Raw genomic sequence first — 141992 nt, 5'->3', positions numbered from 1 at the left:
CCTACCCTGGGCCGCATTTGCAGTTAACACAGCACCATGGTCAGCAGATGGTCGCTTCCATAGTGCAGACTAAGTGTGAGGAGAAAAGGGAACAGGAGGGAACAGGAGAACGTGAGAGGAGGAGCTTGCTGGGTGGGGCTGTGTCCATCTGGTGGCTGTTTCGCTTGGAGGAGAACAGCCTTCTACTGCTACCAGCTACCGTAAGGTGATGGTCACTCCTGTGCTAGGTGCCAGCCAATCCACAAGCCAGGAACTGTCCTGATGACTCCCAGGTCAGGTATGGGCTGAGTCTGACAACATCACTCCAGGGCTTGGAACTCTCTCTTGCTGGATAACAACAACAGACCCCCCAAACCTTAGCCTGCTCCAACCCTGTTGCTAATCCTGCTCTAGCCTTGTTCTCACTCCGGCCTTGCTCCAACCCTGCTCCGGACTCCTGATCCTGGCTTCAGCCCCCGGCTCTGACCACTAGACCCGACTGCTATGGCTTTGACCACTAGGCCTGACCATCCCCATCAGGGTTTCTGCTAGATGCAAGTGGCAGAGGGCTCTGCTGTGGATACATCAGTCCCATCCTTGGTGGTGAAGTGACCATGCGGGGTTCAATGCAGGTCCACAGCCTGGGATTTGTGTTTTCAGTTTGTTTTAAAATCCCACACCCCATGGAAATTACAAACCTACACACGGCATTAAAAGAACATTCGAGTTGCTCTGCCAAGCCCTTGAATGACGGTTTTCCTAGATCAGAAAATCAGTGTGTGACTGCGAATGCCCTTCCCCCTCTCCCGCGCGCTCCAATCTGGTCAGGCAGTTGGTGTATTCAGTGCTGAGGCAGAACCCAACCACTGCACTGAGATGAGACATTGTGTCATGTTGCAGGAGCCTGTGCTCCTGGTGCCCTGCCAAAGCAGAATGGAAACCCCCCAGCCCAAACCCAGGGGCGCCAGAAACAGAGCCGGCTCCAAGTTTTTTGCCGCCCCAAGAAAAAAAATTTTCCTGTGCCCCCTGGCCCCGCCCTAACTCCGCCCCTTCCCCTCCCCATTCCAACCCTTTCTCCAAATCCCTGGCCCCACCTCCTCCCCCGGGCACGCTGCATTTCCCCTCCTACCCCTACCTCCCACATTTGCCTGGGAGGGAGGGGGGAGAAGGGGAGCGGCAGTGCACTCAGGGGAGGAGGCGGAGGTGAGCTGGGGTGGGGAGCAGTTCCTCTGCCCCTCCCCCAGGGTTACTTCCTGTGGCCCTCCCCATGCCCCCCACCGCCGCAGCTCACCTCTGCTCTGCCTGCTCCCCTGAGCGCGCTGCCGCCGCTCCGCTTCTCCCCATCTCTCCCAGGCTTGCCGTGCGAATCAGCTGTTTTGCGGCAAGCCTGGGAAGGAGTGGGGGAGCGGAGCGGCAGCAGCACGCTCAAGGGAGCAGGTGGAGCAGAAGTGAGCTGCGGCGGTGGGGGGCAGTTCATCTGCCTCCCGCCAGGATTACTTCCTGCGGCCCTCCCCGCGCCTCCCACCGCCGCAGCTCACCTCCTCTCAGGGCCGGCTCCAGGCTTTTTGCGCCCCAAGCAAAAAAAAAAAAAAAAAAAAAAGAGCCGCAGTGCTTGGAGCGCTGGTGCCTAGAGCCGGCCCTGTCAGCTGGTGTAAATCAGTAAGCTCTGGTGGCTACACCAGTTTACATCAGCTAATGATCTGACCCTCAACCGTTTGTTCAAGGAAATACAAATAATTTTGGTTTGTCTGATGATTTGTCCCACAAAACATGCTACAAGAGATTTTGCCTGTGGAAAGAAAACTCATGGCGCGCACAGGAAAAGCTGTAAAGTTGTTTTTTATTGGCTTATTGTATACCATTTAGGATTTTTTATTTTAAAAAACTCCTTGATGAACTGGTAGTCATTGAAACGTAGAGAAGTGTCTTTAAGTGTTTAATGTAAAACCCAGAAGGTGTTAGCAGTGACACACTGGGCTTCTGGTTTGAGGACTACGCTGGGTAATTAACCATAACTATCAGTGTTCACCTTGCTGAGAGACGTGGTGGATTATCTGTCACCTAAAGTCTTTAAATCAAAAGGGGATGCTTGCTAAAAGATACGCTCCAGGTCAGCCAGAAATTCTGGGCTTGATGCAGAAATGAGTGGGTGAGGTTCTCTAGCTTGTGTTACACAGGAAGTCAGACTGGATGATCATAACAGTCCCCTCTGGCCTTAAAATCTATGAATTCTCTGCTGGGGGCCTGGTGCTGCATTTAGCTTTTTCTGAGGTGCATTTGGAACGTTTATTTTTTTATTTCTAATATGCAGCCCTCCCAGTTTTATTTATTTGAAGTTAGACATGAGTACATCAGCCAGAAAATCTGTTAATAAAATGAGAGTAATATGTGCAATTGAAAATGCTTCCTAAATTATATATGGGGCTAAATTTTTCTGTTACAGCTCTGCAACCCTATAATAATAATACTAATTAATACCAAAGAGCCCTTCTGCACAAGACCTCAAAGTGCTTTACTAAGGTGTGTAAGTAGAAATGTCTTCATGTCTCAGGTGGGGAAACTGAGGCACACAGTGATTTGTATCGACTTGTCCAAAGATACACACGAGCTCAATAGCAGAGCTAGGACTAGGACACAAATCTGCTTTTCAGCTGTGTGCACTAGCCACTGAACCGTGCTGCCTCTCCAGATTGAGAGGAGAGTTTGGTCCATAAAGCTGGTTTGACGCTGTGTTGTAATATATTTCATTTCCATACTATTGTTGTTGCTTTATTGTCATTGTTTATCAGCCCATTGTGTAACTCTCCTTACATGTAAGAACGAAAGAAGAATGTAATTGGTTTTCAAATGCAGTTAGTTTTATTTCTTGCTCTTTGAGACACCCTCTGAGAAACTGAGAAGCAGCCGCATGTTCCTTCTTCCATCTATGCAGCATCTTCCACCTCAAAGTGCTCCAAAATGCTCAACAAACTGTGGCCCCAATCCTGCGTGCTCCCAGTGCATGGAACTCCTCTTGACTTTGGTAAGAGTTCCCCATGGGGAGGACTCATCAGACTGGGTCTGTAAGGCCCAAATCCTAAAGTCTATATGCAAAACCTCCCATTGACTTCCCAAGAAGTTGTATATAAGGACTGTAGGATCAGGCCTTCTACTGCATATACAGATCCCACCACCACTGAGGGTTTAGCAGTCCACGGTAACGATGCACAGTGCTGTAGGACAGGAAGAAAAAGAAGACACCATATCCCATTGAAACTGCAGGGGTGGGGGATGTTGGGCACGGTGACAGTATAGCAGCGTTATTATTACTGTTAGTAGAATCTTCAGGACACTAGCATTGGCAGACAGAGAGGCAAAGAATTTGCCTGTTGCATGGACAAAGGAAGAGGGAGATCAAAGCATTTGGCATGGGAGAAAAGCAGGAGGTGATACAGTATAAATAGCCAGAGGAGGCTTGAGGAAGGTTGGGGTGATTTCCCTGCCTCTGATGGAATTACCCCCCTTGTCTGGGTGTTGCTCAATCAGCCCTGCTAGGATAGGGCTCCCAAAACATGCATGGCCATCAAACCCCTTGCCTTTGGAGTGCCCCAGGTTGTACCAAGCATCAGGAACCTTCCGTTTCGTTGGCTGAGATGAATTCAGGGCCCACAAGCGCACAGTGTGTCCACACTGGTCTGACCCATTTTTAAGCTGCAGCGTGTGCTCCTCACTGCAGCATCTAAGAGGAAGCAGGGCTGGCCATCCTGAGCCAACAAATGGCTTCTAGCAGCTGAGCTCATCCCTCAACCAACCCCCACTGGCCAATCCTGGGCCACACAGAACAAAGTGTCCGGAAACCTGCAGAGAGGAAGAAGAGGAAAAGGGGAGCAAGCACCCGGGGAGGGGAGGGGGGAGGAGACACAGATGGGAGGGAGAGGTGAAATAAAGAGCAAAACTAGACAGTATGATTCACTCTCTCCTAAATGGACAAAACACAGTTCCTTGCCCAGGTTCCCAAACTCTGGTGCTTCACAGGGAGCTGGCTAGAACACAGGTTTCGTCCCACTTGATTGCAGAGCCACTGACCATTATCTTTGAAAACTCATGGCGATTCGGGAAGGTCTCGGATGACTGGAAAAAGTCTAATGTAGTCAGGGGCGGCTCTAGACACCAGCGCGCCAAGCAGGCGCTTGGGGCGGCCGTTTCCCGGGGGGGCGGCATTTGGCTCGGTGAGCTCCGCCGCATGCCTGCGGCAGGTCCACCGGAGCCCGGACGACGTGGACCTGCCGCAGACATGACTGCGGCGGGTCCCGCCTACCCGCGGCCCGGTGAGCTCCCGCAGCATGGCGGCGGCAGGTCCGCTCGTCCCGGGCTCCGGTGGACCTGCCGCAGGCATACCGGCGGGAGCTCAACCGGAGCCGCGGGAAGAGGGGACCCGCCGCGGGACCGGGGAAGGGCGGCACAGCGCTCCGCGCTGCTTGGGGCAGCCCGATTTCTAGAGCCGCCCCTGAATGTAGTGCCCATCTTTAAAAAAGGGAAGGAAGAGGATCTGGGGAACTACAGGCCAGTCAGTCTCACCTCAGTCCCTGGAAAAATCATGGAGCAGGTCCTCAAGGAACCAATTCTGAAGCACTTAGGGGAGAGGAAAGTGGTCAGGATCAGTTAGCATGGATTCACCAAGGGCAAGTCATGACTGACTAACCTAATTGCCTTCTATGAGGAGATAACTGGGTCTGTGGATGAGGGGAAAGCAGTGGATGTGTTGTTCCTTGAATTTAGCAAAGCTTTTGATACGGTGTCCCACAGTATTCTTGCCAGCAAGTTAAAGTATGGGGTGGATGAATGGACTATAAGGTGGATAGAAGCTGCTAGATTGTCGGGCTCAACAAGTAGTGATCCATGTCTAGTTGGCAGCCGGTATCAAGGGGAGTGCCCCAAGGGTAAGTCCTGGGGCTGGGTTTGTTCAATATCTTCATTAATGATCAGGAGGATGGCATGAACTGCACTCTCAGCTAAACTGGGAGGAGTGGTAGATACGCTGGAGGGTAGGGATAGGATACAGAGGGACCTAGACAAATTAGAGAATTGGGCCAAAAGAAACCTGATGAGGTTCAACAAGGACAAGTGCAGAGTCCTGCACTTAGGACGGAAGAATCCCATGCACTGCTACAGACTAGGGACCGAGCAGCTAGGCAGCAGTTCTGAAGAAAAGGACCTTGGGATTACAGTGAATGAGATGCTGGATATGAGTCAACAACGTGCCCTTGCTACCAAGAAGGCTAATGGCATTTGGGCTGTATAAGTAGGGGCATTGCCAGCAGAACAAGGGACGTGATCATTCCCCTCTATTTGGCATTGGTGAGACCTCATCTGGAGTACTGTGTCCAGTTTTGGGCCCCACACTACAAGAAGGATGTGGAAAAATTGAGAAGAGTCCAGCGGAGGGCAACAAAAATTAGGGTGCTGGAGCACATGACTTATGAGGAGAGGCTGAGGGAGCTGGGATTGTTTAGTCTGCCAAAGAGAAGAATGAGGGGGGATTTGATAGCTGCTTTCAACTACCTGAAAGGGGGTTCCAAAGAGGATGGATCTAGACTGTTCTGGGTGGTACCAGATGACAGAACAAGGAGTAATGGTCTCAAGTTGCAGTGGGGGCGGTTTAGGTTGGATATTAGGAAACACTATTTCACTAGGAGGGTGGTGAAGCACTGGAATGGGTTACCTAGGGAGGTGGTGGAATCTCCTTCCTTAGAGGTTTTTAAGGTCAGGCTTGACAAAACCCTGGCTGGGATGATTTAGTTGGGGATTGGTCCTGCTTTGAGCAGGGGGCTGGACTAGATGACCTCCTGAGGTCCCTTCCAACCCTGATATTCTATGATTCTATGATCTGTGGAGGCAGGGAAGTTAATGTAGGACTTGCATTTGAGGTTCCCATCTAAAACTATCAAGAGGAGGAAAAATGGCACTTTATCAAAATGAACTTGATCCCACTTGCTGCTTTGATGACCTGCCTCCGTGTTCCAGCCTCACGTCCCTTCACAAGCAAAACTTCCAGCAACTTCAAAGGGAGACTTTCTGCAGGTTCGGGCATTTAACCAGCAAAGAGATGGGCTGGGTTTTGTTTTTCCTGCTCCTGTCAGTATTTTCAACCCATCTGGCCTATACAACTCAAATGACATCCTTTCCCACTCAGACTGCATCACCTAGATGTTAGCTGGCAGGCCATGGCAGTTTTAAATGGTGATGTATGCAGCAACAACACCACCAGGCTTTCAGCAGCACTTACAGAGCACTAGATAAGATGTAAAACTGGGGCCTGGGTCACTTTTGATCATCAAGTTAGTAAAGATCTTATAAAACCTTTTGCAAGATATGGGGAATTACATGTAAGACTCTGGCCAAATTCAGCCAACTTAAATTACGCTCTACAGCTTCAATTTAATCTGGGATTTTTCTTCATATCCTCTAAATTGTTTGTAGTGTTGTTATGAGCTGTTAAACAGCTGCCACATTCCACCTCAGAGGTGGCTGCACTTCAGTGATGGGAGCACCTTTGTGATGTAGATAATCATCATTCTCTAAAAGCATCCGGCTTTCACTTTAGGATTGCTGTTGCTGGGATTAAGGCCGGCTCCACGTTTTTTGCCGCCCCAAGCAAAAAACTTTTCCCAAGCCGCCCTCCAGCCAGACCCTAACTCCACCCCTTCCCTGCCCCATTCCAACACCTTCCCCAAATCCCCGGCCCCATCTCCTCCCCGGGCACGCCGCATTTCTCCTCCTACCTCTCCCTCCCAGGCTCCCTGGGGGGAGAGCGGTTCCTCTGCTGTGGGGAGAGCGGTTCCTCTGCTCCCCCAGGGTTACTTACTGCGGTCCTCCCCACACCCCCACCGCTGCAGCTCCCCTCCTCTCCGCTTGCTCCCCTGAGCGCGCTGCCGCCGCTCCACTTCTCCCCCCTCCCTCCCAGGCTTGCCATACGAATCAGCTGTTTTGCAGCAAGCCTGGGAGGGAGGGGGAGAAGCAGAGTGGTGGCGGCGCACTCAGGGGAGCAGGCGGAGCGGAAGTGAGCTGCGGCGGTAGGGGGTGGTTCCTCTGTCCCCCAGGGTTACTTCCTGCGGCTCTCCCTGCGCCCCCCACCGCTGCAGCTCACCTCCGCTCAGAGCCGGCTCCCGGCTTTTTGCGCCCCAAGCATTAAAAAAAAAAGGAGCTGGAGTGCCGCCCCTTGGAAAGTGCCGCCCCAAGCACAAGCTTGGAGCACTGGTGCCTAGAGCCGACCCTGGCCAGAAACATGGGGGCTCCTCACACCTCCCCCAAAAGAAACGAGAATTACAGTGAACGGCAGCACTCGGACCAGAGCCAGTGTTAGGGGCCCCACTCCCCACGCGGCCCTGCAAAGCTAAGCTACATCCTATCTACGGAGTCACTGTGGGTAAATATAATGCGATCATTACAGTAATTTAATCTCTACAAGTGGAAACAAATCACACAAAGCAGAGGCTTTCAAACTCGGGGAGGAATGCTTGGGGGTGATGAGCAGCGTCACAAGGCGGCTCAGGCCTCAGCCCTGGGTGGCAGGGCCTGGGCTTTGGCTTCAGGAGAGAGAGTGAGGGCCCACCTCTTAGTTTTTGCCCTGGGCCCCAGCAATTTTAACACCAGCCCTGCCTCTAGCTGCCCAATCCCAGATGCCAAGCTCCATGGAGCAGCACAGGGAGCACGCACTGGAATCCAACGAACTCCCTTGGTGGGAAAAGGGGCAAGGCACTAGGCAGCTGTAGGCAGGTCCTCACAGAGCAGGGAGATGGATAAAAAAAGACCAGTCGTGTACCCAGCTGCAGCAAAATGGCAAAGTCCATGGCACCTTGGGAAAATGCCACCTGGGAACTGGGGAGTCCAATGGCCCCTGATTGAGATCAAGGGGACAGTTCACACTCCTCAGAGCTACTGTTTCAGGCTTTCTGCAGACTCATGCAGACAATGTTGCATTGAGGTTATACTCAGGGTGCATTTCCATGGCCACCTTGGCATCCCTCAGGGAAAGAAGCATTGCTTAAAAGCTGGGATCTGGGGGCACAGTCCTGCAACAAGGGCAGAATTCATGGATTCATAGGTTTTAAACCTCAAAAGGACCTGGTTAGACCTGCCTAAGCCAGGCCACAGAATTTCACCCACTAACTTGGTAATTTCTGTCTGAGCTAGAGGAAATCTTATAGGAGGAGACACCTGGGCTGGATGTAAGGACCCCAAGGGATGGAGAATCCACCACATCACTGGGCCAGTCATTCTGTTGGTTAGCTCCCCTCCCAGTTAAACGTTTGCACCTTTTGTCTTGTGCGGGTCTGGCTAGTTGCAGCTTCTAGCCCTCGACTCTCGGTCTGTCTCTCTCTGTGAAATTAAAGAGCCCTCCCCCGGGGCTCTGCACAGTCACCTCCTCTCGCCCCTTCCTCTGCCTGCGGTCTGGCCTGTGGCGTCTCACACAGGAAGCCAAGCTGTGCAGTGAAACCCACAGGTTGGATGAACCTCAGGCTGGTCGCTCACTTCTCCTTTCCCAGCGAGCTCTCCTCACTGGAGGGCCACGCAGCTCACAGCGAGGGCTCTGGAGATGGCTCCCGGGGGCTGGGAACACAGCGCTGCTCACCCGGCTTGGGTGAGTGCCCTTTTCTCCTGCCATTCAGATGCACAAAGATTTATAAAGTCCTGAAAGCGAGACATTTTGAATTCAGGGGCAAATCTTGAACTTTTATGGGTAACATTTTCAAAAGTGCCTAAGTAACTTATAATAAGTTTCACGGGACTTAAATGCTTTGGGAATTTTTACCCCATGTCACTAGAAAAGATGAGGATAATTGGACACTTGGAAATTTTTGAATGAAAAATTTTCCTTTGCAGTGTTCCAGTCCCAATGCTGTGATTGTCAAGGGAGAAATTCTGAAATGAAACAAGCTGAAATTCCCATTTTTCCTTTGATTTATATCAGAATATTCATTACCAGTCGCAATGAAATTTTTGTTTTTTTCCAAAGTAAAAATTTTTGGTGTTTCGTTCCCATGTTTTTCCTTTTTTCTGCTCTGTCGCTCTGCAAAGCTTCCCCATCTTTGGGGAAATTACCGGGCGGCAAAAGGAAAAATGAAAACACACCCAAAAAAAGAAAAGGTGAGTAAAAGCCCTCAATATCATTCACTGTAGTGCAGCCAGGGCAAAAAAATTGAGAAAAAAGGGAGAATCAAAATTTCAAAATGTTTTGATTTTTCAAAACCAAAATGAAAATGTCAGTTGGAACCAATGCAAAACCAGCCCCGCGCTTCATTCTGATCGGTTTTTCCCAGGACTGGAACTCGGACAGGTGTGCGTATTCACAGCTCTTTGCTTCCCAGTTCTGCTTCCAGTGACTTATCTTCTGGTGAAGTTGTGTAAGGCATAGCGACGTCGATCTGTATTTCTGAGCCCTCGGGTGAGCATGTTGGTCAGTGAGAGACAAAATGCCTGTTGGGGTGGGGGGCGGATCTGAAAGCACCTTAGGAATTTAGGAGCACAAAGACTCTCAAAGAAACACATGCTCCGAAATCTCATAGGTGCTTTGCAAAATCACATCCCTAGTCAGCCCTGGGCTCCAAAGCGGTGGTCCCTGAACTGTGGAGCGTGCCCCCCTAGAGGAACACAGAGGAACATTCAGGGGGCACAGCGGGGCCTGGGCCAGCCCCCATTGGGGTGGGGAAGGAGCACCACTCAGCCCCGCAATGTATCCAGCCATGGTCATGGCTGCCGGTCCCCACCCCAGCCTGGCTGCATCTCGGCTTCTGGACCCTCCCCCAGCCCCACGCCCACCCCTGGCCATGGCTCCATTCCCAGCCCTGCCCCCACCTGCAGTCCCAGCCTCGGCCTCCTTATCCATGTCCACCCCTATCCCCAGAAGCCACGGCTCCGCTCCTGGCCCCAGCTCCAAGGGGAAGTTGGGGGGGCATGGATGGGGTAAGCGGAAGCACAACTGTGAAAAGTTTGGGGACCCCTGCTCCCAAGGGTGCTGTCTATGATATTTAGGCTTGGAGGGCTAGGCTTTTATCTGTAACTGGCAATTTCACCGCAGAGAGAGAAGGTGGGTGAGGTCATATCTTTTACTGAAACAACTTCTGTTGGTGAGAGAGAGACACACTTTTGAGCTACACAGAGCTTTTTCTGCCGCGTGACTCGAATGCTCATCTCTCTCACCAGCAGAAGTTGATCCAATAAAAGGTGTCACCTCACCCACCTTGTCTCTCTAATATGCTGGCACCAACATGGCTACAACTACACTGAATACAATGCTGTCACCAGACACACACAAATCGGGGAAGAAATATATCTATCGATAACAATCAAGATTTACAGCTAGGCAAAGTAAGAAATGTGCTGCTTGGGGACTCAGAGTTTGATTTGAGGATATTGACGTTGTATGTTTTAACGCGTGACAATGACAGTTGATGTTTTAACAGGGCTAAAGCTTTAACTTTTTGAATCTCAACGTGTATTGTCACTAAATAATTATTGTTTGAGACAATCCCCTTAGCTGACTCCCCACCCAGGTAATTTCCCACAACGGTGAGCATTTAAACAGATAAAAAAATGTAAAAATGCTTAAAAATAAACCTCAATATTATCCGTCAAAAATAGAAACCAAATTCTGCCAAGCCTCCATGATAGTTTGGCTTTAACACCTGGTCTGATTTCAGTTGCTGATGGCTTATGACATGCAGGAGACCAGGCTAAATAAGCTGGTGGTCCCGTCTGGCCCTGGAATCTCTGGCTTATCTGACCCCCATCCTTGCAGTAAGCAGAGCAATTCATTATTGTTAAGACACTTACCCTCCCGGCAGCCGTGCGGGGCAGGGCAGTTGTTCCCATTGTACAGGGGGAAAACTAAGGCACAAAGGAGACATCCACACCTTGATAAAAATCTCACTGCACGATGTGACGGAAAGACTGCCGAAACTCATCAAGCCCTCGGATCGCTACCCCTTCCTTCTTCTCCACGTGGGCATCAATGATACTGCCAAGAATGACCTTGAGCATATCACTGCAGACTACGTGGCTCGGGAAGAAGGATAAAGGAGTTTGAGGTGCAAGTGGTGTTCTCGTCTATCCTCCCTGTGGCAGGAAAAGGCCAGGGTAGAGACCGTCGAATCGTGGAAATCAACGAATGGCTACGCAGATGGTGTCGGAGAGAAGGGTTTGGATTCTTTGACAATGGGATGGTCTTCCGAGAAGAAGGATTGCTTGGTAGAGATGGGCTCCACCTCACGAAGAGAGGGAAGAGCATCTTTGCAAGCAGGCTGGCTAACCTAGTGAGGAGGGCTTTAAACTAGGTTCACCGGGGGAAGGAGACCAAAGCCCCGAGGTAAGTGGGGAAGTGGGATTCCGGGAGGAAGCACAAGCAGGAGACTGCAAAAGGGGAGGATTCCTGTCTCAGACCGAGAAAGCGGGACAATCAGCGGGTTATCTTAAGGGCCTATACACAAATGCAAGAAGCCTGGGGAACAAGCAGGGAGAACTAGAAGTCCTGGCACAGTCAGGGAATTATGATGTAATTGGAATAACAGAGACTTGGTGGGATAACTCACATGATTGGAGTACTGTCATGGATGGATATAAACTGTTCAGGAAGGACAGGCAGGGCAGAAAAGGTGGGGGAGTTGCATTGTATGTAAGAGAGCAGTATGACTGCTCAGAGCTCCAGTATGAAACTGCAGAAAAACCTGAGAGTCTCTGGATTAAATTTAGAAGTATGAACAACAAGGGTAATGTCGTGGTGGGAGTCTGCTACAGACCACCGGACCAGGGGGATGAGGTGGACGAGGCTTTCTTCCAGCAACTAAAAGAAGTTGCTAGATCACAGGCCCTGGTTCTCATGGGTGACTTTAATCACCCCGATATCTGCTGGGAGAGCAATACAGCAGTGCACAGACAATCCAGGAAGTTTCTGGAAAGTGTAGGGGACAATTTCCTGGTGCAAGTGCTGGAGGAACCAACTAGGGAAAAGCTCTTCTTGACCTGCTGCTCACAAACAGGGAAGAAATAGTAGAGGAAGCAATAGTGGATGGGAACCTGGGAGGCAGTGACCATGAGATGGTCGAGTTCAGGATCCTGACACAAGGAAAAAAGGAAAGCAGTAGAACAGAGACCCAGGACTTCAGAAAAGCAGACTTTGACTCCCTCAGGGAACTGATAGGCTAGGTCCCCTGGGAGAATAACATGACGGGGAAAGGAGTCGAGGAAAGCTGGCTGTATTTTAAAGAAACCTTATTGAGGTTGCAGGAACAAACCATCCCGATGTGTAGGAAGAAAAGTAAATATGGCAGGCGACCAGCTTGGCTTAACAGTGAAATCCTTGCTCGTCTTAAACACAAAAAAACAGCTTACAAGAAGTGGAAGATTGGACAAATAACCAGGGAGGAGTATAAAAGTATTGCTCAGGCATGCAGGTGTGAAATTAGGAAGGCCAAATCACACTTGGAGTTGCAGCTAGTCAGAGATGTTAAGAGTAACAAGAAGGGTTTCTTTAGGTATGTTAGCAACAGGAAGAAAGCCAGGGAAAATGTGGGCCCCTTGCTGAATGAGGGAGGGAACCTAGTGACAGAGGATGTGGAGAAAGCTAGTGTACTCAATGCTTTTTTTGCCTCTGTCTTCACAGACAAGGTCAGCTCCCAGACAGCTGCACTCTGCAGCACGGTATGGGGAGGAGGTGACCAGCTCTCTTTGGAGAAAGAAGTAGTCTGGGACTATTTAGGAAAGCTGGATGAGCACAAGTCCATGGGGCCGGATGCGCTGCATCCGAGGGTGCTAAAGGAGTTGGCCGATGAGATTGCAGAGCCATTGGCCATTATCTTTGAAAAATCATGGCGATCGGGGGAGGTCCCTCCCAGATTACTGGAAAAAAGCTAATGTAGTGCCCATCTTTAAAAAAGGGAAGAAGGAAGATCCAGGGAACTACAGGCCAGTCAGTCTCACCTCAGTCCCTGGAAAAATCATGGAACAGGTCCTCAAGGAATCAATTCTGAACCACTTAAAGGAGGGGAAAGTGATCAGGAACAGTCAGCATGGATTCACCAAGGGCAAGTCATGCCTGACTAACCTAATTGCCTTCTATGATGAGATAACCGGCTCTGTGGATGAGGGGAAAGCAGTGGATGTGCTATTTCTGGACTTTAGTAAAGCTTTTGATACAGTCTCCCACAGTATTCTTGCCAGCAAGTTAAAGAAGTATGGGCTGGATGAATGGACGGTAAGGTGGATAGAAAACTGGCTAGATGGTCGGGCTCAACGGGTAGTGATCAATGGTTCCATGTCTAGTTGGCAGCCAGTATCAAGTGGAGTGCCCCAAGGGTCGGTGCTGGGGCTGGTTTTGTTCAATATCTTCATTAACGATCTGGAGGATGGTGTGGACTGCACCCTTAGCAAGTTTGCAGATGACACTAAACTGGGAGGAGTGGTTGATACGCTGGAGGGTAGGGATAGGATACAAAGGGACCTAGACAAATTAGAGGATTGGGCCAAAAGAAATATGATGAGGTTCAACAAGGACAAGTGCAGATTCCTGCATTTAGGACGGAAGAATCCCACGCACTGCTATAGACTAGGGACCGAATGGCTGGGCAGCAGTTCTGCAGAAAGGGACCTAGGGGTTATGGTGGACGAAAAGCTGAATATGAGTCAACAGTGTGCCCTTGTTGCCAAGAAGGCTAATGGCATTTTGGGTTGTATAAGTAGGGGCATTTCCAGCAGATCGAGGGATGTGATCATTCCCCTCTATTCAGCACTGGTGAGGCCTCATTTGGAATATTGTATCCAGTTTTGGGCCCCACACTACAAGAAGGATGTGGCTAAATTGGAGAGAGTCCAGTGGAGGGCAACAAAAATGATTAGGGGGCTGGAGCACATGACTTATGAGGAGAGGCTGAGGGAACTGTCATTGTTTAGCCTGTAGAAGAGAAGAATGAGGGGGGGGATTTGATAGCTACTTTCAACTACCTGAAAGGGGGTTCCAAAGAGGATGGATCTAGACTGTTCTCAGCGGTAGAAGATGACGGAACAAGGAGTAATGGTCTCAAGTTGCAGAGGGGGAGGTTTAGGTTGGACATTAGGAAAAACTTTTTCACTAGGAGGGTGGTGAAGCACTGGAATGGGTTACCTAGGGAGGTAGTGGAATCTCCTTCCTTAGAGGTTTTTAAGGTCAGGCTTGACAAAGCCCTGGCTGGGATGATTTAGTTGGGGATTGGTCCTGCTTTGAGCAGGGGGTTGGACTAGATGACCTCCTGAGGTCCCTTCCAACCCTGAGATTCTATGATTCTATGAAGCCTCAGAGCTTGGGTCAGCTGACTGAGGCTTGCAGGGCTAAAATTAGCAATGTAGATGCTGTGAGACCCTTTCTGGGATCTCAGAGCCTGAGCATCTACATTGCTCTTTTCAGCCCCGTGAGCCAGAGCCAGCTGGTGCCCATTTATTGCAGTGCAGACATACCAACATGGGCTGAGAGACTGGCCCCAGCTCTCACAGGAAGCCTGTAGCAGGAGAAGGCAGGGGCGGCAAGTTGTATGGGCCCGTGATGCCCAAGCATCAGGAATATTCAGGGCCTTGGGGCCCGGCTCCACCAATGTTCGGAGCCAAGTCTCTCCCCCGGCCCTGCCTGCCGCCCCCACATGCCTCCCCCGGAGCGTCCCCTGATCCCTGCTCCCCCCCACCACCCCCCGCGTGCCTCTCCCTGGCCCCAGAGCATCCCTGGCTCAAGCAGGCAGCTGCCCGGCCACTCTGCACTGCGCTCCCTCGCCGCCGCCGCCAGCCGCTGCCTACAACAGAGGAGCGGCGTCGGTGGCAGGCTGAAGCAGCTGCTGCATTGCAGAGGGAGGAGGGGAAGCGGCGCTCACATGATTGGCAGCCCTCCCCTCCCGCGGCACCCACTGAGAGACGACACTGGGGGGGGGGGGAGTTCTGAGAGACGGAGTCTGGTCTCACCTGATCAGCTGCTGGGGCTTGCGTGAGTGTCCAACCATGTGATCTGCACCCCCCCCCCCCTGCAGCCACCACTCCTGCCCCACGCTGGGCAAGGGGCAGCCCCATCCCCCATGAGGCTATGGTGAGGGGCAGCAGGGGAGGAGGCCACATGTGATGGCAGCCCTCTCCCCCACCCCCCAGCACCCACCACAGGGAGGAGAGGGGGGTTCCTGGACCTGAGAGGGGCCCGGCAGCTAGGAACACATGCAGTGACGGAGCCAGGTGAGTGTGCTGCTGGCGGAGAGAGGGCTCGGGGGACTGTGGAGTCCTCCTCTCTGATCCCAGCCCCAGGGCAGGCTGCCAGCACCCCAAACGCCTCATCCCCAGTCCCACCCCACCCCAGAACTCACATCCCCAGCCAGAGACCTCATCTCCATGACCCCACCCCCCTCCCCCACCCGGAGCACCCTCCGCCCTCCCCAACCCCGCAGCCCCCCCCCCGCCCCCGCTCCCATCCCCCCCCCTCCCCACCCTCTGCCCTAGCCCTGAGCCTCCTCCCCACACCCCAAACTCCTCATCCCCAGCCCCACCCCACCCCAGAGCCCACACCCCCAGCCAGAGACCTCACCCCCTTGCACTCCAACTCTCTGCCCCACCCTGAGCCCCCTCCTGCACTGTGAACCCCTCATCCCCGGCCCCACCCCACAGCCCTCACCTCCATACCCCAACCCTCTGCCCTAGCTCTGACCCCCCTCCCACATCACAAACCCCTCATCCCCGCATATCCCAGCCCTCTGCCCTAGCCCTGAGCCCCTACCACACCCCAAACCCCAAATACCCAGCACCACCCCACAACCCTCACCCCTGCACCCCAACCCTCTGCCTGAGCCCCTCCCACACCCCAAATGCCTCATCCCCAGCCCCACCCTAGAGCCCAGACCCCCAGCCAAAGCCCTCATCCCCCCACTCATATCCCCACATTGTGTAATATAGGGAAACTGTTAAGTGCTTACTGTTTCCAGTCCAATTTTACATTATTTAAAATTTATATAGATCGGCTTAAAAGGCAGCAGTGAGTGTGGGGAGGGCGGGACTTGGACCCGTTCTGGACACCACCAAAAATTATACAAACCTGCCGCCCCAAAGGACTGTGAAAGCAGAGTTCTCAAGGCTTAGGCTGATGCCCTAACCACTGGGCCAGCCAGACAGCTTTGGGCCTGGCATGGAGCAGGGGAAGGGTTTCCAATAACATTCTTCTTCCTTTTTGTTGCAGTTGCCTCTAACCAGAGATGTCAAAGGTAGGAAGGAACAATTCCTTACCCCGGGTCACTGGGAGTCTGGACACTGTGTGATGCAGGGTGCTGGGCAGGCAGAAAACTGAGTTCTCAGCCGCACTAGGATTTCCCCTGGTGAATGGCAGGGCCACTGTGCAATAGATCCCCTGAGTATCCACTGGAATATTGCCCTGAGTTTCCTTTGGTGTCAGCCCCAGCAACAGCTTCCCCCATGCGTTACTCACTGCCCAAAAGCAGTGTGCTCCATAAACACAGCGAGACACCCAGCTGCACTGATGCATTTCACTCTTGCTTACTACAGGTTAAGCAGCAGCTGCCTGGCCACAGAAGAGCAGTTCTCCAAAGATCTTGTTGGAGAAGCTTCCAGTGAAAGAGAGAATTTAATAAGGCCTCAGAATCAGTATCCTGGAGCCCCGGAAAGCCCTCTTAGCCCACATGCTTGGTGCTGGATGTAGGAAATTGAGCCCCGCATCTGAGCCCAAGCTTTCCATTTCCTGGCTGCAGGACGCCATGCATCGCAGAGGCAGGAGGGGGAAGAGGGGGAAAGACTGGGGGACAGGATTTTTACAATTGTCCCCTTTCTAAACAGACCAGATACAACGGGGTCATTGTGGCAGTGTCCCTTACGTAGCTGGGAGACCCAGACCCAGCACTGAGCTCTGTGGAAGTGACCCTGCTCCCATGTGAAACTGAAGCCCCCCACAATGCAGCAGACTTCTGCATGGCATAGGGCTGCCCCTGCATGGAGCTCATGACATGGGCAGATTCTGAGATCTGACTTCTCTCTGATCCTTGGTATTCACAGGCCAAGTGCCTGTCTGAAAGAGCGGCAGCAAAGGGGTTAAGTTCAGCACAATGGCAAGTCCCTATTCTGGGTTCCCTCTGGCCTCTGACCTAATTCAGAGTCAGGGGCTGATCTCTGGCCAGGTTCGGGATAAATCCAGAGTAACTCCACTGAAATAAATGGAGCTACTCCAGATTCCCACAGACACAGCCGAGATCAGAATTGAGGCGGCCCTGTGTAGAGACACAGCCACCTATCCCCCATGGCCAATGCCATTCTGTCACCTTTGCTTTATGAGGTCCCAGTTAGTAGTTTAAAGATAAGGAATAAAACCAAACAGATTTCTGTAAGGTTCAAGCGGGGCCTGATTCGTGGGGCATGTACTCTCCGGGCGGCACTTCGGATTTCCGCGCTCTGGCGGTGGTAGCGGGGCCACGGGATTGCGGAGCTTCGGCCGCAGGAGCGGGGCAGCCGCACTTGCCACTCTCGGGCCGGGGGACCGGGGCCGCGGGGTTGCAGGGCTCCAGCAGGGGGAGCGGGGCCGCGTGACTTGCCACGCTCCGGCCGGAGGAGCGGGACCGCGGGATCCCGGGGCTCCGGCCGGGGGAGCGGGACGGACGGATCCCGGGGCTCTGGCCGAGAGAACGGGGCTGCGGGGCTCCGGCCGGTGTAGCGAAGCCGCGGCACTTACCTCGCTGCGGCCGGGGGAGTGGGACCGCGGGGTTGCGGGGCTCTAGCCGGGGTAGCGGGGCTTCCGGGCTCCGGCCGGGAGAGTGAGGCTACGGGGTTGCGGGGCTGCGGCCGGCGGAGCGGGACCGCGGGACTTGCCACGCTCGGCCGGGGAAGCGCTACCGCGGGGTTGCAAAGCTCCGGCTGGGAGATCGGGGCTGCAGGGACGCGGAGCTGTGGCCGCTGTGGCGGAGCCTTGCCGGGAGAGCGGGGTTTGGGGGCTCCGGCTGTGGTAGCGGGGCCACGGGACTTGCCACACTGGGCCAGGGGAGCGAGAGCGCAGGGTTGCGGGGCTGTGGTAGCGGGGCCACGGGACTTGCCACACTGGGCCAGGGGAGCGAGAGCGCAGGGTTGCGGGGCTCTGGCTGGGGTGGCAGGGTCGCCCCTACCCCTACCAGGCCCACTCTTCTCCACCCCCTGCTCTCTCCTGCTTGGTGCTCCTGGCAGTGAGGCTTCTGCTGCAGTAGGGCAGCCAAGTTCCCCCTCCCCTGCCTCTTCTCACAGCTTGCTCCCTTCCCGCCGATCAGCTGTTTGCCGGCAGGAGGGTGGGGGAGGAGCACAGCCCAGCATGCTCACCTGGGGAGAGGAGGCAGGGGTGGGTCCTTGGGGAGGGGGGGGTGGAACGAGCAGACCTACTCTGACTGTAGCGCTGCACAGCCAGGCTGAAAAAAGAAGGTGCTGCTCAGCTCCTGGGACTTTGCAGCTGGACACCACCTTCTGGGTCCTAGTGCTGGTTTAGCTCCCTTCTGTGTGCTGGGAGCCATCCTTCACCTTGTACAACAGTGAGTGCCCATGGTGAGGCAGGCAGGGCAGGGGGGCAGAGGCAGTGGGGAGGGAAGGTGGTGGGATGGGGAGGAGATGGAGTGGTGGGGAAGGGGCATGGGATGGGGAAGAGAAGAGGATAGGGCAGGGATGGGCAACCTTCAGCCCGCAGCCCGCCAGGGTAAGCCCCCTGGTGGGCCAGGCCAGTTTGTTTACCTGCTGCATCCGCAGGTTCGACCGATCGTGACTCCAGGCAAATGGGGGCTGCAGGATGAGGGATGTGCTGGCTGCAGCTTCTTGCAGCCCCTTTTGGCCTGGAGCGGCAAACCACAGCCAGTGGGAGCCGCAATCAGCCAAACCTGTGGATGCAGCAAGTAAACAAACTGGCCCGGCCCGCCAGGGGGCTTACCCTGGTGGGCCGCATGCTGAAGTTTACCAATCTCTGGGGTAGGGGAAATGGGGGCCCAGCATGCGGAGCCCCTTGGCAGCAGCTGGGGCTCCCCTGTTAAGCAGGCCCATCAAACCCTCACCCTGACAAGCCCCACCTCCCCTGCATCTGTACCACCCCAATGAGCCCCCCGAGACACCCTTCCCACTGAGCCCCAACCACCTACACCTAGACCCCCACCCAAATGAACCCTGCAGATAAATCTTTGTATTAAGCATCTTCACATAACTTTCATATGACTTTGTATTATGCCTCTCTATATAACCTTGTATTAAGCTATTTTCATACAACTTTGTATCAGGTTCTTATGTAGAAAAACTTATAGAAAACTTTGTGTTAAGCCTTGGTATAATGTCATAGCCCCTAAGGCTAGTTAAAGTAGAAGAAAAACGTCTTTTTGCTAGGAGTAGAATAAGATTCCCCCTCCCCACACTCCCTTAATCAATTGGCATGTTGAATGAATGAGGTGTGAATGAGCGAGGCGTGGAGGGAAAGCACCTCCAGACAGCGAGTTGGAGAGGGGATGGAAGCCAGACCCAAGGACAATCAAACTTGTCAAGTGGGCTCACTAAAGACGAGCAGACATATTGACAGCCGGGGGGGGGGGGGGGGGTAAACAAGCACCGTCTTTTGGAAACACCCTCTTTGAACAGCACCTTCTTTTGGAAACACCCTCTTTAAACCGTATTGGGACAACACCCAGAAGGAAGCAGCACAAAGGACCAACAGACACAGATTTTGAATCTGGTACAGATTTGCCTGAGAGGGAAGCTGCTATAAATGTGAGGTGTCTTGTCAACATCGGAGCATTGATCCAGATCCGCAGAAGCCCGGCTCCAACCCTCCCCCATCTAACTCACCTGGCCAGAAGTTAAGGGGAGCAACTAGTTGGTAACAACAATAAGACGGAGTGTGTTTGTATGTAGTGCATGAGTGTAATATAGATCATATGCATATGACACAGTGTTGATTGATGCATATATTACCAATGAATGTGGTGTTTGCCTTATTCCCCCTGAAAAGATCCTGTGCAGCACTTTAACTACAACAACCTCACCTCCCCTGCACCCAGACTCCCCCCCCAGAGCTCCAACCACTTTCACTTGATCCCCCCTGCAGACTCCCATTGCCCCTGCACCTGGCACCTCCCTGTGCATCCAGATCCCCCACTGAGCTGCCTGCACCCAGACTGCCCCCCACAGAACCATCTTACCCCACACACAGAACCCTGTTACCCCCATCCTCACACTAAGTCCCTCTGCACTTAGATCCTGCTGCCAGGCTGAGCCTCCCTGCCCACATCTGGTGCGCCTGGCGCAAAAGGAGCAGGGCCCCAGGGTGATTCTGTGGCAGGCCTGGCCCTTGTGCTGTGTCAGGGTCAGGTTCAGTCTCACTGCCAAGTCCCTATCCCAGGGGACCAGGGGAGGCTGCAGGGTATTCTCCCATCTCCATGCAGCCAGTGGCCTGTGCTCCCCATTGCCATGCTGGAGCTTCCACATTTATTTATTATAAAAAAAAAATCAGAATTTTAAAATATTATGCACAGAATTTGATGCAGAATTCCCTCAGGAATATGGGGCCCTGTACAGCTGTGATGGTGGGACTGTGAAGGGGGTACTGGACAGTAGGGGATCTGTGGGTGGGGGAGCTGGGCAGGGGGGATGATGTGCACGGTGCTGTGTAGCTGTGGTGGGATGTCAGCAGGAGGGGTCTCTAGGCAGGGGTGCTGGGCATAGGGATCTGTGGTGAAGTCTCTGGTTGAGGGGGCGCTGGCATAAGGGCAGGACACTGGGCAGGGGGGCAGTGTGGAAGGGGCACGCTGGCAGCACAGGGCTGGGCGGGCTAGTGTGAGTCTAGCAGTTCATAGACTCTCAGGGTTGGAAGGGACCTCAGGAGGTCATCTAGTCCAACCCCCTGCTCAAAGCAGGACCAATCCCCAACTAAATCATCCCAGCCAGGGCTTTGTCAAGCCTGACCTTAAAAACCTCTAAGGAAGGAGATTCCACTACCTCCCTAGGTAACCCATTCCAGTGCTTCACCACCCTCCTAGTGAAAAAGTTTTTCCTAATGTCCAACCTAAACCTCCCCCTCTGCAACTTGAGACCATTACTCCTTGTTCTGTCATCTTCTACCACTGAGAACAGTCTAGATCCATCCTCTTTGGAACCCCCTTTCAGGTAGTTGAAAGCAGCTATCAAATCCCCCCTCATTCTTCTCTTCTGCAGACTAAACAATCCCAGTTCCCTCAGCCTCTCCTCATAAGTCATGTGCTCCAGCCCCCTAATCATTTTTGTTGCCCTCCGCTGGACTCTCTCCAATTTATCCACATCCTTCTTGTAGTGTGGGGTCCAAAACTGGACACAGTACTCCAAATGAGGCCTCACCAGTGCTGAATAGAGGGGAATGATCACATCCCTCGATTGGCTGGAAATGCCCCTACTTATACAACCCAAAATGCCATTAGCCTTCTTGGCAACAAGGGCACACTGTTGACTCATATTCAGCTTTTCATCCACCGTAACCCCTACATCCTTTTCTGCAGAACTGCTGCCCAGCCATTCGGTCCCTAGTCTATAGCAGTGCATGGGATTCTTCCGTCCTAAGTGCAGGACTCTGCACTTGTCCTTGTTGAACCTCATCATATTTCTTTTGGCCCAATCCTCTAATTTGTCTAGGTCCCTCTGTATCCTATCCCTACCCTCCAGCGTATCAACCACTCCTCCCAGTTTAGTGTCATCTGCAAACTTGCTAAGGGTGCAGTCCACACCATCCTCCAGATCGTTAATGAAGATATTGAATAAAACCGGCCCCAGCACTGACCCTTGGGGCAATCCACTTGATACCGGCTGCCAACTAGACAACTAGACAGTTTGGAGTTTGTAAACAGTGCCCTTGTGCTGGGCTGCATGGGGCCACTCGCACTGTGCCTCATTGCCCCCAGCCGGCCCCTCGCTCTGCAGACCGCCCCCCATCACATGCCCTATTTCCCCAATGGGGGCCCACAAATATGTTTGGTGCTGGGCCCACAAAAAGTTAATCTGGCCCTGCCCTTGATCTTCCATGTTCATTCCCCACCAACGGGGAGTGGAGGGAGGGGGGAGTAGCACCTAGGTGGAATCTGATCAGATTAAAAATCAAACCTGTCCTGCTGTCTGAAAACTGAGCTGTGTTTTTTTATCTTTCTTTCAGAGTGTTAGTAACAATAAAAATAAAGAGTGACTTAATTGCAGTGGTGCTGACAATGCATGAGACATAAAGGAAACAGAGTGTACTCAGCGTGTCATGGAGGAGAAATGAATGTTAGCAAATTGACACGTTTCTGTCCATAAATACACTTTAAATATAAGCAATTATCCTGGCCATCTCCTTTATTGTAATTTATACCATATCATTTATAATTTCTGAGACAGCCTTATTGTGCTCGGTGCTGTACAAGCATGAATTCAGAAGATAGTCCTTGCCCCAAATAGCTACAATCTTAGCATCTGACAGCAGAAAAGGACCTGGGGATCACGGTAGATCACAAGCTAAATATGAGTCAATAGTGTAACACTATCATAAATATAAAGGGAAGGGTAACAACCTTTATGTATGCAGTAACATAAATCCCTTCTGGCCAGAGGTACAGAATCACTTACCTGTAAGAGGTTAATCAGTTCAATTAACCTGGTTGGCACCGGACCAGAAGGACCAATGGGGAAAGAAGATACTTTCAAATCTGGGGGGAGGAGAATGTTTTGTTTGTGCTCTCTTTGTTGGTTCCCTCTCGGGACAAAGAGAGAGACAAAGCAGGTGAACCAGCTCCTAACAAGATCCTGAATGATACATCTAAAATTACAGAAATTGTAAGTAATAGCAAGGAAATGCGTTAGATCTTCTTTTGTTTTAGCTTGTGAATTTTCCCTATGCTAAGAGGTAATTTTATTCCTGTTTTGTAACTGGGAAGCAGAATCCTCTGGATTTTAAATCTTTTTATTTACCCTGTAAAGTTATCTTCCATCCTGATTTTGCAGGTGTGATTCTTTTACATTTTTTTAAATAAAATTCTTCTTTTAAGAACCTGATTGATTTTCAGTGTCCTAAAAATCAGGGATTTGGTCTGTGCTCACTTTGTTAACCTATCGGTTGGTACATGATTCTCAAGCCTCCCCAGGAAAGGGAGTGAAGAGGCTTGGGGGGATGTTTTGCGGGGGATAGGGCTCCAAGTGGCCCCTTCCTGAATGTTTGTTTAAATCACTTGGTAGTGGCAGCAATACCAACCAAGGACAAGAAAAGGAATTTGTGCCTTGGGGAAGTTTTTAACCTAAGCTGGTGGAATATAAGCTTAGGGGGACTTTCATGCAGGTCCCATATTTGTACACCCGGAGTTCAGAGTGGGGAGGGAACCCTGGCAAACACTGTTGCAAAAAAACCAAACATCATTCTGGGATGTATTTGCAGGAGCGTTGTAAGTGTAAGCAGAATCTGAATGAGCTCTCCCCTGACATCTAGTGGTGAGCTGTGGAAAAAGACTTCAGAAGCTGATCTCGTTTGCATGGACACACCCACCCTGCCTAGGTGCTCAGCATGATGGGATTGCTTGCCCAAATGATCGCTTGTTGCTGGTATTGGATCCCCAGTTTGCTGTCTGCAGTAACCCGCAAGTACCTTAAAGAGGCTGTAGTTGGTCCCTATTAGCACGGACACATCAAAGACCCCATTAGGGTCAGGGCATATTAAGGCAGCAGTGTCCACCTCTTGTCTTACCCCAGTGATCTCCTCTGGAAATTCCAGGTGCACTATGACCTGCCCTCATCCATGCTGAGGCCACACAGGCCAAATCCTGTCAGGGGTTGCCTAAGCATCTTCTGGTAGAAGGATTGAATTAGAGGGGAATCCTCTGGGTTTTAAATCTTTGTATTTGCCCTGTAAAGTTATCTTCCATCCTGATTCAACATATTCATAAATGATCTGGAAAAAGGGGTAAACAGTGAGGTGGTAAAATTTGCAGATGATACAAATTTACTAAAGATAGTTAAGACCCAGGCAGACTGTGAAGAGCTACAAAAGGCTATCTCAAAACTGTGTTACTGGGCAACAAAATGCCAGATGAATTTGAATATTAATAAATGCAAAGTAATGCACATTGAAAAGCATAATCCCAACTATACATATAAAATGATGGGGTCTAAATTAGCTGTTACCAATCAAGAAAGAGATCTTGGAGTCATTGTGGATACTTCTCTGAAAACATCCACTCAATGTGCAGCAGCAGTCAAAAAAGCGAACAGAATGCTAGGAATAATTAAGAAAGAGATAGATAATAGGACAGAAAATATCATGTTGCCTCTATATAAATCCATGGTACGCCCATATCTTGAATACTGTGTACAGATGTGGTCACCCCATCTCAAAAAAGATATACTGGAATTGGAAAAGGTTCAGAAAAGGGCAACAAAAATGATTAGGGGTATGGAACAGCTTCCGTATGAGGAGAGATTAATAAGACTGGGACTCTTCAGCTTGGAAAAGAGATTGCTAAGGGGAGATATGATTGAGGTCTATAAAATCATGACTGGTGTAGAGAAAGTAGATAAGGAAGTGTTGTTTACTACTTCTCATAACACAAGATGAAATTAATAGGCAGCAGCTTTAAAACAAATAAAAGGAATTGCTTGCATCTAAAGAAGTGGGTATTCACCCACGAAAGCTCATGCTGCAGAACGTCTGTTAGTCTATAAGGTGCCACAGGATTCTTTGTTGCTTTTACAGATCCAGACTAACTCGGCTACCCCTCTGATAAATAAAAGGAAGTATTTCTTCACTCAACACATAGTCAATGTGTGGAACTCCTTGCCAGAGGATGTTGTGAAGGCCAAGACCATAACAGTGTTCAAAAAAGAACTAGATAAATTCATGGAGGATAGGTCCATCAATGGCAATTAGCGAGGATGGGCAGGAATGGTGTCCCTAGCTCTGTTTGCCAGAAGCTGGGAATGAGTGACAGGCAGGGCCGGCTCTAGGTTTTTTGCTGCCCCAAGCAAAAAAAAATTTGGCTGCCCCTCGTCCCAGCCCTGGGCTCCCCCTGCTCCCTCCTGCTGCCCCAGCCCTGGGCTTTCCCCCCCACCAGTGCCCCCCCCACACACCTCCTGCCACCCCAGCCCTGGGGTCTACCCCCCACCCCCACCCTCCTTCGCCACAGCCCTGGGTCACTGGAAACTTGCTCCCAGGGTGGGTCATTTTGGATGTGCACAGAACACAAACAGGATTGGGTCCCATATGATTACAGAACTGCAGTAAAGTGGAACAATTTTCACCTTGTTTGATTGAAGGATATCTGGATGCATATTATAAGACTGTCCTACATAAATGAGGAAAAGTTGAGGTGCCTTTATTATTCTTTTGTTCCACTCTTTGTTTCTATGGGGAATTTGCCAATGCAATATCACTGTCTTCCTTTTAAACAAACAAACAAAAGGCAATGGCTATTGAAAATAGCAATTCCAGTCCTAATAACCGCTGGGAAGCATTTCTTGCTCAATTTTATCCTAGTTTTTCTACAGCAAGTTACAGTGGATCAGTATACTTGATTTGGGAGAAAAGAAGTAGCAACTGCCCAAACTAAGCTTGAGCACTCCTGAATTTTGAGGTGTTCAAATCTGGAAGGCAGGTGCTGGGGTGGGAGTGGAGGGGGGGCTGTGGGCTCTGGGGGGGAGCACGGCAGCATGTATGCAGCAGCGTGTCTGGCGCTGCGCAGAGCCAGACAAGCTGGTCTGAGTGGCACGGTAAGGAGGCTGGGGGGGTTGGAGAAGGGTAAGGGGTTTGAGGGCAGTCAAGGGACAGGGAGAAGGGGGTTAGATGGGTCAGGGGTTCGGGGTCGTCAGGGGACAGGCAGCGGTTGGATAGGCATGGGAGTCCCAGGGGTTTGTCAGGGGACAGGGAGGGGGTGAGGTCCTAGGGGGGAAGTTGGGGAGGGGTCTCAGGAGGGGGCAGGTGGGGACCAGGAGAAGGGAGGTTTAGGTGGGGGCTGGGGTCCCAAGGGGCAGTTAGGGGCAGGGGTCCTGGGATGGGGCAATCAGGCGACAAGGACCTGTGGTGCTTAGATAGGGGGTGGGATCCTGGGGGGCAGTTAGGGGCAGGGGTCCTGGCAGGGGGTGATCAGGGGACAGGGAGCGGGGGGGGGTTGGGTGGGTTGGGGTTTCTGTGGGGGGCAGTCGGAGGGAGTGGATGGTGGCGGGGGGGGCTTCCCTCCCCATGGAGTGTCCTGTTTTTTGAATGTTAAAGTCTGGTCTCCCTACTATTCACAGCACTCACAGCACGCTGCCGCATGAGGTCCCGCTCCTTCCTTCCCAGTTGGTAGTGGCCAAGGGAATGCTGGGAAATGTAGTTCTTTCCCTGCTCCAGGGCTGGCTCTATAGGCAGGGAGCTAACCAAGGAACTACAGCTCCCAGAGCCCCCTGTTGGTTCTCAGCTTCCCTGCTGCCCCGGCAAATGGGCTGCCCCAAGCAGGTGCTTGCTTTGCTGGTGCCTAGAGCCACCCCTGGTGACAGGGGATGGATCACTTGATGATCACCTGTTCTATTCATTGCCTCTGGGGCACCTGGCACTGGCCACTGTTGGAAGACAGGATACTGGACTAAATGGACCTTTGGTCTGACCCAGTATGGCTGTTCTTGTGTTCTTAGATTGAGCGCCACAAGGATCAGTCTCTAGCTAGATCCTTAATATGGTTTAGTCGATGTGCATCATAGCCAATCTTATCACTCCACTGAAGCTTCTGGCGATCACCTGATTTCCAGCTGTGTAGCAGCATTCCTTGGTAAACACATTTCATAATTCATTGGTCTTCCATCCTAATAATACATCCGTACTAAGAGAGACACCAAAACTGAAACAGTGCTGAGGGAGGCAGTTGGTGGGTTCAGCTCTGAATAACTTCATGGCTGATCTTTGCCTGCTGCTTAACCTGGAGCAGCTGGCGAAGACGATGAGAAACAAACCTGTTAATCCATAACCGTTAGTGCCCAAAACCTAAGCATGAAATAGCCCCCTGCCTAGACAAAGCCTGAGTGTGTTTGTGTGTGTGTGCGTGTGTCTGGTGTATGTGTTATCTCTGCAGGCACGTGAATGCCCAGCTGGCATTGTAAATACAAACCAGATGTTCTATAGAAGTTTCGCATTAGAGACGGTGGACCATTTTCATCCCCTCACTTAACGTTTCTTCCCACATCTGACAGTCCATTTCCCTGCAGCGGTTTTGTTCTATTTGGAGCTAGGTTTGAAATGGAAACTGGAATTAAGTCCAGCAGCACATGCTGGACCAGGGTTTCACTTATATCTATGCCATGCTTTTCATTGCACTGGGGCTTTGTGGGAGGAACTGAGAGCAGAAGTAGACCCATCACGTTTACTGCAATGCATGGGGAAGAAACAAGCATTTCTGAGATGCCTCCTTCCCCTTCTGCAGGTGAGTTGGACCCCAGTGGTGAAGAGGGGGGATAGACAATTCAGACATGGGGGCGAACTGCCAGAGCAGGGAGCCAGGGATGGGTGCTCTGCAGGGGGAACATGTCTGGGGTGAATCACACCTTAGATGGGCAGACTTCATTGCTGAAGATACTGACAGGGGGCAAAGGCAGGGCAATTAGTGCATCTGCTCTTCCAAACTCAGTCACCCCTGCTACCCTGGTCTCGTTATTTTCACCTGGGTCACAGAATCATAGAATTGTAGGACTGGAAGGGACCTCGAGAGGTCATCTAGTCCAGACCCCTGCACTCAAGGCAGGATGAAGTATTATCTAGACCAGGGGTTCTCAACCTTTTTCTTGCTAAGGCTGCCCTCAACATGCTATAAAAATGCCAGGGCCCGGCACGGGTTGGGGAACGGGGCTACAGGCCAGGGGGTGACCCTTGGGCATAGGCATAGTTGTACTTATATTTTGGGAGGGCAAGGGCTGGCGGAGCTTGAGCCAGCCCCGCACAGCAGGATCCATGGAGGGAGCACCACCTCCACCCCCTGACTCACTCAGGAGGCCACCCAGCCTGTCTGGGCTGGGTGGGGACACAACCAAAAAATCAACAGGGAGTCTGGTGGCACCTTAAAGACTAACAGATTTATTTGGGCCTGGACCCAAATAAACTGGACCTCTACAGAGAGTGCTTCTGCAGATGTGCGCAGGCTGAAATTGTGAACAAACAGCCTCACGTGCCCCATAACCTCAGCTGCACAGAACACAATGCCACTCACAGCCTCAGAAACAACTCTGACATTATAAATCTGTTAGTCTTTAAGGTGCCACCGGATTCCTTGTTGTTTTTGTGGATACAGACTAACACGGCTACCCCCGATACTTGAAACCAAAAAATACAACTCAAAGTGGGGACTCAGTTAAAAAAGTTTGAAAACCTCTCAGGGTGCAGGGAGGGGGTAGCTAGAGGCTGTGTGAAGTGGGGGGAGTAGCTCAGGGTGCAGGAAGGGAGTAGTTAGGGGGTATTTCAGGGTGCAGGTAGGGGGAAGCTAAGGGCTGTGAGCTGGCAGGGGTAGCTCAGAGTGCAGGTAGGTGGTAGCTAGGGGCTGTGTGCTGGCAGGGGTAGCTCAGAGTGCAGGTAGGGGGAAGCTAGGGGCTGTGTGCTGGCAAGGGTAGCTCAGAGTGCAGGTAGGTGGTAGCTAGGGGCTGTGTGCTGGCAGGGGTAGCTCAGAGTGCAGGTAGGGGCAAGCTAGGGGCTGTGTGCTGGCAGGGGTAGCTCAGAGTGCAGGTAGGTGGTAGCTAGGGGCTGTGTGTAGGCAGGGGGGTAACTCAGGATACAGGCAGGGGGTATCTAGGGGCTGTGTATGGGCGGGGAGAGGGCTTCCAGTGCGGCTCCCAGCTTCAGTGGCAGGGGGCGCTGGGGCTCCTGGCACCAGCCCCCCATTGCTCCTGGCTTCTGGGTGGGGGGATGTTTGCTGGGTTCAGCCCCCCATTGCTCCCAGCTTGGAGGCAGGGGCACCGGCTTTAAGCCCTGTGCTGCTCCCAGCGGGGGGGCACCAGCTTCAGCCACAGGGCTCTGTGGTCCCCCTGAAAGGTCTCGAGGACCCCCATGGGGCCACGGTCCCCAGTTGAGAACCACTAATCTAGACCATCCCTGACAGGTGTTTGTCCAACCTGCTCTTAAAAATCTCCAGTGATGGAGATTCCACAACCTCCCTAGGCAATTTATTCTGGTGCTTATCGCACCATGACAGTTAAGCCCATTTTCTTCTTGTCCACCCTCAGAGGTTAAGGAGAACAATTTACCTTCTTCCTCTTTGTAACAACCTTTTATGTACTTGAAAACTGTTATCATGTCCCCTCTGAGTCTTCTCTTCTCCGGACTAAACAAACCCAGTTCTTTCAATCTTCCCTCAGAGTACCCCTAGTTCTTGTGTTATGAGAAGGAATAAATAACACTTCCTTATTTACTTTCTCCACTCCAGTCATGATTTTATAGACCTCTATCACACACCCCTTAGTTGTCACTTTTCCAAGCTGAAAAGTCCCAGTCTTATTAATCTCTCCTCATATGGAAGCTGTTCCATACCCCTAATCATTTTGTTGCCCTTTTCTGGACCAATATATCTTTTCTGAGATGAGGTGACCACTTCTGCACGCAGTATTCAAGATGTGGGCATACCATGGATTCATATAGATGCAATATGATATTTTCTGTCTTATTATCTATCCCTTTCTTAATGATTCCCAACATTCTGTTTGCTTTTTTGACTGCCGCTGCACATTGAGTGGATGTTTTCAGAGAAGTATCCACAATGACTCCAAGGTCTCTTTCTTGATTGGTAACAGCTAATTTAGACCCCATCGTTTTATATGTATAGTTTGGATTATGTCAGACGTTAGTCTTAGCCAGCATGTAAAACAGAAGGCTTATTAGTCAACAGGAACACAGCATAGAACAGAGCTTGTTAACACAGAAATCAGTGACTTTCAGCAAAGTCCATCTTGAGCGGACCCCAGGCCGGACACCCAGGACTCCTCCCTCTCTGAGTCCCCAACAGCAGACTGCCCAGATTCCCGACCGAACCTCTGACACGCCAGTTGCCCTTCCTCCTGGTCTTTGTCTCGCTTCCTGGGCAAAGTGTCACCTGATCAAATCCCCCTCCTGGGTCTCAGGTTACAAAGGGTATCGGCCATCGCATAAGTGCAGGGAGCTGGAGCTGCCTCACCTGCTCCTGAGGATCTCAGCAAAAGTCACGCACCCTTATTCCCATCACTTAGGAATTGTTGCAATACACAGGGAAACTGAGGCACACACAGTGTTTGTGCAAAACAGTAATACTCACATAGGCTCAGGTACAATATAATGAGGAAAACCCCACCCAGAAAGGGTGGAATCTCTCCTCACACGGCCTTCTCTGCAGTGTCAAGTGCCTGCTGTCTCTAGGCATGATGTCTTTGTGATTCAGGTCCAGGAGGTTGTGGCTGCTGCCCTGACATTCCTGCAGAAAAGGGTGTGGGGCTGTGTGCCCCCAGACAGGGGCTGTGGCGATGCAGTCCTTGCACATAGGAGTGGTTTTACCGCATGCAAAGATTGTCTAAGGGGTTATTTATTTATTTCTGTTTCTGAAGCAACCAGAGGCCAGGGCCCCACTGTGCTAGGTGCTGTACAAACATAGAACGAAGAGCCAGTCCCTGCCCCCAAAAGAGTTTTCAATGGAAGTAAAACAAGAGGCAGACACAAGCTGCAGGCTGGTGCCTCGGGCCATTCTCCAGCAGCTGTATAGGGCAGGGCACCCTCGTTATCTGTTCTCCTTTACTGAGGGCAAAGTCTGGGGCATATATTAGAATAAAACAGGTGTCAGCGCAGCGCTGAGGCTGAGAATTTACAACCCCCCTTGGTGAATTCAGAGCTAGGGAGCCCACAGTAGCCAGAAGTCCATCTTCTCCAGCCTAAATGTTATAGCAGGGTCTTTTGTTGCATGATCGCCTAACGCTGCACAGTGCCACACACTGTGTGACCATTCCTGCACCATCACACCAAGGGAGGGCCAGTCCCGTAGGGGCCTTTATCTCTTAGTGTATAAACCAAATGGGGCAGAGCAGAGTGACTGCAATAAAAAGTGACTCATTTAAAATGAACCAAGAACAGGGATGGGGGGGAAATTATCTGGGGCAGGGACCAAGAAAAAGGCAGGCTGGGAGCAATAAAGTTCACGGTATGCAAATCTCCTGTGAAGAGGATTCACACTCGTGTGCTTTGGGCTCAAGGGCCCATGCAGGTTTCCTGAGCTCCTGAGTGTGGTACTTCAGTGGATCACTCACCAAGGAGTCTCTGAGGAAACCACAGCTCACAGCGGTGTGAACAGTCTGAAAGCTGAGGTGATAAAGTATTTGTAGTGCAATAACTCTTGAAGGATTGGGTTTCTGAACCAGACCTTGGCCCCTTTGAATAGCAGAGCTCAGAACTGTCCAGTTGATAGCAGTTTCATGAGAATCATAGAATCACAGAATATCAGGGATGGAAGGGACCTCAGGAGGTCATCTAGTCCAACCCCCTGCTCAAAGCAGGACCAACTAAATCATCCTCATCACTAAATGAGGCTCAGAGCCACTCTGTATAAAAAAAAATTATGGGAATCTGAAACATTTAAAAGCAGCTCATTTGGGAAGGGTCTGTATCTCAAAAAAACATCAACCAAGTGTCCCCAAATTTGAACCACAAACCCCACCCCAGGCCTTGCTGTGGCATACCTGTTGTCAAAACAATTGTCCTATGCATGTTGATTTTTGAACACTTTGGAAATTAAAAGGTCATTTGGGGGGAGATGTTTCTTGGGAACCTGTATGAGAAAGGACCCCAGATTAGCCCCACAAGATCTACTCCAGCTGCTGCGTTGGCATGCCAACTTTCAGGCCAGTCTGACTCTTCTTGTCAATTGTAGAGCACTTTGAAATTTTGCATTGATACAGAAATTTTGCTTGATCTGCATGTGCTAGTATTTATGGCTTGGATCAATGTGTGGGCTACCTTATGGAACCAAAGTGAAGGTCTAATAACTTTTGAATAATTAGGTTTTCAATTGGATCTCAGTGCCAGACACTAGGACAGCTTAGGGGCTGTACAGTGATATGAGCTTTATGGGGATACAGCCTGAAGTATTTTCCCTAGCTCTGGGGGGGTGAAAATGATAAGAACCAGCAAATTTTAAAATAATGCTGTTTTGAGGGGCTGTGTCTCAGAAACCCTTTGCCCAAATAACCCCACATTTGTACCCCAAACTCTAATCTGGACCCTAAACTGACACAGCAATTTTCAAAACAATAAAAATGTGCTTAGAGATTTTATAGCATTTTGAAAACCGGATCTTAAATAAAACGATGGAAGTTGCTACTGCTCCTCTATAATACCCTATACCAGAGGTGGGCAAATTATGGCCTGTGGGACCGTCCTGCCCGGCCCTTGAGCTCCCCCATGGGGAGGCTAGCCCCGGCCCCCCCCCCCCCCCCCGCCGCAGCCATGCCACCTGCAGGGCAGCGCAGCAACATGTCTGGCTCTGGCTGAGCGGTGTGACTGCCAGACATGCTACTCTGAGCGGCATGGTAAGGGGGCTGGGGGTTCTGGGGGGGCAGTCAGGGGACGGGGAGCAGGGAGCAGTTGGATAGGTGTGGGAGTCCTGGGGGGCCTGTCAGGAGGTGGTTGGATGGGGTGGAGGTTCTGGGGGAGGACAGTCAGGGGATGGGGAACAGGGGAGGTTGGATAGACATGAGAGTCCTGGGGGGCCTGTCAGGGGGTGGGGGTGTGGATAGGGGTCGGGCAGTCAGGGGACAGGGAGCAGGGGGGTTGGATAGGGGAGGGGGGTTCCAGGAGGGGATAGTCAGCAAACAAGGAGCAGGGGTTTGGATGGGTGGGGGGTTCTGAGGAGGGCAGTCAAGGAGTGGGAAGTGGGAGGGGGCAGAGGCCAGGCTGTCTGGGGAGGCACAGCCCTCCCTACCCAGCCCTCCATACAGTTTTGCAACCCCAATGTGACCCTCGGGCCGAAAAATTTGCCCACCCCACTCTATATTCTGCTCTCAAGGCACATCTCTCTGGAACTCTAGCCATGCTACTCTGCAAAGCCACAGGAGCTTGTTTCTTCTTGTAACTGGCGAGCTCCCTTCATTGCTTGCAGGTTTTTACATTCTAATGAATCTCTGTAATGCATCTTGCTGCATACCTGGAAGAAGACATTGTCATTCTCTTTTCTGTGTCCTGCTTCTTTAGGCATCTGGCTGCCTCCCTGCAGAGCACTGCTGGGAAACATCTCCAGCCCACAGAGTGAATAGTGCAAGAGGGAGCATGTTACACAGAGTCACTTTGATCCAGTTCTCACACGGGATTTTATATTTATTCTTTGTATTTTTTCCTTAGTCTGAAATAAATGGAACCTAGAATGAAAATGTTATTGATTCTGTACTGGGCCATATTCAGATCTCAGTTCCCCCGGGGTAAATCTGGAGTCACCCACTGCCTGACATGGGGTCAGGGCCAGATTCTGATCTCAGTTCCCAGGGGGTCAATTCAGAGTCACCTACTGCCTGCAATGGGTTTACACCATTCTAAAAGGGCAATAGATGAGGAAAGGATCCGACATTATTTATTCCTGTTATGAATTCACTTTCCCACCTGCGGCTAACACAATGTGAACAACATGGAGCCAATTCAAAGCCAGGGTCACAAGATTGTCTTTGAGACATTATTTATTTTATTAGAGATGCTCTAGTTCAAGAGGAATTATCTGGGGGGAGTTTTCTGGACTGTATTATACAGGATATATGACTAAATGATCACAATGGTCCCTTCTGGCCTTAGACACCTCTTGCAGTGTCTATGCTCTTTCCAAGCACTCTGATAAGTGGGGGCCAGTTCTGTCCCTAGACAGGTTCCTGCACTAGCTGGTGTCTACACAGTAGTGGATTATTTCTTCCTGTAGATAAGGCCCATGCGGAGTCATTTCATGTCTTAGGCTGGATGTCAGTGGCAGCAGCAGCCCTTACTCTAGGAGCGTGTCTTGTAGCAAATCGGGTTCTTTGAGTAGGGAGGTGGGTTCCCTTTTTCCTCCACAAGCACTTTAATGACTGCTTTGGCAGCATTGGACATGGTGGCCATGACACGGATATTCCCTGTGGTGACCACAAGCGCTTCCTGGCATTGGCCCAGCTTGGCTTTCTTGAATGTTGTGCAGCTGCTGGCCGGCATATAATTGTACATCCTTGCGTAGACTTCCTCCATGTCACCAAGGTGCTCTTTGCCTGGGCAGATCTCGAGGCCAAACTCAACACAGTAGAGGTTGTAGTCAAAGGGGTTGGAGAACATGATGGCAAGGGTGAAGGCGTCTGAGTTGTACACCAGCAGCCCCACGCTTCCACGAAAGCTGTACCGTCCCTTTGTGAACAGACAGCTCTCCTTGGATCCTGGCGGGATTCGGGGGGAAGGAGGTAGGAGGCTGTGGCCACTGAAGCAGTAACTCCTGTGGGAAGAGGGGGATCGAGATGAGCATAGTCTGACTTCCACGGTGCAGTGCTAGCTACTTGGGGACAGCACGGGGGTGGTGGGAAACAAACAGGGAAGGGTTAGAAGAGGTTTGTGCGCTGCATTTGCAAATATTTTAGGACTGAGACAACCAAATGAAAATCTGTTGACTCTAATGGAAATGTGCCTGCTTAAACCCAGTGTTACTGGTGTCACAGTTCCGAGCTAAGTGCCCCTACTCAGCCACTCACTAGACAGCTGAGAGGGGAATCCTGGCCCCTGGACACTGAGTGTTTTAAGCCTCTGGAGCCTGAAAGGAGTCCAGACACTGGTCTAGTCTTGGGGTCCCTAGGCACACACCTGGGGTGCAGTCCCTCTATCTAGCACCCCCTCCTGAGAACTGTCCATGTGCCTAGCCCTAGGTCTCAGTGCTGCCCCTGTTGCTTAGCACACCATCTCCCAGAACTCCACGTAGAAGTGAGAGCCTTCTGGTGACAGTCTAATTCTCTCAGGAGGCAGGCAGTAATTGTAAAGCAGAGAACACACTAAGGGTGTGTCTAGCTGCAGACAAACACCCAAGGCAGAGCATGGGTCAACAGACTTGGGCTTGCAGGGCTCATGCTATGGTGCTAAAAATAGCCTTGTAAACATTCTGGCTTGGTCTAGAGCTCAGGCTCTGAAGCCCTGGTAGGAGGGTGGGTCTCAGACCTCCAGCCCCAGCCACAAATTCAAAGTGCTCCCTACACATCTATTTTTAGAGCCATAGTGCAAGCCCCAAGAGCCCAAGTCTGGTGACCTGGACTCTGAGACTCGCTGCTTGCAGTGTAGACGTACCCGCAGACACTTTACACAGGATTCTACCATTGCTCTTTAATACTTAAAAGGGAAAGCACATGGGAGTGCAGATCATAAAGAACATAATAAACTTCCTGACCACAATGCCCCTGGCTAGATCACCCTTCCCTGGATGCCATCAGGGCTCAGGGAGGCAGACATGGTCAAAGTGCCCCATAGGCATTAGCTGATCAGGCTGATGTAGTTACGGCACATGAGTTTCATAGCCAGTGGAACACAAAGGAGTGATGCAGCCAGTATCACATCTGACCATCTTTGATCACTCTAACCCAATGGATCAGGTACCTATTTCACAACTGGGTGAATTGGTGGGGGGAGATCAAGCAAGTCTCAAACCCCCAAGGGCTGTTGTCAAGTACCTTAGCCACTCAGCTTTAGGACCTTGCCCACCAAATGTCTAGATTGTCTGGGTTACTTCACCCTCATGGAGCCATCTTGCCTAGATTGTCTTCTTCCCCTTTGGCTGTCCATGCCCTTTTTTATAAATTCTGCCCTCTTTGTCAGGTGATGACCTGCTCCACTTCTTATATAATCATAGAAATGTGGGGCTGGAAGATTCTTGGGAAGTCATCAGTCCAGTCCCTTTCGCTAGACCATCCCTAATGGGGGTTTGTGCAACTTGTTCTAAAAAACCTCCAATGACTGGGATTCCACAACTTCAATTGAAAGGCCATTCCAGAACTTTAACTACCATTATCGTTAGAAAGTTTTCCTAATATCTAACCCAAACCTCCTTTGCTGCACATTAAGCTGATTGCTTCTTGCCCTACCTCAAACAGACATGGAGAACATCCTCTTTATAACAGCCCTTAAGATATTTGCAGACTGTTGTCAGATCCCCCCTAGTCTTCTTTTCTCAGCACTAAACATGCCCACTTTTTTTTAACTTTTTCTCACAGGTCAGGTTTCAGAGACTCTCTTTAGAAACTCTGTTGTGTTAATCATTTGCCACGAGCCTTTGAATCTCAGCCCAACATGGAGGGAAAGGGACCATAGAGAAGGTAAAAGGATGCATCGGCAAAATGGAGTTTACAACTCCATAAAGATATAGACAGAGTGGAGTGTGTTGAATTGCTCCTTGTGAATAAAGAATCACATGGACTATTATTAGCCCTTTGCCCTGCTCATGAGCTGATACTGCTTGTTCTGAGTCCCTTTGCTGTGGGTAAGAATTGGCTGGATAATAATGCTGCCAGGGAATTTCAGCTTCTGAGCTCAGCTTCTCTGGGGTAAATCTAGAGTCTCCCACTGGCTGCAATGTGGTCAGGATTGAACTCTGATCTCAGTTACCCTGGGGTAAATCTGGAGTCAACCACTGATTGCCATGGGGTCAGGGCCAGATTCTGATCTGTTCCCCCAGAGTCTGCCCGGTGAGTGCATTGTAGTGACACCAGATTTACATCTTTGTAAATGAAAACTGAATCTGGCTCCTTAGCTTTTGATTTCCCACCTTTCCTGCATTGAAAATCTTTCTCCTGTTGCATTCGTTTCTGCATCAACATTTCCAAACCATGGAGATTTTAATGAATTAGAGAGCATAGGAGGAACAGGGAGTGGGGTAAGAATCTTTTGGGAACAATACTGAACTTCCAGTATCTGGAAGAAGCAGGAGAAATAGTATGCAGAGAGCCCGTGGATGCTCTGAGGCAGGTGCCACAGGGGGTGTTTACCTGGGGGAATGGAGGGTCACATCCCGTGATTCGTTGGTTATCTCAATTTCCACACTCCTCTCGAAGTAAGTCTCAAGGCTGTCTTGCATTCCAGCCTGGGTGTTCATGGTGCTGGAGACTGGTGCGCTGCTTCTGAGGGGCAGCTGATTCTGACGGTTTGGGCAGGAAGTCTGGAGAAGGAAACTTTGACCATTCAGTGTGTGTAAAGATAAACAAGCTTCCCAGATAGCACATGAGCAAAGTCTATCAACTTGGTGAAGTATATTTGTGTATACAATTAAGACACTCCATTATGATATGAAAGAGCAAAAATGAAACTGAAAGGGTATCTCTATAGATACAAGAATTCAATTATTGCTGCTGGGAATGTTTTCACTGCAGGCTCATACCTGTTGCAATTTCATGTCACCATTCTGATGTTTATGTCTGAGGTGGATGGAATCAATATGGCTCAGAAAATTATTAATCTGACACATGACCTCACCAGGCAAGAAACCTTTCTACTAGTGGCAACTACTTGCCTTCTAGTCATTGCACCTGTCTCTCTCCGAGGAAAATAGAAAGCAAAGAGTGTGCTTGATTGGCTGGTTGTCAAGAATAATATCTTATGAAGAATAATTCAGGACAAGATGCAGGAAGAATGAATAAACAACATTAAAGAACTAAACCTGCGATTGGCCAAACCTCACGGACACTGCAGGTAAACACACCAGCCCAGCCCACCAGCGGATTTCCCTGGACAGGCCGCGTGCCAAAGGTTGCCAATCCCTGAACTAAACAAAAGTTTTCCCCCTATATGGCTGTACAAGTGCACTCCATGTCTCCCTATATTGGAGGCCTCTCATCTGGCCAAGCGTGAAGTGCATGGGGAACGTAGATTCACCCACACTTATATTACAAGAAGAAGGAGGCATTCAGTGAGTCTGAAAGGGGAAGAGATTTAAAACCAATCAAAAGTTTCTATACATACACACCAAAGAATTGTCTTGTGGGACTCACTGCCACTAGATATCACTGAGGACAAGCTCTGAGAAGGATTTGTAAAATAGGGACTGGAGATTTATCAGCAGAATGAGACCATCCAGAGTGACAGGAGAGAGGGTAGAAGGAACATAAAATGTCTTGCTTCAAAGCATGAGTCAGCCACAAAGTGACCAATGGGGATTAGGAACAAACTTCCCCTAGGGGCAGGACTTCCCTCTGCTGCCCACTGATGGGTTTTCTGCATTGTCCTCTGAAGCAGCAGGCGTTGGCCATTGCTGAAGATAGGAGAATAGACTGATACGAGGAGCGACACTCTGTGAGCAGCCAGCAAAGGAGATGGCAGCTGGTGAGGGAATGATACATTCCCACCGCCCGCTGGTATTGATTTCCTGGGGGAGATGGGGGTGCCTGACTGGTGAGCTGGAGAGGCCTGGTTCTGCCCCCGGCCTGCAGGGGGGCTGGTTCTGACCCAGCCTCAGGCAGAGGTGACTGGCTAGTATGGGGGCTGGGGGATGTAGTAGGAAGAGGGCCTGAAACATAAGCCCATGTGTCAGAGGCCTGGTGTGAGGTCTGAGGCCTGGGATAAAGTAATCAAAACCTTGCTGATATTAAGCAAAGTTAAGTTGTCAGCAAAAGGCAGGCCCAACTCAAGAATTGGCAAGATTAGGGCTGATATTGCAAAAACACAAATTCCTAAGAGTTGCTAGGCACAAAGCACTCACACAAGCACATTTCAGAAGGATGGTACCATAACGCCCCGATAAACACAGCCCCAAAGATAACAGGAACATGCTGACCCATCTTAAGGCTAAGGTCAGGATGACAGCATGACGAATAGAGATGTTTTGATCACACCTACAGGTACAAGGCAATGAGTGGCTCCCTAATACGTCACGGATGATAGGTAACTTGTTTGCAGAGGTGTATAAAGATGTGTCTCAGAGGTAGTGTCTTTGTCTGGCCTAGGGGATAGTGGAAAGTCCCACCACTAACTGAGCTGGTCCATTGTGACCAGCATGCATGTATCAGTGTAGCTGTAACCGTTGATCCAAGGCATTAGCACTCTGCTTCACGGGCAATAAACCTGACCAGGTGCCTTCGCTAGGAGCCAAGTCTGTGGATTTATTGGGTCGCTCCATTGGGGCCTGGGTCTCTGCTCTCTGCATAGGGCTGGGACATACGCTGAAAGAGCACACGCAGCCAACACCAGAGGACAGGGGAATGGGACACGAGTCCTTTCCCCTCTAGGGGACCATACAAGCAATAAGGCCCAACACCTCTTCCAACTGCCACAGCCCCTCTGGCCCACTCCCTCAGGTGAGTGGTACAGCCCAATGGTCCCTCCCACCAGGGCCGGCTCTAGGTTTTTTGCCGCCCCAAGCACAAAAAATTTTGGCTGCCCCATCCCAGCCCTGGGCTCCTCCCGTGCTGCCCCAGTCCTGGGCTCTCCCCTCCACCCACACCCCCTGCTGCCCCAGCGCTGGGCTTCCCCCTTTCCCCCCACCCCACTGGCCTCCCCCCACCCCCCTGCCACCTCAACCCTGGGCTCTCCCCCCGCCACCTGCACCCTCCTTCCGCCGCAGCCCAGGGTCACTGGTAACTCGCTCCTGGGGTGGGTCATTCAGCAGGAATTTTGGACGTGCACAAAACACAGACAGGATTGGTTCCCATATGGTTACAAAGCTGCATTAAAGTGGAACAATTTTCAGCTTGTGTAATTGGAGGATATCTGGATGCATATTATAAGACTGTCCTCCATAAATGAGGAAAAGTTGAGGTGCCTTTATTATTCTTTTGTTCCACTCTTTCTTTCTATGTGGAATTTGCCAATGCAATCTCACTGTCTTCCTTTTAAACAAACAAACCAAAAAAAAGCAATGGCTGTTGAAAATAGCAATTCCAGTCCTAATAACCACTGGGAAGCATTTTTTGCTCAATTTTATCCTACAAAAAATTTTCTACAGCAAGTTACAGTGGATCAGTATATTTGATTTGGGAGAAATGAAGTAACAGCTGCCCAAACTGAGCTTGAGCACTCCTGAATTTTGAGGTGTTCAAATCTGGAAGGCAGGTGCTGGGGCTGGGGCTCCACGGGGGAGCATGGCAGCATGTATGCAGCAGCGTGTCTGGCGCTGCACGGAGCCAGACACGCTGGTCTGAGTGGCATGGTAAGGGGGCTGGGGGTTGGAGAAGGGGTCAGGGGTTCCGGGGGGGCAGTCAAGGGACAGGGAACGGGGGTTGGATGGGGTGGAGGATCGGGAGGGCAGTCAGGGGCAGGGAGAAGGGGGTTAGAGGGGTCAGAGGTTCGGAGGGGCAGTCAGCGGACAGGCAGCGGTTGGATAGGCATGGGAGTCCCAGGGGTTTGTCAGGGGACAGGTAGGGGGTGGGGTCCTGGGGAAGTTGGGGGTCTCAGGAGGGGCAGTTGGGGACAAGGAGAAGGGAGGCTTAGATGGGGGTGGGGCTCAAGGGGCAGTTAGGGGCAGGGTCTCAGGAGGGGGCAATCAGGGACAAGGACCAGCAGCACTTAGATAGGGGTGGGGTTGTGGGGGCAGTTAGGGTGGGGTCCCGGGAGGGGTGATCAGGGACAGGAGCGGGGAGTTGGATGGGTTGGGGTTTCTGTGAGGGGCAGTCAGAGGGAGTGGATGGTGGCAGGGTGGGGCTTCCCTCCCCCTGGAGTGTCCTGTTCTTTGAATGTTAAAATATGGTCTCCCTACCATTCACAGCACTCAGAGCACGCTGCCGCATGAGGTCCCCCTCTTTCCTTTCCAGTTGGTAGTGACCAAGGGAATGCTGGGAAATGTAGTTCTTGCCCTGCTCCAGGGCCGGCTCTATAGGCAGGGAGCTAACCAAGGAACTACAGCTCCCAGAGCCCCCTGTTGGGTCTCAGCTCCCATGCTAGATCCCTGCCGCCCCTCTGCCTCCACCTGCCACAGCCCCTCTGGCCCACCCCCTCAGGTGAGTGGTACAGTCCAGTGACCCCTCCAGCTGCCACAGCCCCTCTGGCCCACCCCCTCAGGTGAGTGGTACAGTCCAACGGCCCCTCCAGCTGCCACAGCCCCCGGGTGAGTGGCCCCACGTTGGTAATGCTGGGCCCAGCACGGCCTGAGCCTCGGCGACGCTGCCGCTGGGCGGGGCCAGCGAGGGGCGGGACGGGGATGGGGCGCAGGGGCAGCGACCCGTGTTCAGTTCAGCACGTTGCCGTGGAAGCCAGCAGTCAGCCAGTGGGGGGCCGGGGCCGTCAGGGCTCAGGGAGCTGGGGGGACTCAGCCACAGTGGGGGGAGCATGATGGGCCCCCTGCTCAGGGCCCCACACGCCCTGGGGCCTCCAAGCCTCTCAGGGGTCGAGGGCTCCTCTTCACCTCTTCACCCACCCCCCTTCTTCCCTGGGGCTCGGACGGCTGGAGCAAAGCCGGCGGGGCCTGCAGCTCCCACATCGCTGGGGGGTTGCTTCCTGATGCCAGGGAAGGGGGAGTGCCACGGGCAGATCTGCTGGTGTAATGTGGCCTAGCTTACGTCACAGTCCATGAGCTGCTGAGATCGTGTGTGTGTGTGTGTGTGTGTGTGTGTGTGTGTGTCCGTGTCCGTGTCCGTGTCCGTGTCCGTTCACAGCAGCAGCATTAACAGCCACCCCAGCAGGGACCTCCACGGTAAGTTAGGGGAGAAGGGAGAGTTGGGGGCACACAGAGCCCATGGCCTAGGGGGTGGGAGGAGGAGGAATGGGAGATGCACAGAGCACCTGCCTTGGCAACACCAACTCTCTGAGCTAAAAGAGGAGCTGTCAGTTCCTCCCAGTGCTGGGTTTAAGGCATGCAGCTGAGACGCTCTGTCTCTCTCCACTGGAGGGAGTGGTGTGCACAGGCTAACTCATGACCCCATAACAAGGTGACACAGCTGATAAAACTGGATGTTCCAGGTATTTCCTAAATTTATTTAAAATAAGCCCTGTTCAGAACATGCCCTGCCATTAAATGACAGTCAGGATATTTGCTGCTAGCACAGCCCTCCCCATCCCGAAGGATAGTCACAGCCGTCCAGCACGTGCCCCTCACAGGCACTAGTGCAAGAGACAGGGAGGGTGGAACGTTTGGAGGCTAGGAGGTGAAGCTTCCATCTCCCCAATCCAGGCCAGGCTCCCCCGCAGCCCTATCTTGCTGGCATCATCCTAGTCAGTACATCTCTCTCTGAGGTCTGTGGGTGCTCTCAAAATTTGAGACATCTGTGAATAAAACAATGTGAAAGGGAGTGATAATGGAGACTGAGAAGCAAATGGAGCTGAACCAAGGACACCATGGAAGGAGTTAAATCATTACAGCGATAATCCTCCCCCCATCCCCAAGGCACAGAGTCCTGCTCACACTTTAACCACATCCTCCGATAATTCCCATAGATATCTCAGCAGCTACGGAGCACACTCTGCCCTATGGCACAGGGAGGCATCTGGGGAGCAGAGAAATCTTAGCTCTGAAAATACTGGACAAATCCTACAGCTACAGCAGGGACTTTGGAAGCATCATTTCTGATTCCCAGAGGCGGGACAGTTTGACAGTGGCTCTCGGAGAGTGACAGGCCAGAGTCACAAAAGTAGACCCAGGTTCAAACAGGCCAGATTTTAAGCTGTCTGGTCTCTGTTCTGGGCCAGTGGAGATTTAAGATCAGGTTTTAGATTCCAAAACTCCCTCCTCACAGCTGAACCATGCTGCAATCCAGGCATCCCGCTTCCATGTAACTTGTACATCTCATGCCCCCAGCCCATTGCTTTGCCTGGGAAAATCAGTGAGTTCATCCATGATTTAGGTCACAAACAGTATCCTACTCTGAGGATGATTTTGGCCCATCCTTGTAGCGCCACATGATTCTGGGATTTCATCATTTAGAGGCCAATTATCAGTCAGAGATAGGGTTCCCTCTCCTCCCCCCAATTTCAAGGAAGTGGAACATTTTTCTGGATACAAATAATGAAAGATGTCCAAGGTTTCTTTGTATCCTTGACTCTGGGGTGTGGACTCAGACTTATGTTTTCAGGCTGACCAGAGACATTGCTGCCAGAATTACCCAGCTGAATGTCTGAGCAGAACCACCCATAAATGACAGTTACTAACTGGCGTATATAACCGACTCCTCTCCCATCACTGGGTCCTCTCCAGGCTGTTCCTTGCTGCCACTGCCAGTTCTCAGGGGCTCAGGGAGGGTGGGAGCTCCTTTCTTCAGAATGCAGGTGATGATCGGGGCAGACACCAGCAGGAGCAGAACCAGGGCAGACCGGAGAAGCCAGACTTCAAGGGACATAGCAGGCCCTGAGGTGAGGGAGGAAAGGCAGAGGTAGGGCTGTGCCATAGGTTATAACACCAGAAGAGACCATTGTGATCACCTTGTCTGCCTTCTTACATAACACAGGCCACAGGTTGCCCCTGAACTAATTCCTGCTTGAACAGGCAGCTGAGAGGGCGGAGAATATTCTGCCCACTGACACAGATTGATGAGGAAACTAGTATTGAGAGCATGTGTGATTTGGCTGCATTTGGGCCCTGAAGAGTGTTAAGCGCCCCCTGAGAAACACTGGGAGCCCTCCCATCCCACTGACATCTCAACACCTTGTGGAACCTGCCCAGCGACTCTCAGCGTTAGTATTCCCTTAGACGTTGGGGATTGAAGCAAAAAGAACTTTGGGCCAGGAAGTGAGGAGAATTCTGTGTCCAGCTGAAAGCACATCAGGATTTCAGGCTGAAAGAAGGCAAAATGGATTCACCCCACTTGGAATTCAGACCCAGCATTAACTCCCAGACTGCTGAGAAAGTGCCAAGAGAGAGAGAATGGGCAGGTCCTCAGTTTTAGCTCTCAGCATCAATTACCCAGCTCAGGCCAGTCTGGGACATCAGAGTCAGGGCTGATTCAGAGTGGAGAATGACCCCTGTTGAGTAACACATGCTGCTCTACTCCCTGTAGCACAGTACTCACCACACAGTACCATATGTGAGGGTTACCTGAGCACACAACACTGGCATCTTCTCTGTGGCTACAGTCATGCACTCCCCAAGGCCCACTCCAGCATTCCGTGAGGGCAGCTTCTCTCCCTGTGCAGTTAACCTCAGCCAGCCAGATGGGGTCAGACCCTTCTCCAAACTCAGCCCCCCCTGGGGCTAACAATGCCGTCCCACAACCCAGCTGCCTGCACACAACTCCAGCATCGTTTAGGTCCCAGTCAACATCACACACGCTTCCCCACTGCTGGTTGTGAAGCACCTCGACTCTCCCAGCACAGTGACTCGAGCCATTCACCAGTCGGAGCTGAGCTTGCTCTGAAATGGTCAAACCTACAAATGAACCATGGAAATAAAGACATAGAGAAGGGGAGATTAGGTCTGACCCATGAACATCCTTTCTAGCATCCCTTATGTTCACATGCGTTTACAGTGGGATGTTTCCTGTCTCCTGGGGACCTGGAGCTGACCAGCTCTTTGTCCTGAGCTAGGGCTTAGAATGTGCGTTTCAACAGCTGAAAATCCTAACTGTATAAAGGTAATGAGTTCTCTTCAGCTCAGACTATTTGCAGCAAGGGCTTCACAAAAAATATGAAGATTTCCCAGTTGAACATATACCTCCCTTTCAAATTGCTTAAGCTATTTGTAGAAACTCTACCCATAATTACATCCTTCACAGGTGGGTGAGACTGTGACCTGCACTATACATGGATTGCACTAGTGCAGTTGAAACCACTTCAAAACCAACTTATTGAACTTGTGCAAACCCCATATAGATGTTCCCATTTTGAATTTGGCAGTTTTGAGGTTAGCTTCCCCCTGCCAGAACAGGAATGAAGCAGAACCAAGAAAAGTCTAGACACACCAGCTGACATGGTTTTCACTCAGCTTGCAAACGGCACTTTAGTTAACCAGTGCAAACCGCACCTAAGGAACTGACTGAAGCTAAACCGCAGTGGGAACCCAGGTCAGGACTGGAAGGGTGCATCCAATTTGGAAACACATCAAGCTCCATCTTCAAACTAGTTAGGTGTTTGTCCCCATTCCTCCTATTAGGAGGAGGTTCCAGAACCTGCCTCCTCCTCTTTTATTTTCTGTAGCTGTTCACCCTCTCTGGTGCCCTCCCTCCCCTGCACAATGTATTTAGAGAGAGCATTGGATCTCCTCTCAGCCTGCGTATCACCATGCTGAACAAGTCAAGCTCTTCCAGTCCCCTCATAAGACTGTACTCCAGCCCCTGGTCATCCTAATAACCCTTCTCTAAACTTGGTCCAGCCTGAATTCATATTTCTAGTGCATGACTGACCAAAGTCATGCACAGTTTTCCAGATGAGGCCTTCCCAGCACCTTGTACTATGGCATTAACACTTCCTCTCAACTGGAAATACCTCTGCTTTGACCCCAGCCCCACCCTCCACTCCTTCTGCAGCTGTGAAGCTCTTCACCCCTTCCCAACCCCAGGAACAGCTTCAAGGAATCTTTACTCCTTCCCCACCACACACACAACCAACCTCCTTTCCCAGGCCTAGTTGTGCAGTTTTTTTGGTGGGAGGAGCAGAGTCATTCTGAGCTGCTGAACTACTCCTGCTCCCCCATGCATCCTTGGTCATTTCCTCCATCCCAGAACTGGTAATCAAACCCAAGAGTCCAGGCTCCCTGCTCTAATTGCTAGACCCCACTCCCCTATCAGAGCCAATGCTAGAATCCAGGAGTCCGGGCTTCCAGCCTCCCATGCTCTAACCCACTAGACCCCACTTCCCTCCAGCCCCCTCCCCACTCTAACTCACTAGACTCCACTTCCTCCCGAGAGCTGGGGACAGAATCCAGGAGTCATAGAATCAGAGTAACAGGGTTGGAAGGGAACTCAGGAGGTCATCTAGTCCAACCCCCTGGTCACAGCAGGACCAATTCCCAACTAGATCATCCCAGCTAGGACTTTGTCAAGCCTGACCATAAAAACCTTGAAGGAAAAGCCCTGATTCCCAGCACCCCTTGCTCTAATCACTAGACCCCACTCCCCTCCCAACATTAGGAATAAAACCTAGGTATCTGGATTCCCAGGGAAATCCAACACCTAAGTCTTTAGTAAAAGGTGCCAGGGAAACATTATTTATGAGTCTTTAAAAATCTCTGTGCAGCCGAACACCAGGAGAAAAGGGCACTCACCCCCGAGCCAGCCCAGCAGGGTGAGCAGCGCTGTGTTCCCAGTCCCGTAACCCCTGGCGACCATCTCCAGAGCCCTCACTGTGAGCTGCGGCCCCCAGTGAGGATTGCTCAGTGGGGAAGGGAGAGCCTGGTTCTGGGCTTCTCCAATCTGTGGGTTTCATTTCTCAGGCTGGCCAAAGCTGCAGCTGCTGGTTTCCTGCATGAGACACATGATGTGCCAGACTCGCGAGTACAGGAAGGAGTGTGAGGAGGCTCCTGTGCAGAGCCCAGGGAGGTATGAAATGAACCTCCTGGCAAGACTCTGCACCCCATGGCAACTGCTATAATTCACTGCATGCTTGCTTCTCACTGCAGGGACAGCCTCAGGCACCATCTGGAGGAGCTTAGCTTGGTAAACCTCACCCATTCTCATCTTCCCCTCTCTGCATCTGCTCGCGGCCCCCCAGCACCCACTGAATAATCTCTCCCCCGATCTCTGCACCTGCTGGTGCCCCCCAGCCCTTCCCGCTGTCTCTGCACCAACCAAAGGGGCAGACGGTCAGTGTTTCACTCATGCTGTCATGCAAACCCTGTCCTGGCAGGGACTCGAGGAGTGAGGAAGGAGTTCCTGGCTGGCTGCTGGGTGCTGAAGGTGAAACAAGCAGATTTCTGCACGGACTGGGAGCTGGAGAGTAGCTTCTGTCTGGCTGCCAGGGCTCAACCAAGATGAGCTATGGGGAAGTGGCCCAAGGAAATGTAGAGAGTCAAGTAGTTAAGGGGCACAGCATAAGGCTGCTATACTTCAAGGGTCCCTGGTTTTGGACCCAAAGCAGTGGGTGGGACCAGTTCACTCACCAGGCTCTGGGGGAAGTGGCTATGCCCTAAGGAAGGGAATTAGAATGATGGCACTGCAGGGAATGGGGCTGCCCTGGGACTGACTCAGTGGGGAGCTGTGGTCAGTGAACTGAGTCCAAGAGGGGTGGCACAAGTGGAGGCAAGGAGTTGCAGGGAAGAAGCCCTTGGGGCACTGCTCAATTCCAGAGCAGGAACCTTGCAACCTAGCCGGACCAAGTGAGGGTACCGTGATGAGCCCTGTTAAGTTGCTTAAAGACTGAGCCCAGGGAGGGCTATAGGAAGATGCACCAGCTGAAGGGGTACTGAGATAGGCCACCATTGGACTAATTGGGGGTGTCAGCCCAGGAAGGGTTAGAGGTTGATACCAAATGGAGAGGTGTCAAGATTCCTTCCCAACTCTGAACTCTAGGGTACAGATGTGGGGACCTGCATGAGAACCTCTAAGCTTAACTACCAGCTTAGATCTGGTTTTGCTGCCACAACCCAAATTATTTATGAGTCATTTGGGAAACTCTGCCTACCTCCCCCACCCCCCCGAATATCTCCCTCCCAAGTACTATAACCCTTCCCTGGGTAGCCTTGAAAGACTTTTTCACCAATTTCCTGGTGAACACCGATACAAACCCTTGGACATTAAAACAAGGAGAAATTAACCATGCCCCTCCTTTTCCCCCACCAATTCCTGGTGAGTCCAGATTCAACCCCCTTGGATCTTAAAACAAGGAAAAATCAATCAGGTTCTTAAAAAGAAGGCTTTTAATTAAAAAAAGAAAGGTAAAAATCATCATCTCTGTAAAATCAGGATGGAAAATAACTTTACAGGGTAATCAGATTCAAAGAGCCCAGAGGAACCACCTCTAGCCTTAGGTTCAAAGTCACAGCAAACAGAGGTAAACACTCTAGCAAAAGGAACATTTACAAGTTGAGAAAACAAAGATAAACCTAAAACGCCTTGCCTGGCTGTTACTTACAAGTTTGAAATATGAGAGACTGGTTCGGAAAGGTTTGGAGAGCATGGACTGATGTCTGGTCCATCTTAGTCCCAAGAACGAACAACCCCCTAAACAAAGAGCACAAACAAAAGCCTTCCCCCCAACCAAGATTTGAAAGTATCTTGTCCCCTTATTGGTCCTTTGGGTCAGGTGTCAGCCAAGTTACCTGAGCTTCTTAACCCTTTACAGGTAAAAGGATTTTGGTGTCTCTGGCCAGGAGGGGTTTTATAGTATTGTACACAGGAGGGCTGTTCCCTTCCCTTTATAGTTATGACAAGAGGGTACCATTACGGGCCCTACTGGACTGTTAAAGACTGAGCCCGGGAACAGCTGCAGCACATTTTGGACTGTGTACCCCAGAAGAGGTTTGTTTGTTTCGCACACAGACTTGGGCTGAGTCACTGAAGACCTGACTGACAAGTGCAGCTGCCAATGGGGGCACCATGAGCGGAGAAAAACTGCAGGCATGCACGCACTTAACCAGGGGGTGCTTGCGAGAGTTGGGTGCCAGCCCATTACAGTGGTACCAGAAGTGGGGATCATTACAGAGACATTCAAGAAAGTTTTTTTTTAAAAGCACAGAGATGAGAGAAAAGCATTTCACACCACAGATTGTCAATAACCAAACTGCAGCACCCAGGGCCGGCTCTAGGTTTTTTGCCACCCCAAGCAAAAAAAATTTTGGCTGCCCCCAACCCCAGCCCTGGGCTCTCCCCCTCCCCCTGCCAGTGTCCTCCCCCACCTCCACCCCCTGCTGCCCCATCCCTGGGCTCCCCCCCACCAGTGCTGACTCCATCCACTCCCCACTCGCCTCCAGCAGGTCCGGCGCTGGCAGGGTCAGGTAAGCAGCAGGGCTCCCGGGCCGTGCCTCAGCCCAGGGTCCCTCCAGCCAGGGGTCCCGCCTCCAGGACCGGCCAGGACCCGGGAGGACAGAGCTAGGGGACCGCTCTGGCAGGGGCTTGAGGAGCTGGGGCAGGGTAGCCCCAGAGGGAGCAGAGCCCTAGAGAGCGAGCCACAGGCCCCACATGGCAGTGCCCCACCCTCTATGGCCCTGCTGCTGCTGCTGTTTCTGACCGTCCTGCTGCAGTCCCTGGGCAGCTCAGGCTGCTTCGCCCAGTCCCAGCTGCGGCGTTGGGGGGTGGCCCCCCTGCGGCACCTGCAGGCAGCTCCCTGTGCCCCACAGGGCGGCCCCCAGCCCGAGTGTCCCCCGCTCGGAGCCTGCCTGGCCCAGCCACAAGGTGCGGGCGCTACTCTCTTGCGGCGTGAACTGCAGCGGCCCCAGGGCGCCCCCTGTGCACCACGCACTGCTGCTGCCAGGGCCGGCTCTAGGCTTTTGCCGCCCAAAGCAAAAAAAAAAAAAAAAAAGATGGCCAGAATGCTGCCCCTGAAAATGTGCCGTCCCAAGCACGTGCTTGGTTTGCTGGTGCCTAGAGCCAGGCCTGGCAGCACCCCCTGCTCTGGAATCTTGCAGCAAACCACCCATCACTGGTGAGCCAATCAGAAGGGATTCTTTAACCACATGACTTTTTGTGGAATCACACGTCACTGAACAGTAAATTGCATCACATTTTCCTAAACCAATCAGAAGGATTTTCTAACCCCATGGATTTTGATGGAATTATTCAGCAGAGCATATTAAATTGTAAATTAAAGACAAAATACCAATTCCAGTGAGCATGTATGTAGGTTTCTTTATCAATTTTTTTACAATACCTACATAAATTCAGCAGTTAACCTTATTTGTTTCTTAATTTGAACCAGGAATAAAATGTCCTCTTTCTCCACAATTCTTTTAGCATTTGTCTTTAAAAACTCGTAGACTGGCCCAAATGGAATTACATGCCTAAACTTTATTCCAATTTCTTCCTAACCTTTTATATTTATTGGAAATTAGCACCTATTGGTGTATTAGGGGCCTCTTAATTTTTTTAATGTTTTTGACAAAAAGGTACATTTTAAAAAAAGGAAAACATGCAACACACACCCATCACTCCCAACCCCAAATGAGTATGTTCAAGCCAGCTTGCTCACTATTTATAAATAACCCCTTAAATATATAATATACAACTGCTTTGAATGTTTTATAGATGTGTCTTTCTCACATACACTTGTTTTTCAGCATTGTTTCATATAAAACACACACGGTACCGCACTCAAAGGAAATCTAATTCTGAAAATTCATTAATATGCCCATTCGTGAGAGAAAATGCAGGCCTAGTTTAAGCTATCTTTTCATTCCTCTTTCCTCAAACAATTCCCTTTTTGGTAAGATCTGAAATGTGGATTAATTAAAGTTGTGTGTACTAAGTAAAATAAAAACAGCAATGGAGTATTTGGGAAACCTGTATTTGAGAGACAATAGCTACGAACAAAATTTTATTCTTAAGATTTAGCAGTAAATATTTTGCATTAATAACTTATTTGGCACATTTAGCAACATACCCAAAAGAGATTAACAATCACTGAACACATATGCACACACACACACACACACACACACAGGGCCGCCCAGAGGATTCAAGGGGTTTGGGGTCTTCGGCGGCGGGGGGCCTCCACTTCAGCAGTAATTTGGCAGCGGGGGGTCCTTTCACTCCGGGACCCACCGCCGAATTGCTGCCAAAGACCCAGCACTTCGACGGCGGGTCCCGCTTCAGTGGCAATTCAGCAGTGGGGGGTCCTTCCGCCCTGGAAGCTCTGGGAGCCCTGGCCCCGTGAGAGTTTTCCAGGGCCCCTGGAGCGAGTGAAGGACCCCGCTCCAGGGGCCTCCAAAAACTCTCATGGGGGCCCTGGGGAAAATTGCCCCACTTGCCCCCTCCCCCGGGCAGCCCTGCACGCACACAGGTACACAGAGTTATCTGATAATCAGAGCTATCTGAAAAACAGTTAATTTTTTTCATTTTATTTATCATCACACTGAAGCAGCACCAAGGTATTAATTTTCTCTCTCTTTTAAAAAAAAAAATTGTATAGTGTCATGCTGTCTGGAGTGGCTCGTGACTGTGAATGCTACCTCAGGGCAGACTGCCAGAAAACAGGGCAGATACCCCAAGCTGGTGGTGTGTTCTATAATTAGATTTCACCAAACCAATAACAAATGTGAACTCCTGGATCACTATACCAGTCATGCAATGGAGTCCTCTTAGACTCTCCAGCCTATCTTGTCACCCAGACAAACTGGACTTTGTGATAAAATGGTCACTTAATCCAAAAATCACAAATATTTTAAGTTACTCCCAGTCCCAAGAGGCCAGTCACTCACCCAGATCAAATGGTATCCTAGATCTTACACCAAAGACAATGCTGGCAGCCAATTCTATAGTAAACTAACTAAAGTTTTATTAGCAAAGAAAAGGAAATGAGTTATTGAGAGGTTAAAGCAGGTAAAATATAATAACAGGTGAATCACAGTCTATAATTTCAAATGGGCAGAGATGTAATAACCAGCCAGTTTCCCAAAAGGATCTCAGGGCTACCCAGATTAACTCTGGTTATTCCACCTGTTAGAATCCAAACAGCTCAGAGATGAAGGATATTTCCCTAACTCCATACTTATAGCTTCTTCTCACAGCAAGCAAACTCACAGGGTCACTACTCACATGGGCTCTTCCTTTGATTACAGAGAGTGAGGAATGCACTTAGCGTCTTTGACCTCTGATCATCACACACAATGATCACTTGCCTTAAAATTAGCACTTTTCTGTTAAAGTTCTTCATTTGCATTCCACAAGGCTTCTTTTTCATTTAATGGGTTGTTTGATTACAGGGATATACACTGTGGATGTTTGCTATTACATTATAATGGGATACAGATAAGTGAAAACAATGCATGTAACATCTCACTAGTTTTCATGAAGTTTAAACATCAAATACACTCTCATACATTTACCAATCACTTGGGTCTGTACTAATACACAAGTGAATTGGTCTGGCTTCCAACTATGGATTTATAAATATTCAGTGAGTCCTGGGCCTTTGGCATAAGCTGGTACCTGGTCTGCCAGCATCACATATAGTGCCTTTAAAACCATAACTTCTAATGCAATAGTGAGCAACCTGCGGCCTGCGGGCCACATGCAGCCCATCAGAGTAATCTTATTGTGGGCTGCAAGACATTTTGCTGACATCCGCAGCAAAAAAACCCTGACAACAACAATCTTCTTTAAGGGCAGTTTACAAGGATATGATATAAGCTCATCAATTGTAAATTGTGAAGAAATGTCCAGGATGCATAAACCTTTGATCTTTTACCTAGAGGTTTACAATAAAAATATCAACCCTGAAAAGCCAAGCCACAGCTTTGTAACTGCATAAAGGAGAGAGATAAAGTCTGTAGCATCTGACACTGTTATCTGAAAAAACTTGTCACCCTACAGCCTACCCCATGCCTCTCTTTTCCTGACTTTTTTTAAATCTGAAACAGCCATCTCCTTCTGCTGTTGCTCAACTCACTGATTTTAATAACATCAAACAATGCTTTACAAAATAAGCTATCATAAACTTTTCAAAGTTGAATATGAAAAAAACAGGGACCTAGGAACAAGAGACCTGGGAGGTGGTTTGACGATGGACTGAAATCTTTTTTTGTTTAGTGTAAGAGTTTTTTATCCATTCTCTGTTAGTTGCCTTGCTTTAGCCAGGGCCAGCCTTTGTCATACAGAAAGATTCGCTGAACTTCAGAAAACTTTATTGCCCTCCATCATTTTGCCAACTTTCTAATCATTTTGTCATGGTGCACGGGGACTGGCTGTGGGGTGGGGGATGTTTTTCCAGATAACAGGCTACAGACTTTATCTCTCTCCTACATGCAGTTACAGCACTTTTCAGATTTGATATTTTTTATCTGCAAATGACAGTGGGGATTATACTGTACCCTGGAATTTAACACTTTCTTCACAATTTACAAATGAGGTTTCTTAAGAGGTTTATGTCCCATCTTTGTAATCTGCCTTTAGAGGAGTCTTTTGTTTGTGGATTTGTTTTATATGGGGGGTTGCATGCTGGGTAATTCATTTTTAAAAACAAGTTTATGCTCTTATTTCAAAGGTTGGGATAGTCTCGCTTTTAAATATTACAGTGTAATGTTTATTTCACCAGACGTCTTTCTCTTTGCTTAAGACAAAACCATGATGTTTATCAAGGTAGGGTGGAGGCAAGAAGTTGCTAAGAGGGTACAGTTTTAAAGGCACTATGCAATGTACAGTTTGAAAAAATTGCAGGGAAATTAATATTTTGGGGCCACTCCAATTGATGATAAAAATGGAAAAAAGTAATTGTCATACAGCTGTTAAATATTGCTACAAAAATAAAGATGTTGGTGCATTTTGATTATATCACAAGGCTTTTTTAGCGTGTTTGAGCTAGGGGGTTTGAAGCAGTGAGCTGCACAGTGCTAACAATTACTTTACCCCCTACCCCTTTTAGGTTTCGTGTTTTGTCATTGCTGTTCTTTTAGGGTCCAATATGTGTTTTAGGATATTAACGAACAAAAATTGTTGTTGCTTTTGAAGTACTTCTGTAAAATATCACTAAGGATGTAAAGACAAGCATTGTGATTATGGTCCAGTGTTTGTCATCCCAGTCAGAGATGCCCAGCCTCTGCACGTATACCCATTCCACCTGACATCTTTGGAAGTGTTCGTTATTTACTAACTCCCCGGTGAAAAAGTGATTAGAAACACTGGAAAAAGAAAAGTGGGAATATAATGCCTCGTGGTTGAGAAGGGTTTCTGCATGACACATGCTTGCCCATGTTAAACCTTGATAGCTAATAAGACATACATACAAGGCTGTTTTGCTAAATAAAGATTTCAAACATTTGTTAAAATGCCCCACCAAGGTTTTTTTATCCTCATGCCCTGTGTTTTCATGTTACCTTTTAAAGTCTGCATTCCTCTGTATGTGTGTACAGGTCCATTTCATGTTTTTTCATTTCTTTTTGGTATTTTGCTAAATGTGTCTGTGGCAAGGTGATGACTCACCACATGGCGCCTCCTGCTGGTTGTCCAGGGAATAAGCTCTTTCCAGCCCCAGAGCGGCCTCTGCCAGCTTATGTCTCGCCTGCTGCTGGCCCCCATGTCCCTCCTGGACCCTTTACCCAGGGGTTCTGCTCATCGCAGCAACCCCCAGTCTGGGTCTCCCCACTCAGGGGAACCCCCAACCCCCTATCCCCACCTCGCCTCAGTGGCTACTGTCAGTCACCATCTAGCTCCACTCACTGGGGCAGACTGCATTCTGTAAAGGACATCATCATTGGCAAGAGGGGTTTGGACCTGCTGCCTCTGCCTATCTCTGGGCTGCCCCTCTGCAGCCTCAGTACCCTTTGGGGGCCCTTAACTCAGCCTGCGGCTTTTCTAGGCTGGAGCTCCCCAGTTCCCTCTGCCCTTCCCCAGTGCTGCTCCACCCTAGATACCCTTCTCAGCTTCCCAAATAGCCAGGTCCTTCTCTCTCTAGAGAGCCAGAGATACTGTCAGCTTCTAGCCCACTGCCCTCTTATAAGGGCCAGCTGGGTAAAGGTACTAGGTAAAGTGAGGACTTGAACTAGAGGTCTCCTGCATCCCAGGTGAGTACCCTCACGGGTGGCCTAGAAGTTATGAGGGAGTGTAATGGTCATCACTTTTATAAGGCTATGATACATTTTCTACAAAGTATGCCTTGTGAGGTATGATTTGAAAACTCATAATCTGCTGAATATTATTGTCCTGGTAAAATGTGTGTATCAATATTGTATGAGAAGTTATTAGATTAAGACAAGATTAAGACAAGCAGGGACAAATTAGTTTTTCAGAGACAAGGACACACTAGAACCCAACTCGGGTGTTAAAGGGCCATCACCTACTTACGCGGCCATTCTCCAGCAATTGGAAAGGGTAAACAAGAAATTTACATCTCATCACAGGAACGTTTCAAATCTCATGTCCACAAGAGACAGCTTGTCGCCTTCACTCCAGCTGTGGGTAATCCTTGAAGAAGGGAGAGGGATATAAATAAGAGAGACAGTGACCTCCAACTCACCTCTCCTCCCATCTCTCTGCTCATGATATCAACAACTCTCAAAGAACTGAGTTAAGCGGGGAGTGGTCCCAGGCTGGAAGGAGACCCAGCCTGTGAAATTTACAACAGTGTATGCTGAGACAAAAACCTTTGTTTTTAGGCTAGTTAAATTAGGTATTGGCTTGCGTATTACTCTTGTATTTTGTTTTGTAACCAAACCTAACTTCTATGCATGAATACTCATAATCACTGAAAATGTATCTTTCTGTTCTTAATAAACTTATCTTATTGTTTTATCTTAATCAGAGTGTGTTTGGATTAGAGTGTGTGGGAAATTCCATTTGGGATAACAAGCTTGATGCATTTTCCTTTGATGAAATGACAGACTTTCTATGAGCTTGCATTGTTCAGTGGTGTGCTGGACTGTACAAGACACACATTTGTGTGGGACTAAGAACTTGCGGGTGTTGCGCTGTATGTAACTCATGAGTGACTGGTCAGAGTGCTCATGTATTTAGCTGGGAGTGGATTTACATGCTGAAGGCTGTGTGAGCAGACCAGGAGTGGCTTTTCTGGTAAAAGGCGCCCCTGCTAGAGACTTCAGGGGACACTGCTGTCCAGATTGTATCTTGGGAAATGTCCCCGGGAGCTGGGCTTCAACTCTCCCCCTATGTCTGGCTGTTTTGTGTGAGTTCATTGGCAGGGCCGATCTGGTGGGCAGGTTCTGACCACACTTACTGGATCAGGCCCTGCTGGTGAGTTAGGTGAAGGGCTGACTATCTTTCCCCATTTTGTGCATCACTCTGGGGCTTAGCCATCTGCATGCCTAGAGGGAGGCAGCTGAGTGGGGGTTTTGTGAATGCCACTGAGGCCTGATTCTGGAGTTCAGGCACCCATGCCCAGATCCTCAAAGGTGTTTAGGCTCCTAACTTCTATAGATTTCAGTGAAAGTCAGGAGCCTAAATAACTGTGAGGATCTGGGCCCTGAAGGGTGCTCCTACACTGCCCATAGCAGTGAGCCTTCCAGCCCAGCTCTGCTGACTCGGGTTTGCAGGACTTACACTAGCCCTGTAAACACAGCTGTGCAGAGAGTCGCTGAAGGTGTAGCGTGGGCTCCGAAGCTTATGGAGCAGGGGTGAGCAGCAGCCCAAGCTGCAATACCTACACAGCTATTTTTAGCACAGGAGACTTGGTGCCACAGGCAGTGTAAACCTACCCGAAGTGGAGTTAGCTTAAGTCAGTCCCTTTTAAATCTAGCCCCTGGTTGCAGTTAACCGGGGAAGCAAAATGAGCATGAAACCCCTCAGCATTCTTGGTGTAGACTTTATTTAGGAATGTACTAACAGCAGTAAAAGCACATATTCCTCTAAAAATGCTTGATTCTGTACCGATGTATGGATCAAGCTGTCTCCTATATTCCTGTTACTAAGACTTTGTACACTTATTTAATCACTTTATTTAGAAATGTATTAACAGCATGAAAAAAGCATGTTTCCCTCTTAAGGAAAAGGGGTGTGTGTGCGTGTGAGAAAGAGAGTGTGTGTGTGTACATGTCTCCTTTATTCCTCTGTCATTAAGAATTTGTACAATTGTTTAATTACTTTCTTTAGAAATGTACTAACTGCCCACAATATTTTCCTCTAAAATGAGAAAAATGCACCATTATATATGTTACACTTCTCCTTTATTCCTCTGTCATTAAGAATTTGTACAATCGCTTAATGACTGTATTTAAAAATGCACTAACAGCATGAGGGGCAGCTGCAGAGGCAGGGGAGGGCTGGTGGGCACCAGCAGGTGCAGAGAGGGGAAGATGGGAGTGGGCAAGGTTTACCAGGGCTAGGTCCCTGCAGAGGGTGCCTGGGGCTATGAATTGAAGCAGAGGCCATGGGGTGGGGGGAGCCTTGCCAGGAGGTTCATTTCATACGTCTCCCACCCACATGAGCGAGGGCCTCCTGACACCCTCCCTGTGCTCACGAGCCTGGCCCATCATGTGTCTCATGCAGGAAACCAGCAGCTGCAGCCCCTGGCCAGGCTGGGAACAAAACCAACAGACTGGCCCACAGCAAGTCACTCCTTCCCTTCCCCACTGAGCTCTCCTTGTTGGGGCCATGCAGCTCACAGCGAGGTCTCTGGATATGGCTCCGAGGGACTGGGGGGCCGGGAACACAGTGCTGCTTGTCCTTCTGGGCTGGCTTGGGGGTGAGTGCCCTTTTCTCCTGCCGTTCAGCTACACAGAGATTTCAAAAACTGGTTAAAGAATCTGCTCCTCTGGCACTTTTGCAGACTAGATGTAACATTTCCCTGGGAGTCAGGATTCGTGGGTTCTATCACCAGCTCTGAGAGGGAAGTGTTATCTAGTAGTTAGAGCAGGGAGCAGTATTCAGGCCTCTGGGGTTTCAATCCCCAATTCTGGGATGGAGCAGGAGAGGACCAGGGATACAGGAGAGAGCCCACTGGCTCGGAGTGGGTATGTCTGCACTGCAGTTGAGAGACATAATCTATCTAACCAGATCATAGCAGCGCCCATAACGATAGTAGTGACGCTATGGCAGCATAGGCTGTTCTGCTCCCTTCTCCCCTCAACACCAGGCCTGGGACAGGAAGGACTGGGGGGTAAAATCCCCAGGAACTGCTCCTGCCCCCCCCCACTCCACTCCAAGTCTGCAAGGAGAGAAAATCCTCCTCACGCAGCTGCAGAAGGATCTGATGTGGGGCTGGGTGGCAAAAGGGGTGTGTGCAGAATTGTTGTGCGGCTGGGTGGGTAGAACTCCTGTGGGGCTGGGCTAGACGTGGGCGGGGGGGCACAAAATTCATGGATGTCGGCATGCGGTGGCACAGAATTGTATTTCCCATGAAAAATGAGCAACACCAATTGTCACCCACACACATACACCCCATGGGCAGTTCAAAAATCTCTTGCATCTGAAGAAGTGGGTATTCACCCACGAAAGCTCATGCTGCAGAACGTCTGTTAGTCTATAAGGTGCCACAGGATTCTTTGTTGCTTTTACAGATCCAGACTAACACGGCTACCCCTCTGATACTTCAAAAATCAGAGGACAGCTCCCAACACGTTCTTTTTTCTCTTAAAAAAAATCAGGATTTTGAAGCCAATCTCATGATTTTTTGTGTGTGCGACTCATGATTTGTGAATGTTTGGGGATGACAATTCTGCAGTCAGACTCCCTCGCTGTCTTTAACATGCCTCTTGGTATCTAGAAACCTCCCCAGTGAGAGTGTCTCCCCTCAAAGGCCCTAGTAGTGGTACTGGAAATTTCAGGTGACGGCCTGGAGCAGGTACCTCGGCTCCCAGATTTAAGTAAGCTCTTCTCTTAAAGACAATGAAGCAGCAGGAGCTGCATCGTCACTTCACAGGATCACGAGCAAAAAGAAGCAGGGAAAAGTTTTTAAAACCTCTAAGTGACTTCGGCTCCTCATTTCCATTTTTAAAAGGGACTTAGTCCCAGATCCTCAAAGATATTGAAGCTCCGAATTCTCACTTATTTCAGCACTAGGGGGCACTGTCCTGCAAGAGATAGAAAGGGGGGGTCAGATTTAAATGGGAGTTGGGAGCCTAGGACCCATAGGCTTTGGGCTGTAGGAGCCTAAATCCCATGGGATTTTGAAAATTACACCCACAATCTGATTAAATAAATAGACTTTTTTCTGCCTGGTGATGGTAGAGTTCTGTAATCCCAAATCTCCTGAGCAAGGATGTGTTCAAAGTTAGGAATTTCCTGAGACAAAGGATGTCCCAGTGGGTAGGTCTCTAGAGGATAAGAAAGGATGAGGATGGGTTGCAATGCAGCGTGGATAGGGAGGAGATCAAAACTAATCTAGGTACGGCCCAAAAACTAAATGAATACTTTGCCTCAGTTTTCAATAAGGATGATATGATACAAGGGCATGAAGGCAGGGTATACACACAGAAATTACCACATCTAAGGTGGAAGAAAAATTTAAAAGTGCTTAACGCATCCAAATTGGAAAGGCCAGCTAATATCCATCCCAGAATACTGAAAGAACTGGTACATGAGATTGCTAGTCCACTAGCAATGATTTTTAATAAATCTATGTATTCAGGGACAGTACCGTATGACTGGAGAATAGCTACTGTCGTAACTATCATAGAATCATAGAATCTCAGGGTTGGAAGGGACCTCAGGAGGTCATCTAGTCCAACCCCCTGCTCACAGCAGGACCAATCCCCAACTAAATCATCCCAGCCAGGGCTTTGTCAAGCCTGACCTTAAAAACGTCTAAGGAAGGAGATTCCACCACTTCCCTAGGTAACCCATTCCAGTGCTTCACCACCCTACTAGTGAAAAAGTTTTTCCTAATGTCCAACCTAAACCTCCCCCTCTGCAACTTGAGACCATTACTCCTTGTTCCGTCATCTTCTACCACTGAGAACAGTCTAGATCCATCCTCTTTGGAACCCCCTTTCAGGTAGTTGAAAGTAGCTATCAAATCCCCCCTCATTCTTCTCTTCTACAGGCTAAACAATGCCAGTTCCCTCAGCCTCTCCTCATAAGTCATGTGCTCCAGCCCCCTAATCATTTTTGTTGCCCTCCGCTGGACTCTCTCCAATTTAGCCACATCCTTCTTGTAGTGTGGGGCCCAAAACTGGATACAATATTCCAAATGAGGCCTCACCAGTGCTGAATAGAGGGGAATGATCACATCCCTCGATCTGCTGGAAATGCCCCTTCTTATACAACCCAAAATGCCATTAGCCTTCTTGGCATCAAGGGCACACTGTTGACTCATATTCAGCTTTTCGTCCACCGTAACCCCTAGGTCCCTTTCTGCAGAACTGCTGCCCAGCCATTCGGTCCCTAGTCTATAGCAGTGCATGGGATTCTTCCGTCCTAAATGCAGGAGTCTGCACTTGTCCTTGTTGAACCTCATCATATTTCTTTTGGCCCAATCCTCTAATTTGTCTAGGTCCCTCTGTATCCTATCCCTACCCTCCAGCCTATCAACCACTCCTCCCAGTTTAGTGTCATCTGCAAACTTGCTAAGGGTGCAGTCCACACCATCCTCCAGATCGTTAATGAAGATATTGAACAAAACCAGCCCCAGCACCGACCCTTGGGGCACTCCACTTGATACCGGCTGCCAACTAGACATGGAACCATTGATCACTACCCATTGAGCCCGACCATCTAGCCAGTTTTCTATCCACCTTATCGTCCATTCATCCAGCCCATACTTCTTTAACTTGCTGGCAAGAATACTGTGGGAGACTGTATCAAAAGCTTTGCTAAAGTCCAGAAATAGCACATCCACTGCTTTCCCCTCATCCACAGAGCCGGTTATCTCATCATAGAAGGCAATTAGGTTAGTCAGGCATGACTTGCCCTTGGTGAATCCATGCTGACTGTTCCTGATCACTTTCCCCTCCTTTAAGTGGTTCAGAATTGATTCCTTGAGGACTTGTTCCATGATTTTTCCAGGGACTGAGGTGAGACTGACTGGCCTGTAGTTCCCTGGATCTTCCTTCTTCCCTTTTTTAAAGATGGGCACTACATTAGCTTTTTTCCAGTAATCTGGGAGGGACCTCCCCCGATCGCCATGATTTTTTAAAGATAATGGCCAATGGCTCTGCAATCTCATCGGCCAACTCCTTTAGCACCCTCGGATGCAGCGCATCCGGCGCCATGGACTTGTGCTCATCCAGCTTTTCTAAATAGTCCTGAACTACTTTTTTCTCCACAGAGAGCTGGTCACCTCCTCCCCATACTGTGCTGCTGAGTGAAGCTGTCTGGGAGCTGACCTTGTCTGTGAAGACAGGGGCAAAAAAAGCATTGAGTACACTAGCTTTCTCCATATCCTCTGTCACTAGGTTCCCTCCCTCATTCAGCAAGGGGCCCACACTTTCCTTGACTTTCTTCTTGTTGCTAACATACCTGAAGAAACCCTTCTTGTTACTCCTAACATCTCCGGCTAGCTGCAACTCCAAGTGTGATTTGGCCTTCCTAATTTCACTCCTGCATGCCTGAGCAATACTTTTATACTCCTCCCTGGTTATTTGTCCAATCTTCCACTTCTTGTAAGCTGTTTTTTTGTGTTTAAGACGAGCAAGGATTTCACTGTTAAGCCAAGCTGGTCTCCTGCCATATTTACTTTTCTTCCTACACATCGGGATGGTTTGTTCCTGCAACCTCAATAAGCATTCTTTAAAATACAGTCAGCTTTCCTCGACTCCTTTCCCCATCATGTTATTCTCCCAGGGGACCTTGCCCATCAGTTCCCTGAGGGAGTCGAAGTCTGCTTTTCTGAAGTCCAGGGTCTCTGTTCTACTGCTCTCCTTTCTTCTTTGTATCAGAGGGTCTCAAGTTGCAGAGGGGGAGGTCAAATCGCCAATTATCCTCACTGGCCTTCTAAACTATATTTAAGAAAGCGGGGAAAAAAGTGATCCAGACAATTGCAGACCTATTAATCTGACCTCGATAGTAGGAAAGGTTTTAGAAGAAATTGCAAAGGAAAGAATATTTAAATTCACTGAGGTAAATGGAAAAGGGGCTGTAATGCAGTTGGGGTTTACCAAAAGTAGATTGTGCCAGACTAACCCAATTTCCTTCTTTGAAACAATATCTGATTTTTTAGATAAGGGAAGTGCAGTACATCTAATATACTTGGACTTTCAATAAAGCTTTTGTCAAAGTACCACATGGGAAATTATTAGTTAAATTAGGGAAAATGGGGATCGGTACAAGCATTGTAAGGCGTGTAAGAAACTGGATAAAGGGAAGAAGGCAACAGGTTGTGCCAAAAGGTGAACTATCAGGCTGAGGGAGGTTACTAGTGGAGTTCCTCAAGGATCGGTCTTGGTATCAGTCTTATTTAATATTCTTATTAATTACTTGGCACAAAAAGTGGGAGTGCACTAATGAAATTTGCTGATGGCACAGTTGGGAGATGTGATCAGTACAGAGGAAGATCAGAGTATTCTATGGAAAAATTCGGATGACCTAGAAGACAGGAATAACAGAAATGGGATGAAATTCAATAGTACAAAGTTCAACGTCATGCACTAAGCGTCTAATAAGAAGAATTTCTACTACAAACTGGGGCCTCATCAATTGGAAGTAATGGAGGAGGCGAAAGACCTGCAAGTGTGGCTCAGTCACGGGATGACTCTGAGCCACGAATGTGATGAGGCTGCAAAAAAGACAAATGCAATCCTAGGGTGTATCAGGCGAGGCATTTCCAGTAAAGAGAGAAAAGTATTAATGCCATTGTATGAGGCATTCGTAAGGCCTCATCTGAAATACGGAGTGTGATTCTGGTCACCCATGTTCAAGGAAGATTCATTCAAACTGGAACAGGTGCAGACAAAAGTTTCTAGGATGATCAGGGTTTGGAGGGGCGATCTTACGAAAAGACACTGGAAAACACTGGTAAGGAATGGTGTCCCTAGACTCTGTTTGTCAGAGGGTGGAGATGGATGGCAGGAGAGAGATCACTTGATCATTGTCTGTTAGGTCCACTCCCTCTGGGGCACCTGGCATTGGCCACTGTCGGTAGACAGGACACTGAGCTGGATGGACATTTAGTCTGACCCAGTCTGGCCGTTATGTTCTTGTGAGCTTGGCCTTTTTGCGAAAAAGAGGCTGAGAGGGGATCTGATTGTTCTTTGTAAAACCACAGGGGGGTAAATACCAGGGAGGGTGAAGAGCTATTGAAGATAAAGGACAATGTTGGTGCAAGAGCAAATGGATATAAATTGGCCATGAACAAATTCAGGCTGGAAATTAGAAGATGGTTTTTAACCATCAGAGGAGGCAGGTTCTGGAACAGCCTCCCAATAGCAGTTGTGGAGGCCAACAACTTAGTTATTGTTTTAAGAGTGAGCTGGGCTAATTTTTTAGTAGGATTGTATGACAGGATTGATTGTGGTGGTGAGGAGCAGAGCTTGGTAGCCCTGGAAGCCAATTCTGTAGCAATGTTCCTAAAATCTCCAGTTTCAGGGCTTCAGCTGGTCAGGAAGGGAATTGTTTCCTCAATGTAGTTTTGTTTGGTTGGGTGGTTTGTTTGGGTGTATTTTGGAGGTGGTGGGGTTGTGGGGGATTTTTGGTCTCCTTCCTCTGAAGCGTCAGGACTGGGCATGGCTGGAGATGGGACACAGGACAGGGTGAGCCAGGGCTCTGAGGTGGCACCAAGCTTCTCTCTCACAATGCTTGGCTGGCTGGTTCTCGCTCACATGCTCAGGGTCTAACTGATCACCACGTGTGGGGTCAGGAAAGAATTTTCCCCAGGTCAGACTGACCTTATGGGGGGTTTCACCTAACTCAGCAGTTTGGGGTGTGGCTCATATGCCAGGATCATCTGGGTGTATCTCATTTAATCAATTCCCTGCCATGGCAGGGGCCTCGAGCCTTGGTGCACCTCAGTCCCTCCTAGTCTCTGTCTGTGGCACACAATAGTCTAGTCTCCCGAGGGCCATGATACAATTTCCATTGTAGGGTTTAGTGTGCAGGTGCCGGGTGGTGCTCGTGGCCTGTGATACACAGGAGGTCAGATTATCTAGTGGCCCCTTCTGGCCTTAAACTCTATGACTCTGGGCTGTGGTTCAAGTCCCTGTTCTGGCACAATGGCAGAATGGCACAATGGCAAGCCATTTAGTCACTCTGGATCTCCGTTACCCATCCACCCCATGGAGTTAAGAGTCCTGCCCAGCCTCACTGGGGTGTGAATTCAAACAGGCCCAGGTGCAGAGAAGGGCTGCTAGGATGGCCAGGAGAATGGAGAGCTGGTCTGACTAGAGGAGAGTGGAGATCTTGGCTTGTTTAGCCTAGCAAACGCAGGCTGACAGGGGATCTGATGGTTCTCTGCACATACCTCAGGGGTCAGGGGAAAGAAGAGCTATTGAAGCTAATGGATAATGCTGGCACCAGAACAAATGGGGATAAACTGGCCAGGAATAAATTGAGGCTGGAAATTAGAAGACAGGTTCTAACCATCAGAGGAAGGAGGTTCTGGAGCAGACCCCCAGTAGGATGAGTGGGGAACAAACACCTGAACTAGTTTGAAGATGGAGCTTGACATGTTTACGAATGGGATGATATGATGGGGGACACCTGCAATAGCAGGGGATTCGACTGGATGACCCAGGAGCTCCCTTCCAGTCCTGACCTGGGTTCCCACTGTGTTTTAGCATCAGTCAGTTCCTGAGGCATAAATCTGAACTGGGTTAACTAAAGTGCTGTTTGCAAATGGAGTGAAAACCATGCCGGTTGGACTGTCTACACTTATCTTGGTTCTGCTTTGTCCCTGTTCTGACAGCGGGAAGCTAACCCCAGAATGGCCAAATCTAAAATATGAGTGTCTCCATGGGATTTTACACAGGGTTAACTAAATTCAGTCCAACTGGTGCAACCCACATGTAGCAGAAGCCACACCCCATTTGCCCATCAAGGACGGCATTATGGGTAGGGCTTCTGCCACTTACCTATGCCCTTTGAAAGGGAGGTATGTTCTCAAGACGGAAATCTTCAGATTTCTTGTGCAGCCCTTGGGGTAAATAGTCTGGGCTGCAGGAATTTGTTACCTTTATACAGTTAGGGTTTTCTGCTATTGAAACTCACGTCCTAAGCCCTGGTTCAGGGGCAAAGGTCTCGTTGCCTCCAGGCTCCCAGGAGATGGGGAACAGCCCACTGTAAAGACACGTAGGCATGGAGGATGCTAGGAAGGACATTCATGGCTCAGACCTAATCTTCCCCTCTCTGAGTCTTTATTCCCACATTTCACTTGCAGGTTTGAGCGTTTCAGAGCACGCTCAGCTCCGGCTGGTGAATGGCTCGAGTCGTTGTTCTGGGAGAGTCGAGGTGCTTCACAACCAGCAGTGGGGAACCGTGTGTGATGAGGGCTGGGACTTACAGGATGCTGGAGTCGTGTGCAGGCAGTTGGACTGTGGGACGGCGTTATCAGCCCCAGGGCTGGCTGAGTTTGGAGAAGGGTCTGACCCCATCTGGCTGGCTGAGGTTAACTGCCCAGGGACAGAAGCTGCCCTCTCTGAATGCAGAGCTAGTCCTTGGGGTGGCAAGAACTGTACCCACAGAAAAGATGCCGGTGTTGACTGCTCAGGTAATATTAACCCCTGTCTTACTGTGCAGGAGGTGGAGGCGTTCTTCCCCCCCCCCCCGCCCCATAGTCAGTTCTCACCCCAATGCTCCAGAGCAATGCTGGGGGTGTTGTGCTGCTGGCAGTGGGGTGAGTGACTGTAACGGCCAACAAAGCTGCCACACTGAGGGGTGCTATGGGGCCTCAGTTTCTCTTCTGGGTGTGACCTGGGGATACTCATACATCTCCCAACTGCTGTTTCAAATGAAGTCTCCCCTTCTGGGCTTCCCACATCCTCTCTGGTCCCTTTCCCCAGCATCACAGTCCCCTCTGCGCCTCTTCTCTCAGGCTAGACAGCCCCACCCCAGCCCTGCTCCCTATGCTGAGCTCCCACATGGTCACATGGTCCTTCCCAGCCATGTGCTGGCCTGGGACATCCCGCACTCCCTCCAGGGAAACCATGTTTAGGCCCCTCAAGGGGCACTCCCAATGGCCCCCCCCCCCCCCGCTCTGAGGTGTCCCAACTTTGGTCCAGCGGGCCTTGTGTTCTCTGTACTCAGTGCCTCCACCCATTGGCCAGGTGCATGAAGGGCCAGACAGCCCCTGTGATCTCTAGGGCATTGTACAGAGCCAAGGACCAGCCCATGAGAAGGGGAAACCATGATTCATCGCCGGTTAGGGTTGGAGCAGGGGAGCCGACAGGGAGGTTGGATAACAGACTCACCCCACCATGCCACAGCAATAACCACTGCCTGTCCACAACCACGCAGACACAACACATGGGGGACAATGGCAGGAGGGGGATCTTTGCTGGGAGGTCGACAGCTCACCCCACTGGATGCAGTGGGTCTCTGCCTGCTCCTAGCTCCTGTTGCAGAGGGGCTGTCCCATGCAGGCAGGTCTTTCCCCCATGGCAGTAGGGGTGCTCCCAGCATGGGTGGGCTCTCTGGGCCCTGCAGCTGGTGATGTGGCTTGTTCGTTGGGCTCCTGGTCCCATACCCATGGGCACGGGCATCTCAAGCACAGCCAAGGTAGGCAGCCTCAATTCTGCCCTGTGCTGCTGACTGTTGGGGGGCTGAGAGGGGCTTTTCACAAGCCCTCAATCTGTCTCCATACAATCCCCAGAATTCCCAGCTCTGTAACATGCCCACTGGGCCATACATGCACCTGAGAGACCAGCACTGTCCAAACCCCCCAGTCACTGCAGGGCAGAGTTAAGGTTGATTGGTGCTTAGCTGGGATCTCCCAGATCGTAACATGCTGAGGGTTCTTTGCAGTTTCACCTTAACACTGAATTTCCTGGGTTTAGTGCACTTGGTTGGGGGAAATATAAATATAAGCATCCCCTTGGGGTGAATTTTACTGTTTAGTCTTTTTTCTCCTGGGGCATTTGTAGGTTTGACTATTTCGGAACACACTCAGCTCCGCCTGGTGAACGGCCCAAGTCGCTGTGCTGGCCGAGTCGAGGTGCTTCATGACCAGCAATGGGGATCTGTGTGTAATCACAGCTGGGATATTAATGATGCCAAAGTCGTGTGCAGGCAGCTGGCATGTGGGGCAGTGTTATCAGTCCCAGACAAAGCTTGGTTTGGAGAAGGGTCTCACCCCATCTGGCTGGATGAGATTAACTGCACAGGAACAGAAGCTTCCCTCACCGAGTGCAGAGCTAGACTTTGGGGAGACCATAACTGTACTCATGAAGAAGATGCTGGTGTTGTGTGCTCAGGTAACCCTCACGTATGTAATTTCCTGCATGGCGATAAGGGTTCTGTATTGCAGTGATGGTGGTTCAGCAGGGGGCAGCCTCCCCTCATAGTCAGTGCTAGTCTCAGTGACCCAGCCTGGCATTAGTGGGTTTGGTTCGCAGTCAGTGCTGGACCTAGGGGGCGCTGTACTGCAGGGAGCAGGGCTGCAGCTCAAAGTCTTTCATTACAACTTTGACATAAAAAAAAGATAATATTCTTAATCAATACTAAGTAGCAGCTGCCCCTAATGATTTTAAAAATAAAAAATAGTCCAGCAATAGAATATATAATAATATAACAATAACAGAATATTATTAAACTCCACCAGAGAGGTCCTTTGGGGCCATCTGCCTGTCCCAAGTCAGGGTAAAGGAGGAGGGTTGGGCGTGGGGCTAGCAACTCCACCCTGTAAAAATCAGCTTGCTACAGAAACGCCAACAATAGAGTTAACAGAGACTTTTAGCCTGGAAAAAGAAGGGTCTTCAACTCGAAGATGCATGACGCTGGGTGGTGAAAGCCGCGAGGAAGCCACTAAGCCGATCACCCTTCTTGCAGCCAGGAGGATTACCATCGGCACATGGAACGTGAGGACCATGTACGAGTCAGGAAAGACGGCGCAGGTTGCAGCAGAGATGAGGAGCAACAACCTGACCCTACTAGGCATTAGCGAGACAAGATGGATGCAAGCTGGACAGAGACGACTGTTGACAGGAGAGCTGTTGCTGTATTCAGGACATGAAGAGAGCAACGCACACCACACACAGGGAGTAGGCTTCATGTTGTCCAAGCAGGCACAGAGAGCACTGATTGGTTGGGAGGCACATGGTCCCAGGATCATCACAGCATCCTTCAGAACTAAAATGAAGAGGATTAAGATGAATGTTGTTCAGTGCTACGCTCCAACCAATGACAGTGAAGAGGAGGACAAAGACTACTTTTACAACAGACTCCAGAAAATATTAGAGACTCTCCCAGACAAAGACATTACCATCCTTATGGGAGACTTTAATGCCAAAATTGGACCTGATAACACAGGATACGAACAAGTCATGGGGACCCATGCTCTGGGAGAGATGAGTGAGAATGGAGAGAGATTTGTGGATCTGTGTGCACTTAACAATCTGGTCATAGGAGGCAGCATCTTTCCTCACAAGCGGATCCACAAGAGTACCTGGGTATCGCCAGCAGGCATGACAGAAAACCAGATCGACCATGTCTGCATTAGCAAGAAGTTCAAAAGATCCTTGCAGGACGTTAGAGTTAGAAGAGGAGCAGACGTGGCGTCCGACCATCACTTAGTGGTGGCCAGATTGAAGCTGAAGCTGAAGAAGAACTGGATAGACGCGTCAGACAGAAGAGCGAAGTACAACGTCAACCTTCTGAAGGACCATAAGACCAAGGAAGATTTTGGATTGACGCTGAAGAATAAGTTTTCAGTACTACAGGATCGGTCTGAGGAAGAGGAAGACAGTGTACTCCACAGATGGCAGAAAGTGAGAGACACACTTAGGTCAGCATGCCAGGAAGTGCTTGGAATTAAGAAACACCAGCAGAAAGAGTGGATCACAGCAGAGTCCTTGACAAAGATAGAAGACAGAAAGAAGAAGAAGGCAGCAGTCAACAACAGCAGGACTAGAGCAGCAAAGGCCAAAGCTCAAAAAGAGTATGCTGAAGCCCACAGAGCAGTGAAGAGGAATATTAGGAAGGACAAGAGAGATTATGTGGATGGACTGGCAGCAGAAGCAGAGCAGGCAGCATACAGCGGTAACACGAAACAGCTGTACGATACTACCAAGCGACTGTCTAGAAAATTCAGCAAGCCAGAACGTCCCGTTAAAGACAAGCAGGGAAAGTCTATAACAGGAATAGAACTACAGATGAACAGATGGGCGGAGCACTTTGAGGAACTCCTGAACAGACCAGCACCACCAAATCCACCAGACATCGACCCAGCCAACGAGGACCTCCCAATCAATTGCGATAAACCAACCAGAGACGAGATCAGAAAAGCCATCACCATGATGAAGAACAGGAAGGCGGCTGGACCTGACGATATCCCAGCAGAGGCCCTGAAAGCAGACCTGGATGCCTCAGTGGAAATGCTGTACCCCCTCTTTGAGAAAATATGGGAAGAAGAAGTGATTCCGGCTGACTGGAAAGAGGGATATCTCATCAAAATCCCCAAGAAAGGAGACCTCAGCAACTGTGCCAACTATAGAGGAATCACACTCCTGTCGGTGCCAGGGAAGGTCTTCAACCGAGTCCTCTTAGAGAGAATGAAGGATGCCGTCGATCCACAGCTACGAGATGAACAGGCAGGTTTCCGGCAGAACAGATCATGCACGGACCAGATAGCAACGCTCCGCATCATAGTCGAGCAGTCTATGGAGTGGAACTCCTCGTTGTACATCAACTTTGTTGACTATGAGAAAGCATTCGATAGCGTGGATCAAGAGACCCTCTGGAAGCTCCTTCGGCACTATGGCATCCCAGCAAAGGTGGTCAACCTGATCAAGAATTCATACGACGGCATACACTGTAGAGTGATCCATGGAGGGCAGCTCACATAAAGATTCCAGGTGCGAACGAGTCAGACAAGGATGCTTGTTGTCACCACTTCTCTTTCTTCTCGTCATCGATTGGATTATGAAGACATCCACTTACAAGCGTAGGAATGGAATCCAATGGTCATTGTGGACCCAGCTTGATGACCTGGATTTTGCCGACGACCTTGCACTCCTTTCGCACAGTAAACAGCAGATGCAAGAGAAGACCAACGTAGTGGCAGCCACGTCATCACAGGTTGGCCTCAACATCCACAAGGACAAGACCAAGATTCTTAGGATCAATTCCATCAGCAACGACCCAGTCACACTGAATGGAAGCCCCCTGGAAGAAGTGCAGTCCTTCACCTACCTAGGTAGCATCATCGACCAGCAGGGTGGCACAGACGCAGACATCAAAGTAAGGATTGGTAAGGCAAGAGCAGCCTTCTTACAGCTCAAGAACATCTGGAGCTCCAGAGAGCTGTCTTTGGCAATAAAGATTCGACTGTTCAACTCCAACGTGAAATCAGTCTTACTGTATGGAGCTGAAACCTGGAGGACAACCAAAACAACCACCAGGAAGATCCAGACCTTCATTAATAGCTGCCTCAGAAGGATTCTCCAGATCCGCTGGCCAGACACCATCAGTAACATCCACCTCTTGGAGAGGACCCATCAACTCCCAGCAGAGGAAGAAATTAGAAGGAGAAGGTGGGGCTGGATAGGACATACACTACGCAAGCAGCCAACCAACATCACCAGACAGGCACTGCAGTGGAACCCCCAAGGCAAGTGGAAAAGAGGCCGCCCAAGAAATACCTGGCGACGCGACCTTCAGGTTGATAGCAAAAAATGGGCTATACCTGGAACCAGCTAGAGCGAATGGCCCAGGATAGAAGACTATGGAGATCTGTTGTTGGCGGCCCATACCCCGGTTGGGGTGACGGGCATGAATGAATGAATGAATATTATTATGTCAGATCCCGACTTGTCAGTGGTCGTACTGCATATTAGTTACTTGTACTACTGACAAGTCAAAAAAATAACATACACATGAATATAACCTCATCAAACAGAATTTGAAACAAAAGTTTGAAATTCCAAAACAAAATAAGAAAATGGGAATTTTCTGAAACTGAATTTTTTCAGAATTTCCAATTCATGGGAAATTTCAAAATGATTTGGTCTGGTCCTGCGAACTGGAATTTTCAAGTTTCAGCCACTGTAGTTCTTAACCTGTCCTCATCACTGATGTGGTGGAACGCCTTGTGCTAGCCAAATGGCCACACTGCCCTGTGTTTGTGTTGGAGAAGGCAGGTCAGAGGTGTGCTGCTGGCACTGAGAGTGGAAGGCGTTAAGGTCTGTGTTGGTTCTTAGTTCCTGAGGCAGTTTACTCTACAGCCCCTGAGCAAGTTCTGTATCCAGCTTTACCCCTGTGGGAGAGAGCTCCATGTTGTGAGGGAAGCTGGTCCTCATTCTGGAGCTTTAGGTGAGATTAAATCTGCTGGGCCCAGGACAAAGAGCAGGACCAAGACCCTCAACCAAGTGCTATGAGGAACTGGCATAGAGAGCCGGCTATGGGTGTGATGTGCCCCCTAGAGGAACTTTTAGGCTAAGAACACTCGTGTCGGAAATATGTCAGTTTCATGTTATCATCTTTATCAAGAGTCATTTTAAATTTTTTTTCTAAATTAATAAAGAGACGTACCGACATCCAATTACTGTTGTCCTCATTAGCATATGTAAGAATATAAGAACAGCCATACTGGGTCAGACCAAAGGTCCATCTAGCCCAGTATCCTGTCTTTCGACAGGGGCCAATGCCAACTGCTTCAGAGGGAATGAACAGAACAGGTAATCACAAAGTGAGCCATGCCCTGTTGCCCATTCCCAGCTTCTGGCAAACAGAGGCTAGGGACACCATGCCTGCCCGTCTTGGCTAATATACAGCAGCGTGGGAAGTGATTCAGAACCCAAGATTTTTGCAAACAGGTGCCAACAAAGGCTAAAAATGGGAAACGCACCATTAACAATAATGAAAAGAGGCAATTTTTGAAGAGCTGCTCTGCTATGGGTCTTACCCTGAGCTGCTGCAAACTAGCATTGACATTTCAACTACCCAGCACATTCTCATTTCTAAGTTTCATTCATTGCCACTTTTTCATCCTTCCTTTAAAAAAATCATCATCCAACACTTCCATAAAGGTAGTGGCCACCTGTTCCTTTTAGCTCTGGCCTCGGTACAGCTCCATGGTAATGCCTGTGGTGCATTGGTGGGTTTGACCGTTTCAGAGCAGTCCCAGCTCCGGCTGGTGAACAGCCAGAGTCGCTGCACAGGAAGAGTCGAAGTGCTTCATAACCAGCAATGGGGAGCCGTGTGTGATCACAACTGGGACCTACGTGATGCCGGAGTCGTGTGCAGGCAGCTGGGCTGCGGGACGGCATTGTCAGCCCCACGAAGAGCGCCGTTTGGACAAAGCTCTGACCCCATCTGGCTGAATGATGTCCACTGCACAGGGACAGAGGCGGCCATCCCCGAATGCAGGGCCAAGCCCTGGGGAGTCCATAACTGCACCCATGAAGAAATTGCCGGTGTTGTGTGCTCAGGTAATATTAGCCCAGGTCATCCCTAGGGGGCGCTGTGCTGCAGGAATTAGTGCCAATAGCTCACCAAAGAGCATTCTCCTCTCTGAGCCCGCCCGAACCCTAATGCTCTGCTGTTGCAGACGGAGTTACTGTGGGGATGGAGATACCGCTTGGGCTTCACTGGTGAGCAGACCCAGCCTGCGCTCATGGGAACTCGCCATCCTCTGTCACTTTTACTGGACTCTGGGTGCTAACCCATTTCTTTAGCTCATTGGCAAGTTGAGAAATTAATAGGTTTTAAAGTTTAAAGGACCATTACAGCCATCCCATAGAATCCTTCCCAGTCTCTCCTGCAGGGAGACCACACCTTCTGGATGAGCTATAGCCTATGTTTCAGAATGACACCCAGGCTCAATGGTAAGACCAAGTGATGGAGAATCCCCACCAGTTGTTTCAGTGATTAATTCCACTCAGTGGTAAAAATGCCCAGCTTATTCCTGCCATTCAGCTCCCAACCCTTGGATCTCGTTCCGCCTTCCTATGCCAGATTTAACAACCTTCTGCTCTCAGAAATCGCTACCCCATGTGGTACTTGGAGACTGTGATCAAGTCACCCTTTAACCTTCTCTTGAACAAACTAAACAGACTGAGCTTCAGTCTTTTCACTAGAAGGCAGGTTTTCCACACCTCGATTCATCCTCGGATCTCTTTTCTGAGCCCTTTCATCTTATCTTTGGAAGTGTGGACATGAGAACTGGACACTGTATGTAGTACCAGTCACACTAACACCATGTGGAGAGCGAATACCACTTCCCTCCTCCTACATGATATTCCTCTGCTTATACATCCCAGGATGGCATTTGTCCTCTCAGCTGCAACTTCACACTGGGAACTCATGCTCAGCTGGTTCCCACCCTAGATCTTTTGCAGAGTCACTACGTTCCAGCCGACAGCCCCACCGTCCTGCAAGTGTGCCCTGCATTCTTTGTTCCTAGATTTAGCCGGCTGTGTTAACATGCATGTTGTTCAAATGATCCTCTCCATACCAAGCAATCCAGATCTGTCTGTATAACTGACCTGTCCCCATCCTTATCTACCACTTCACCAATTGCTGTGTCATCTGCAATCTTCACCAGCAGTCATTTTACATTTCCTCCAGATCAGATTATTGATAAAAAATATTGAATATCATTGGGCCCAGAACAGGCCTCTGCAGGACCCCACTTCAGTCACCCCATTGGATGATGATTCCCTGTAACAATTATTTTTTTAAATCTTATCAGTTAGACCAGTTTTAATTTAATACGGAATGCATTGATTTTGTAGGGTGCTAGTGTTTTAATCTAGAATGTCTTGTGGGACTAAGTCAAACCTCAAACATATTTCCCAGTTCCCAGTTCTGCCCCCCATTCCAGTGACTTTATGCTGGGTAAAAGAGCTGGAACAACATAAAGGGACCCTAAAACCCCAAGTGCTGGCCCAGCACCAGACGTGAAGAAGACAGCCATATGGCTCTCCTCCAAGGACCCCCTCCCAAGGCCTGGGGTAGGGGCATACCGGGGCTGTCAAAGGTGGGACTGCTGCAACACACAGCACTACTGACATTCTGTCAATGCTGCAACCCACAGGGCAGCCCCCTGGAGGCTGCCATGACCCACATAAGGCCCACAACTATCCAAGTTATGCCAGGGGTCTCTTCAGCCCCCAAAGTAGCCCAGAATGGGGCAGGCACAAAGGTGGTTTAAAGCCACCGTAACCCCCACCTTGAGCTGTGCGTTGTATGCTGAGCTTTTCAAAGACACAGCTCAGAATGTGGCGCTGAGTATAGAATGTCAACACAGCTACCCTTATCCAACAGAGCTGTGACCGCATCAGAAAACAATGGCAACCCGTTAAGATCTATTTTCCGTAAAGCCTTACTGGTAGCCTTCTTTCCATTATTTTGCTAGGATTGATGTCAGGATAGCCTACTTATAATTTCCCAGGAGATCCCTTTCACTTTTTTTAAATATTGGCACGTTAATCTTTTCCAAGTTCTCTGGGACTTGCCCAGTGTTCCAGAATTTGTTAAATATCAAAATCAATGGCTCAAAGAATACCTCAGCCAATTATTTTAATACTCTTAGGGGTAAGTTATCTGGTTCTCCAGATCTGAAAGCTTCAATAGTTGCTGATTAACATATTGCCTAGTCATTTAATAGAAAGTATTTCATTATTACTCTACATCATCCTTCCAAATACAGAACATTCTATCTTTTCTGCATTATGACTGACTATTTGACCATCACTATTAAGGAATGGGCCAATATCTTTGCTAGGATTTCATTTTTTCACAATATATTTAAAGATTTTTTTTTATTGTTCTTAACCCTAATAGCTGTAGAGATTTCATTAATACCTTTAGCTTCCCTTATCAATTATCTTTGTTTCATAATTGCTGATTAATAGTCTTTACTTCCCCCTTTTTCCTTTTGTTGTATTGATGTGGGTGGGTGTGGGTGTAAAATGTATTTCTTATTGCTGCCTTCATTTCTCTGCTTTATCAGGATGGATCAAATAACCCAACCTTTGTGACTGCAGGATTATGTTTGCTTTTTAATTACCTCCTGCCTCTCTAAAACACTCCTGCAATTTTGATCAGACTTAGGATTCTCTTTACTTGTATTGAATTTCTGTGCCATGTTTCCCTGCCCTCTTAATGAGCTCCAGGGGTGGCTGCTTCTCAGTGTAGGGTGACATGGCCCTACAGATGCAGTAGCAGTAGCTGCATACTGAGCCCTTTGGGACTTCACATAGAGGCACTGTCATCACTCAGTCATTTGTAGTAAAATGAATTGAAGAGAGTCTCTATTCACATGCTGTGTTTGTAGGTTTATCTATTTCAGAGCCTGCTCAGCTCCAGCTGGTGAATGGCCCACATCGCTGTGCAGGGAGAGTCGAGGTGTTCCTGAGCCAGCAGTGGGGAACTGTGTGTGATGATGACTGGGACTTTCTTGATGCCAGAGTTGTGTGCAAGCAGCTGGGCTGTGGGATGGCGTCATTAGCGCCACATGACGCTCACTTTGGACGAGGATCTCACCTTATCTGGCTGGATCAGGTTAACTGCACAGGGACAGAAGCTGCCCTCTCCGAATGCAGGGCTTGGCCTTGGGGAGTGCATGACTGTACCCATGCAGAAGATGCCAGTGTTGTGTGCTCAGGTAACCCTCACCCATGACACATATGGCACTGGGTGGCAGGTACTGTGCTGCAGGGAGTAGAGCAGCATGTGTTACTCAACAGGGGTCATTCTCCACTCTGAATCAGCCCTGACTCTGATGTCCCAGACTGGCCTGAGCTGGGTCTTTGATGCTGAGAGCTAAAACTGAGGCCCTGCCCATTGTCTCTCTCCGCATTTTCTCAGCAGTCCGGGAGTTAATACTGGGTCTGAATTCCAGGTGAGGTGAATCCATTTGCCTTCATTCAGCCTGAAATCCTGGCGTGCTTTCAGCTGGACACAGGATTCTCTTCACTTCCTGGCCCAAAGTTCTTTTTTGCTTCAATCCCCAACGTCTAAGGGAATACTAACGCTGAGAGTCGCTGGGCAGGTCCCACAGGGTGTTGAGATGTCAGTGGGACAGGAGGGCTCCCAGCGTTTCTCAGGGGTTGCTCAACAACCTTCAGGGCCCAAATGCAGCCAAACTGCACATGCTCTCAACATTATTTTCCCAATCAATCTGTGTCACTGAACAGCATATTCCCACCCTCCCAGCCCCCCAGCTGCCTGTTCAAACAGGAATTAGTTCAGGGGCATCCTGTGGCCTGTTTTAGATAAGAAGTCAGACAAGATGATCACAATGATCCCTTCCGGTGTTATAACTAAGCCTACAATTTAGTCACGGAGGTCACAGAAGTCACTGCTGGTTACTCCCGCAGCTCCCATATGATGTGGGTGGTGGGGTACCCTGCAGCTCCGAGGACTCGGCTACCAGGGGTGATGGGGGAACCCCCAAGCTCGTGGGTGGCGGTGGTGGGGGATCACCCAAGCTCCAGGCCGCCAGGGGCCCCTGAACTGCGGGTGTCAGGGGTACCCCACAGCCCAACAGCTGCTGCAGGCAGCTCCTAATCCCTGCACAGTTGCCCTGCATCAGGCAGTCTGGGGACCCGCAGATTCCCATTATGTCACAATATTTTTATTAAAAGTCATGGACAGGTCACAGTTCTGTGAATTTTTCTTTTTTCCCCTGACCTGCCCGTGAATTTTACTAAAAATATTTGTGACAAAATCTTAGCCTTAGTCATAACCTATGACACAAACCTACCTCTGCCTTTCCTCCCATGCCCCAGGGCCTGCTATGTCCCTTGGCGTCTGGCTTCTCCGCTCTGCCCTGGTTCTGCTCCTGCTGGTGTCTGCCCCAATCATCACCTGCATCCTGAAGAAAGGAGCCCCCACCCTCCCTGAGCCCCTGAGAACTGGCAATGGCAGCAAGGGGCAGCCTGGAGAGGACCCAGTGATGGGAGAGGAGTCGGTTATATACGCCAGTGAGTAACTGTCATTTATGGGTGGTTCTGCTCAGACATTCAGCTGGGTAATTCCGGTAGCAATGTCTCCGGTCAGCCTGAAAGCATAAGTCTGAGTTCACGCCCCAGACTCAAGGACACAAACAAACCTTGGACATCTTTCATTATTTGTATCCACTTCCTTGAAATGGGGGATGGGGGATCCCATCTCTTACTGATGATTGGCCTCTAAATAGTGAAATCCCAGAATCATGTGGCGCTACAAGGATGGGCCAAAATCATCCTCAGAGTAGGATACTCTTTGTGACCTAAATTATAGGTAGCCTTGTCTACCTGTGAGCAGGAGGAGATTTGTCATGATCTGTCATTCAGAGGCAGCTTGGGCCATTCTCTTCAGACTTTGCAAACTACAATCCTTTCTTTCCGTTCGAGGTGAATCTGCCCATTGGCTGGACTCACTGATTTTCCCAGGCAAAGCAATGGGATGGAGGCATGAGATGTACGGTTACATGGAAGCAGGAATCTCTGTATTGCAGCATGGTTTAGCTGTGAGGAGGCGGGTTGAAATCTAAAACCAGACCTTAAATCTCCACTGGCCCAGAGCAGAGACCGGACAGTGTAAAATCTGGCCCGTTTTGTGGCTCTGGCCTGTCGCTCTCCGAGAGCCACTGTCAAACTGTCCCGCCTCTGGGAATCAGAAATGATGCTTCTGAAGGCCCTGCTGTTGCTTTAGGATTTGTCCAGTATTTTCAGAGCTGAGATTCCTCTGCCACACAGATGCCTCCCTGTGCTCCTCAGCTGCTGAGATGTCAGGGGGGATTATCAGAGGAAGCGGTTAGAGTGTGAGCAGGACTCCTTGCCTTTGCGGGGGGTGTAGGAGGGACATGAGCGGGGGATTGCCAGGAGGATTATCACTGAAATGATTTAGCTCATTTTGCTTCTCAGTCTCTATCCTCACTCCCCTTCACATTGTTTCATTCACAGATGTCCCAAGTCTTTTGGGTACCCAGAGACCTCAGACAGAGATGTACTGACTAGGAGGATGCCAGCAACACAGGGCTGCGGGGAAGCCTGGCCTGGATTGGGGAGATGGCAGCTTCACCTCCTAGTGTCCAAACGTTCCACCCTCCATGTCTCTTGCACTAGAGCATGCAAGAGGCACGTCCCACATTGCTGCTTCTACCTCCAGCAAGGGGATGGCCATGCTTGCAGCATATGTCCTGAGCGGCCTTTAATGGCAGGGCACGTTCTGAACAGGACAATGAGCTCATTGTTAATAAATGCAGGAAACACCTGGAATAATGTTTTTTATGAGCTATGTCGCCCCCTTGTGGTATAGTTGTGAGCTGGCCTGTGTGCATCATGGGGAGAGACTCAGGGCATCTCAGATGTGGGCCTTAAACCCAACCCTGGGAGTGGCTCTTCCTTTAGCTCAGGGAGTTGGGTTGTGATCCTGGGCCAGGCTGCTCTGACTTCTGGTCGTCCTGGCTCCATGAAGGCAAAGCAGTGCTGGGGTCCCATCCCAACAGGTGCCTGTTGACATACTTCTTAGCTCTCACATGAGTTTGAGCAATCGGACTGTGGCAAGGGAAGGGAGCACACCATGGGGCATCTGGAGCTGTGCGAGAACTGAGGGGTCACCTGGAACAGTTTTTAACCATAACCACCACTAAATGCTGTTGGCTGCCCATGGAGCCCACTGGACGTATAAAATGATAGGGTCTAAATTAGCTCTTACCACTCAGGAAAGAGATCTTGGAGCCATTGTGGATAGGTCCCTGAAAATATCCACTCAATGTGCAGCAGCAGTCAAAAAAGCAAACAGAATTTTGGGGATCATTAAGAAAGGGATAGATAATAAGACAGAAAATATCATATTGCGTCTATATACATCCCTGGTACTCCCACATCATAAATACTGTATGCAAATGTGGCTGCCCCATCTCAAAAAAGATATATTAGAATTAGAAAAGGTTCTGAAAAGAACAACAAAAATGATTCGGGGTATGGAACAGCTTCCATATGAGGAGAGATTAATAAGACTGGGACTTTTCATCTTGGAAAAGAGACAACTAAGGGGGGATATGATTGAGGTCTATAAAATCATGACTCATGTGGAGAAAGTAAATAAGGAATTTATATTTACTCCTTCTCATAACACAAGAACTAGGGGTCACCAAATGAAATTACTAGGCGGTGGGTTTAAAACAAACAAAAGGAAGTATTTCTTCACACAACACACAGTCAGTCTGAGGAACAATTTTCCAGAGGATGTTATGAAGGCCAAAGACTATAACAGTGTTCAAAAAGGAACTAGATAAATTCATGGAGGATAGGTCCATCAATGGCTATTAGCCAGGATGGGCAGGGATGGCGTCCCTAACCTCTGTTTGCCAGAAGCTGGGAATGGGTGATAGGGGATGGATCACGATGATTATCTGTTCTGTTCATTCCCTTTGAGGCACCTGGGATTGGCCACTGTCGGAAGCCAGGATACCAGGCTAGATGGGCCTTTGCTGTGACCCAGTAAGGCTGTTCTTGTGTTCTTAGACTGAGCACCCGATTGCCACCCTTACTTCTGTGCTGTTGCTGGCAGCAGCGCTGCCTTCAAAGCTGGGCAGCCAGAGAGCGGCGGTTACTGGCAGGGCACCCAGCTTTGAAGGCAGCGCCACCTCCAGCAGCAGCGCAGAACTGCAGAAGTAAGGATGGCAACTACACCATGCTACCTGCACGTCTGCATAATATTTGACCTTTGCCTTAGGAGGGGTGGCTATGGGGGAGGGCTAAGACAAATTTTGGGGTGGTGATAGCTCCTACCAGTGCCGCCCCACCTATGAGTCTGACTGTTAAATTATAAATTGCTTTGGGGGGGGGGCAATCTCAAAGTTCTGATTTGTCTGCAATTTAATGCAGCCCTTCAGATGCTGAACGGTCGAGCCCTCTAATGTTGTCTCAGTCCCACCTTTTCAATCTCAAGACAACAAACCTGCATGCACAATAGTACAATCCCCAATTTCCTTACAGTGGTGATAATACAAATATATGTTTCATTTAAGAACAAGGATTACCGCATAATACGTCTACAATACGTTTTGAGGTCAATACACTGCCTTGCGACGGAAAGGTGTGTGTAATTGTTCTAAAATGCTAGATTTAAATTATATATTTTAAAGCAGTTGCTCTCTTTTTTGCCCACATAATAACCTCACGACCCCTTCAGGAGTTGTGACGCACAGTTTGAGAACTCCTGGCAGAGGCATCACTGGGGGATCAGCAGACAAACCTGCTCTGCCAAAGAGATCAGTTTTGGCTGGTTTGAAGGTTACAATTCACTTTTCTATAGAATGTTGAAATGTTCTTTCCTTATTCCATGAGTAAGGGGCAGTAAAGGAACTTAGTCTGTGCTGGTTAAGGGGGATCCGCTTGCACTGAACCTCACTTGCTAACCATGAGGTAGGGATGCCAAATCCCTGTAAAAGGGAGGTGTCGGAGAAAAACAGAGTTTTTATTCTTTTGTTGGGTGCAGCAAAGTCAGATACTTTACTATTTTTAGCAATTGCATGGAGGGAGAGAGCTAAACAGGTCTCTCGCTGACAAACAATTCCAGCAAGCGTTTATACCTTTTGTTACAAACAATAATGTGCAACAGCTGCATTTTGTTTATACACAGGTCATTTTGATATATATATTTTTTTTGCTAATTTAAACTATAGTCTACATTTTATACTTATTTAACTTCTTACACAGTTTTTTTTTACTTGCCTTACACAATTCTTGCTTTTACAAATTTTGCGTTATTAGGGTTACAGCTTAGCCTGACAATTGCTCACAGAGGAGACTGTTTGCATTGAAATTCCCTTCAAATCCCTGTCACTTCTTTCTTTACTTCTACAGAGGGGAGGGGTTGCTTTGTGTTGTCTGCAACAGAGCTGATTGGATTCAGTGGCAAGTTCTTGTTTCTGGTTGCTAGAGCAGAAATCACTGGTGAGTAGGTCGAGGGGTGAGGCCTGAGACCCGGTGTGGGGACAGTGCTGCAGTGAAAGATGATGAAGAGGCTCTTAGTGAAATCATTGAGAGCAGGGCTACGTGGGGGGCCCTTGGACCGTGGCGCTGCAGAAGGGGTAGTAAGCAGCAGCAGTAATAGCAGCAGCAGAGCTGAGCAGTGACAGAGACAACAGCGACTGTAGCAGAGCACAGTGGCAGAGTTAGTAGCGGCTGGGAGCCAGCTGCCGAGCTGCATGGCTGCAGCATGATGCTCAATGCCCCCTTTCCACACTTTCAGGGGTGGGAGGTGAACCCACTGAACTCTGGTCCTCCCTGACCAAGGACAGCCAACTGTGAGTGGGGTGCAGCAGAGGGCAAGGGCATGGGCATGTTAAAGGGACATTTTCTCCTCAGACACTGCAAGATGGGAAACTGAGGCAAAGGACACTGCCCAATGTACTGTTACCCGCACACTCTAGGGCACCCACCTTTGCCCAGTTCCCAGGGCTCAAGGCATAACCCAATTTATTTAAGCACCCACCATTACCCAGTTCCTAGGGCTCGGGGCATACTCTTTTAAAAAAAACAAGAAATCTGGTGGCACCTTAAAGGCTAACAGATTTAGTTGGGCATAAGCTTTCGTGGGTAAACAAACCCACTTCTTCAGATGCATGGAGTGAAAACTACAGATGCAGGCATTAAATAATGACACATGAAGAGAAGGGAGTTACCTCACAAGTGGAGAGGTACCTGCACGTCTACTAATGTTATATATGCCATCATGTGCCAGCAATGCCCCTCTGCCATATACATTGGCCAAACCGGACAGTCCCTACATAAAAGAATAAATAGACATAAATTGGACATCAGGAATGGTAACATACAAAAGCCAGTAGGTGAACACTTCAATCTCCCTGGTCATTCTATAACAGATTTGAAAATAACTATTCTTGAACAAAAAAACTTCAGAAACAGACTTCCAAGAGAAACAGCAGAGTTAAAATTCATTTGCAAATTTAACACCATTAATTTGGGCTTGAACAGGGACTGGGAGTGGCTGGCTCGTTACAGAAGCAGCTTTGCCTCTCCTGGAATTGACACCTCCTCATCTGTTATTGGGAGTGGACTTCACCCACCCTGATTGAATTGGCCCTGTCAACACTGGTTCTCCACTTGTGAGGTAACTCCCTTCTCTTCATGTGTCAGTATATAATGCCTGCATCTGTAACTTTCCCTCCATGCATCTGAAGAAGTGAGGTTTTTTACCCACGAAAGCTTATACCCAAATAAATCTGTTAGTCTTTAAGGTGACACTGGACTCGTCGTTTTTGTGGATACAGACTAACAAGGCTCCCCCCATACTCTTTTGCAAGACCTTTTATCAGTGAAAGAGCCTTACACAATAATATCCTTAACCTCTATTTATTAACAATCACCAAGCAAAATACACACACACATACAAGGCTGTCACACAGGTGGACTTCCCCTGTTGGCCAGGCCAGGTCCATCTCATCTAGGTTCTGGTTGTTAGACACCAGGGTTGTGAGTTCTTCTTCTTCTTCCAGGTCTTTCCTTCTTATTCTTCTTTGCCTTTGCCTTTCTTTTCCCCAGCTGGTCTCCTTCTTGGACCTCAGCTTTTATAGTAAAACTTTGAGTCCTGCTTAACCATTTAACTAAAATATTACAAAATAATTCTTTGGCCAATCCTGACATATTGTGAAACAATTCTTTAACCAATCATACGCCACCATCTTAGTTGATTTAAAACTTGCAAAATTAGTTATACAACAGACAGAAACAAAGAACCAGACAGAAGCCACACAGCTAAACAAGAGGAAACAGATGAGATGGGGCCTGATCAAAGTCTATAAACTACTGAGCTGAAAAAGGCTCTCTGGAAAAAGGCTCCTGACACCAGATGACGGGTTTGTCAGGGACCTGCTGAGGGTTAAGTGGTGGGCTCTGAAGGCTGAGCCCAGGGGGCAGGCAGGGGAATAACCTCAGAAGGGCTGAGCCCTGTTTGTTTTGGGACTGTGACTTTGAACACTGCCAGGGAAGGTTGTCCTTTCCTAGCGACCTGGCTGGGGGCTGAGCCGGAAGCCACCAGGGCAGGCTGGAGACCCTGTCAGGGAAACTGAAGCAGTGCTTCTATATCGTGATGCCAACTTTTCCCAATCTAGTGCTAAAAATTTCCCAAATCTGGTGAAAAATTCCCAGATAAAGTTTTTTATTTCAAAATCTCAAAGGAACCTAATATGTGTTTTTTAATAACTATATAATATATATTATATCCAAATTATTCTTATTCATTCAAGCTATTCCATATTTATTATAATTTTTATACATATAGACATGTTTTTCAATTTTAAACTTATGTTACTTATACAGTAAATAAAATATTTAACACATGAGGAGTAGAATTGAAATGATAGAAAACAATGTATTTTACACAAATTTCACTATTTTAAAAACAAAAGTATTAATAAGTACAACATGTGTCCTGCAGTGTACTGTACATCAAAGTTACTTCAAACAAAATAAAAAGTAAACATATGTTTATAAAACAAGATAAAAAAGCAAACAGAACAAATAACACTCTTTTATATAATTTTCCTTATTATTATAATCTCTGAGTTTTATCCATTTTCTGACTCATGGTCTGAGTCGTCACTAGGAATATTATTACCATCATTAATATTTTTACTAGTTTTATCACTGTCATTTTTACTGAAAATATTTTTATAATGTAAATACAAGTGCTTAATAGTAATTACAAAATTAGAACATTTGTCTTGCTTTGCTTTCAAAGCTGACCTTATAACTACACTAGAATTGAGTGTTATGGTTGTCAGACAGTTTCTTTTTATGGTTTTTATGTCAGTTACCATGGAAAAAATTCGTTCACATGCTGTATTTGAATCCGGTAATGTGAAAACCTTTTTAGCCAGTTCAGATATATTTGCAAACATGAATTTACCTGAATAATCTAAATTCATTAACCTTCAATTTTTCTACAAGTTCCTCAGTCTCAGTTTGTGCCAAAACATTGCTAATTATAGCAGTACATTTCTCTTTCTTTAATGTTACGGCCTCAGCAATTTTGGAATCAGGGAAACATTTTTAAACTACTCAGTCAAGTGTTCTACAAATTGAATACTGACATTGTGTTCAGCAAAGTAACAGGCCATCTAATCTCTGCATTTTTAACTTGCTCTTCAAATGTTTGTGCTTTTTTAATTTCACAATCTTGTTTATTAAACATATCATCAATTTTCTTTGTATTAGATACTGTCTCAACCTTTTGTTTATATTTTTTACCATTTGCGTGCTTATCTAACTCACTAGTACCTGCCTGGATTTTTACATCACAACATTTGCAAGAAACTAAAAAACTATTGTTTTCTACTTTCTGCAGCCAGTCTTTGTATTTACCTTCTTGAAGCCATGAGTCTTGAAAGGCTCTTTTGAAAGTAGATGGCTTCTCTTTTGGTGGAAGTTCACCCCGAGTCTTCAATACTCTGTCGGGGGTGCTAGCCCGTTGTTTTCATTTTGATGTGGATGGATCTTTGTCTACTCTCGCACGCCTCTTCCTCTTCCTACCAGACTTACTAGTCTCTTTATTCATTTTTTACGTTAGATAAAAAATGGAATGAGATCTCTGAAATAATGGAATGCGATAATTAGTATAATGTATATTTCAATTTATATTTAAATCAAAGAAGGGAACATATTATATATTATTACCTAACACAGTAGACGAAGATATTTAATATTTGCCTGGAGGAAGATGCTGTTACAAATTTATGAACAGCCGAACATTCTCTGTGCAACTGCAAGCACGAAATACAAAATTTTAGAGATTTAATGGCAGATCAAGAAACTAATCATAATCAATAAGTATTGCAGTATATTTAATTATTGGAAGAAACCTTACCTAGAAGATGTATTTGATAACCATCTCATTACCCGCCAGCCAGCTGTTGCTGAGGTTGGTTTGTTGTGAGTGTATGTGTGCACTTGTCACTTCACTTGTGCCATCGTGATATAGTACGTTGAAGCACCACCAACAGGAGAGCAGCACAGCCCGGTTATGAAAATCATGTGACAAATATTCACCAAGCGAAGAACGCATTTTGAGGGAAATTTAAAAGAAGCGCAAATATTTTACTTTTTATGAAAACTTCCCAGGATTTTTGAGATTTGGAAAGCCTTTTACTTTTTATGAAATTTCCCCAGGATTATTTAGGTTTTGAATGAAAATTCAGTTTCCCAAGTTGAAACATTTTACTCAAAAATTCCCAGATTTTGGGAAATTTCCCAGGATATAGAAGCACTGAACTGAAGCAGAGCGGCTGCAGCACTGGGACAGCACAGCCCAACGAACACCCTGCCCTCAGCAGTCATTGGAACCAGGGGCGGCTCTAGGAATTGTGCTGCCCCAAGCAGGGCGGCACGCCGTGGGGGGGCACTGTGGTGGTCGCCGGTCCTGCAGCTCCGGTGGACCTCCTGCAGACGTGCCTGCGGAGGGTCCGCTGGTCCCGCGGCTCCGGCGGACCCTCCGCAGGCATGCCTGCGGGAGGTTCACCAGAGCCACCTGCCGCCCTCCCGCGGCACGCCGCCCCAAGCGCGCGCTTGGCGCGCTGGGGTCTGGAGCCAGCCCTGATTGGAACTACCACATACATGAAAATTAACAATGAAGAACATAGCGAGTGCTCAGAGGGGGCTGGCTGGCTTCATTTTTTACACTAATTCTCACTTAATTTTAGCTCCCTAGCTCATGCAGAACATGCTACAGTAGCCACTCCCCACAAACAAGCCACCGTAGCGCACTTTATGTTTCTGTGGGGTCAAAGCTCATTCGTTTCCAGCCTCTGGCTGCTCTTAGTTCTCTCCAAACGTCACGCCACTGCTCCACACATTGCCCTTGGCAGTCTCTAGCCAACTCTCTGTCCTTGGGTTGGAGTGGCACTACCCCCAGCCAACCTGGCTTGGCTGCCCTGTGGCCCAATGGATTGCAGAGGGGCAGGAAAGGGAGAGAAGGGAAGGGGAGGGGTTCGACCCAGTCCCACCCCTACCAGTTAAACACACCTGTTCCCTGGTAGCAGGCACTCCCTGTCGCTGGGGCACCCTCTGCACCGCTGTATCAGTTGTGTACAGGGAAACACCCTATTTGAAAACATCAGGGTTCTCCTGCCTCATTGCACTGCTGCCTCCAGGGTCAGCCTTGGGTGTGTCCTCCCTGGAGCCACGAGCATCATCTGTTGTTTGCTCCTCCGGTTCTCAAGGAAACCAGCCTTTGTCCATTCTTTGTAAATAAACAGGACTACACCAAAGATATCTGACTCAATCATCAGTTTCTCCTCCCAGCTGGAACAACCTCCAAGACCCCGAACTTTGAGTAACCTCTGAGGTCAAAAGGGGGCAACACTATCATTCTGGTTAAAAAATAAAAAAAGGTTAAACAAATGATGTATTTCAAAATAATTTTATTTTTAAGGTTTCATACATAAAAATAAGAAAGATAATTACAAAGAAAATTCAGTGAGCATAGTAAGAAAACTAACTGACCATCTGAGCCCAGACGGCTTTTGTCCAGTCCTAAGCACAAGCAATGATAGAGAAACTAGAAAAGGGTCCTTAAACCTGACCAAGCCAAATGAAACATTCTACAACAGCACCCGAAAATGTTTTGAGAAAAGTACAGCTCTGAAACAGACACAGGGCACAGATTTAAAATCCTCAGCATCTGGGATATTTGGTTATGATTTCAATGCACAAGCAAACTGCCCTTCAATAAACAGAATATGTCCTGATCAGCAGATTACTGGAAGTCTTTAGGATTATTCTCTTGAGGACAAATCAATGACATGACATTAAATTCTTCAGAAAGACAAGATGCAGGTCCTGAAGAACAGCTCTGTGTAAACTTGAAAGCTTGTCTCTCACACCAAGAGAAGTTGGTCCAATAAAAGATATTCCCTCACCCACCTTGTCTTTCTAATATCCTGGGACCAACACAGGTACAACAACACTGCAAACAATATTAAATTCTACATACATTTTTTAATATCTGTGAGAGATATTGTGGGGAACACTCAGCAATACAGCTGTTTTCTACCTGCTAATATGCACTGTACATAATAAAGCATGATTTTGTTGTTAAATTCTATTTTCGGTACTCTTTCAAAAAGTGTGGAGGCAGTGGTTTCTGGTTGTATTGATTTATGAAAGTCACCATACAGATGTGGGGCTGCAGCCTTTTCCATGAAGATTACATCAGTATTGGCTATCTTGGCCTGATTTCCAATTCAGGAGGAACTTTCACATTTCAGTTTCCCTTTGAGGAGTTTGAGATGTTGCTGGTGGGTTAAGAAACTTCTTTACTTCTTCAAATATGCCTTTTATACTTATGTCATTCGAAACATTTTTCTGGTGATCCTGAAACTTAGATACCAGGACATTCTGCACTATTTCCTGCACATACTTTTCCTCTTTTGAAATACAGATTTGAGTTTCTTCCTCTAGTATGCGCTGGCTCTCTATCTTCTTACGTTCTTCTTTATCATTACAGCAGAACCAGAATGGGTAAAGTGCGTATAGGCAGTAGACAAATATGATAACAAAAAGGGTAAATAGTCCAAAAACCTGAGGGGGAAACCAAAGCTAGTTATTTTCATGGGAATTTTTCTTTATGCATCTTTTGCATCCCACCAAAATGGATATGTCCTAGTCTATAAATTTAGCTACACAGATCTATTTACTAAACAAAAATACTCTCTTCAACCAGATTTGGGGACGGGGAATGGTGGAATCTTTCAGTGTTACTAAGACTGATGAACTAAACTCAAAAGTTTTGGAGTTTGGATTTGGCAAAGCCGCTAAAATTCTGTCTTTATCATTATTTATTATTCTACCAAGCCTTGTGTCATCTGCAAGCTTTATCCGCAATGATTTTATATTTTCTACCAGATCATTGATAAAGATATTAAATAGCACTGGACCTGTTGGATGACGATTCCCCATTTATAATTTCTTTTTGAGATCTAGCAGTTAGCCAGTTTTAAATGCACTTAAGGTGGAGTACATTTTTTTTAATGAGCTACCATTTATCAGAATATCATGTGACATTAAATTAATGCCTTTCAGAAATTTAAATATATTATGTCAACACAGCTACCTTTGTCAACCAAACAGTATCAATTTTTCCTGACAAGGCCTATTGTTCATAAAACCATGTTGATTATGTTATCATCCTTTAATTCTTTAGTCACTGCATATTGTATCAGCTGCTCCATTATTTTGCCTGGGATCAGTGACAAGCTAACTGGCCTGTAGTTACCTGAGTTATCCTTTTTAAATATTGCCACAAATTAGGCTTTTCCCCCCAGTCCTCTGGAACTTCCTGAAACTTGAATGCTCAAAGAAGGAACCATAACATGGGTATAAATATTAGTTTGCTGTTAATTATTGAGAAAATGTACATTGTTAAATTCAGTAAAATAATAATAAAAAAAATATTGATGAAGAATTTCTTAAATTTGGTGAGATTCTTAAATTATATTCAGGTTATTCTGATTACATTGATCCCTAGGCTAGAAAAGAATGTTATAAAGTATTGGAAATAAGGGCATGCTGGTTGTTTGCAAGATTTTGGACATTAGATCTTGTATTTGGATCTAATTTTGTGCATTTTTATTTATTGCCCGGAGCACCTGCGATCAAAGATGGGGACTGTCTTTACTTTTTAGAAATCTGAAGAAATAAAAAAGACACAGGTATCATTGTTGTTGCCAAGTGCTAACATTTTAAAGAAGACCCAGACTTCAAACCTATGTACTTTTTAATAATTTATAACTGTTTCGTATCCACCAGTCAGCATTTTTCCCTTACTTTCATTCAAAGTTATACATAGAAGTCATTTTAGGAGCTGGGTGCAAAGTACCAATGGAAGTATTCCAGTAACTCTAGCATATGTTATATTTTCAATGGCAAAGCTTTAGTTTCATGAAGGATGAGTTTATTAATTTATATGGATATATCTTTTTTTAAAGTAATACATACAGCACAATTACAAACATTCAAATAACATTCAAAACTACTACTTAATAAATCATTCTACAACATAAAGCCATTTCTCTAACTATATTTTTTCCAGGGTTTTCACAAAGAAAACAGGGAGGAAAATAAAATCCCTGAAGTAGTTCTGTCCCTTACTTCAGATGGGCTCTTACCTGCGATAGTACATAAGCTTCACTGGGTGTCTGTGCTGGTGTTGTTTGTGCTGTGGGTTCTGTGCTGTTTCCCTTGAATGCCGTATTTATGCAATCACTGTATCGGCCATCAATGAGGAGAATCACACACCATAAAAGAGAAGATCCAACAGCCTTTCCCACTATTTCACAGCAGTGGTCACGACTGTATTTTTCTGAGCAGCGAGCCCAACCAATGAAATCCTCCTGAAGCATCAAGCTCAGGACAAGCAAAATAAGGGCTGGAAAAATGAAAAAGGACAAGCCATAGCAAATTCTCAAATTCTTTCTTTGAGGACATTTGAATTCACTTTCAATTACTTCTTCAACCACTACCAAAATTAAAGAGCAAAATGACACAGATAAAATAGGAAGACTACTTTTCCAAGACCCAAAGAATTTTTTTCTAACTGCCATTTGATCCTGAGACCGGTTCTTTGCTAAGTCAGGGCACTAATGAACCTTGGATTTCAGCTCCACTTTCTACAAATAACTAAGCACAAAGAGTAAACATGAAAGTGAAAATGTTACCTTACAAAACATGCCCCATAACTGGTTGTTCCATTGAAATACAGTGTTGGAGCCAAGGATGGTTGGTTACAAATTGCATAGTGGATGTAAGCAGAGTCAGGATGAGCTCTACCCTGACATCTGGTCGTGAATTATGGGGGCTGAACTTAGGGGGCTGATCTTGTTTGCATAGGCACATCTACCCTGCCTAGCATGAGCCCACAGCATCCCAAAATGGTCACTTTGACAGCTGTGGGATTCCCAATCTCTCGGTTATTGGGGTCGGAGGAATAAAGCGTTGTTACCCTGATTATGTGAATGAAAGACTATGAGACTGTTTTATGACAGAGAGTCTCACCATCAACTAAATAGCACTCACTAGACAAGGGACATGCATTCCAAAACCCAGTGAATTGAGAGAGGTTGAGGACAGGTGAGTGTACCTGATGGTAAGGGTCCCCCTTTAAGGGTCTGGCACATGGATTGCACCGTCTTCTCCCTCTCCACTGTTAAATAGCAGAGCTAATTTTGATTCCATTAGGAGTCTAGCTAGAGGCTGCTGAGCTGAATTCACTTTGGGCCAATAGTGCACCAGCACTGGGGCTCCCCTACTACAAGCTGAAATCACTAAGAACTGAAACCACTAAAATTACTGAGCTGAGATCACAGAGTGCTGTGTTAACTAGTGGGGGAGCCTAAAGATATATTGCTAAGCAGCTAGCAGAGCAGTTTGCAGGATGGTTGGAGCGGTGAGTGGAGTGGAGCTGAGCAGTTTGTGGGGACAGCTGGAGTGGTTCATGGGACGGCTGGTGTTGTGGAGCAGCTGGTGGAGTGGAGCAGCTTGTGGGACGGTTGGAGCGGCCCACAGAACAGCGAATGGAGCAGAGCAGAGCAGTTTGCAGGGATGGCTGGAGGTGTGGAGTGGAGCAGCTGGTGGAGCGGAGCAGCTTGTGGGACGCTTGGAGTGGCCTACGGAACAGTGAGTGGGGCAGAGTGGAGCTGAGCAGTTTGTGGGGATAGCTGGAGTGGTTATTGGGATGGCTGGTGGAGTGGAGCAGCTGGTGGAGCAGAGCAGCTGGTGGGACGATTGGAGTGGCCCACGGAACAGCGAGTGGAGCAGAGCAGAGCAGTTTGTGGGGATGGCTGGAGGAGCGGAGTGGAGTGGCTGGTGGAGCAGAGCCGTTCGTGGTGAAGGCTGCAGCAGACCTCCACGAAGAGGCAGGGCAGTCAGCCTTGGCCCACGTAAGGTGCCCCTTAACACCCTGTGTGCCCCCCCATTCCACCCAGGCTGGGGGGGTAAAACTCTACAGATGAACTTTTGAACTCTGGGGCGGCAATGACCAGGGACAGAGACTTTTGGGTTGTTGGACTTTGGGGTGATTTGGACTTAAGACCCTGAGGGGAAAAGGATACTGCCAAACTTACTTGGAGGTGGGTCTTTTGCTCATGGTTTGTGTTATGAATCCTGTTTGTGGTGTTTCCCCAACATAATGCCACATTGTTTCCCTCCTTTATTAAAAAGATGTTGCTACACTCACACTCCATGCTTGTGAGAGAGGAAGTATTGCCTCCTAGAGGTGCCCGGGGGGGGGGGGGGGGTATGTAATTGTCCCAGGTCACCGGGTAGGGGCTCGAGCCAGTTTTGCATTTACGTTATTGAAATGGAACCCCTGGATACTGAATCCGGCCCTTGTTGCTGCCAACTCAGCGGGGCAGAAGGGTTACATGTAGATTTCAGTTGTTGCAGGGTTGCAGCTAGACTGGCAGACCAGCAATCTGATTCCAGCTCTTCACTACTAGCAATTTCTCCTGTGACACTAACCCTTCTGTGACATCGCCTCATGTCTTGATGGGGGTTCTTTTTTCTTCAACTAAAAGATAAAATTATTTTAAAAAACTGAAATGTGAGGTTTCTGAAAATTATATGAAAGCAACCTTGTTGCTTTCATCAGGATGTGTTTAACCAAAAATGCCTGGTTCATCTCCCCACTTAACCAGGATGTGTTTAACAAAAAATGCATTTTGTATGAGTTCTGAATTGTAGGTTTATGGGTATTTAATATAGCAGTCTTAAACAACTTTCAATGATCATTACATTTTTATGCTTATTATTTCCTTCCCACCCAGTTTTGCTCATGATTTGGGAAACTGACAATTTTTACAAGGTACCAATAATTTATATTACTGGTTGACAGGGCTGATGGCAAATGGGAAAGGAGGAACAATTGTACAAGGGTCCCAGATCAGAGCCCCCACCCAAACATCTGTAACTGGGGTGAAATGGGACAAGGTGTGGCCCCAGCAAAAATAATGTACTAAGACTCCAGATTTTTCTTGACAGGTCTGCTGTTTGGGACTATATTCTGTTTGCACACAGCAAATGAAATTAGTTCATGATCACTTTCACCTAGGTAACTATAGTGTTTAACTCCTTGAGCCACTTATCTTTATCCATCAGAATGAGGTGTAATATAGAATTACCCAGGAGGGAGGGGGAGGGATAGGGAGGTGTTTAAGCTGCTATGTAAACTAGAAGGTGAATCATGCCATCTGTCAATGCATCACTGCACTATTATATACTTTTTTCTGAAGGTTTATGCAAATTCTAAAGTAACCTGGAATCCTAATCTTGAGCCCAGTCTCCAGCTGATAACAATGCTGAGAAGAGTGCATCATAAACCAAGTTATCCTCAGAAGAGTATTTTCTGCCCCCACAGTAGTTACAAAATTAAAGATCAAGGCCAAGATTTTAGAAAGTGGCAAGCCATTCTGGGCATCTCAGTTTCTAAAAGACTAATGAGACACCTTTGAGACAGACATTGCAACCGCACGCAGAATCTTTGGGGGGACATATTATATAGTAGTAAGTTTAGGTATCACTGTGAGCCTGGGATTGTATGAATGATCATTTTCTGTTCCTTTGGATAGGATTACCACTGCTACTTCAGGAACTAAAACTGGGTGGTGAATCACTCACATTACAAACACCTCCTGAGAGGTACCACACCCCAGGAAGATTCTCATCTACTGGTTTAAATTGGATTTCTAGAGAACTGGCAAACAAAGAAAGGGTGTGTGGTTGAAAAAGGCTGTGTCTAAACTGTCTCAGGGCCTTTTCTCTGATCCAGGAAATGGACAGAACCTTCTGGCTAAGTGGAGGTGCCCCAACACTTGCGGGGTGGTGGGAAAGCCTTTGATATACTAGGGCCTCATGAGACTGATGGGTGAACTCTGGAGAACTTTTAGCCTGCGTCATTATTTTAAATTACCCGCTGAATAATATAGGCCAATAATTCTAGGCTGAGGTTCATTCATGACACGTTTATTATGACTATTCAATATTTTAAATTAAAAGGGGCTTGATAGGATCTATAGGTCACATGGCCTGTTTCTGACTTTATCTAAGTTACTCCAAGAATTTAGTAGAGTCCTAGATTCTAAGGCCAGAAGGCACCATTACAATCACCTGTCATGACCCAAGCCAGAGACCTCCCCACCCTGTGACTCCTGAAGGGAAGGAATCATTCTCCCCTAGCATATGAGTAGCACTGTCTGTTCTGAGCACCGATTGGAGCAGGGAGCCTGGCAGTCCTGGAGACACAGCTCAAGAATGTCAGTTTCATTCAGTATCCCAAAAGCAAAATGTTAAGCCAGGTGACAAAGCGGCCTGGATGCAAAGTAAAGGTTTTAAAGCCTCCTGCGAAAATGAAACTTTTACATTGTTATCTGAAAACGTGCAACAATTGAGCCATGGTTCTTCACAGGCTTTGGGGCATCTGGATAATGACGACTGTAAAGACCAGCTTTCGCCCCAACCTGAAGGCAGATGTTCAGGATGCAGAAAGAAAAGATGGTGCTAATTCCACAGACTAGCTAACATTGTGGGAGGAATTTAGCATTGATCTAACAGAGCCAGTGCCAATCAGTAAACATAAAATTGGTGTGTGTGCGATTGTATGCGTTTCTGTGCATAGAAGCTTTGAGCACTCTCTGAGAGAGCCTGTCATAGATGCCCCAGGCAAAATGCAGCTATGACTGTGTGAGCTGGACTTGAGAGGATGTGAACCCTAAAATTGGGTGAACATTTGGGTTTTAATTTAGACACGTTTAACTGAGTCACGTTTAACTAATTCATATTAATTTTTATTTTTACTAATAGTGGATTTAACAAGACTTTTACTGGATTACTTTGAATCACAAACAATTGTGGTTTCTTTATTTTAATTGGGGAACCTTTTTTGAATGCATAGTTCCTGGTCCAGGTTCTGGTGCATGTGTCTGGGAACCATAGGTTCAATTTACTAAAGGGTATTGGATAGTACCCCACAATAAATGTTAACATTTTTGTTTTAACAGGCTCGTTCCATTGATATGGTAATTGTGGGTCGCTGGCATTTTAGGTGGTATTTTTATAGGGACCTTTTATTTTAACCCCTATTTCCCAGTGGTTTGGTATTCCTGCGGTGTGATAAGATAAACCTTAAGTTCCACTTTTTTTGTCTAGGCATACAGATTGGTATTTTTTAAGGGTTTTAAGATTTGGCTAGTGTTTTTATTCCACTATTTTATGAGGATTACCGGATCATGGGTAGGAATCCCTGACTGGTTGGCGGGGAGTGAATTGTTCCTTAAATATTGTCTTATAAGGAGGGCTGCATCTTCTCCCATGAAATTATCTGGGCACTAAAAGTTCCCAGAAGCAGGTAAAGCCAGACCTTACTCTGGAGTCTCATTTTCTGTGGATTAAAATTGTGGTGGTTAAGCAGTGCCTCCAGTTCCAGGAAGTCCTTTTCTGCAGTTTAATTTATGAAACATGCACCCATTTCAATTTTCCATCTTTTTCAATGCGGTATACCAATGGGCTAAGGTGGTCCACTATGGAGTAAGGGCCTATCCATTTTGATTCCAGTGACTGACCCCTTTTTCCCATTCTAGGGTGCATGACTTGGTCCCCTGTTTCCCACAGGGCTGCCTTTGTGGGCCTTTGTTTCTGAATTTTGTTGTTCATGTGTTTGATGGCCTGATTAACCCTATATTGGAGGGTGGTTTTATCTTCTTGTAACTCTTTGAGCCATTGAAAATAATCATGCTGGGTTATATAAGAGCTCTCTTCTTGACCCTGTACCAGGTAACTAGGGTCAATCGTTAGGTGCATTGGATGTCCAAACAGAATATGAAAGGGTTTGATTTTTGTTCTCAGTCTATTACTGGTGCAGATGGCAGCCAAAATCAGAGGCAGTTTATCCGGCCAGTCTTTTCCTGTGTAATTTACTACCCTCTGCAACGCTTCCTTAATAGTGTGGTTCGTGTGCTCTACTTGTCCTGAGGATTGAGGACGGTATGGTATATGGAGCTCTTGTTTAATTTCCAAGGCTTGTATCATTGTTGCAAAGTTCTCTCCTACAAAGGCTCCCCCATTGTCAGAATCTATTATTTCGGGGGTGCCATATCTACACACTACCTCATTAAAGAACTTTTTGGCTACCACCCTGGTGCTGTTATTTTTAGTGGGAAATGCCTCCACCCATCCTGAAAAGGGATAAGTTATCACCAATAAATACCGGTGTGACAATGTATCCCATAATGCTTATGACGTAACTGGAATATGTTTTATGCTACATGTGCCATGTAACATATCTATGTAAAGGTTATGGTCTACTGAATCTATTCATCATATTTGTACACATATATCATTTTTGTACTTGAAGTCAGGGCCGGCTCCAGACCCCAGCGCGCCAAGCAGGCCCGTGGGGCGGCATTGTCGGGGCAGGGTGGCATTTGGCTGCTTGGGGCGCCGTAATTTATAGAGCCGCCCCTGCTTGAAGTTATGAATATCGGCTGTATACTTGCTTGATTTCTAGGTAAGCTTTGTAAGGCATTTAGTCAGCTTCTTTAGAAAGGAATTTGCGAAGTTAAGTGCCCAGTCAAGAAGCACTTAAGGAACAATGCTTCTTGGATGCTCCAATCCACATAAGAAGTCTGCTTGAGGACGTTCAAGGTAGCATGTGAACAATGGCTGCTACCTGTAGTTCTGAGTCATGCATGGACATGTGGTTTACCCATGTGATTCCAAAACTCCATCTTGGAGCTGGACTTTGATAGGAGAGAGGAGAGGGTCTCCACCCATAAAAGAAAATCTATTTAAACCCATGGGAGACCCCTCCATTTTGTCTTCAGCTGGCTAAAGAGAGAGCCTCTCCACCCCCAAGGATACCTGAAAGAAACTGGAACAAAGGACAATAACCACAGGGGGTGTGAATGATTGCTGGACCCAGACTAGAAGGAGATTTGTCTGTAAAAAGGAAGCTAACTGGTAAGGTTTTTATCTGTACTCAGTTGTATTACTGCATTAGACTTAGATTTGCATGTTTTATTTTATGTTACTTGGTAATTCACTTTGTTCTGTCTGTTACTACTTGGAATCACTTAAATCCTACTTTCTGTATTTAATAAAATCACTTTTTACTTATTATTTAACCCAGAGTATGTATTAATACCTGGGTGGGGGAGCAAAGAGCTGTGCATATCTCTCTATCAGTGTTACAGAGGGCAGGCAATTTATGAGTTTACCCTGTATAAGCTTTTAACAGGGTAAAATGGATTTATTTGGGTTTAGACCCCATTGGGAGTTGGGCATCTGAGTGTTAATCATAGAATCATAAACTATCAGGGTTGGAAGGGACCTCAGGAGGTCATCTAGTCCAACCCCCTGCTCAAAGCAGGACCAATTCCCAACTGTCTGTTAAAGACAAGAACACTTCTGTAAGCTGCTTTCAGTCAAGCCTACAGCTGTTAGAGGACATGGTTCAGACCCTGGGTCTGGGTTTGCAGCAGGCTAGTGGGTCTGACACTAACCAGGCAGGGCACTGAAACCCTAAGCTGCAAGGGCAGGAAAGCAGGGGCAGAAGTATTCTTGGAACATCAGGTGACAACTCCCAGAGGGTTTCTGTGATCTAACACGTCACAACTGGGATCCTTTCTTACGCTTTGAACCCTGTGCCATGGCCCAAGCCTTCACTGGTGCATCATGGGTTGCCAATGCAGAGGACGAGTCTTGTCCTGAGTGCACCACATACAATTTCTTACCCATGTTTTAGCATCATTCTCCATACGCTCCCATTCTGCTACTTGCTTTAACCCTTTTTAAAGTCCCTTTCACTCCTTTATGCATAAACTCCTGGGTTACATTAAGTAACTCCTGTCTCTCTGTTTTTTCTGAAATTTGGTTAGGGTGGTCTGTAGTGCCATCTGTCAGCTCAGATGTGTCAGCACAGACACCCCTTTTCTGATTTCTAGTTACAACTGCTATATCATGCTGTTGCGCTATTGTATCTACCCGATTATTCCAGGTGGCCTCGATTACCCGTTCCTTTACTGTGTGCCTTTACATGTCACACCTTTAACTGTTTAGGTTCCATGTTACCCACTGGTAAATCCATTTCCATTCCTTAGAATATGCAATATCCTTTTCATCTGCTGCTTTTCACCCATTCCTATGCCAATCATGTATCCAAAATTGTATCCCCTTTACACAAAAATCACTGTCAGCATAAATATACACGGGCCATGGAGAATTTTCATATTGCCTTAAAACCTGATAAATTGCGTTGTGCTCGGCATGCTGGGCAGATCTAGACATCCCTGAATGACTTCCTCTTTTAAATTAATAGCAGCGTATTTTACACATCTTTTCCCTTTTACTACCATTGCACTCCCGTCAGTAAACCAGACGTGCTTTTTTTGACCTACGGTATTTAATTCTTCCAGTGGAGGTGCCTCTACAAAGGCAATTCTTTGCTCCAGAGTGACCTCTGGACATTCGTGTCGGTTTCCTTTTTAAATCAGGGCATGTGTTAGCAAGTCCGGTTTGGAAACCGTTTCTGTGGTCACCCTTCTGTTGACTAAGATAAGCGTCCATTGCACCATTCGGGTGTTTGAGACTTTATCTCCCATCAATCTCCTTGACAAAATGTACTAGAGGGGAGTGTGGGTGCTTTGGATAGTAATAGGGGCTGTTCCTGTGAGTGGCTAAAAGATTGTACTGCCCAGACGGCTGCTAGGCGCTCACATTCACAGGGATCAAAATTTATTTCTGCTCCTTGTAATTTCCTAGATTCATATGCTACTGGCACTAGCTTTCCCTCTTCATTATTTTGTAATAGTGTGGCAGCCGAGGCCATGTTATTGGCTGCCAAACGAATAACAAAAGTCTGTGATTCATCAGGGAAATGCAGGGCTGGGGCTGTGAGAGCCTTCTGTTTTAAAAGGTTCAAAGAGGAGTCCTGCTCTTTTCCCCCTTCCCTTTCTGTCTTTCTTTTTTAGCAATTTCCACAATGGGTGACTTATTTCAGCGTATTTATAAGTGTGTGGTTTGAGAAAATTGAATCTTTCTAACAGTATTCTTAAAGCGTGGGCGTTGCTAGGGGCTGTGCCTATGACTATGCCCAGGTATGTAGCCTGCTAGACCTATCCAGGGGTTCGGGACATCCCACCCTGTTGCTTCCCTCCACCCATGGATTAACCTATATAATCTATTGCAGGGGTAGACAACCTATGGCACGGGTGCCGAAGGCGGCACATGAGCTGGTTTTCAGTGGCACTCACACTGCCCAGGTCCTGGCCACCGGTCTGGGGGACTTTGCATTTTAATTTAATTTTAAATGAATCTTCTTAAACATTTTAAAAACCTTATTTACTTGACATACAACAATAGTTTAGTTATATATTATAGACATAGAAAGAGACCTTCTAAAAACGTTACAATGTATTACTGGCACGCGAAACCTTAAATCAGGGTGAATAAATGAAGACTCGGCACAGCACTTCTGAAAGGTTGCCGACCCCTGCTCTATTGTAATCAATTGATTGGCAGTGTCTCTGAGCCTAATAAGCAAAGTGACACTCCGCCGGTGCTGTGCGTAATAAATCCATGTGCTTGATTCTACATGGTGTCCATTTTCATTCCTTCAGATACAGTTCTGGGGATTCCTGGGGGCCCTGTTCTGTTGCAGAGAACAACCTGCCCAGTTGTCGGGCCGACATCACTACCGTCATTATTTCCTTCGCCCAGTCCAACATGCTGGCAGCAGCATTGTCTGCAAATAACCACTCCTCAGCATCCCGTAATACTGCCCAGTCAGAAGCATTAGTACAGGCCTGGGCTAAAACTTAATAATCTGCCGGCCTCCACCCAGCTCACGCCAACACCTTCACCATCCAGTCCGGACATGTATCTTTATCTAGGGGTTCCAGTAACTGAGCACTCACCCGCACCTGATCTGGAGTAAAATCAGAAACCTTTGTAATATTTTGCCTTGTTTCCCTTTGTTGCTGTGCATCATCTGGGTTAGGATCTGTTTTGGTTATCACCCTCATGGGAACTGGAGCCACAGGATTCACTTGTTGTGCCTTAAATTTCAAATCCTGCAGTTCCCTTTGCACAGGGGCATAGGGCTCTTCAGGAAAGGCATAAGGGGGGCGGGGGTAAGACCATCCAGGATCTTTCCATTCAGGATTGATCCAACTATTCCCATTCCAAGTATCATCCCAGGTGTCTGTATCCCCAGTGCCCACACTTACTCCTCCCCTTACTGCTGCAACTATACCCCTCTGGGCTTCCAACATATTTTCCAGTCTCTCTATTTGCTGTCGGCAGGCCACATGGTCTCTGCTTCTCTGATCCTGATCCTGCCTTTCATAGAATCACATAAGATTAGGATTGGAAGAGACCTCAGGAGGTCATCTAGTCCAACCCCCTGCTTAAAGCAGGACCAATTCCCAACTAAATCATCCCACCCAGGGCTTTGTCAAGCCAGGCCTTAAAAACCTCTAAGGCTGGAGATTCCATGACCTCCCATTCCAGTGCTTCACCACCCTCCTAGTGAAATAATGTTTCCTAATATACAATTTAGACCTCCCCAACTGCAACTTGGGGCAGCTCCAGGCCCCAGCACGACAAGCGCGTGCTTGGGGCGGCATGCCGCGGGGGGTGCTCTGCCGGTCGCCGGGAGGGCGGCAGGCAGCTCCGGTGGACATCCCGCAGGCGTGGCTGCAGAGGGTCCGCTGGTCCCGCGGCTTGGTGGAGCATCCGCAGGCATGCCTGCGGGAGGTCCACTGGAGCTGCGGGACCAGCGGACCCTCCGCAGGCACGTCTGCGGGAAGTCCACCAGACTGGCGACTGGCAGAGCGCCCCCTGCAGCGTGCCACCATGCTTGGGGCGGCGAAATGGCTAGAGCCGCCCCTGCTGTCACCACTGACAACAGCCAAGCTCCATCCTCTTTAGACCCTCCTTCAGGTAGTTGAAGGCTGCTATCAAGTCCTCTCTCACTCTTCTCTTCTGCAGACTGAACAAGCCCAGTTCCCTAATCCTCTCCTCATGAGTCATGTGCCCCAGCTCCTTGATCATTTTCGTTGCCCTCCGCTGGACTCTCTCCAATTTGTCCACATCCTTTCTTTAGTGGGGGGCCCAAAACTGGATGCAATACTCCAGATGTGGCCTCACCAGTGCCAAATAGAGGGGAATAATCACTTCCCTCGATCTGCTGGCAATGCTCCTACTAATGCAGCCCAATATGTGTTAGCCTTCTTGGCAACAAGGGCACACTGCTGACTCATATCCAGCTTCTCATCCACTGTAATCCCCAGTTTTTTTCTGCAGAACTACTGCTTAGCCAGTCGGTTCCCAGCCTGTAGTGGTGCATGGGATTCTTCCATCCTAAGTGCAGGACTCTGCACTTGTCCTTGTTGAACCTCATCAGATTTCCTTTGGCCCAATCCTCCAATGTGTCTAGGTCACTCTGGACTACCCTCCAGCGTATCTACCTCTCCCCCATCTCCTCCCCAGTTTAGTGTCATCTGCGAACTTGCTGAGGGTGCAATCCATCCCATCATCCAGATAATTAATAAAGATGTTGAACAAAACTGGCCCCAGGACCGACCCCTGGGGCACTCCGCTTGATACCAGCTGCCAACTAGACATCAAGCCATTGATCACTACCGATTGAGCCCGACAATCTACCGAGCTTTCTATCCACCTTATAGTCTATTCATCCAGACCATACTTCTTTTACTTGCTAGCAAGAATACTGTGGGACACTGTATCAAAAGCTGTGCTAAAGTCAAGATATATCATGTCCACTGCTTTCTCCATATCCACAGAGCCAGTTATCTCATCACAGAAGGCAATCAGGGCAATCAGGTTGGTCAGGCATGACTTGCCCTTGGTGAATCCATGTTGACTGTTCCTGACCACCTTCCTCTCCTCCAAGTGCTTCAAAATGGTTTCCTTGAGGACCTGCTCCATGATTTTTCCAGGGACTGAGGTGAGGCTGTAATTCCCTGGGTTATTCTTCTTCTCTTTTTTAAGGATGGGCACTATATTTGCCTTTTTCCAGTCGTCCGGGACCTCCCCTGATTGCCACAAGTTTTCAGAGATAATGTAACACTCTTCTAAGAGCAGCAGGAACATCCCCCAGCTTCATTTGTAATGTAGATACTTCCCCATTCACGTTTTATACTTTCAATTTCAGTTGTTCACTCTCTCCTGCTTTTGCCTGTAGAGCTGTTGCATTCTGTAACGTTGAAGCCGCCCTGGCACACTGAGATGCCTTATCCTGAGCCAAATTATCCTTAACTATATCCCACACTAATCCTGATCAGGCAGACAAACTTTCCCTGTTGGCCAAGCAAGGTTGGTCTCGTCTGGGTCCTAGTTGCTGCACATCACAGTCATGCAGAGAATTCTTAACTACTCTGATCTTAGGCTGTCTTTGGAGTGAGATCTTCTTCCAGGTCCTTTCTTATTATTCTTCTTCTCTTCCCATAGGTCTCCTTCTTGGACCCCAGTGTATATAGTGAAACTTGAGTCTTGCTTAGCTATACCTTAACCATCATTTTACTGAAATCTATCTAACCAATCCTAATATTGTAACATAATTCTCTAACCAATTATATCCCACTACCCTAATTAACTTACACCTAGCAAAATTAATTATACAGCAGACAGAAACAATTAAAGAACCAGACAGAGACCATACAGATAAACAATAGGGAAGTGGGGACCATAATGACAAGACAATAGAGAAATGAGGATTTCACAATTTCCTGCTCACAAACAGAGAAGAGTTAGGAAGGGAAAGTGGATGGGAACCTGGGAGGCAGTGACCATGAGATGGTTGAGTTCAGGATCCTGACACAAGGAAGAAAGGAGAGCAGCAGAATACAGACCCTGGACTTCAGAAAAGCAGACTTTGACTCCCTCAGGGAGCTGATGGGCAGGATCCCCTGGGAGAATAACATGTGGGGGAAAGGAGTCCAGGAGAGCTGGCTGTATTTTAAAGAATCCTTATTGAGGTTGCCGGAAAAAAACATCCCGATGTGTAGGAAGAATAGTAAATATGGCAGGCGACCAGCTTGGCTTAACAGTGAAATCCTTGCTGATCTTAAACACAAAAAAGAATCTTACAAGAAGTGGAAGATTGGACAAATGACCAGGGAGGAGTATAAAAATATTGCTCAGGCATGCAGGAGTGAAATCAGGAAGGCCAAATCCCACTTGGAGTTGCAGCTAGCAAGAGATGCTAAGAGTAACAAGAAGGGTTTCTTCAGGTATGTTAGCAACAAGAAGAAAGTCAAGAAAAGTGTGAGCCCCTTACTGAATGAGGGAGGCAACCTAGTGACAGAGGATGTGGAAAAAAATAATGTACTCGATTTTTTTGCCTCTGTCTTCACAAATATGGTCAGCTCCCAGACTGCTGCACTGGGCAGCACAGTATGGGGAGGAGGTGACCAGCCCTTTGTGGAGCAAGAAGTGGTTATGAACTATTTAGAAAAACTGGACTAGCACAAGTCCATGGGGCCAGATGCGCTGCATCCAAGGGTGCTAAAGGATTTGGCGGATGTGACTGCAGAGCCATTGGCCATTATCTTTGAAAACTCATGGCGATCAGGGGAGGTCCCGGATGACTGGAAAAAGGCTCCTGTAGTGCCATCTTTAAAAAAGGGAAGAAGAAGGATCCGGGGAACTACAGGCCAGTCAGCCTCACCTTAGTCCCTGGAAAAATCATGGAGCAGGTCCTCAAGGAATCAATTCTGAAGCACTTAGAGGAGAGGAAAGTGATCAGGAACAGTCAGCATGGATCTAGACTGTTCTCAGTGGTACCTTATGACAGAACAAGGAGTAATGGTCTCAAGTTGCAGTGGGGGAGGTTTAGGTTGGATATTAGGGAAAACTTTTTCACACAGAGTGGTGAAGCACTGGAATGGGTTACCTAGGGAGGTGGTGGAATCTCCTTCTTTAGAGGTTTTTAAGGTCAGGCTTGACAAAGCCCTGGCTGGGATGATTTAGTTGGGAATTGGGCCTGCTTTGAGCAGGGGGTTGGACTAGATGACCTCCTGAGGTCCCTTGCAACCCTGAGATTCTATGATTCTATGATAGATGACTCAGGCAGGACTCTCCCTAGTGGGGGTGCAAGGCCCGGGACAAATCAGCCGCTACCAGCTTGGCAGCCCCGCTGTGCACCAGTGGATGGACCAGTGGGATGGATTTAGCCTGGTGCTGGGCCACCTGCTGCTGCTGGCAGTTGCCAGCACCTACCGTGGGGCTATTGTTGGCCATAGTGGCATGGCAGCTCAGGGCTCTGGCCAGGGTGGCAGACTTGCTGCACTGAAAGGTGGGTGGCCAAGCCGGGGCTCTCTCCGCTAACTGCCAACAAAATGGCAGCCCTGTGGCAGTGATGGATTCGTCTTCTGGGTCCAACCATGCCGGCCAATAGCACTGGCCTGTGAGGCCCCCTAAAGAGCAGGGCCTGGAGTGGTCGCCCTGATTCACCCTACCCAAGGGATGGTTCTGGCCCCAGGCACAATGTAGCCATGACTGTGTGACCTGGACTTGAGAGGATGTGAACCATGAAATGTCAGTGATCCACCATGGTCAGAACACAGGATGCACCACTATGGCTGGGCTCCACCTTCCAGGAGTCCAATACTACATACTCCAAGGGTGCACTGGTCTCTGCCAGCTAGAGAGTGGCCCTGCTTCTGGCCCCAGGTTTCTTCTTCTGCTGCAAACTGGGCAATTGCTGCATTACTCCTGGGCAGCTTGAGCCATCACCACCCTGTAAAATCTTCTGCCAACATTTAGCTCAGTCTTTTTGGGTCCAAGGTGGCCTGAAGCATCATAGAAACATCACGCTGGAAGGGACCTGGAGAAGTCATTAAGTCCAGCCCCCTGCCCTGTGTCAGGACCAAGTAAACCTAGACCATCCCTGATAAGGGTTTGTCCAACTTGTTTTTAAAAACTTCCCATGATGGGATTTCCACATCCTCCCTTGGAAGCCTATTCCAGAGCTTCACTATCATGACAGTTAGAAAGTTTTTCCTACTGTCAAACCTAACACCCCTTGCTGCAGATTAAGCTCATTACTTCTTGTCCTACCTTCAGTGGACATGGAGAACAATTGATCTCCATCCTTTTTATAACAGCCCTTAACATATTGGAAGACTTATCAGCTCCCCCTTCTGTTTTCTTTTTTCAAGACTAAACATACCCAGGTTTTTTTAAACTTTTCCTCATCCTTTTCCACCTTTTCTAAACCCTTGATCATTTTTGTTGTTCTACTCTGGACTTTTTCCAATTTGTTCACATCTTTCCAAACTCGTGGTTGGAAACAGAACTCCAGCTGGGGTCTCACCAGTGCCAAGTAGAGCGAGACAGTTACCTCCCACGTCTTACATACAACACTCCTCTTAATGTACCCCAGAATGATATTAGCCTTTTTCACAGCCGTGTCACATTGTTGACCCACATTCAGTTTGTGATCCACTGTTAATCCCAGATCTTTTTCAGCAATACTGCCTCCTATTCCCCATTTTGTAGTTATGCATTTGATTTTTCCTTCCTAAGTGAAGTACTGTGCATTTGTCTTTATTATAATTCATCTTGTTGCATTCAGACCAATTCTCTAATTTATCAAGGTCATTTTGAATTATAATCCTGTTCTCCAAAGTGCTCATGCGACCTCTCCCAGCTTGGTGTCATCTACAAATTTTATAAGCTTTCTCTCCACTCCATTAGCCAAGTTGTTAATGAAAATATTGAATAGGCATCAGACCCAGGACTGACCTCTGTGGGACCCCACTAGATATCCCATCCCAATTTGACAGCAAGCCATTGATAACCTCTCTTTGAGCGCAGCCTTTCAGTCATCTGAAAGTACACCAGTGATAAGTATCATGGGAGGCCTGGAGAACCATCTCAGCTGCTGTCTGGAACAGCACAATCTGGGTGATTTCTTCATTCACCCCAGGTCTTGCCTACCAGCCTGCTCTCCTCCTCTTGTATCTAGACCCACTGCTTCCAGGGGCAGGCTGCTCCACTCAGGGGCAAAGACCCTGGCACTTGGCTGGATGATGTCTCTTACTTTCTGGATAACAAGACTCCAAACTTGGTGTGGATCTAAAGGCCCACACCATCTTCAGAATCTTCCAGGGTTTCCTCATGAGTCTCCAGGATGACTCCAGATGCCTAGGAACCTGGCCCACTTCAGCAGAGATGGCCGTGAATGGTAACTTCTCTATGTTTTTGTGGTCATCGGACACTTCTGGTTCTGGTGGTGTCAGCAGCCTGGATAGGGCATCGGAAAACCAGAATTCCACAGAGGAGCTATAGCTGGCCAATCTGGATGCCATGGGTTGCAGGTAATGGAGGCTGATGGAGGTTAGAATCATAGAATAGAATCATAGAATCTCAGGGTTGGAAGGGACCTCAGGAGGTCACCTAGTCCAACCCCCTGCTCAAAGCAGGACCAAACCCAACTAAATCATCCCAGCCAGGGCTTTGTCAAGCCTGACCTTAAAAACGTCTAAGGAAGGAGAATCCACCACTTCCCTAGGTAACCCATTCCAGTTCTTCACCACCCTACTAGTGAAAAAGTTTTTCCTAATATCCAACCTAAACCTCCCCCTCTGCAACTTGAGACCATTACTCCTTGTTCTGTCATCTTCTACCACTGAGAACAGTCTAGATCCATCCTCTTTGGAACCCCCTTTCAGATAGTTGAAAGCAACTATCAAATCCCCCCTCATTCTTCTCTTCTGCAGGCTAAACAATCCCAGTTCCCTCAACCTCTCCTCATAAGTCATGTGTTCCAGCCCCCTAATCATTTTTGTTGCCCTCCGCTGGACTCTCTCCAATTTATCCACATCCTTCTTGTAGTGTGGGGCCCAAAACTGGACACAGTACTCCAGATGAGGCCTCACCAGTGCTGAATAGAGGGGAATGATCACATCCCTCGATCTGCTGGAAATGCCCCTACTTATACAACCCAAAATGCCATTAGCCTTCTTGGCAACAAGGCCACACTGTTGACTCATATTCAGCTTTTCGTCCACCGTAACCCCTAGGTCCTTTTCTGTAGAACTACTGCCCAGCCATTCGGTCCTTAGTCTGTAGCAGTGCATGGGATTCTTCTGTCCTAAGTGCAGGACTCTGCACTTGTCCTTGTTGAACCTCATCATATTTCTTTTGGCCCAATCCTCTAATTTGTCTAGGTCCCTCTGTATCCTATCCCTACCCTCCAGCGTATCAACCACTCCTCCCAGTTTAATGTCATCTGCAAACTTGCTAAGGGTTAAGTCTCCCCAAATCTTACCAGTGCTCCCTGCCACAGCCACAAGGCCAGGCTGCAGCGGGGCTCAGAACTGGGCAGCCCGGGCTCGGGGCTGCTCTGGGCTGGCTGGGGTTTGGGGCTGCACTGGCAGGCTACCCGGCAAGAGCAGGGGGACAGAAGGGTCGGAGTGGGGCGGGGCCTTGGGCAGAAGGTGGTGCACACACTGCCCATGCTGGATGCTCAGCATTGTTCTAGTGCAGCCAATTTTGCAGAACAGATATGTGTTAGGATTTAGATATTCAGACCTGTCTGTAAAGGCCTATACTTTAAGAATTTAGATGTATGTTTATCATTTAGCTAGTTATAGAACTATAAAAGAAAGAATCTGTGTAAGGGCCTGCTCTCACTGTGACAGTCTGAGGCCCTGTTTTTAAGCTAAGGCCTGTGGCTAAGCAGTGGGAGCAGCCATAAGCTGGGAAGCGTACGGTAGTCACATTGAAATAGGGCAATCTGGGGCTGTCAGAAAGGTGATCTGATCTATCACCTCCAGATAAAGGGAAGAAACTAGAAGATGTAAAAGGAAATTTAGTTTGATAGTTTTCTGTTTGGTAAGAAGTCACTTATCAATAGATATAGCTGGGAAACCCTTATGTCTTTATAGATGTCGTTGTGAAATCCTCACTTCTGTATTGTTTTGTCATTATAGTTCCCACTTTGCTATTGTTTATTTGCATGGACTCTGGTTCTGTGATTGTTTCTGTCTGTTGTATAATTAATTTTGCTGAGTGTAAACTAATTCAGGTGGTGGGAGATAATTGGTTAGCTAATCATGTTACAGTATGTTAGGATTGGTTAGGTAAATTTCAGTAGAATGATTGGTTAAGGTATAGCTGAGAATATTACTATATAAATTAGGGGCAAACAGGAAGTAAGTTGAGATTCAAAAATAAGGAAAAAGGAACTTGGACTTAAGCTTGTTGGAAGTTCACCCCAATAAACACTGAATTGTTTGCACCTTCAGACTTCGGGTATTGTTGCTCTCTGTTCATGCGAGAAGGACCAGGGAAGTGGGAGAGTGAAGGAATAAGCTCTCTAACAATATGTGCTGAGGGTTGCTGTCCGCATACATGATGAAATATCAGTGCCTTCACCAGGGCAGACTTCAAGTCTTCATCCCAGTTTAGAGGATCTTTCCAGGCAGCCTTATCCCTGGAGAGCCCTCACAGCAGGGTATGTAGAGCAGCAGCCAGCTTGGTTTAAGCGTGAAAGGCATCAATTTTTATGAATTTGCCGAGGTGCCAGCTGAAATCTAACAAACTAGGTTATGTTTGGATAAGTTTTAGGGCCACTACAGAATGGAATCGACTAGGATAACTCCTTTTTATTGAGTCCGGGGAGTGTTAGCTTACTCATTTTGATGCTGAGTTCTTTTCAGGTCAACTTTTAACATGAACTGTGTTTCTCAAATCAGGACCCTTGCTTATGTTTAACCAACCAACAATTTATTAATTCACCCAGAACCACATTAATATACAATCAGCTGTTCACCACTCAAGTGTAGACACAACCAATGTTCTAGGTGTGTACTACACACACAATACAGTCTTGAAAGCAATTACCACAGAGGAGTTGAGGCTTATGAGTTATACCAAGAAACAATGCAAGCTACCAAAATTTCTTATTACGTTTACTTATGATCATCCGTTCTCAGTGCTTTATTACCTAACACACTTATCCCACTTATAAGGATGCATTTGTCTTCAAGTCACTTTTAAGAGTGTGGTTTCAACTGTTCAAATGGCTTCGGTAGAAAAGGAACAAGTTTAGAACAGCACAAACAATTGCTTAAACTTATTGTTTTCAATCTCTTTTAGGCCAGTTTGCTTGGACGGATAAAGAAGTTAAAATGTAAAATATGGTTACTTGAGGTCTCACTAGAGAGTGCAGACTCAGCGAGATAACCTGTGGTTACTTATATTAACAAATAGAAGAGAAAATACAATCTCTGAAATGATATATCATCACTTCTTATCCTCTTAATTCTGGGATGGGGAACAGTCCTTTCTGCATGGCTGCCTTGGGCACAGGGGCTCCAGCATAGGGGACCATGATTCACCCACTTTTTGAAAGTGGACGGGCCTGGTCGATCCACTTGTCACCATGCTCCCCCCCCGCCCTTCCTCTTCCCCCCGAGCCCCATTCCCCCCACCAGGCAGGCAGCTGGAGCCCAGCTGGGGACCATGGCTAGAGTGGGGCACCGCAGACCCTCCACCTGCCTGGGGGGGGGGAGGGCAAGAGAAGCCTCTGGCCCGTGTCCCCATCCCCTGGGTCCCTGCCCAGGGCAAGTAGAGGGTTCGGGCTCCTCACAGCTGCTGAGCCTGGCTGTGGCTCTGAGGCCCTGTCCCCCGGCCAGACCTGGGTCAGTGTAAGAGCTGCACAGACAGCTATGAAGAGCCGCGAACCCTCCACCTGCTCTGGGCGGGGGGGCCCATGGGGCGGGGACATGGACTGGGGGCTGCTCTCAGCCCCTCCACCCTGGGCAGGTGGAGAGTCCACGGCTCCCAGCCCACTCCAGCTTCTGGCTAGGCTGGGGGCAAGGCCTCGGGTGGAAGGGGCAGGGTGTGGGACCATGAAAGGAGCAGGGGCCCCTTCCCCCCCACCACTTTTGGGAAGGTTCTACTCAGGGCTGGCTCTAGGTTTTTTGCTGCCCCAAGGAAAAAACATTTTGGCTGCTCCCTGTGCCAGCCCTGGACTCCCCCACCCCCACGCTCCCTGCCGCCCCAGCGCTGGGCTTCCCCCTTCCCACGGCCCTCCCGCACCCCACTGCCACCCCAGCCCTGGGCTCCCCCCTTCTCCCCCACCAGGGCCCCACACACTCATCTCCTGCTGCCCCAGCCCTGGGCTCTCCCTCCCACACCTGCACCCTCCTGCTGCCGCAGCCCTGGGTCACTGGTAACTGGCTCCCAGGGCGGGTCATTCAGCAGGAATTTTGGATGTGCACAGAACACAGACAAGATTGGTTCCCATATGGTTACAGAGCTTCAGTAAAGTGGAACAATTTTCAGCTTGTGTGATTGGAGGATATCTGAATGCATTTTATAAGACTGTCCTCCATAAATGAGGAAAAGTTGAGGTGCCTTTATTATTCATTTGTTCCACTCTTTCTTTCTGTGTGGAATTTGCCAATGCAAATCAGTGTCTTCCTTTTAAACAAACAAACAAAAAAAAGGCAATGGCTGTTGAAAATAGCAATTCCAGTCCTAATAACCACTGGGAAGCATTTCTTGCTCAATTTTATCCTACTTTTTCTACAGCAAGTTACAGTGGATCAGTATATCTGATTTGGGAGAAATGAAGTAACAGCTGCCCAAACTGAGCTTGAGCACTCCTGAATTTTGAGGTGTTCAAATCTGGAAGGCAGGTGTCATCATGAGTGCATTTTTTCACCTTCTAATCTGTGATAACTTCAGGGATGGAGATGACAGGGGGAGAGTAGAAACATTCTGCGCTCTACGATTCTGGGGGGACTGCATGGTCACCTGTGCTGCTGAGTTGGCCACGCTGACAAACAGGAAATGAAATTCAAAAGTTCCCGGGACTTTTCCTGTGTACCTGGCTAGTTCATCGGAGTTCAAAGTGCTGTCCAGAGCGGTCACAATGGAGCACTCTGGGATAGCTCCCGGAGGCCAATACCATCAATTTGCATCCACACTACCCCAAATTTGACCCAGCAAGGTCGATTTTAGCGCTACTCCCCTCGTTGGGGAGGAGTACAGAAGTTAAGAGCCCTTTAGGTCGACGGAATGGGGTTGGTTGTGTGGACACATTCATTTTTAAATTGACCCAACGTGGCTAAATTCGGCCTAACCCCGTAGTGTAGACCAGGCCTTGGTAACTAGTTATTCTTAGCTAGGCTGGGAGGGAGAGAGAGGTTTTATCCATAGGCAAATTATGAGAGATTCTTGCCTAGGTGATTAACAATAATCTCTTTTAGCTATTTTAGTTTCAATTCTTGGGGAAACGAACTCCCAACCTTGGCTGATCTATGGGTCCCTGTCTCAGTGTCCATCAGGGTCTGAGCCCCAGGAACAGGGATGCTGGGATAGAGTGTGGCCAGGATGTAAACAGCCTTCACTGCTCTGCGTCCACAGGAAAAGGTCACTGTTTGGACCCACTGGGCACAGATGCTGGAGACAGTGCTGGGGACAAGGAGCTGGGCTGCTCCCCGTCTGGCCATGTGCCTGGCTCTGGCCTACTGGGAACTGGTTTTGGGGGCTCACACCCAGCTGGAGCACCTGGATTCTGCCTGGGAGGCTCGTTAACCCCTGCAGCAATTAACCCCCACCTAAGGTTAACGAACCTGGCACTTTGCTCCCCACAGCTAGAGCTCGAGAACAGGAAATTCTCAGGGAGACAAGGGATTCACAATAAACATTTTATTAGGAATTTATCTGGGAAAATCAAAATCCAATTAGGTAAAAACTTTAGCAAGACATAAACATTCCTCCGAAACTTGCGTTTCCAGAAGCAGGAACATAGAACTGGAAAGGGGCTTCTGTGTCATTCGATCCAGTCTCAGCTATTGCAGAAAACCAAAAAAACAGGACCCCACCTCTCCCCTGCCCCATCCAGAAACAAAGAGAAAAGCCCTCCCAGGGCAGTTAGCTCAGGAATAAGCCCAGTATGTGACAATGTGAGCTGATCGCCTCCCTAGAAACAGATGAAACCCTTCCCTTCAGCTCAGTAAATCCCCTCCACTGATGAGACAGCTGGGGTGGGATGGGAGAGGATCAGATAATAATGAAACACAGTAACAATGACACTTCCCCTCCCTTGGCATCTCCGTCCTCCTGAGCCTCTGAATACACAGTACTTAGTGATGACTCCCTGGGATGGTGTGTAACTTATCCCCATTACACAGATGGAAGAGACACACACAGAGAAAGGAGGGAAAGCGACTGGGATGAGGTAACTCTAGCAGAGCTGGTTATTGAGCCCAGCAGTCACCCCCATGCTGCTCTAACCACTAGTTCACACTCCCCTCTTGGAGCTAGGAACTAAACCCAGGACTCCTGAGGCCCAATTCCTCCTGCTCTCACTACTACACCATAATGTCCTCTCAGGAACAGGGCAATCCCCCATCTCTCTGGGAATCTCCCCCATGAATCCCCCAGTCTCCAGCCCCAGCCTCTGCATTTACAGAGTCCATCCTCTCACTTCAGATCAGCAGCTCTTGTTGCTTTATACTATGGCCCCCACAGGGCCCCCCACTCTTTCCCTGAAAAACTTAAAACTCTCCTTTGCTGTGTGGCCTGCAAAAAAACCTGACAGTGGTTAGGGTGCTGGTATGTTGAGCATGCTACTGTCTCTCCACTTAGATTGTAAACTCTTTGGGGCAGGGACTGGCTTTTCATTCCATGTTTGCACAGCGCCTGGTTCAGAGGGATCCTGGGCCATGGCTAGGGCACTGTGATAACACCAATAATTAATAATAAAACCTTCCCCTGCCCTCACCCCCACCCTGAGAGGCCTTGGGAGCTGCAGAGATAACATGGACACAAAGTGCAATGGGGCATCTTCACCTCTTCTCTGACCTGGCAAGTGTGTGTAATCCCTGCAGAAATGTCTCCTCACTAATTTAAACACCTGCTCCCTCCAGACCTTGAAATGACCCTTCTCCCCAGTACCCAGTGCTCCCTCCTCCGGCCACACTGAAACCCAAAATATCCACTCGCCTGGCCCCCCTCTACCTAGACCATCCTGAAACGAAGCACGTTTGTAAGTTGCGTCAGCAGGGCACAGAATCATTACATTCAGGGAGAGCTCCTGCCACCTTCTCTGTTGCGTGTCTAGTGGGACATTAGAGAGATCTTCCACTTGCAGCCTTCCCCACAGAACGGACATTTATAGAGTCTCCCTTGTGTGGATTCTCTGATGAGCAATAAGGGTGGAGCTCAGCAGGAAACTTATCCCGCACTCAGGGCAGTTATAGGGGGGGTTTCCTGGTGTGGACTCTCTGGTGTTTAATCAGGCTGGAGCTCTGGCTGAAGCTTTCTCCACACTCAGGGCATTTATAGGGTCTCTCTCCCGTGTGAATCCTCTGGTGCTTAGTAAGGTCTGAGCCCTCACTGAAGCTCTTCCCACAGTCCAGGCATTCGTAGGGTCTCTCTCCCGTGTGGATTCTTTGGTGGGAAACAAGGTGGGAGCTCCGAGTGAACCCCTTCCCACACTTGGGGCATTTATAGGGTCTCTCTCCCGTGTGGATCCTCTGGTGGGCAATAAGATTGGAACTCACGCTGAAGCTTTTCTCACAGTTGGGGCATGTCCAGGGCCTCTGCCCAGTGTGGGTTCTCTGGTGCACAATAAGGTTGGAGCTGGCAGTGAAGCTTTTTCCACACTCGGGACATTTGTAGGGTCTCTCTCCCGTGTGCAGTCTCCGGTGTGAAATAATGGAGGAGAAAGTGGCAAACTGTTTCCCACAGTCAGGGCAGCCATAGGGTCTCTCTCCTGTGTGGGTTCTCTGGTGCTTTGTCAGGTCGGCACCCTGAGTGAACCCCTTCCCACAGTCCAGGCAATCGTAGGGCCTCTCTCCTGTGTGGATCCTGTGATGCACAATAAGGTGTGAGTTGCGAGTGAAGCTCCTCCCGCACTCAGGACATTCATACGGTGTCCCTTTAGTGTGGGTTCTAAGCTGGAGCATGGTTTCACTGCGGTCCTTCAAACCTCTCTGAGTGGAGGTACCCCGTCTCTTCATTGTGGGGTTCCCTGCTGCCTCTCCGGCCCGCACCGACCCTTGCAGGCTGCTCTCTGCTCGCCCCTGCAGGAAATGTTCCCTTTGGATGGTCCCGGTGCCATCTCATGTAGTTCCACTTGCTCGAGGATTTCCTGCTTAGGATTCATCTCCTTGTTTTCACTCACCATCCCATCACCTGCCGGGATAGAGGGAGTATCCAGACATGAGTCATCCCCTGTGCCAGGGAAGAGGCAACCTCAGAAACGGGACTGGGAAAGGGGGGAGGGGAGACAAAATAATTACTGGGAAGATTGAAAACTCAGGAGCCCAAACCCCCACCAGCGCTTCCCCAGAGAAAAGGGGACCAATTCTGCTGCCACGCCTCATCCGAACATTCAGGAGAAGGGAGCAATTGCTAAGAGGCAAGAGCAATGAGTGACAGCTCCCATGAGGATCTGACTCCGGCTGGGCACAGTCGTGACCTGGGTGAGATGCAGCAGAGCTGGGAGACCTCACGGGGCCTCGGCAGCAATCCCAGCTGTTTATGTCAATGGTGGATGGTTTCCATGGCCATGTAGCCAATTCCTCACCTGTATGAACGTTTCTCAGGGCCCTTCTTTCCTCAGAGCCTTGGGAGATCCAGGACACAACGGCTCTTCTCCTTGTTCCAGCCAGGAGATCATGTCAGGACTGAAAACTGGAAGACCTGCTCAGAGGAAGTAAAATAGGTGAGCCCAAGGGTTTATTATTATCATTATTCATGTTTGTTACTTTGTGCCAAAGGGCCAGGCAAGAGTGGGGCCTCAAACACAGAGCAGTAGTTGACCCCTGCCCCAAAGAGCTAACAATTTAGTCATTGCGAGACAGAGTTGATGCGGGGTGGGTGCCTTCGTATAAGCCAAACGGAGGAGGAAATGTTCCTGAAGGCCCTCTGGGGCGGTCAGGTGGTTCCTGGGAGGCGTGTGGTGCCCCCTGCAGGAGATTGAGGGGTTTTCATGCCCTGGGGAATTTTATGACTCAGTCACAGTGTAGTTGCGCAACTTCTTCCCCCTTTCTAGCCCTGCTGAGACCAGAGCCCTCTCTGAGATCAAGGACAGTCCTGGCAAGGGAGGGACACGCAAAATCTCTCTGTGTGTCACTGCACGCCCACACGTAAAGATGCAGCGAGGTACCTCCATCCTCTCCCTTGGAAGCTCTGGGGATGGAGATGAAGCCAGTAGCCTCTCCACTATGTCTCCAAATCTCCTCTCCCATGGGTGGGGGTGTGGAGGGGACAGTCGCTCACACGGGGGCTCAAGGGGCAATGGAGTTGAAATCTGAAGGACCCAGAAAGAACCCAGAGCAGAAGCTGCCCTGGGTGTGACAGCGGGGACTGGAATCCTTAACCAGCAAGGTCACGGCCTCACAATTCTCCTGCCCGACATCCCTGTCGAGGGTCACTGGCTGAGGTCCAGCACAGCCCGCTGCCCCTCAGTGAAATGCACAACCGGCCCCTGGAACAGAAACATTCCCCCACTCAGAAACTGCTGCCACAGCCACAATCACAGCAGCACCGTCAGGGGCAGGGCTGGGGGTCGTGCGGCCCACCGAGAACAGAGAACTTTCCTGGGGTGATTCCCAAAAGCTTTAACTTAAAACAATCTGCATCTGCAGAGAAACCAGGACACCCTCAGCTGCCAGCAGGCTCCCAATATTTAGCTCAGTGTTTCCCACCATCTCGCAATTCCCAGCACAGAGCTCGCCCGTTTTCCCTTTTCCAACTCGTGTGTCATTTACTGTTACTCTCACTGGGGCGGAGCCAAACGGCCCTTATTCCAAACAGCCACCGTCTCCCTGCAGCTCTGGTGTGTGGAGGCACAGCTGCCCCTGCACTAGTAAAGATGGCAACCCAGTCCCATTGTTTTCAGTGAGACTGAAGCCACGTTTTCCCTGGGGAATATGGCTGCGGGTTTCGACTGGATGGGAAACTCTGAGAAACAACGGAAATGTGGGGGCAGAAGCAGACGGAAGGAGGCAGGAGGACATGGGGGGCAGGAGTGACATTGAGGAGGTGGCAGGGAGGCTGAGGGGTGCAATGGAATATGGGGCAGAAATGAGATAGAGGAGCAGAGAAATGGGAGAGAAGGTTACTGGAGGGGACGGGGAGGTGGGGGCAGGATGGAGGCTGTGGAGGGTCAGGGGCCTGTGGGGAGCAGAAGGGAGGGCAGAGGGAGGTGTGGGGGCAGGAGGCTGTGGGGGGCAGGTGAATAGGGAGTGCAGGGCCAATATAGGGTGGCAGATATGGGATATAGGAGACTGTAAAGGGAAAGGCCTAAAGGGACAGGTGGCCAGAGAAGACAGTGGGGAGTGTGGGGCAGGAGAGTGGCTGTGGTAGAGAGGAGGCAGAATAGTGACAGGGGAGGGGGGTCAATGGGCAGAGTCCCTCCGAGAGCAGGGGACTGAGAGGCTACATTTTTGCATGTGCACTGCTGCAGCTGAGTTTTGTCACTGTGATGTGGTGCACATGCACACACTGGGAATAGGTTCCCACATGCACACACTGGGAGCAGGTGCACGTACACACACACTGGGAGCAGGTGCACACACACACACACACATACTCTGGGACTAAGCAGCCTCTCCGCAAAAGTCAGAAGGGAAATAAAATTGCCACAAATGCTGGGGGGGTTAAGGACTTGTGGTTTTCAAGCCCATCTCCTGACCCTCTGGAGGGATTTGTGGCTTTGAGTGCTGCTGTCTGGCACTAGGCTTCGGATACCAGCCCACTGAGGGGGTTGTTTCCTCACACGGGGGGATTTCCATCCCCCTCCTGCTGGGTCTTACCCTGAAGTTCAGGCCCCACACTGAAGAAGGGGAAATGGCTAAGAGTAGGGTAATATCTCTTTAAAAAATTGTGAGCCCTCTAGTAGTGCGCACCCTGTTCTCCATTGCAGGGTATGCCTACCCAAGCTGGAAATTACACCTCCAGCTGCAGTGCAAGCAGACACTAAGAGTACGTCTACGCTACCCGCTGGATCGGCGGGTAGTGATCGATCTATCGGGGATCGATTTGTCGCGTCTAATTTAAAATCGATCCCGATAGCTCTGCCGTCGACTCCAGAACTGCACCATGGTGAGAGGCAGAAGCGGAGTTGACGGGGGAGCGGCAGCGGTCGATTTGCCACCGTTCTCACGGCCAGGTAAATCGACCTAAGATATGCCGACTTCAGCTATGCTATTCGCTATTCGCATAGCTGAAGTTGCGTATCTTAGGTCGACCTCCCCGCAGTGTAGACCTAGCCCAAGATTACAGAAACCAGACCAGGCAGCAGTGCCTTTGTAGCTTGGCCTTGTGCGTTAGGGTTATTTGGAACCCAGCTGTGATTTCTCCATATTGTGTTTGTTCGGTAAAAAGCAAAAGACCCAACAGGTTTTTCCTTTCCCCTCTTCTCCTCCTGTATTACTGTCCCTCTCCCACATCCAGACGAACCCCCCACCCCACAGCTCCCCAACAGCCATCTCCCTTCCCCAGCCACTGGGAGGACAGGATGGTCTGGAGCAGAGGTTCCCAGACTATGGTATGTGACTCCCAGGCACAGCAGGAGCTTGATGTTCTATCCACACGTTTGAGAGGGGACGTGAACCACTCAAGTCTGGGAGCCGCTGAGCTGCAGTGAACCATAGACATTATTCTGCAGCCTGTCAGGGAGGGAGAAGGGGGGGGGGGGCTTTAGGACATTTCATTCCCCAATTCGCCACAGGCTCTTTCCCTGCATACAGATGTTCTAGACACCGTGATGCTGAAAACACTCAGGGTATGGCTACATTTGCAGATGTAGAGTGCTTTGAATTAAACCAGCCTTCGTAGAGCGCAGTAGGGAAAGCGCTGCAGTCTGTCCGCACTGACAGCTTCAAGTGCACTGGTGTGGCCACATTTGTGGCACTTGCAGCAGCATTGGGAGTGGTGCATTATGGGCAACTATCCCAGCATGCAAGTGGCTGCAATGTGCTTTTCAAATGGGGTGGGGTGGAGTGTGACAGGGCGTGTGTTGTGTGTATGTGGGGGGAGAGAGAGTGGGTTTTGGCGGGGCTGAGAGCATGTCAGCATGCTGTCTAGTACGTTCAGACAGCAGCAGACCCCCTCCCCTTCCTGCCTCTCTCCCTCACACACAGCATTCCACAGTAATGGTTGCTTTGTCTCGGAGCAGATAAGCAGTGGGCTGTCAGAAACGGAGCTTTCAACGGGCATTTCCGCATTCCTGCGTCCGATTCCAAACAATGACATGAGTGGCCACTTGACATAAGGGGATTATGGGATGTTTCCGGAGGCTGATCAGAGTGCAGAAAAGCAACACCTCATTCACACTGGCGCTGCGGTGCTCCAGCAGGGGCGCAGCAAACATTATTCCTCTCGCCAAGGTGGAGTACCAGCAGCGCTGTAGCTGCGGCGTCAGAGCACTCTACGTGCCTTGCCAGTGTGGACGGGGAGTGAGCCAGGGCGTCCAGGGCTCCTTTATTGCACTGTAACTCGCAAGTGTAGCCAAGCTCTCGGTCACTTCATTCCAGACCAGACCCAGCTCCTGCCACCCAGACTAAACCCACCGAGACAGGTTTACACCCCCCACCAATAGAGTCTCTGAACCTAACGCTGGAAAAGAGCAAAAACAAAGGAGCCACTTTGGGAGAATCCCTCTGACTTTGTCCCTGAGGGCAGCACATTCCCCCCAGCAGCACAGCAAGGAGGCAGAGGAAGAAGCTGGCTTTTCCTCTCTCTGCTCCTCATGTCATTCCCAGGAAAGTCAATCTGCCCAGGAGTTGCTGATTCTTGAACTAACAGACCTTTTCCACCGAGCGTCTGGAGTTAAGCTATTTTACAAAAACAAACCAATTTCGAAAATATGCTTAAACTGACTGAACAAAAAGCACATTCCTCTCTCAATCAGCCATTTATACTGTAAGGTCACTGACATAAAAAAACTCCTGATTTCATGTGCTAGATTCCTTGGATGTAACAAAGCTACTAGTTCTCCAGTTCCCCACAGATTCTATTGGGAAAATTAGGGCTAAAGCCATATTTTGTCATTTTAAAAGGAATAAAATACCTCCCAGGCCTTGACTGAGCACAAAGGAGCAAAAATGGTCATAAAACCAATGATCTGATCTTTTTCAGGTCACCTTTAAAAATACTGGATACATCATCTCACCTTTTCATCCATAAATCACACCTTTGTACCACTAGTTAATCACACTAATGAAGACAATGCTGATGGGATGGGCAAAGTGCTCACACAAGGGTGTGAAATATAATAGATTGAGGGCAGAAAGTGACCATTGTGATCATCTAATCTGAATTCCTGCATAAAACAGACCAGAAAATATCCCTGCATGAAGCCCGTAACCTCTCATTGAGCTAGAGCAAATCTTTTAGGAAGATTCCATTCCTGATTTAAACCCTTCCACTGATGGACAATCCAATCTACCCCATTTTGGATTAAATTTGATGGGCATTTTCTCCCCAGCAAAACATTACTTATTTTAAGACTGCTTTGAAGTCTTGGGGATGTTCAGAGATTTATTATTTTAAAAGACAAACAGCTGAACATTAAGAATTCCCCCTCTGTAGGTGGCTATAGCTCTTGGTAAGGAAAAGTCATTTACATTCAGACAGGCACAAACACTGAGGGTCCAGATCCCTCCACAGGATCTCTGGGATCACTTACAGGAAGCCTCATAGTATTTACAAGGATTCATAGATTCCAAGGCCACAAGAGATCACTGTGATCATCTCATCTGATCCCCTTATAACAAACCAGGCCAGAGAAAACCCTTAAAATAATTCCTAAAGCAGATCATTTAGAAAAGAACATCCAGTCTTGATATAAAAATTGTAAGCATGGAGAATCCACCATGACCCTGGGTAAATTGTTCCAATGGTTAATTACTCACACCATCAAAAATGTACACCTTATATACTGTGCCAATTTGTCTAGCTTCAACTTCTGGCCGTTGGACCATGCTGTATATTTTTCTGCTAGACTGAAGAGCCCATTATCAAATATTTATTCCCCATGTAGGTACTTATATACTGTGATCAAGTCACCCCTTAACATCCCCTTTGTTAAGCTAAATAGACTGAGATCCTTGAGTCTGTCACTGTCAGGCAAGTTTTCGAATCCTTGTGGCTCTTCTCTGACCCCTCTTCGATTTATCACCATCCTTCTTGAATTGTGAGCACCAAAACCGGGCACAGATTCCAGCAGTGGTCACACCAGGACCAAATACAGAGGTAAAGTAATCTCTCTACTGATATTCAAGATTCTCCTGTGTATACAGCCCAGAACTGCATTAGCCTTTTTGGTCACAGTGTTGCACTGGGACCTCGTATTCAGCTGATTATCCCGTTCAACCCCCAAATCTTTGTCAGCATCACTGCTTCCCAGGCTAGAGCCCCCCCAGCCTGTAAGTGTGGCCTGCATTCTTTGAAGGGGGGTTGTGTGGAATTGATCATAGAGACACGCCCAGCCCAAGTCCTTTTAGCTCTGATGCATCCGATGGAGCAAACAGGTCCCTGTCAGCACTCAGATATGGGGGAGATGTATCCACTGGGAGGACCCATGGCTAATTTGGGGGGAGGAGGGGTCAGTAATGGTGGAAGAGTTTAATACGGAGAATTAACACACAGCCCCCATTCTTCTGTCTCCTCTGTGCTGCCTCTCCTCTCCCTGTAACCTCCCTCACTGGGCAGAGCTGGTTAAATCTACCACCTTGCACTGTCTCTCCCACTCTGCCTTATCACCCCACCACACACCTTCCCTTCCTGACTCCATCCCCAGAATGCAAAGGGAAATCCTCCCAGGGCCTGTTCAGGATCCCCTCTGCCCCTGGTACCGCATCCCAGCTCCCTCCTGCAGGGACCTCAACAAGGGAGCAGATTCCCAAGAGATCTGAGGTTCCTGGGGCTGTTTGTGCAGAGTCACTTTCCTGCCCATCCCCAGCCCTTCCCCCCAGTTCTCTCTGTTACCTGGAGCCTCCGGCTCAGGTATTAATGTCGGGGCTGCCCTAGGAGGCTGGTTCCCACTGGAGAAGGTCACATCCCAGCTGGGCACAGAGGGGACTTTAATGAAGGTCTGTCCCCAGCACAGACTCCAGGGCTCCGGGGATCACATTCACAATGGAGCCAGCAGCAGCAGTGTCTAACCCAGGAAGCTCAACCTCCCATATCCTGAGCAGAGAAATCAGAGACAAATGCTGCCAGGGGGCTAGATCTAAAGAAACCCTTCTGATGCTACAACACCGCCCCTCTCCCCCAGACACTGAAATGCAGCAAGGGAGTCTTGGGGCTGGATCAAACAAAAAACAGAGGCTGGAGACCAACATTCAACCCACCAATCAAGGGATGCACTGTGTTCCCAGCCAGCCAGCCTCAGATCTAGCCTGGGCCCATCCCTGCTCAGTATTGACAAACTCAAGCATCTAGTAATCACCAGATTGGCTTCAAAACCCTGGGGTGTGTTTTGAAGGAACCACGTTTGGGCTTCCTTTCCCACGGCTCCTGGTGCCTGAGCCCTTACGGTGCCCTCCACTCACCTTTTTAACCTTTTCCTCTTCAACTGTGAGGGCTGGAAAGTGACTTAGCATTTGTTTCTGAGATTCACGTGGTCCACGGAGCTGAGGCTTTAAGAAACCCACCAAATATCATGAGACTTGTCTTAAAATCCTTAAAGTTGGCTGCACTCAGCCAAAGCGCATCAGAAACTGGTTCAGCCAGAGTCAGGTTTCCAAAGGGCAGGAAGCACAGTGGGGGCTAGGCTCAAGCTTCCCAACCCCTTAGGTTTCATGCCATTTTTCACCTTCCCATCAATGAACCTCACTTCCCCATCAGGGGGCTCAACCCAGCTCGCCCTATTGCAAACACTGGAGTTTCTGTCTCAGGCACTTTTATAGCTCCCATAGTATCTGAGCCCCTCAAAATCTATCCCCAAAGCACCCCTGGAAGGAAAGGGAGGGTTATCGTCATCCCCAGCTCAGAGGTGGGGAGCTGAGACCAGGAAAGATGAAGCGATTTGACCAAGGTCACACAGCTAGTCTGTGGCAGAGCCAGGTCTCCCACATTCCAGACTCACATCCTAACTCTTGGGTTAGCCTTCCTTTCTACCCCGCTCTGTGATGGAAGTGATTCTCCCCTGGTCCTGAAGAACAGAGAGGAATCTGGGGTGAACTCTCATGCTGCATCTCCAGGAAGCACAACCCAAAGCAAATGAGCCCTTCTGATCCCGGACTGCCAGTGGGGCTGAAATGGGGGCTGGCATAACATAGGGAGGCCACAGGGCCACTCTATGTTACAGCAGCCTCCTGGTGCAGCAGTGCAAGACAGAACAGCTGTTGTGACGTGTGCTGCAGCCTCACCCAGCTTTGCTACAAGAGCCCCAAGGTTTGCATTTCCCCTGGGTTGCAGCACATACGTTCCCAGATTGTCTGAGAGAACATCTGAGCTCTCTCCTTGGAAGATCAGACACTAGGGTGATGGGCACCATTGTAAGAGCCAGGATGAACATTGTCCACACAGAACATTTTCCCTTATTTAAATTAAATCAGCTTAAAAACCACTTTAGTTAAACTGGTGCAAAACCATGTGGACACTTCTGTTGGTTTCAATTGGCTAGATCAGTTTGGCTGGGCCCTGTGCACAAGCTAAGCCGGGTTTGGAGTGACATAACCTGTGGGATGACAGCTGTGACTTGAATGACGCGGAAGTAGAAAGCAGGCAGCTGGACTGTGGGACGGCGTTATCAGCACTGGGCAGGGCTCAGTTTGCAGAAGGATCTGACCCCATCTGGTTGGATGACATTAAGTGCACAGGGGCAGAAATTGCCTTGATGTGCCTCTGCTTTGGGGTCAGTGTCCCACCTTCCATCCGATGGGCCCTAGGTTCTCTATACTTGGTGCCTCCTCTAGGGCATTGCAGAGAGGGGGTGCAGGGAGCACAGGGCCATGATTTACCCCTGGGGAGGGTAAATTCATAGAAGGGGAAGGAGTAGGACAGAGGAATGGGGGGGATAACAGAGTCACTGCCTCCACCCCCACGCCTCATAGTAATAACCACTGCTAGCCCCCAACCACACAGACACAACACTTGCCACAGGCGTATCAGCATTGACTGGCTGAGGGATACACTTAGGGCTTGGCTACACTTACAAGTTGCAGCGCTGGTGGAGGCTTTCCAGTGCTGCAACAACACCCCGTCCACACTTGCAGGTCACAACCAGCGCTGCAACTCCCTGGTTGCAGCGCTGGCTGAAAACCCATCCCGGCAGGGGTGTAAGGAGTGCAGCGCTGGTGATCCAGCGCTGCTCAGCAGGTGTGGACACTCACCAGCGCTTTACCTGTCCTCCAGGGAATAAGGAGCTATCCCAGAATTCCTGTTCAGCCACTCTGCACATCAGTTTGCACTCTACTGCTCTTGCCTCAGGTGACCCGCCCTTTAAATGCCCCGGGAAATTTAAAAATCTCCTTCCTGTTTGCTGCAGCCAGGTGTGGAGTGCAATCAGTTAATCAGTTACAGGTTACAGGTAACCATGCCTCCACGCGGCAAACGAGCCCCAGCATGGAGCACTGGTGAATTGCAGGACCTCATCAGTGTTTGGGGTGAGGCATCTGTTCAGGCACAGCTGCGCTCCGGCCGTAGGAATTACGATATCTTTGAGCAGATATCAAGGGCCATGCTGGATCGGGGCCATGATCGGGACGCACTACAGTGCAGGGTGAAAGTTAAAGAGCTGCGGAGTGCCTATTACAAAGCCCGAGAGGGCAATCGACGATCCGGAGCTGCTCCCACGACCTGCCGTTTTTACAGGGAGATGGACGAGATACTTGGGGGTGACCCCACTGCCAATCCCAGGATAACGATGGACACTTCTGAGCAGGCTGGGGGACAGGAGGAGGAGGCGGAGGAGGCGGCGGGGGGGGAGAGGAAACCACGAGTGAAGCTCCTGGGATGGGGGAAGAAACCGCAGATTCCCTGGAGGCATGCAGCCAGGAGCTCTTCTCAAGCCAGGAGGAAAGTACCCAGCAGCCAGCAGTTGCAGAAGGACAAGCAGAGGAGCGGTTTACCGGTAAGCGGCTTTTATTTTCTGGGTGAAATGTTTCTGGAGAGGAAGGGGGGTTATGGATGCATGCATGCCAGCGTCTAGATGTGGAATAGCCCGTTGATGTGGTCTATCACGTCGCGGTAATCTGCTTCAGTTATCTCAGCAAAAGCTTCATCCAGAGCGTGGGCAATATGCCTGCGCAGGTTTATAGGCAGAGACACTGTGTCCCTTGTCCCAGTGACGGTGACGCGTCCGCGCCACTCTTCTGCCAGTGGTCGGGGGACCATTTCTGAACACAGGCACGCCGCATAGGGTCCCGGGCGGAATCCACATTGCTCTAAAAGAGCCCCCCGCTGTTCCCTAGTGACTCGCAGTAGGGAAACATCTTCCAGGATTAAGTCCTGTGAAAAATGTTGGGAGACTCTTTAGTGAAGAGATAGGGAGATAAGATCACCCTGCATCTGCATCTTCACTCAACCCCTCTAGCACTCCAGATTACCGAAGCAACCAGCTCCCCTCTATCACTCAAGCCCCTCTTCTCCCTATATAAGTAAACACTCCTCACTCACCATTTCGTGGCTTCTGTTGTGTTTTCCTTTTGGGATAAAGAATGCAAGTGAGAACTTGCAAGTGAGAACTCCCTCAGTGTAACAATTCATGTCTGGAGATAGTGGATACAATGCTGCCCGTGTTAAATGTTGTCATTTCTGTTTCTACAGTGACCTTGACTACTGGACTGCCCAGATGTTCAACATCACAGAGGCTTCAAAATTTGAGAAAAAATCCCCGAAAGAGCAAAGAGGACATGCTGAAAACTGTTCTTAATCATTCTGCTCGAGAGAGTAAGGACCTGAAGGAGTGGCGAGAGAAAGAAAGCAGGACCCGCAAGAGAAATGCAGTGGCCAAGAGGAAAAGCATGGAGCGGCTGCTAAGCATCCTGGAGCGCCAAGCGGAGTCTATAGAGTCACTCGTTGCCATGCAAGCAGAGCACCACCGTGCTACTCCCCCACCCGCCCCGTCCTTTGTGCCTTGTGCCCCAATGTCAGCTCAAACCTTCTTACCACCACCAGCTGCCTCCAACACCTGTACGTTCCCCAACCAGCCCTGATACCTACCACCACCCTTACCCTCTGCATTCAACCCCCATCACCATGCAGTATATGCACCCTGAAGTGCAGGATTCATTAAACAGCAATCCAGACAGGACATATGCAAACTTGTAACTGTACAGTTCACCAACCCACACCCCTGCCCTCTTGTGTTCATGAAATGTTGTGTGTCTGTCTGTCAAGGAAGTTTTTTTCTTTTCAATAAAACAATTCTTGGATTTGAGAACAGTCTTTATTATAGCAGATAGTGAAAGATACCTTAGCCCAGTAAAGAAAGAGGCACTGCAAATCATATTATTATTATGGATAATAGAATAACAGTGTAAGCAGTGCAATTCACTCCCATGCAAGGCAGCAAACATTACTGTTGGCTTTCAGCCTCAAATTCTTCCCTCAAGGCATCCCTAATCCTTGTAGCCCTGTGCTGGGCCTCTCTATTAGCCCTGCTCTCTGGCTGTGCATATTCAGCCTCCAGGACTTGAACCTCGGTGGTCCATGCCTCACTGAATGTTTCACCCTTCCCTTCACAAAGGGTACAGCAAGCGCTTATAACCGCGGGGATGCTGCTTTCCCCCAAGTCTAGCTTCCCATACAAACATCTCCAGCGGGCTTTTAAACGCCCAAAAGCACACTCCACAGTCATTCTGCACCGGCTCAGCCTGTAGTTGAACCGGTCCTTGCTCCTGTCAAGCTTCCCTGTATAGGGTTTCATGAGCCAAGGCAGTAACGGGTACGCGGGGTCTCCAAGGATCACAGTGGGCATTTCGACATCCCCTACTGTGATCTTCCTGTCTGGGAAAAAAGTCCCTGCCTGCATCTTCCTGAACAGGCCACTGTTCCGAAAGATGCGTGCATCATGCACCTTTCCAGGCCAGCCTGTGTAAATGTCAATGAAACGCCCGCGGTGATCCACAAGCGCCTGGAGAACCATAGAGAAATACCCTTACGATTAACGTGCTCTGATGCCAGGTGGGGCAGAATAGGAATATGCGTCTCATCTATCGCCTCCACAGTTAGGGAAACCCATTTGTGCAAAGCCATCCACAATGTCCTGCACGCTCCCCAGAGTCACGGTCTTTCTTAGCAGGATGCGATTAATTGCCTTGCAAACTTGCATCAAAACGATTCCCACGGTCGACTTTCCACCAAACTGGTTCCCGACCGACCGGTAGCTGTCTGGATTTGCCATCTTCCAGATTGCAATAGCCACCCGCTTTTCCACCGTCAGGGCAGCTCTCAATCTTGTGTCCTTGCGCCGCAGAGTGGGGGCGAGCTCAGCACACAGTCCCATGAAAGTGGCTTTTCTCATACGGAAGTTCTGCAGCCACTGCTCGTCATCCCAGACTTCCATGACGATGTGATCCCACCACTCAGTGCTTGTGTCCCGAGCCCATACGCGGCGGTCAACGGTGCTGAGCAGTTCCGTGAATGCCGCAAGCACTGTAGTGTCACACGCGGCAGGCAAATCCATATTGATATCATCGTCGGACTCCTCACTGTCACTTTGGAGCTGAAGGAATAGCTCGACTGCCAAACGTGTTGTGTTGGTGACACTCATCAGCAAAGTCCTCAGCAGATCGGGCTCCATTTGCCACAGAAATCGCGATTCACACAGAGAGTAACAGAAAGACACTCACAATGGCGCCAAACGCTGCCGGAAAGAGTGAATGCTGGGATGTGAAGCGATGCACCACGGGGCGCTGGCAAACAGGAAGCGGAATGACCCGCACACTTCCTTCCCCTTCCCACAATACTCAGCGCCAAAATGGGACGAGGTGCTCTGTGGGATAGCTGCCCACAATGCACCTCTCAATACAGCGCTGCAAATGCTGCAAGTGTGGCCACACTGCAGCGCTGGTAGCTGTCAGTGTGGCCACACTCCAGCGCTGGCCCTTACACAGCTGCATGACCAGCGCTGTAACTCCCAGCGCTGCAAATTGTAAGTGTAGCCAAGCCCTTAGAATCATAGAATATCAGGGTTGGAAGGGACCTCAGGAGGTATCTAGTCCAACCCCGAGCTGCTTTAGGAGGCAGCTGTCCATGGTGTGGAGCTGAACTCCACGCTGTTTTGAGAACTTGACTACACCAATGACATGGTCTTGCTGGCTCTCTTTGTCCAACATCAGCTGCAGTGATTCACCAACCTGCTCAGGCAACAGCAGCGAGTGGTGGGCAGGTTATTAACTGGGATGAAATGCACTCCATGGCCATTGCCCAAAGAGCCTCCAGACTACAGTAGTAAAGTATTAACCTGACCGCACAGGACATTGAGCAGGTGGCAACTGTTGATTACTTGGCAAGATTCAGGAGGGTCAGAAATTAAAGTCAAGACAATAATGACTCAGTTGGGGACACCCCAGGCTCTCAATTAGTAAATGCCCTGTGCTGTAGAAATGCTGAGGATAATTATACATCCCCAGCCTGTCCTGGGACACTTCTCAATGTTTCCAACTCTGACAACTTTCTTGGGAGTCTTGGGTTGCTTGGTGTTTTTTTCTCAAAGCCCCAGGTCCTGGAGTCCTGTGATTACAGAGCACATGGAGAGTAGTAGCCAGATCAGTCCCTTTCAACAGGACAGGAGTTTATTGTAACATGGATCCCTTCCCTGACTAGCTGCGAAGGGACTACACATCTTGGTGCAGAGCAGATCTTGGGGTGCAGGGCACAGAGGTGCTGGAACTAGAAGTACTGCTGCCCCCCCAGCTTGAAGCAATTTCCATCATATACAAGATTTACAGTTTGGTTCAATGGCTCTCAGCACCCCCACTAGACAAATTGTTCCAGCAGCACTGCCTGGGCTCCTGGCTCCTACAAGAGTCCACACAGCTAATGTCCCTATCGAGAAAACAGAACAATCACCCCCCACCCCTAGGAGCTGGGTCCCCTCCAGCAACAACCCAAACAGCTTCTCACACTGTGAGGTTGGGGGGGGGGGGATTCCCAGGCGCTCCCGAGCTTCCCTGCCCCACCCAGCCCAGACAGGCCCCCCAACCCCAACTCCCTGCACTGACCCCCCACAGCCCGGCTCCTCCCACCTCCGCGCCCGGCTCTCCGCACACAGCCCCCAGCCCAAGGCTGCAGCGCCGGGCACCCCCTGTCCCCACCCCTAGAGACTGAAGGGCAGCCCCACGGACACGCGATCCCGGGGGAGGGGGCGGGTGTGAAGGGTGCAAGGGGGGCAGCTCAGCCAGGGCCGGACTGAGTCTCGCGAGCACCACGCCCACCCCCGTGGTGCGGCGGAGCCGCTGAGCTCCCCCCGCCCAGGAGACTGGTGAGTTGGGCAGAGGGCGGGGCAGGACCTGACTGACAGCGCTCGCCGCCAATCCCCGCGCGGAGAGATTAACCCTGTGCTGGCCGGGGCGGAAGCTTTGTCTGGGGACCCGGCCTCCCGAGTACCCCTGCGGCCGGGCGGGGCGGCGAGGTGAGGGCGTCTGGGAGCTGGGGGTAGGGAGGGGCCTGGCTGTGCTGGGGGATGCACTGGGGGCAGGGAAGGGCCTGGCTGTGCTGGGGAGGGGCCTGGCTGTGCTGGGGATGAACTGGGGGCAGGGAGCTGGGATTACAGGTGGGGATGAGCAGAGGGGCAGGGAGGGGCCTGGCTGTGCTGGGGGCTGGGAGCTGGGGTTACAGGTGGGGATGAGCAGAGGGGCAGAGAGGGGCCTGGCTGTGCTGGGGGCAGGGAGCTGGGGTTACAGGTGGGGGTGAGCTGGGGGCAGGGAGGGGCCTGGCTGTGCTGGGGGCAGGGAGCTGGGGTTACATGTGGGGATGAGCTGGGGGTAGGGAGGGGCCTGGCTGTGCTGGGGGCAGTGAGCTGAGGTTACAGGTGGGGATGAGCTGGGGACAGGAGGGGCCTGGCTGTGCTGGGGGCAGGAGCTGGGGTTACAGGTGGGGATGAGCAGGGAGGGGCCTAGCTGTGCTGGGGGCAGGGAGCTGGGGTTACAGGTGGGGATGAGCAGGGGGCAGGAGGGGCCTGGCTGTGCTGGGGGCTGGGAGCTGGGCTTACAGGTTGGGGATGAGCAGAGGGGCAGGGAGGGGCCTGGCTGTGCTGGGGCTGGGAGCTGGGCTTACAGGTTGGGGAGGAGCTGGGGCGGGAGGAGTTTGGCTATGCTGTGGGGCAGGGAGCGGGGCTTACTGGTGGGATGCGCTGGGGGGAAGGGAGGGGCCTGGCTGTGCTGAGGGCAGGGAGCTAGGGTTATAGGTAGGGGATGAGCAGAGGGGCAGGAGGGGCCTGGTTGTGCTGGGGGCAGGGAGCTGGGGTTACAGGTGGGGATGAGCAGAGGGGCAGGGAGGGGCCTGGCTGTGCTGGGGGGCAGGGAGCTGGGGTAACCGGGGGGGGGGCTGAGCGCAGGGGCCGGGAGGGGCCTGGCGGTGCAGGGGGCAGGCAGCTGGGGTGACAGGAGCGGGGATGTGCAGGGGCCAGGGAGGGGCCGGCCTGTGCTCCCGTGGGGCCTCTGTCTCCTGCTCTTCTCCCTGCATTTGGCTCTGGAATGGTCGGAGCTAACTCTGTCCCCCGTCCCGATGTCCCCCCAGCCCCTGGCTGCCCGGTGACCCGTGTGGTTGGTTCCCAGGTCACAGTGCGTGTGAAGGGTGAAGATGTGACCCCAGAGGAGATGGATGCCCCTGAAGCATTATGGGAATCTCAGCGCACCCAGCAGCCCCATCCCGCATGGGGATCCCTGGAGGAGGCGGCCCTGAGGAAATGTGAGCTGCCAGGCGCCCCTGGAAAGGAGCCCGGAGTTGGAAGAGAAATGGGTAACAAGCTTGTGAAGGGGCCTGGGGCAGGTCTTCTCGGGGGCACTGAGGGGACAATGGGGAAGGGAGTCCCTCGGGCTGAGTGTGTGTGGGAAAACAGGGGAGTGGCAGGCTCAGGCTGTGGGGGTCTCCCCAGCAGGATTGCTGCCTGGGGAATGTGGGAGGCTGTGTGGGGGTTGAGGTGGCCAGTGGGTGTCTCCGAGATGACAGAGTGGCCCGGGCAGTGGGAATGGGACTGTGGGAGCTGGGTGGCCCCGTAGCCAGCAGCAGTGAACCGCCCTTGTGGTGGTATTTTCAGTGGCATTACCCAACAGGTGCTCTTCCCCACCCCCATCCACTCCCTGAGGTCTGGGGGGCAGGACCCTCTTGGCTGGGGAGGGATGCAGACTATTCAGACCATGACAGTCTTCACTGCAGAAGGGCCTTAGAAGCCTCAGCAGGAAAGCCTGAGGCAGTAGACGCTTATGGGACATTACTGGGGTGCCCCCAGTCTGGGACTTGAGAGGAAATCCCTGGAGCTGTGATCCATCCCCAGGGCAGCCCTTCCAGGGTAGCAATGATGAGAGCTGTAATGCAGAGGGCTCCGTGTTCCCGCTGCCTAACCTGGCTCAGGGCTTTGTGCAGATGCTGTCAGACAGGAATTTTCACCTTTCCAGAGCTATGTCATGTCCAATGAGTGGGTTCTCCCTGGCTTGGCCTGGATACCCACCCAGCCCATTTCAGATATTGCGCTGCTCGTCCTAGATACGTATCCCTCTCTGGGTATGGCTTTGAGGGACGTGGTAACAAAGTCCCTGATCCCAAGGCTAGAGCAGTGTCCAGACTCCAGTGTAATGGTTTCGCTGCATCCACTGCTCTCCGCTGGGGAGGAACGGAAACAATCAGAAGGGACTGCAAAGAGTTGGCCCTTGTGAGCAGAGCTGGTAATGATCTGCCCATGCTCATCTGGCAATGGCTCTACATAGCCTGGGCCGTGCTGGGCCATGGAGATCTCTGCCCAACGCAGACATAAGTTTTCTATTGCCTCGGATACCAGGCCCATGAGCTAGTGCCCGAGGTCAGAGGCCATCATCCCTGCAGCTCTTGGGCATGGCCACCATTTTCCCTGTGAATCCTCCAGGGAGAGGGTGTTGTTCCCAGGATACACCGGTCACCACCATACTGAGATGTTCCCTCCACCTTCGCTCGAGCTGCTGCCACTGCTGTTTGGAAGGGAGATTCTGGAGCTGGGGCCTGGGGTCTTCCTGGAACCCTCCCACTTCCTACAGACCCAATATCTGGCTTGCTGGGTCTAACACAGAAACCCCCTCATGTTCCTCCCCATTGCTGGCAGCTCTGATAGGATTTTCTACCCTGCTTGTGTCACTCCCAGTGGCCCCTCTCAGCCCCAGATCCCATTCTGTTGTAACCCGAGACCTGTTAGTCACCTTACAGCTCCCCCCTGGCTGAACCAAGGCAGGAAAGTTGGGAGTCCACACCAAGAATGATCTCTTAGACAGTGTCAGATATCAACCCGCCTGTGACCAGCATCCCTGACCCTTCTCCAATTGTGTTCAACTCTTGCCCCTCTGCCAATCACACTTTTACCATCACTTACAAGGTGGGATGGACCCAGCTCTAATGATGTCTTGTTTACATCTGGTGCCAGCCAGGGCCTGAGTGGCCAAGGTGCTGCCAGCAAAGCATGTGACCTCTCTGGGCCCTGGGGTTGGCAGCTTTTCCCCAGATGTTTTACGTTGTCCTGAGGCGCAGCAAATCGCCCAACAGTCTGTGGCTTTACATCCCCGCTTCTGCCAGTCCAGAGGTTCTGCTCTGCCAGCTTTACTGCTGCTCGCCTACCTGGGTGGTAGATTCTCCTTTCCTGACACTGGATCCTGTGGTCTCAGCATGCGCAGGTGGTGGTTCTCCAGCTGCTTCTTTGTGCTGTTCACCTGACTTCATCAAGCATCTGCACAGTCACCTTCAGTCTATTGTCAATCTCCAGCGAGGGGGAGTCTCTAGGGGCTTGAGCCTTTGCCTGTAGCTTCCCACACACAGCAAAGTGGCCCAGGACAGCTTCTTTACTAGCTTTATCAGAGTCACAGTCCGTCATTCCTGGCTCTGGTGCCTTAGCAGCAAGGGGGGTGTCTGGTCTGAATGGCCACTCCTTACCTGTCCAGCGCCTAGGCCTTGCCATCCACTCACGTCCTCTGTGTCTTCTCATCCCGGGGCCTTGGGATCTCTGGTGGGGGAGTGCAGGAAATGGAATCCATCCCCTCGGGCTCAGGGCCATTCTCTGAGCTTGGGGAATGTCGGAGGGCAGTGCTGTGCTGCCCAGTTGTGACATCCTCAGCTCAGCAAACTGACTCTGAGCAGCGACACATCTCCAGATTCTCACCCCAGCTCCAGCTCCCTGTGGCGTAACAATTGGAGTCCTGTCGTCCATTCCCTAGGCTCTTGCTGAGGGGTAGGTCTGCAGAATGGCACACACAGAGCAGCCGGTATCTCTAAAGAGGCTGCTCTAACACAAGTTCTTTTTTTTTTTGATGAAAAATAACTTTTTCTGAATTGAAACTTTTTGTGAATGTTGCTGACACTTGACATTTGCCATTTTTGTGCCTATTTAAAATCAGACACTCTAGCTAAATTTCCATCACGTAAAACCTACTTCTACATAAATTAAATATTTCAGTTATGATTTTCCTAAAATATTTTTATTTAAAGTCAGAAACCCAACTCAAGTCAAAATTATAACAGGGTTTTAGCCAAAACTATAACAAGGTTCAAAAAAGGATTAGATAAGTTCCTGGAGGATAGGTCCACTAATGACTATTAGCCAAGATGGTCAGGGATGCAACCCCATGCTCTGGGTATCCCTAAACCTCTGTTTGCCAGAAGCTGGGAGTAGATGACATGGGATGGACCACTCGATGATTTCCTGTTCTGTTCATTCCCTCTGGGACACCTGGCATTGGCCACTGTCGGAAGACAGGATACTGAACTAGATGGACCATTGGTCTGACCTAGTATGGCCGTTCTTATGTAACCCCCCAAGTGATCCATTTTCACCCCAGGGGACAAAACAAATTTGACACTTCAAAGTTGTTTGTGAAGATACCTTTCTGTTTTTCAGTCATCTCTAACGTGGAAGCGGCTATGGGTGCGGAGCATGATCACTGCCTAAAAATAGCCTGGACAGCAGCTCTGTCTAGTGGGGCAGGGGCTCCAAAGAGATTGGTTAGTGCAAATTACAAGGAGATTGATCTGCAGAAGAATGAATGAATTGTGTCTTGAACGGAGAGCAGGATTTATTAGTAGTAGTTTCAAATCTTAAAACCCAACTCAGAGTGCTCTTCCAGTGCTCTGGGTGTGTATCCTACACCATAAAAACACCAGCAGTAAATACATCCATCTCAGCCCGCCCCCTCCTCACAGCCTTAGTGAGAAGAGAGAAAGATGGGCTTTGCAGCATGCTGGCACGCTAACACGTCTGGGTTCTGATGAACCAAGTGGAGGAGCGAGATCCAACATTAGGATTCCTCCCAGAGAACCTCCTGCCAGCAGCTTCCTCCTGCGGAGGATCCAACTCAAGCGCCTCTGTTGATCTCGGCTTTGGCAGCGTAGCACCCGGAGAGGTGATCCCTCATGTAACCAGGAGCCAAGAAAAGGAGAGGGCCAGGGATAAGGAGTCTGTGGGTGGAAGAAGAGCTAAAGATGTGGGACAGAGAGGGGACAGAGGGAGTTTGGAGGAAGTGATGGGACTGGAGGAGAAAAGCTATTGTGGGCACTGGGGAAAGAGGAAGGAGACGGGGATGCAGGGTTTTCTGGTTGTGCCCCTCATTAGATCAATATTTCTGCACAGCTGACAGAGGGCTCCTGCTGGGGGTGTCACCAGTGGAGGATGTGCAGTCACTCCCACTGTTGGACATACAAGAGGTGAAATAATCTCTGGATTCTCTTCCATCCAGCAGGTGCTGGAATCCTGAGCCGGGCTGAAGAGCAGCCTTGCAACAAACTGCTTCCCAGTGTATCACAGAGTGGCTCAGGAGAGAGCATTACCCACAGACCTGAGCAGGGAGGAGCCTGCAAGAGGCAGAAGAAGATCCCAGCGGGGAAGGAGCCAGGCCCCCCAAAGGAACATGACAGCAGATTCAGGAAACTAACCCAGCTCTTTGCACAGGGGAGACCTCAGACCACAGGGGATCTTCACCACGAGCAACACCATAGATGTCGAGACTGTGGGGAAGGCTTCAGGGAAAAGCAGGAGCTCACGGCTCACCGCAAGGTCCATGAGAGAGAGAGACGCTCTCCCTGCGCTGAATGTGGAAAGAGATTCAGCTGTCCAGCACATCTCAAAACCCACCAGAGAAGCCACACGCGCGAGAAGCCCTACTCGTGTGGAGAGTGTGGCAAACTCTTTGGCTATCTCTACACGCTGACTACCCACCAGAGAACTCACACGGGGGAGGGCTTATTCCCCTGCGACAAGTGTGGGAAAACCTTCACCAGCCCCTCGGACCTCAACAAGCACCAGCGCTCCCACACGGGTGAGCGGCCCTACCCCTGCACCGAGTGCGGGAAGCGCTTCAACCGGCTCTCCAACCTGAAAATGCACCACAGGACTCACACGCAGGAGAGGCCCTACCCCTGCGCTGAGTGCGGGAGGCGCTTTGGCCACCTCTCCACACTCGTGAGGCACCGGAGAGCCCACACAGGGCAGAGACCCTTCCCCTGTGCTGTGTGTGGCAAGACCTTCACTAGCAGGACAGGGCTGAGCAAGCACCAGAGAATCCACACAGGCGAGCGGCCCTACCCCTGTGGCGAGTGTGGAAAACGCTTTGGCTACCTCTGCGCTCTGACCACACACCAGCGGCTGCACACGGGGGAGAGACCCTTCTCCTGTGCTGAGTGTGGGAAAACCTTCACCAGCCCCGCGGACCTGACCAAGCACCAGCGCTCCCACACGGGCGAGCGGCCCTACCCCTGCACTGAGTGCGGGAAGCGCTTCAGCCAGCTCTCCAACCTGACGATGCACCAGAGGACTCACACACAGGAGAAGCCCTACCCCTGCGCTGAGTGTGGGAAGAGCTTCAAGTACCTGGCTTACCTCGCCATTCACGAGCGCTCCCACACCGGGGAACGGCCCTTCCCTTGTGACAAGTGTGGGAAGAGCTTCAGCAACAAGTCAGCTCTCACCCGGCACCAGAGAATCCACGCCAGAGCTGCAGGTGGGGACGAGTGAGGCCATCCCGGCTGAGAGCTCCGCTCCAGGCATTCACCAGGAATATTTGAATTGGAGGAACAGAAAATGGTTCTACAGAACCCAAGGGAAATCAGGAGTCAAAACCCAACTCCTATTATCCCTTCACACACAGTGTGGGTCTTGTCTTCGCTGCACAGTTAACCCCAGCTCTTATCTGGGTTTTAGCCCAACCTACTGCTACCCACATCCTGGGAAGGAATCGTACAGCATCTCAAAACAAAGAACCACAGGTCTGTCCCCAGACCGGACACACACGGGGAAGTGTAGACACAGTAATGCAGGTAGGGCTTGCAGTAGGGACATTCGCACCTGGGTTAGGCTAACCAGGGTGCCCAGATCAAGTGCCAATCACCTGAATTAACTGTATTAAAACTTACCCCAATGGCGATGAGGAGGGCTAGCCTTTGCTTTGTTCTCCTGAGGGGTCTCAGGGCCTGAATCCCCCAGCAGTGCCTGATCACTTTGGGTGTGTCCACATGGCAGAATGTAGGCATGTCTGGATTCCTGTGCCTGTGAACTCATGCTTGCCAGGCCTGTCTGTGAGTGTCCACCCTGCAGAGCCCCACACAACCCAGCCTCATGTAGCCGTGTTCACAGTCACATGGCAATGACAGAGGTTTGGCGCTAGGATTTCTGGGGGTGTATGCCAGGGTGCTGGAGCCATTCTAGGAATTGGTTTATGGTGTATTGTGGGAGAGCTTGTCTGTCTTTCCCAAACTCCTTTGTCTTAGAAGTGTTCTTAACCCAGCAACACCTGTAGCTAAGGCACTTCAGGCCCGGCACACTTCTTGCTTCTACCCACTCCAGCTGGTGCCACACCATGGATCCAGCACGGTTGGAATTGCTGTTCCTGCTTGTGGCTTCACTGTTATTGCAGAGTGCGGGTGGAGGGCTAATGACAGCAGACAGCATTTTAGCACCAGTTGCTATGGAGATCTGTGGTTGGCGGCCCATACCCCGGTTGGGGTGACGGGCATGAATGATGAATGATGATGATGAATGATGCTGACCCACAGATGGCAGCAGTGGATCTTGGAGGGGAGTTAATTCTTGGCAGACTGATGACACCTTTTGCATGCTGTAGTTGCTGTGGATTGCCTATATGTAGACCAGGGCTTCTGATGCAGGATGGCTAGCACAGAGTGGTGGGGTCACATCATCTTGCAGACCTGGGGTGACCAGCAGTGGCTCCAGAACTCCTGCATGAGGAAGCAGACCTTCCTGGAGCTGTGTGAGGCCAGTCTGTGTCTGTGACTCAATCCCCCCCTTCCACTGGGATCTCCAGTTCCCCCAGGCTAAAACCCATTTGGTCCCCACTCAAAAGCCTGTGATGCAGGACTGTGGACTCTGTGCTCGAGGTGGGGACGGGTGCTCAAATCAACAGCTCTGTAGTAAGGGCAGGTAGTTAACCATCTACCACAAGGCAAAGGCTGGCACCTGACATTAGGTTTGTAATGTGCATCTTTGCTCTGCTCAGCCATCTGCTGGATCCCCACCCCACCTGCCTCTGCAAGGTCTTCTCATGCAAGGGAATGTTTTGGGTGCTTCTCCCAAAATCAGGTTCCCTGCTATCGCACACCAGAGATTAACCCAGCTAGCATCTTGCTGGTGGGCACCTTCTCTGACTGCTCGGCAGAGCTGCTCTGAGCTGCCCCGAATATGGAGCAGGCTGCATGGAATGAAGGGCGTACATAAACCAGCAGGGATTATCTAAACAGCAGCTCAGCTACATATGTGTTGCTAAGGGGATTAAAGCACAACTTTAACCCAGCGTAAACTCTCTGGGGAAGCAACCATCTTTTGTACAGCACCTAGCACGATGGGGGCCTGGTCCACCACTGGGGCTTCTGGACACTACCATAATATAAATAATAACCCCATTAGGCAAGCAAGCATGTTTTTTAAGGGTTGTGTGGGGATGCTAGGCTAAAACCCATGTAAGAACATAGGCTAAGCCAGCAGTGTAGAACTACCATCCCCTCTTGAAAGGAGCTGAGGGGGTCCTGGATGCAGAGATGATGGCAGACTGAGTTAGAGTGAATGGACGGGCTACAGCACCCCCCTTCAGTCTAACAGGAGGGGAGGCTGAGACTTGTGATGCAAAGCACCTGGATGCACAAAGGGTGGGGATGGGGTGGAGGGCTGACTTTCAGGGCCGTCTGACAAACCCTCTGTTCCTGGGGGCTGTGGTGCTAAAGGGCTTTCCCAGGAGAAGCCCACAGGAGCTGGGTGGGACAAGGTGCTGTGCTGAGCACTTTGCAGAGAGCTGGCTGTGAACTCTAGACAGCAGCAGAGGTGCAGAATAGCTGCTTTGTGGAACAGGGCTGGGGTACCTTACCTGAAGTTTCCATGTAAGGAAGGAACAAAGCAGTACAGGCAGCTACCCCTCTCCAGGGAAACAGGACTTGTGTACAGCTTCTGAATAAACAGATTACACCACAATAATACTCTGGCTCCTTCTGTGCAGCCCAGTTAGCAGAACCCGGCAGGAGAAAGGGGCCTGGTGGTCCGGAGGCAGTAACGCTATTGCAGAATTTCCATGGATAATGGAAGAGCGCCTGCCCCTGTGCACAGCTATTCATTTGACTGTTTGGGGAGGCAACACTTCGAGGAACTCACCCCAAGATGTTACAAGAGAACCAGGGTAGCCAGAATTGGTGCAGGCCCAAGCCATTGGGCCCGTGTGTTTGCATCCTCACTGAGTGCCCAGAAGAGCAGTTCACGCTCTGGAGCAGGTGACCTGCTGCTCCCATGCAGACATCACGCATCCTGTAGCACTGGGCTCCCAGAGCCAGCAAAGCAAAGCCAGACTTGCAACTTCAGCTGCCACCGCGGTTAGCAAGTCGTGTGCGCTGTGACTGGATGCTGTTTTTCCTGCAGTCTTGGGGGGCTAAGGACCCCTTTGCACCCAGGCCTTGGGTACAGCAGGAAAACAAGGACCTGTAGTTCACCTTTAGTCCAGATCCTCCGCTAGCGGTAGTGGCAGTGCAAGCTGTGATGAAGATGCAGGATTGTAGTGCTGTTACCACGTGTCATCTCTGCCAGTTAGGGTGAGATGTTTGGCAGATTGTCCCAAGAAGATCTCATAGCTTTGGTCAAAGGGTTGGTGCTGAAAACCAAGGTGCCCCAGAAAAACAGCTCTGAGATGTCAGGGCAGGATGGCTGGGTGTCCCTTTGCAAACGCTCGGTGAGTTGCCTCAAGAAGAGGGAAGATGCTCTGCGTAAGGAATACAAGGGAATTAGAAACTTCAGATGAGGAATGGGCTGTGGGGGGGAGGGAACTCCAGTGAAAGCAGAGGAAGAGGAGGGAACTCCAGTGAAAGTAGAGGAAGGGGAAGAGGATGTAAATCAGCCACTACAAACTCCAACACCTCTGAAACATTCCTAATCTGGGAGTCTGGCCTCAGGCCCAGAGAGGGCAGAGAGCTGGTTATGTGGAACAAGCCTCACCCCCTTTATGATTGGAGAATTCCCCTGCTTGTACCGATGCCAGAGTTGGCAGACCAAATGATCTGCATATCCGAAAAGAGGCCTGTGAATTTGCTCTCGCCTGCTGCTCCTATGTCCCAGTGTCTTGCTGTCCTGGCTACAGATCCTCTGCAGGTGCAGATCTCTGGCTTCAGCCATCAAAAGGCTGTAAAACTCTCCAGGCTCCCAGGCAGTGGAATTGCATGAAGCACAGGTGCTGCATGTCCATGCTGATGTCGCACCCTTGCAAGATGGCCCTTTTCACCTTCCCATAGGCTCCAGCACCTCGTGCATCCAGGTTCCTGTAGGCCTGTTGGGATTCCCCAATTTGGGTCACCCAGTCACTGGCAGGCTTCAGCCATTCACTCAAAGGAAGCCAAGGCCTCATCCAGCATTATGTCTGACTGCTTTGTGTTTCCCCATTAGGGCTAAAGCTGACACAACTTCATGCAGGGTCTGTATAGGGCCTGCAGCGCCTCCTAAAATTGGACTCCAACACTGGAGCAACCCCTCCTGTCCCTCACTCCTGACCACTTGTGCCATCTCAGCAGCTGCCCAAAGGTGGCTATGTGGATTTTCTCTGCTCCCTTTGGTTCCTTCCATGCATCAATTTTCACTTTAGTTACCTTCTCTCCTGGTGTCTGCACCTGGAGACCGAGGAGTTGACGGCTCCCCTGCTTTGCAGCTGTTCTCTATCTGCGGGCCCCAGCCTTATCCAAGCTCTCGGTCTCAAACTTCCATATTTCACTCCTGTTCCTGCTGGAAATAACCAGTCTCTAGTCTCGCACTTGAGTGTCTAGTGTTTAAATCTCACTTTCCACAACAGGTCACAACCCACCATCTAGGCTGGGTTGGGCAGTATGAGACCAGGTAGTTAAAAGTGCAGAGGGGGCAAGTTTTTAGACAAAGCAACTGTTTGGTCCCTTTGTGGTGGGAGGGGCTTCTGGCAGGTGTCAGATGGAGAGACAGAAAGAGAGCCAAATTCACTGCCAGAAACCCAGGTCGGGTTGCCTAGTGCCCTCCCAGCATGTTGAGTGTCACCAAACCTACAGCTCTGAAAATCAGCAACTACAGAGTTAAGGAAACATCTCCCAAACTGCAGCCCCACACAATCTTTCCTCTGCCCCCCCCCCGGGGCTCCCAATTGGTATGAGGACCGCACCAAACCTGCCCTATCCCAAACAGTGGTTGCTGTTTCCTAGGCTGTGTCTAACAATCCTGTATCATCATTCCTCTCATCCCCTTGCAGGGCTAGTAGGATCAGTGGCCAATCCAGGATGCATTTGCAGCTGGTTGTCAGCGTTCGCCCTGCCAGCTGAGGAGGGTGCAGCTGCAGCTAGAGAGCAGGAGAGCCCCCGTTTCCTGGCTGGGTCATGCAGAGAGTCATGTAAATTATCCCAGTGGTCCCTCGACTCGAAATCTCACAATCTATGATAATGTTTGTAATGGGTTGTAGTGTTTTAGGGCCACTAGAACAGCTGCCCCTCTCTCCTCAGGGGTGACAGGGAAATAGAGGAGCATTTCATCCTCTGCATGTTCTCAGTGCCTAACAGAGCCCCACCCTCCCTTGGGTTACACACACCACGCTGCTGCATGCTAGTTCTGGCCAGTACTAGCAGTCTGGTATAAGGCTCAGTCCAGGTTCACAGAGGTGATGTTCCTGAAGGATCCCTTACCACAAGGATGGATGGATGTAAGCAACTACTGAGTCCTCAGGGGGGTGTTTTGACTAGGAAAATTCTCAAGTTCAGGTTGCACTGAGCTATCTCGTGTTCGCTAAGTCTGGCTTCAACTCACCCTTTTTCCTAGTGAAGACAAGGCCTTGGAGTTTCCCCCACACTGCCCTTGGACATTTTCCCTGCTGTCCTCCAACACTCAGAAAGGATACAGGCCTGTTATTTCTGATGAGGACAGGCTGGGGCCTTGCTCAGAGGGGATTTCTAGACAGTCTTCCTACATACATGGATTTTGGAGCACTCTGGATAATGGGCCCTAGTGCTCCTCTATAATACAGCCTTCACCCAGGAACTACTTCCCAGAGTAGCCCCCTGGAGAAGGACAAAGGCAGAGGGTGGCAATGTGCCCATCAGCCATTCTCTAAACCAGCTGAGCAGAAGACTTGAACTCACGCTCCTCGGCATTGCCTTAGTTCATAGGCTGTGGTCCGGCTTCCTAAGCCACCCACCAACCATAACAGGAGTTGAGCTTGTCCACAAAGCTAATGACCGGAGTCAGTGCCCAGGCTCCCGGTGCACCTGTCTCACACTGCCTGCACAAATCACTTTCACTGGCACATGAGCCCATTTGTAGAGTCACACAGAACCTCTAGTAACTGCTGAAATATTGCTTCCCTGGCCTGGCACAGAGCATTGGTCACTACCTGGGGTCAAACCCCATTGGGTAAACTCTAGTTGGTGGGGTGTGGCACAGGGGCATGGATTCAGCCACAGCTGTGTGCCAAGAACATTATGAGAACAAGCAAAGTGTATGGACCCTTTACTCCAGGCGCTGTATCTCTGGACCCCTGAGAGTGAGTGACCCCATTTTCACCAAAAATCCTACCCGGGGCCCTGATGACTTTTCATGGCAATGTGTGCTTGTGTGTGGACTTCAGAACAGTTTTGAAACACAGGCTCTTAACATGCGGAGTCGACTCCTGCTTCAATATGATGTGGCAAAGGGCACCCCATGCTAAGGACCCAGGTGGGGATGGGCTGGACTCTTAATGAACTCCCTCCCCAGTTAAGGTACAGGCAGTGGTGAGCTGAAGCCAATTCACACCAGTTCGCAAGAACCGGTTGTTAAATTTAGAAGCTGGTGTAGAACCAGTTGCTAAAGGGATGGCCTGGCTTCCCCAGGGAGCAATTTAAAGGGCCTGGGGCTCCCAGCAGGGTCTGGAGCCTCAGGCCCTTTAAATTGCCACCAGAGCCCCACTGCTGGAGCCCTGGGGTAGGGCTGGGGGGCTATTTAAAAAGGCCCGGGGCTCCCCCTGAAGGGCCAGGGCAGTAGAAGCGGGGGAGCCCCGGCCCTTTAAATAGCTCCCGGGGCCCCAGGCTGCTGCTGCTACCCCGGTGGGGGAGGAGGGAGGAGAAACTTGTGGGTTCTGAGGGGGACAGTCAGGGGCAGGATGTGGGTTGGGGTTGGATGTGGTGGGGGGACGGGCACCTGGGGCTCGTACTGTACTCACCGCGTGGTTCCCTACCGGGTCTCCGGCAGCACTTCAGCGGCAGGGGTGGGGGGGGTCTTCACTCGCTCCAGGTGAAGAACCTGCTGCTGAAATGCCACCAAAAACCCGGAGTGAGTGAAGAGACACACACACCCCCCGCCACCGAAGTGCTACCGGGGACCTGGTAGGGAACCGATTCTTTGGCTTTTGGGAGCTCATCACTGGGTACAGGCGTTAATACACGTGTTTGTGCAGGGCTGTAACCCCCTGCACATCGCCCCCAGCCCATACAGGTCCCTGCCTGAGCCCCTCCAGCTGGGACCCCAGCTCCCTGCCCCAGCACAGCACCTTGTAACGCCCGGCCCCCTGCACAGCCCAGTAACTCCAGCACAGAGCTTCCCCCCCCCTTGCACCCCGCGAGGGGCGGCGGGGAATTGCCCGCCTCGGGCTGCGCCCCACCCCGGGGAGGGGGGTCGCCCGGCGCCCGCTGCCCCGGCTTCCGGAGACGGCCCAGCTGGGCAGGGCGGGGCAAGACCTGACTGACAGCGATCGCCGCCAATCCCGCGCGGAGGGATTAACCCTGCGCTGCCCGGGGCGGAAGCTCTTTGTCTGGGGAACCGGCCTCCCCCTGCGTCGGGGCGGGGTGGGGTGGTGTGGGGCGGGGGCGGGGTGGGGGGGTGTTGGGTGGGGACCGGGCCTGTCTGTGGGGGGGGGCAGGGAGCTGGGTTTTGGGGGGTGGGGGCAGCGCATGTCTGTGCTGGGGGATGGGGAGCTGGGTTATGGGGCTGGGCAGTGGGGTGGAGCAGGGCCTGTCTGTGCTGGGGATGGGGAGCTGGGTTATGGGGCTGGGCAATGGGGTGGGGCAGGGCCTGTCTGTGCTGGAGGACAGGGGTGGGGCAGGGCCTGTCTGTGCTGGGGATGGGGAGCTGGGTTATGGGGCTGGGCAGTGGGGTGGGGCAGGGCCTGTCTGTGCTGGAGGACAGGGGTGGGGGCAAGGCCTGTCTGTGCTGGGGATGGGGAGCTGGGTTATGGGGCTGGGCAATGGGGTGGGGCAGGGCCTGTCTGTGCTGGAGGACGGGGTGGGGCAGGGCCTGTCTGTGCTGGGGATGGGGAGCTGGGTTATGGGGCTGGGCAATGGGGTGGGGCAGGGCCTGTCTGTGCTGGAGGACAGGGGTGGGGCAGGGCCTGTCTGTGCTGGGGATGGGAGCTGGGTTATGGGGCTGGGCAATGGGGTGGGGCAGGGCCTGTCTGTGCTGGAGGGCAGGGAGCAGAGGTTATGGCTCGGTGGGTGTTTTGGTGAATCATGACTAAGTCTCTCTTTTCCCCTCTGTTTGTTGTGGTTCTGACTCTCCCATCACACAGTAACATCCTGATCAATTGTTTTGCTGCAGCCCCCATAGGAGCCTGGACGTGTCCAGTGGGGAGGAGAGATGCAAGTTGGAGAACTAGGCGCAGGCCCCAGCAGGGATAAGCTGGTCCTGAAGACAGATGAGCAGCTCCTGGGTCTCCATATCCAGGCTCCGCGAGAGAATATGGAAACAGCAGAGCCAACGGGCCCAAAAGCAGGGAATGAGCTGGAGAGAGACGGGAAGGAGCCAGTCCTGGGACCACCCATCTCAGTAAGTCCTCGATGGTCCCACACAGGATGGCGACAGCTGAGGACTGAGCAGTGTGACAGGATGTCCCAGTATTGGAAAGATCAACTTCAGGAGGAGCTACAGCGCTTACGGACACCTGCTGAGGTTGTGCCGACATCAGTCCCTGCATCAAAAAACCCTCCGCTGCTGGATTTGAACCCAGA

The 141992-nt window shown here is 49.6% G+C and overlaps 4 protein-coding genes, 2 long non-coding RNA genes and 1 pseudogene across 10 annotated transcripts; 5 read left to right on the top strand and 2 right to left on the bottom strand.

Moving 5' to 3' along the window:
* Nucleotides 1-33641: 33641 nt before the first annotated feature.
* Nucleotides 33642-43057, bottom strand: LOC120394178. 2 transcript variants are annotated; one of them, XM_039518418.1, is made up of 3 exons: nucleotides 42999-43057; nucleotides 36916-37085; nucleotides 33642-34388 (listed from the first exon to the last, which is right to left on the bottom strand). In XM_039518418.1, exons 2-3 carry the CDS (start codon nucleotides 37020-37022, stop codon nucleotides 33917-33919), a joined length of 579 nt encoding a protein of 192 aa, XP_039374352.1. In that variant the 5' UTR covers nucleotides 37023-37085; nucleotides 42999-43057; the 3' UTR covers nucleotides 33642-33916. The 2 variants fall into 2 exon arrangements, with proteins under 2 accessions (XP_039374352.1, XP_039374351.1); XM_039518417.1 differs by lacking the exon at nucleotides 42999-43057 and adding an exon at nucleotides 40614-40663.
* On the top strand, nucleotides 40757-55045 carry LOC120394179. Of its 2 annotated transcripts, none has more exons than XR_005592198.1 (3): nucleotides 40757-40854; nucleotides 46212-46434; nucleotides 54765-55045. It is a non-coding gene; the product is annotated as an uncharacterized LOC120394179 (long non-coding RNA). The 2 variants fall into 2 exon arrangements; XR_005592197.1 differs by lacking the exon at nucleotides 40757-40854 and adding an exon at nucleotides 40876-40915.
* A 10795-nt stretch (nucleotides 55046-65840) lies between these two features.
* LOC120394183 (scavenger receptor cysteine-rich domain-containing group B protein-like) lies at nucleotides 65841-77586 on the top strand. Its single transcript, XM_039518420.1, has 6 exons — nucleotides 65841-65961; nucleotides 66327-66656; nucleotides 71514-71828; nucleotides 74693-75007; nucleotides 76134-76328; nucleotides 77292-77586. The coding sequence occupies exons 1-6, from the start codon at nucleotides 65841-65843 to the stop codon at nucleotides 77339-77341; spliced, it is 1326 nt and encodes a 441-aa protein (XP_039374354.1). The 3' UTR covers nucleotides 77342-77586.
* Nucleotides 77587-110898: 33312 nt separating this feature from the next.
* Nucleotides 110899-119534, bottom strand: LOC120394186 (zinc finger protein 239-like). Of its 3 annotated transcripts, none has more exons than XM_039518422.1 (3): nucleotides 119391-119534; nucleotides 112981-113096; nucleotides 110899-112659 (listed from the first exon to the last, which is right to left on the bottom strand). In XM_039518422.1, exon 3 carries the CDS (start codon nucleotides 112409-112411, stop codon nucleotides 111644-111646), a length of 768 nt encoding a protein of 255 aa, XP_039374356.1. In that variant the 5' UTR covers nucleotides 112412-112659; nucleotides 112981-113096; nucleotides 119391-119534; the 3' UTR covers nucleotides 110899-111643. The 3 variants fall into 3 exon arrangements, with proteins under 3 accessions (XP_039374356.1, XP_039374358.1, XP_039374357.1); XM_039518424.1 differs by having other exon boundaries at nucleotides 110899-112625; XM_039518423.1 differs by having other exon boundaries at nucleotides 110899-112586.
* A 7369-nt stretch (nucleotides 119535-126903) lies between these two features.
* On the top strand, nucleotides 126904-132293 carry LOC120394187. Its single transcript, XR_005592201.1, has 4 exons — nucleotides 126904-126987; nucleotides 128094-128315; nucleotides 131428-131531; nucleotides 132263-132293. It is a non-coding gene; the product is annotated as an uncharacterized LOC120394187 (long non-coding RNA).
* A 31-nt stretch (nucleotides 132294-132324) lies between these two features.
* LOC120394182 (zinc finger protein OZF-like) lies at nucleotides 132325-133889 on the top strand (the record flags this gene model as incomplete). Its single annotated transcript, XM_039518419.1, has 1 exon — nucleotides 132325-133889. A coding segment is annotated over one exon (1212 nt), but the record flags the coding sequence as incomplete, so codon positions are not given.
* Nucleotides 133890-141621: 7732 nt separating this feature from the next.
* Nucleotides 141622-141992, top strand: part of LOC120394180 — a 5715-nt pseudogene continuing 5344 nt past the window's right edge.

This window comes from Mauremys reevesii, unplaced genomic scaffold (genome assembly GCF_016161935.1).
Source record: "Mauremys reevesii isolate NIE-2019 unplaced genomic scaffold, ASM1616193v1 Contig40, whole genome shotgun sequence".
Taxonomy (NCBI): Eukaryota; Metazoa; Chordata; order Testudines; family Geoemydidae; genus Mauremys; species Mauremys reevesii.
This window is presented reverse-complemented; position numbering and strand designations above follow the sequence as displayed.

What these genes read in the sequence shown, in the direction of transcription:
- LOC120394178 (XM_039518417.1), bottom strand. An exon ending in GTGACCCTCCATTCCCCCAG is followed by an intron (nt 34,389 to 36,915) that starts GTAAACACCCCC and finishes CTCTTCCCACAG; the next exon opens with GAGTTACTGCTTCAGTGGCC.
- LOC120394183 (XM_039518420.1), top strand. Translation starts at nt 65,841, where the DNA reads ATGGCAGTAGGGGTGCTCCCAGCATGGGTGGGCTCTCTGGGCCCTGCA. An exon ending in TGCTGGTGTTGTGTGCTCAG is followed by an intron (nt 66,657 to 71,513) that starts GTAACCCTCACG and finishes TGACCGTTTCAG; the next exon opens with AGCAGTCCCAGCTCCGGCTG. An exon ending in TGCCAGTGTTGTGTGCTCAG is followed by an intron (nt 75,008 to 76,133) that starts GTAACCCTCACC and finishes CCCATGCCCCAG; the next exon opens with GGCCTGCTATGTCCCTTGGC.
- LOC120394186 (XM_039518422.1), bottom strand. Translation starts at nt 112,411, where the DNA reads ATGAAGAGACGGGGTACCTCCACTCAGAGAGGTTTGAAGGACCGCAGT.